The sequence below is a fragment of the Oncorhynchus kisutch genome, linkage group LG15 (assembly GCF_002021735.2).
Source record: "Oncorhynchus kisutch isolate 150728-3 linkage group LG15, Okis_V2, whole genome shotgun sequence".
Taxonomy (NCBI): domain Eukaryota; kingdom Metazoa; phylum Chordata; class Actinopteri; order Salmoniformes; family Salmonidae; genus Oncorhynchus; species Oncorhynchus kisutch.
The window spans coordinates 68,418,826-68,561,362 of NC_034188.2; the positions used below are offsets into that span (position 1 = coordinate 68,418,826).

Here is a 142,537-nt window from a genome sequence, read left to right on the forward strand (position 1 = left end):
GACGGCACCTGAGAGAGACTGTGCAACGTGACTGCAGCCTCACACAAGAACCTGAGCAGGTGGAGAGCTAAGAAAGAAAGGAGGAGAAGCAATGGAGAATGAGTGAGGGAGAGACAGAGATGCTGCCAAGATGTTGATGCTGGAAAGGCACACCTTGGGGTATCCTAGCGATATGAATACAAAGTTGATGAAGGGTAACTGAAAACCTTGGAGCTCAAGTGAGCTCCAGGGAGGGTAACATTAGTCTGGAAAACAAAACACAGAACAGAGTCATGTAATAGGCCTCTCATATCATGCCACTCTTTGTGAACCCACTGGAGGATGTTTAATTTATTTAATAGCCGCTGCTTTGATGGCACGGCAGGCGTTTGGTGTGGAAAAACAGAAGGCTGGGACAAACACGTTAGGGCTAGGCCACTTTCCTCTCAGGCACAGGCATTATGGGATTTTTAAGAAGGAGAAGATCTGTACTATCACCCATCTGGTGAAATAGAATTGCAGTGAACAAAACACCACCCAATAAGGATGTTATGTCTTTCATTTACTTTCTATTAAAAGTTGTCACTCACTCTCTGACACCAAGTGGAATCTTCAAACTACAGGCTGCACAGATACAATTACTGTACCATTTACAGATAGACAAATTAGAGTAGAAAACCACATAATCTGCATATAAAGAGGTATTAAGGTCAGGGCCCAAACATTTTGCTCTGTGGTGTTTCTGGCCCCTTCTTCTCCACCAAGGTCACAGACACTGACAAGTCAAATCAATGTGCTAAATGGGCCTATAAGAATGCATAAATACACGGAGATGTCTGTGTGTTTTCTATTCACAAAGCATAAGCCACTGATTGCATTCCTTGCCACTTTCCACCCCCATGCTGTTAAAAGATGTAACAAATCAAGTGCCTCGACCTCTGAGATAGAAGTCATAGGCATGTCATTATTTTTTATGCATGCCGGCTCTGTAAGTGACAGTAACGCCAGTCTGACTATAGAATTGCTATGACAGGTTCATATACCTCTGCCACTCGTGACTATTCTCCTTTACCATTATAAAATGCAAATGTGATATCATCCCTTCTGCAAGAATATCCACATTCCAATGCATTGCTGAGCCTCTCTCTCACAGGAGCAGCAGCAGCATACCACTCCAAGCTTTTCCATGGCTGTTGTAGCCGTTTCCTCTCCTGAAAAGGGAATTCATTGAGTTAGAGATATAAGGAGGCGAGGAGAGAGGTGCTGACACATATTGGACTACGGTTTAGCTGTCAAAATGATTATATGAAGAAAAGGGAAGAGGGGGGAACAAGGTTCTCTGACTAGCTATTGTTGGTGAAAATGGCTCTTTCAGATTAAACATTTTATGACACCCTGGTTCCGCCTTTGTGAGGGACAATGACTGACCGAACACTGTGGCTCTGCCAGTTAACTGGAGTTTGGTTGCTCCTTGGTTGCTTAACTCTATTCAGGGGTAGATAGAAACAGTCAATGGTCTTTCTGTTAATGCCAGTAGTGTGTATTGAATACATACATTATTGAATCCCTTGAGTTCCATCCAGCATGGTCGTATTGCGTAACATACATTTATAATATAGAACATGCTTTATTTTTATATCATAGGCAGCTTTTGAAGAGAAAGTTTACATATCTCACGTAATAAAAAGCCATTTTTGTCTTCCGTTTTGTTGAAAGTCACTTGTATCCATTTTCACAGGAAGGGGTAGCATACATTATTAATGTTGGCATCATTCATCAATGAACACAGGAAGGTATCCCTCCCTATCCTATAACACCTCAACTGGAGGAAAATGCCACTAGAACACCTGCTGTCACTCACTTCCCAGGCCTTATCATTGACCATTGTGATGATTGGTCATTACAGACCCATGTAACTGCCGGGTTAACATCTACTTACAAGGAAGTCTTGAAACCATGCCACTATATCACCGAAAATTGTCCCATGCTTTATCTTTTCCGAACCCTGTCACCTATGAAAATGTGAAACCTAGCTGAGCATTGTGATGATGGTGAGTTGGCCATGTAACTGTTGACAGGAGGATTAACATAGGCTTACACAGATATCAACGATGAACCCATGACTCAGTGGGGTCCAGGCTATTGTGTTTCTTAATCCATATCACTAATATACCACAGTTGATTTGATACCCAAATGAGGACAACAGCGCTGTGCGCAGCTAGCTTGATTTTAAACAACACTATACATCCTACACAATCTGACGATAACTATTATACAGCAAACTAAGAATCTTACACAGTCAAATCATCAATCACAGTGTGCACCTTATAAGATGAATCTGTTGTTTTCAGTCAGAAAGAGAGAACAACTCCTCCTAAAACATGGGAAGAATATGTGAGTGAGAACAAAAATGTATGAGAGAGTCAGTCATCTGATGTCTTGGTCTGTGTGATCCCAAAAACTGTGTGAACACAAAAACCCCACAAACAATGTGTTGAGAGTTCATTCCATGGGATTAGGTATCCTCAATATGCAGTGACAATACAACAACAAAGTTTACATCAAGTGAATATACCTACAGTATGTATAATAAAGTGTGATACATTTCATGAAAAGCATGTTGTGTAACATAATTGGCAATGTTACACTAATGTAACAGTAAAAATCCAGCATATCTTGTTTGGACCCCATACGACGATCACACCGTAGTCATTCTTCTGACTGTCTTGGAGCCATCTCCACAGTGGTCAGTTGGGGCAGTACTCTCTCTGGTGGTTAGCGAGAAGTTACTGGAAGAGACAACATCTGGGATCTGGAATATAGAAAATGGGAATATTTTGTGACAGTTGAACTTTTGACCTTGCGCAAAGCTACTTGAAGGACAAGGCAAGGAGAGTGTGGTTGCCATATCACAATTGTAAATGAGAACTTGTTCTCAACTTGCCTACCTGGTTAAATAAAGGTGAAATAAAAATAAATAAATAAATATTGTTCTCCCATCACCATTACTGATCATGCAACAACTCTGAACATTCCTTTGATCAATATTCCAATCAGTTACTGGTGTTATTTCTTAACAATCTTTATAAAACCATCTAAGAAGCTCCATTGGCTCATCAACATTGATAAACTAATATCCAATATATTATTGACGAACTTGAATCTACATTTTGAACAGCCAGTTAGTTAGCCTGTTATCATATACAGTACAGTGGGTGTATTATGAGTAAATCATGGGCCCTTGTCAAAACTAGTGCACTCTATTTTTTATTTGTTTTATTTCACCTTTATTTAACCAGGTAGGCTAGTTGAGAACACCTTTATTTAACCAGGTAGGCTAGTTGAGAACACCTTTATTTAACCAGGTAGGCTAGTTGAGAACACCTTTATTTAACCAGGTAGGCTAGTTGAGAACACCTTTATTTAACCAGGTAGGCTAGTTGAGAACACCTTTATTTAACCAGGTAGGCTAGTTGAGAACACCTTTATTTAACCAGGTAGGCTAGTTGAGAACAAGTTCTCATGTACAACTGCGACCTGGCCAAGATAAAGCATAGCAGTGTGAATAGACAACACAGAGTTACACATGGAGTAAACAATTAACAAGTCAATAACACAGTAGGATTTTTTTTTTTTAAAGAGTGTCTATATACATTGTGTGCAAAAGGCATGAGGAGGTAGGCAAATAGTTACAATTTTGCAGATTAACACTGGAGTGATAAATGATCAGATGGTCATGTACAGGTAGAGATACTGGTGTGCAAAAGAGCAGAAAAGTAAATAAATATAAACAGTATGGGGATGAGGTAGGTAAATTGGGTGGGCTATTTACCGATAGACTATGTACAGCTGCAGCGATCGGTTAGCTGCTCAGATAGCAGATGTTTGAAGTTGGTGAGGGAGATAAAAGTCTCCAACTTCAGCGATTTTTGCAATTCGTTCCAGTCACAGGCAGCATAGAACTGGAACGAGAGGCGGCCAAATTAGGTGTTGGCTTTAGGGATGATCAGTGAGATACACCTGCTGGAGCGCGTGCTACGGGTGGGTGTTGCCATCGTGACCAGTGAACTGAGATAAGGCAGAGCTTTACCTAGCATGGACTTGTAGATGACCTGGAGCCAGTGGGTCTGGCGACGAATATGTAGCAAGGGCCAGCCGACTAGAGCATACAGGTCGCAGTGGTGGGTGGTATAAGGTGCTTTAGTAAGAAAACGGATGGCACTGTAATAAACTGCATCCAGTTTGCTGAGTAGAGTATTGGAAGCTATTTTGTAGATGACATCGCCGAAGTTGAGGATCGGTAGGATAGTCAGTTTTACTAGGGTAAGTTTGGCGGCATGAGTGAAGGAGGCTTTGTTGCGGAATAGAAAGCCGACTCTAGATTTGATTTTAGATTGGAGATGTTTGATATGAGTCTGGAAGGAGAGTTTACAGTCTAGCCAGACACCTAGGTACTTATAGATGTCCACATATTCTAGGTCGGAAACATCCAGGGTGGTGATGCTAGTCGGGTGCAGGCAGCGAACGGTTGAAAAGCATGCATTTGGTTTTACTAGCGTTTAAGAGCAGTTGGAGGCCACGGAAGGAGTGTTGTATGGCGTTGAAGCTCGTTTGGAGGTTAGATAGTACAGTGTCCAAGGAAGGGCTGGAAATATACAGAATGGTGTCGTCTGCGTAGAGGTGGATCAGGGAATCGCCCGCAGCAAGAGCAACATCATTGATATATACAGAGAAAAGAGTCGGCCCGAGAATTGAACCCTGTGGCACCCCCATAGAGACTGCCAGAGGACTGGACAACATGCCCTCCGATTTGACACACTGAACTATGTCTGCAAAGTAGTTGGTGAACCAGGCAAGGCAGTCATTAGAAAAACCGAGGCTAGCGAATAGGATGCAATGCAGTCATTGAAAGTTAACTGTCCTCCGGCCAGGGGAGGACGATCTGGGCAGTCCCTGCAGTCCCCGTCAATGTGAGAGCCTGGGAGGTGTCAGGGACTCCGGCTGCAGTATGGAGACTGACTCTGCATTATTCAGCTGCAGTAAGTGGCCCTCTCTCCCTCTCCTTACCTTGTGAGCGCTGAAGGAGTTCATCTGGCTGTGGGTTTCCCCAGTGACGATGAGGTCACTGCGGCCAGCGTCTGTCGAGTGAGAAACAGGCATTTACCTGACCTGACATCCCCTCTGACCATTTCACTGTACCACACTATGCTCAGGGGAAGAAGAATAGTACAGAGGCTCCAGCATAGAACATGGCGTTATTATTACATCATAGTCAATTATAGCCTCTAATGCTGTTAGGATCCTATAATACTTTTAACAAATTCTAAAAATCACAGATAAAATAGAATAGCCTATCCATTCTGATTTTCTATGCCTACCTACCTCACTGATCTCATTAGATGTTGAAGATAATGTGTCCTAATGAGGAACAGGGGTATTTGTCACCCTGACTCTCACCTGAGTGGCCCTCTGTGGTGTATCCCAGGTTGACCTCCCCCCCGGTCTCCTCGGCAACGGAGCTTCTCCCGCTCTTTGATTCGTCTATCCTGTGGAAACCAAGAGGAAAAGCCCAATGGAAAATATGACCTATTCCTACAGATCTCAGTCTCCTACAGCAGGAAAATGGTGTAACCTTGAAAGAAGCAACAGTTTTGTGAGCTTCATGTTGGTACTATAAATTGTCTTCTCTTGTGACTGCAGTGTACAGGCTATAGTGTTTATTTCCCCATTGTAATCTGCTGATACCTATGAAAAAATAAAGCCATTATAATTATTCAATTTATTTAGACTTAACAACTCTTCTGTCAGCGTGTTCACTGCTTCAATAGTAAAATAGCATCATTAGGGACATTAAAACTGCTGACAAATCTACTAGCTATGTTTGACCCTCCCTAGAGTATGCCGCACCAGTTTGGCACAGCTCCTTTACTCAAGCCCTCTCTGACCAAATCAAATCAAACTTGAGCGAATACAGAAGCATGCTTGCAGAATCATCCTTGGCATGGCATATGCCCTCACTTCATGAGAGAAGAGAGAAACTGTGCCTGGACTTCAAGTCCCCATTCAGAGACTGATTACCTGCCTGCCGAGGACAAGTGTCAGGCAGCTCCACCAACAGTATATATCTGCTTTCAATTCCACAGGCCAGGGTGTCGCACATTCCATACCTATGCAAATTAATTTGAGTCTCCTGAATGTACATATTGTCATGAATTTCACTTGTGAGTTCAACTTGGATGTGTTATTGTGTATGTATTGTTTTCTGTTTCATTGACTGCCATGTGGATATTTTTGAGTAAACTAGAGTTCCAGTCTTAATGTCGATGTTATAATCTAATAACCATCTAATGTTCCAAATTTTTCTCTATAAATACATGCCTTTGGGTAGACTTATTTACTGATTTATGCTGAGTCCCAGCAGTAACTTGTGTAAAGGACTAATGGAATTTTGTATCAATAGGATGAGACTGTATTAGTTCCCTCTCACAAATGTTTTCCATAAATCGTTTTATGGATGGTTAGTCACGTCCTCGAAAGTAGCCACATTTGATCCTGGATCTTCATTCGTCAGCTCTCGCCAATAAAAATACATATCTGTACCGTTTCAAACACTGTATAATCCCACATCAACAAGCAGGTTGAGAGGTTAGAAATAATGGCACAAAGAGCATCAAACTCTCACCTTATTGCCTCCGGTAGGCTTGATTCTGAAAGACAACCAAATACAGAAACATACATGTCATGATCTCATGTGATCTTACATTATGGCTATCATACAGGATTTTCACTGTCTCAATGCTCAATCTAGGCCTATACAGTAATCCTGACCTTGCTTGTGGTTGCATAGACCACAACATCATTTAGTCTGCTCAGTGTCTGAATCTACAAAATACATTCTTAGAAAAAAAGGTTCCAAACGGGTTCTTTAGCTGTACCAGTAGGAGAACCGTTTTTGGTTCCAGGTAATAACCCATTTTGCATTCAGGTAGAACCCTTTTGGGTTCCATGAAGAAAGAGTTCTACCTGCAACCAAAAAGGGTTCCTCAAATGGTTATTCTATAGGGTGAATGAGTGTATGAGAGTGTATGACAGCTGTAAATGCAGCTTTCACTCGTTTTGGGCCAGCACACACTCACTGTAGCCTGAGGTCACTTTAGAAATGTTAGAGTGAAAGCCTGAGCTGATTGTTAATGAATATTATCACACAGCATCATTACCTTTCTTAGCCCAAGGTCCTGGCCAGAGAGAAAACAATTCTATAACAATGGTGGTACAGATGGTGCCGGTCCAGGAAAAGGATAAACCAGACTCTTTTACAGGAGGATTGCCTCGTCCTTTATTGTTTTAAACCCACACTGTTCAAAGTTATTAAGGTGAATATATTTAATCCACATTCTGTCTGAATAATTACAATGCATACATTACTCTTCAGTGTGTTGGATTAGTTCAGGGAGCAAGACTGACTTGGAGCCATGCCATTTTCTTAAATGGGAAAAATACTGATTATGTTGATTTGACGCTTTGCTGCCTGGGAATTACAATAAGGAAAGCAGCGGGAAAGGAACTGGACCAAATCAATGACAGTGAAAAGATACCAGACTATTGGGTGAATACTGTAAATGTACTTAAGAGGGCACACCTGCCTTATTAAGATAATCCTACAACTGCCAAATAACGGCCCTGATTTGCACTGGTCTGAAATCAGTTGCAGGGATTAGAGCAGTCTAATGTATGACTCAGGGGCAAGTTTTGTTATCTCACACAACAGCCAGACGGCCACCTCGTCGCCCACAACAACGATCACCTCTGAGATGGCTCTCCAGAAACTCCTCACCAACCATCTCTACTCCTAAAGCTGCCAAAGACTCACAAAACCTTCTAGTCACCGGTTGCTGGTAACCCAGAAAGACATTAATCCCAGGGGTATGAAGTTGAAGATTTTTGGGGGTCACTTCAGAGACATGTTTGTGGATTGTGGCCCCTATTAGAGTCATAATGAATCAGTCTTGGTATATGTAACACCAGATCATAAGTCTGTTTGATGATAGACATAACTCTCAGATTATTCAACCTAGCAAATGAAAAATAAACTAAATATGATTGGCTAACTCCTGCCTAATGTAATTCTCACCCATATTCATGAGTCTGTCTACCTATGTTACTTAGTGACAGAATAACTGCATTTCCATAGAGTGACCACCAGGAGGTGCTGTGTCCAGTGTGTCTCTCCTGGACAACTATCTCTCCATGGTAGTGCTCCTGTGTTTTATGGACAGGTGGGGGGTTAGGCCAAAGCCAGCACTTTAGACCTGGAGCATTCTGCTGACAGTTGAAGTTCTGTATGTGTTCAAAAATCCATGACCTTGCCGATGCAGGCGTGGGGCACACTGCAGAATCACTACGTGTGACAGCCTAACTCCTTCATTATACTTTAATCATTGTTCCTGTGCGGGGGGGGGGGGGGGGGGCGATATTTTTCACTGAGCCGTATAAAAAGAAAAGAAAGGTGCTTACTTGCTCTTCTCCTCCGTATGTAACAGAGGACAATGCAGATGCTTAGCAGCAGGAGCAGGAGCACGGCGGACACGGAGGCTGTTACTGCCATTAGAACAGCGCAGTCGGCGCATACATTCTCCACACCCACCTCTGCAACTAAAAAAATAAGGTCATTTATGAGGTTTAGTCCCAAAGAAGCTGAAAAATTGCATTCTTCAATTAATGTTTTAATCAATAGACTATTATCAGGGTTTTGCTGGCAGGGAGAGTGCCGTCTTTTGTTTACGGTATTGAATGTATTTCAAGACTACCCAACAAACCACAGAGGGGAAACTCAGTGAACGCAGCAAATCCTGCAGCTCCCAATACTCTATTCATGTAGGATGACTTCAGAGAGATTGAGAACACTTTGCTCCACTTCAATGGTGATTAAAGCCTTGTGTCTATCCTGCAATGCCTTTCTTGTAATTTCTCTCATCACCAATAACAACCCCCCACCGTCTGCTTTCACTGATGAATATGTGGACATAGAAAAACCCCAGCTCAGAGTAGAGAGAAAAAGTGAGAGAGAGTGTTTATGTTTCTCACCCACAGTCAGACGTACACTGCTGGCCTGGGGCGTGGGGAGGGCAGAGACAGAGGCTAGGCACTCCACATGAGAGCTCTCTGCTGCCTGGACGCTGAGGTTACTGGTCAGGTTGTAGAGCCCATCCACATCAACAGGCCCTTCAGTGCTGATGTTGTACTGACTCTGGTCCACCTCTCTGCCATTCACAAGCCAAGTCAGACTGGGCACTGGGTACCAGCCTACAGCCAGGCACTGGAACAGGATCTCTTCCCCCTTCAGCACAGTCACGTTCCCCCCTGTGATGGCCACATTACCCCTCTCTGGAAAGAAAATTGTAAATGTTTTAGGATACTGTATGTATGTTTTTTTACAGTTTACCAGGTCATTCTAGTTCATTGTGAGACTGATAGGGATTCTCCGATCGCAATTTACCTGCTCACTTATAGAGAGAGGCTTCTTACTCTTCCTAAATGATTAATCATGTGCCTCGAGGTCTCAATTGGCTGATGGGAGAATGCCTCTTTCCCCTCTCAGACACTGGCAACCAAATAAGCCACTTAGACTGGGCGATATCGTCTGTGAAGTCTATTGTCTGGCAGAGTGAAAGGCAGACGGCGCAGCAGAGAATTGGTATAGATAGACAGATAATTACTGACGCTTTGTCGCTTTGTCTAACTGAATTACATTCAGGATCAAAGCTCTCAATGTTCTGTGCACAATGACGGCTCCCCCATTCGTCATAGGCTGCGCTTTCATATTTGATTTGGTGTCATAGACTGTAAGTTGATGTGTAACTTTGATTACAACGACTCCCCTATTGAAAAGGCTGTAAAAGGAATCTCAGCAGTGCAATAAAGTAATGGGGATCAGAAGAAGAAAGCAGCATCTCACTTCCATGGACTAATAAACTACTGCAACTAATTATGGATGGAAGATTGATACATTTGAGGAGAGAAAGTCAGTGTCTCACAACATGAAGATGCTGTGTTTTTTCAATAGGGCCATCGGCAGGGAAATTGTAACTCTGAGGGACAGCATTTAATCTGGAAGAAGTATGGGCACTTTCTGCTCAGATTAGCAGTATTGTATGTTCCAACAGCACTAGTGGTTATGCATGTGTTTGTATGTGTGTCTGTGTGTGAATTTATTCTGATGAACATCCAATCACCAAAGGCATACTCTGATTTACACCAGTGGCCTCATCCTCGGCTCTAGCCCTTACAGCACATTCTGTTCATATTATATCAACCACATACAGACATATTGATTTGTTGAAGAGAAAATGTGTGTCTGCATGTGTGTGTGTATGTGTGTGTGTGTGTGTGTGTGTGTGTCTGTGTGTGTGTGTGTGTGTGTGTATGTGTGTGTGTGTGTGCGTTCATGTATGTCTGTTTGTTTGTGTGTCTGCAAGCAGTATGTGTGTATACGTTCTGTGTGGGCGTGTTTACATTACATTCATATTGGACAATTAGAACGGAGGGCTGAGGAGAGCAAAGGGCCCGTCTCCAGTGTAGATTTGTGGCTCTCCTCCGATGGTATATTTGGACCAACAGGCCACAAATCACCAGAAGAGTTGCTGACTGGTAACTGGAAAACGCCTAGATGCACAATTAATTCAAAGGCTCTGAGATCCTCTGCATCCACACTGGAGGACTTGATCCACCATGCACTATTGTTAATGGGTAGTGGTTACATACACTGAGTATATAAAACATTAAGACCACATGCTCCTTCTATGACATAGACTGACCAGGTGAATCCAGGTGAAAGCTATGATCCTCACTTGTTAAATCCACTTAAAATCAGTGTAGATGAAGGGGAGGAGACATGGATTGTTTATGTGTGCCATTTATAAGGTGCCTGGGCAAGACAAAATATTTAAGTGCCTTTGAACAGGGCATGGTAGTAGGTGCCAGGCACACCGGTTTGTGTCAAGAACTGCAACACTGTTGGATTTTTTCACACTCAACAGTTTCCCATGTGTATCAAGAATGGTCCACCACCCAAAGGACATCCAGCCAACTTGACATAACTGTGGGAAGCATGGGCCAGCATCCCTGTGGAACGCTTTCGATACCTTGTAGAGTCCATGCCTCAATGAATTGAAGCTGTTCTGATGGCAAAAGGGGGTGTCCAACTCAATATTAGGAAAGTGTTCCTAATGTTTGGTATACTCAGTGTATGTCAGTTTTAATGTGTAGAATTGGCAATAAAGGAGGAATCCTGTGATATATTGAAGGCAATGGGTCATTGCTTTGTTCCCTCCTTTTTGCATGGATGACTTTATTCAGGCTTTTAGCTGAGCTCTCAGTTTGCAGCAGGGCAAAATTAGCTGAATAATGAGAGCGGAAAGGGGAATATCTGAATATCTTGTATTGTGTAATGTCATCATCATCATCTTTAAAAAAAATAAAAAAGTTTTACATATCATCATCATAACCATCTCATTCATTTTTATGCTAAAATGTTGCAGAGTAAACATCATTAATACAATATTTATGTTTTCATCGCAAAATGAATTATTAATTTCACAGCTTTTCTTGTTACCAACCCATTTGTCTTTGGTCCAACTTTCCAATATGAGTGGAGTTTATAATAAGATTTAGGACTTGTGAAAAATGTAGAGGAGATATCAGCAACACCTCCTAGCATTGCTACTGTCCATACCAGCTTATCAGTTCTGGTGAATCCTGGCCCAGTGTATGGGTTGTAATCATTCTTCAAGTTTCTTCATTTCTGGCTGAGTATTCTCTGTGGTAATTCTTTTCCATGCAGGGCATCCCCAGAAAACCCTCGGAGATGATTCACTGGAATACTTTTGGCTTGGAGAAATAACAATTTCAGCTAAATCTGAGGAGGAGCTCTGATTCTTATCCTGCCCTGACTTTTGAACACTATTCAATATTTGTGTTACTCAATCTCTCCACACCTTCGCCCTTGTGGAACAGTCTATCTGCATGCTGTCAAACGTAGTGAAATCAGAGAAATGCACTGTGGTTACAGTGGCGCAAAGCACTGCATCAACGATAAGAAATTGAATAAAGAAAAGGAAAACAGTAATGTCCTCAAGATCCAAATAAAAGTTCAAGAAGAGTATTTTCAGTCATTCATGAACTTGCTCCAAATATATCAACATAATATATCTGAACAAGATAACCAATAGTTCAAAGCACAGACAGTGATACTTTGAAAACCAAGGAAATGCATCATGTGAAACACCACCCTTATAACTTAGAAGATAACAGTGGTTTAAATCCTCCTAGTGGCTCAAAATAATGGATACATGGATAAAGGAAGAGGGGGGAAAGAGAGAGAGATAGAGGGAACAGGAAAAGAGAGATGGAGGGGAAAGGGGAAAGTGGGAAAGAGGGAAATAGGAAACGACAGATAGAGGGAAACAGGGAGAGATAGAGGGAAACAGGAAAAGATAGAGGGAAACAGGGAGAGATAGAGGGAAACAGGAAAAGATAGAGAGAAACAGGGAGAGAGAGGGAAACAGGGAGAGATAGAGGGAAACAGGGAGAGAGAGAGGGAAACAGGGAGAGATAGAGGGAAACAGGAAAAGATAGAGGGAAACAGGGAGAGATAGAGGGAAACAGGAAAAGATAGAGGGAAACAGGGAGAGATAGAGGGAAACAGGGAGAGATAGAGGGAAACAGGGAGAGATAGAGGGAAACAGGGAGAGAGAGGGAAACAGGAAAAGATAGAGGGAAACAGGGAGAGATAGAGGGAAACAGGGAGAGATAGAGGGAAACAGGAGGAGAGGGGAAAAGGGAAAGGGGATACCTGGTCAGTTGTACAACTGAATGCTTTCAATCGAAATGTGTCACCCGCATTTAACCCAACCCAACCTCTGAATCAGAGAGGTGCTGGGGGCTGCCTTAATCGGCATTAACAAGTCGAGAAACAGTGATGGAGAAACATATGGAAAGAGAGGTAGAGGGGGAAAAGGGAAACAGGGATAGAGGGAAACAGCAAAAGAAGGATAGAGCAATAGAGGAATACAAGGATAGAAGGAGGGAGTATCAGGTGAGGGATGACAGACTAAATCCTGGCTGGTATATCATTTTAATTATTTAACCTTTATTTAACTAGGCATGTCACTTAAGAACAAATTCTTATATACAATGACAACCTACCCCGGCCAAACCCGGACGACAGTGTCCAAATTGTGAACCACCCTATGGGACTCCCAATCACAGCCGGATGTGATGCAGCCTGGATTTGAACCAGGTACTGCAGTGACGCGTCTTATAACTGGCTCTCAGGAGAGTGCCCCCCACCCTGTATTTATAACTAGCCCAATCGATTTCCATCCCAACAATGTCATACAGCCCATCAAAACAGCTAATGCAGCAGTCTTCCTTTGAGACAGGCCCCAAATGAATTCCCTCCATTGATATACACCTGGATCGATGTCCAAAAACCAAATCAGCAGCTGTGAGAAAAACTGGAGAAGATCTACCTCGCGCATGAAACCCCAAACAAGTTCAAACAAAAGCTTTCAATTAAAAGAACAAGCCAATATGACTTAGGAATACACTGAGTTTTTGTCTCTAGGAGTGTGTGGGTGGCATCATCAAGGATAAGGTTAAACTTTTTGTTTATTCTGCTTTTCCTCTCCTAGTCAAGGTTAAATCCTTCCTTCATGTCTTCTTTAATTTTTTTATTTAACCTTTATTTAACTAGGCAAGTTAGTTAAGAAAACATTCTTATTTACAATGATGGCCTACCCCGGCCAAACCCAGACGACGCTGGGCCAATTGTGCGCCGCCCTTTGGGACTCCCAATCATGGCCGGATGTGATTCAGCTTGGATTCTAACCAGGTACAGTAGTGACACCTCTTGCACTGAGATGCCCCTGAATAGTGTTGCCACTGTTTTGTTTTCTTTGTGTGTGTATGCACGTGTACACGTGAGTGTGCGTACATGTGTGAGAGACAAGGAGAGAGAGAGAGAATCCATAAGAAACTAAAATCTCACTTCACAGCTGCCTTTTGAAATACTCTCTTGAAAAACCTTTGCAGTACAGTAACTGTGGCTCGTTTGTTTCTCTGCCATACTAAATACTGTCAGCCAGCCAGTAGGCAGCCACCTCAAGGACAGCCAAATGAGAAAAGCACACAAACCTTGAACAAACAGATCGGCAGTTTGCCTCTGGATGTTTTGGAGGTCACAGGTCACCTGCCCCTGGTAGCTGCGCTGGACTCTATTCAGTGTAAATTCCCAGCTGGAGAGCTGATTGGTGGAGCAGTTAATGGCGTTCACATTGGGGTTGTTTGAGAGAATACCGTACTGGGCTGAGATGGTCAACACAGAGCCACCATTGAGGATCCACACCATCACCTGCCAGGGCTCAGCTGTGCTGCAGATCAGTCGGGCCGTGTCACCTCGCAGCAAAGTGATGGTTCTGGGATTCAGCTGCACCTGGGAATTCAACACTAACAGGGACAGACAGAGACATGGGCGTCAGAAGCATGGTGGTCGGGGAATGTGGGTGACATTGGGGTGTTGTGATAAAATCATGATTGAGTTATAATAGAAACCAATGACACATTTCAGTGTTTGAATCCCACTGAATCACTCTCTGATATGGTATATGAGGTGTGACTGTCTTGGTTGATTGTGAGGCTGTTAGAAACAAGCACGATCTGACTAAGATTCATCCTCGAAAAAGCATTGCATAAAACTGACTCAAGAAGACTTTTGAAATGTGACCTACTCAAGCTTATCTCGATCTTTCTTACCCCAAATTTGCATATACATCTTTTGAATGCAGACAGAGGTAAAGCATTAGTCACGTGCTTGTCGGCTCCAGACAAGCATGTTATACCAGTGGGTCCAAATGAGGAGAGCGACTCTAAATCTGTGCCGACCTGTCCAGATGGCAAGCAGGATTTGGCTCGGGCAACCAGGATTTACAGTGTAGAGTACAGACCAAAAGGACAATGTAAATTAGGGCCCATAGCAGCAGCAGGCAGCGGGTGTTGCGCTCTCTAAGTAGCACTGCGCTGGGATGGGGAAACAAACACATTAACAGCTGAAGTGCCATGTTAGATTTAATAACCAACAAGACCGTGTACCTGGTTAAGAATAGATAGACTGTATAGTCTGTGAGGAGAAAAGCTCTGCTGTGAGACATTCACATTACTCTCCTTCTTTAGAAAAGTCATCCCCCAATTGAATTTCAGTGGTGCATCACAACTTAATTCCATTGATAAAGGGAGGTGTAAAGGGGAAAATATTAATGGGTCTGGTGCAACTTTGGAATATTAAATAATACGCTCATTTCCAAGTAATCTGGGTGACGTATAAATTGTTTGTGCAGTGCTAACTGTGTTAGCTGATATGGCCTGTGTGGAGTCATAAATGATGTATCCATTTGGGAAATTAGGTCTGAGAAATATCTAGGGCAGCTTATATAGCTCATACTTTTATGGGAGAATGAATGAAGGAATGAACATTTTCATGCTCTAATTTGAGATGGGATTCAGTGACACTCTTGTCCCTGACCACTATATCCTCCAACTAACAAGAAACACCACCAATTTGAGGAAATTAATTATGCAGAGCACATATATCATTAGGAAGTTAATTAGTGTGCCTGTGGGTTTAATATCAAGAGGTTCAATGATCAACCACATTGTGGTGGTGGTGGTGGTGGTGGTGGGGGGGGGATTCTTCTGATATAAGAATCTAACCCAAGTGTAGTCCTTGTTGGTATGACAGTCTCACCCTGAGCCACACAGGCCAGCAGTATCAAGGGGATGAGGTTGTCCATACCTTCCAGAGAACAGTCAAGCCATTGTTCCAAGCTGAAATGACACAGAGACAAGAGAGTGAGATAAAAAAATACATTAATGAACATGTGTTGATGGTAAACCTTAATTCATTACAGAATGGATGTGACAGTGTGTTACAGATACAATCATGCACACCATGTTGGCAGTCAAAGGCAGTAATCTTGATTGCTTTCTTTTATAAATTGGCAGGAAAAACATACTTTATTTTGTGTAATGAATTTGTCATTCAAATTTAAACATCTACTACCTCTGATTAAATGTACCAAAAATAAATCAAGGTGATTCAAGCTGTTTTTCCGCTTCAGAAAATGTTCTTCTCATATAAATGAAATTGACTTATCTCAAATAATAAAAACACATCCCTAAAGTTTGTTCTCTAATCCTTAAGGTATGGTTTGAGAAGATACAATCTCAGTAAAATAGAGTAAGTCCCCAAAAATATACTGAAGAGATACACACCGATATGCACTATAACATTTGTATTGTGTAATCTCGATGCAACTTCTCAACCCTATATCTTGTAATAATCGTAGATATCCAATAAATCATCCCTTATATTCTATATTTATGGTAATATAGAATGTTTGTCCTCCTATTGTATATGCTAGATACCACAGAGCTGCTGTATCCCACAGAAATATGTTGACTGGGTGAATTTATTGTTGAACAAAATACAGATTTTTTACAGTATCTATCTCACTTACCTCAGTGTGACTTTGTGGATTTCTGACAGGTACTGCACCACAGGCTGTGAGAGGAGGAACACTATTGATGATGCTTCTGATATTTCCTCTTGTGTGACGGTTGTGTACTGTAGCTACCATATCACCCAAAACCAGCCTGTTAAACATTACCACAGACGAATGGGAACTTTGCTCCCTGCCTCGAACAAATGGTGGCAAACATACATCATGACTCACTCCCACAGTCCCAGTGAGAACAATGCCATTGAAATTCCCCCAGTCTACAGAGGCTTCATGGCAGCTCCCCTCCCTCTTCAGGAGAATGGGTCTGGACAGACATCATGACCTGTATGTGAATTTAGAGGGAGAACATTGATCACTGTAATGCCAACCGACCAAAAGTATGCTGTGTTCCAAGGGAGAGCACATACGGTAAGGACTCAGACCTCTGCCGATTTTGATATGCAAGGCATGTCTTCAAAAGAGAGCACAAAATATCACATTTCTAGGACAAATTCACAAAACTCACACTTGTAATACTTTATGCATATGTGGACATAAATGTGTTCTTGGTTTTCTTTTCCACTGAATTCTTTTCACGGTGCAATACCCTCCTCCCTAGCTCTTTCTGGAGTCCCCAGAGATAGGCTTTACACTGAGCTACATCCTGTTGACTTGACCTTGCACTGCCCAGCCCTAACATTGTACACTGATCTATAAATAAAACCCAATGAATTGAAAATAGAACATAATAGGCCATGGGGAGCTGTTCACACCATTAAACTTTATTGGCATTTCACTTCTCTTACATCTAGGGGGATCTCTTAGTCATCCACATCATTTTACATTCAACAAAGTACACAGTATATCAGCAGATAGTAACGTTCAGTGAATGGTGTCCAGTAGCTGCAAACACAGTCATAAAGCACGCTACATGAGGGTTGTCACTAGTTTCCACAGCCACAAAGTCATAATTATGGTTAAACCCCACCCATTTCTACAATTAATATTTTACCCAACCCAACCACACTGCTAACCTTATGGTTAACCCTAACCTTAAAGTAAGACCAAAAGCAATTTATGGAATCTGACTTTGTACACTAGCTTATGAAAGCTAGTGTAAACCCTACACAAGGGTCTTTCTCATGTTGGATTGAGACATAGAGTCACTGGGTTGCATTCACACATATAGATCTAACATATTTGCTGGCATCGAGTGAGAGGCACTGCATTGATAGATCTGTTTCAGTCTGAGATTATAAGTCCATTCAGAGTGATCTTCACTCGGATTCTCACAGGGTCATAGCTGTCGTCATTGACTGCTAAGTTGTTGGTGGTGACATGCTCATCATCCTATACAAACTGTGGTATAAAACTACCATTTTCAATTTGAAACATGAGAAGTATGTTTGAAATCTTTAAAACACTTAACATATGACTGTATGTACAATTAGAAAAGCTGCTGGAAAAAAAAAACTGATAACACTATGTAATTGTGCTACACACTGGATGGAAGCTACCATAAACTAACAACGTTATACAAATGAAGTACAGCAACACATCTTCTCTAGTCCTAGTCCCCTACGCAATATAAACATCTGGTAAAACAGGGGGTTATCTCTGGAGTATGGGTGGGCCGTACAGACAGTGTGTGATTGGCAGGTTTCAGCCAGCAGGGTCCAGCAGGGGAACATGTGCATTCACAGTGAGCAGGTGGGGGCATCGTGGGTAGTGGGATGGGTGTGGGACGGTCTGAGGGGTCAGGAAGGATCGGAACAGGGGGTCTCTCGAGGCTGGAAGACAAAAAAAGGTCACCAATGCGCCGCTGTTAGTGGCTGTGGGTCCTAAGCTTCCAGTCACCATGGTGCCCAAACTGCCCATGCCTCCCTGAGTGCCAGTCCCTCCCGAGGCTCTTCAGTAGCTCACTTAACTGCTTTCTCTAACTGGGCGTGACAGGTTTTTTTTTCAGGGGGGGGGGGGGGGGGTTGTGGTGGGCTATGCCATCCGATCAAAGTCTCAGGCTGTTCCCTCTCATCAACCCAAATATCTCCTGAAGAGAGCAGAGTCTTTTCCTACACTACTGGAGAGTGGCGATGAGTGCGGCTTTGAAGATTACGATTATTATTATCATCATCACTGCCGCAGGAAAAGAAAAGAGAATTCGTGAGATACAGTTTTATATGGATGTTCTTTGGATCCTTCAGGCATTCTGTGCTTGCTAAAGCTTTTTGTGTAGAGACTGATGACAGTCCCTGTTAAATAGACCAATGCTCTGTTCACTCTAGCTTCTCTGACAGAACACTTATGAAAACACACAGCTACCAATACAGAACAGCAACAGTGTACATTACATACAGGGATTATATCCTCACTTTACACTGGTTGGTTATGTGGTTTTCTAGGATTGATATATGTAATCTGTTTGATATCATACAGATTATAACCTAGGTACATGTAGGGCACTAAACAATTCAATGGTTTAATAATTCCAGTATGACAAGACATTTGCTAAAAGGGTCAAAAAGGCACAGAGTAATACATGTACTGAATAGTTTCCTATTTAAATTACTCTAGAAAGACATTCAGTAACAAGAAAACATGTTTATGAGATGCAGCCATCAGTTCACTGCAAACTACATGCTCTAATACTGCCACCCAGTGGCAGAGAAGACAATTCCAATTAAGCAATAAATGAGTGTATTTTACCTGGGCAGTAGTAAATCACATCCTAAACCTTTCCTGGCTGTTACTACTCGTCCTCTTCTTCCTGCTGAGAAAAGAAAAGTGAGTAATGGCAACGTTGATGACAAGGTAAAGCAAGTCATTGTAAATAAGAATTTGTTCTTAACTGACTTTCCTAGTTAAATAAAGGTTCAATTAAAATAAAAAAGAAGAGAGAACAAAGATATCCCACTCAGTACTATCAATATAAGAGCCAAACTGTAGTTTAACTCCAAAGCGCCCGTCTTAAATGAAGTGATATCACTCAGCTGTGCTTGATTACAGTTTAGAAAGATTAGTGAGAAGTGGAAAAACTGATTTCATTCAGATAAGGCAGTCATCATCATCAATAACCATAACAAAGATTCAGTAGAATATTCAGTAGAAGGCTTCTCAAAGTGGAACAAGGTGAACACTGGCGAGAACTGTTTCTTCTTTCTCCTTTGCATAGGGGGGGGGGGGGTCCAGCAGAGGGGAAAAGGAAAAGTTATTGTGTATAGTTGGGTTAAAAGGGAGTAAAACCATATTACATTCCACGGGAGGCATCAAGAAAACAGGTAGGAGAGATGAGGATGGGAAGACGTTAGGAATATCTCCATTACTTAGGCCAAGGGAACAAGTTATCCACAGGGACAAGGCACCATTCCCTTAACTGCCAGTGAAGGAGTAAGAGTAGTGTGGGCCTTTAAGCAAGGCCCTCTATGAGGTGGTGTCATACGATGTGAAACTGCAAGGCACTGCATACTTCACAAATCATCCGACCACATTCACTCCAAGGTGCATGTGTTGGGTTGAGCATGTTGTTGCTCTAATGCAATTAGCTACATTTCTACAAATGTAAATAGCCTTTACGCTATGGGTGACATTTTAAAAAGGTGATACAGTGCAATTATTTAGTCCTGTGACCAAGTAATTCACTGTTTTTAATGACTACGTAACAGACAACTTGCTTGTGGATATAGTGCTTGCTGTGTATTCAAGATTTGATAAATAATGTCCACAATAACAAATGATTTAAAGCAGTGTAATCTGGTGCAACATATCTGACACTGCCAAGATCTTGTTGTGGGGGAGCATTGCACAATAACAAACAGTCCATTCATCTTCTGCTGTGCTTGTCCTGTCCACACACAGTCTCAACTCTCCTCCGAAAGAGAAGCCATGCCAATGGCTTTTTAAACATCACGGTTGTCATCAAGTTCTGGTCAAGTCACTAGGGATCCCTATGCAACACCGTAAGATCCAGTTCACAAGCATGTCTATGTGTCAGACTTGTGATCATGTGCGCAGGGGCAGATCTTGACACCAAACGATGCATGTCACCTGTTATGAAACATCCACTGGCACAATGCTACAGAATACTCAAGCCTCCACGTAAACCAATGGGCAATGACCTCATCTCAGTCGAACTGCATCAAAACCAGAACCAGAGTCCAGAGAAAATCCAATCATTTCCAAAGATTAAAGACAGCATAGCACAGGAGTGATGCTGGCAGCCTTGGGGAATAAGAAAGTAGAGAGCTCTTCACAAACCCACACTAAATCCACATATGAAGGAGTAGCGTCATGCATAGGATCCATTTACTCCACGTCAGGGGCCACACCATGCAATGGGCTGGGAGCACAGCCAGAATATACCTCTGTTACCTCTGGGGCCTCTTCTTCTTCCTAAGGATGGGGATAGCAGGGGTTTTGAGCATTTCAAAGGCAAGAGATACAATGGCCTATATTTGAGATAAGTGAAACGGCATGTCACTAAGGAGACTACAAGAGGGAGGAAAACCCTGTGCTACTTAATGTTCCCACTATTATTATTATTACCATAAGTGTACCGAATGACTGTGTTCGCGATGTTGTGTCTGTCATGCTGCACACCATCAGTTATTTGTACCACAGAGACCACCACCCATGCAGAAGCAGAGACAAATAGAGAGATAGAGACAGGGAAAGGGTGTTTCCAATCTAAGATCCACAGAAGATGCCACAAATTACAACCAGAGGAAACTATCTCAACCTCACTGACTGACTCTTCTTGCTCCTGCAATGAAGGTATAGGAGGTGGAGGAGAGCAAGAAAGGGGAGAAAGAACAGAGCAGAAGGAGAGAGAGCAAAAAGCAGTGTGTGTGTGAGAGAGACAGAGGGAGGGAGAAAGAGAGAGAGAGAGAAACAGACAGAGAGGGAAGAGAGAGAGAGACAGAAAGGGAGAGAGAGAGAAAGTGAAGACTATTCTAAAATCACTATGAATGACAATGTTGGGTTTCTCTATTATGGTCTGTGTTCTGATGGCTACCAGAGTTACCATGTTGCTCATACAACAATTGAGATATCATTATCTGGCATGAGTGAGAGGGCTAAAGAAATACAGTAAGGGCTACAGTCTGTTCAGATGCCATACGTCGGTGAGATAGGTTTGTTTAATCTACATAAAAAGTAGTGGAGGAGGAAATTGAAGGAATGTTGAATAAACTCTGCAAGGTGTGGACGCAAGAAAAGCAGCATTGATAGAATGATGGAGAGGTAGAGGGGGGACAAATGTAGTTTAAAACACATATCAATCTACCTCAAGCTGTCGCAGCTCTTCTTCCTCCTAGAAAGGACGAGATTAAGTGTCAGTGGTGTGAATGGAGAGGTCAGAGGTGACACCAGAGGCATGCGCTATAGGAAAAGTCCGTTATTTTTTTATGGAATCTACATGTATAGTTCAGGCTGGCAGGAAGGAAGCAGCTACAGGACTAGGGAAGAAATTAGGAAGAAGAAGGCTAAAAGAGAGGGGACAGACAGACAGAGGTTCGGAGGGAGTGAACACAGGCTACGGATGAGGGGCAAACGGCAGATAGATCACACAAAGCCTTCTGATCTCTGCCAGACAAACCCACACAGCTGGTGACTAAGGGAACAACCGGAGAAATTCACAGCCGCAGACACCCAGTTACCTCCGACCCCAAATCCTCTTCTCCCTGGAAAACCAAACCAAGAGACGGGGAAAGGGGCAAAGGGGGGGAGGGGTCAATGTGTGGAGGAGGTACAAGGAGATGCTGGAGGAAGAGACCCTCTTGCAAATAGCTTTACATGCATGATTCAACATGAACCAAGCTGGAGCCCTAAAATATTTAGACAAACTGAATTATCTTTATGTGACTTTATTGGATTTATTTAGATGTACAATCCTTGTTACTGTATCTGTTTGAACTACTTATACAAGATATCTTTCAATGTAGACACTAAACAGAGTAGCAGCTAAACGAGCATGACATATTTCTAAATAAAATCATAAAAATATTTTATCAAATGACAAATATGAATGTTATTGACTAGAGTATCTAATGATTATGTCTCTAAGGTGGCATGTCATAGAACAAATCAGTAGTGTTCTAAAACTGTGTCAAGGATTAAGATGAAATGCATCCGAACATACAGCAATCCCTCCACAGCAGACCTGTGGAAAATGGGAAGGGGTCAAAAACAACAAAAGTGGATCTGGAGTTGTAAGTCATGGGACTTCAAAGGAAGAGGGGTTTCAAGCATTCAACATTACACAAGAAAAGCTACAACAAAGAAGACTGTGAGGTTAGTTGTCTGGATGTCGGACATAGATCACAATCACAAGGATGCCAACAAACTATATTAAAACTGAACACCCAAGGCCCTTAGCACAGAAATTGAGACTACAGTATATAATGGATACGATTTAAGGACTGAACACTACAGCTATAGAACATTCAAAGTAGATCTACCTCAGAAACCGGCTGATCGTCTTCTCCCTAAAACAACGAATAGCAGTGATTAGCTTTGGATCAACTCGCTAGCTTTCACCAGGTTACTCGTAACTAGGAAATAGAGATTTTAACAAATTGATTATTACTACAATCCAATAACATCACAAGTGCTTTGATATCTATTGACACGTTGCACATAAATACTGAAGGATATATTCAGTTGAACTTATTCAATAGCATATAACTTTATATCTTATCAATAACGAGTTTATAGTGGTTCACTCTGTAGAGAACAACAGTGCCCTGGGTAACACGAACACATGTCTTGGTTTACTCTGCGTCTGTTTGTTTGTGCCACAGCACATTTTATTCAATACCAGCATTCGCTTCTGAACCCAACAGAACACAAAAGAGGTATGAGACATTAAAATAATGTGATATTTGACCTTTTCTGATCAGTCAGGCTTTTGCCTTCATATAACATTTACCATTCTCAATACAGCTTTCAAGTCACAATAAAACCATTTATTAATTAATTAAGCTGCTGTTGCAAGTGTATACAGATGGCATGTTATTAACATGTATGACGTAATCATGTTTTGTTACAATGGCTAGCGGACATTGCTGGGCCTGGGACTGGGCCTGGGCAAAGAAACTTCATAGTACTGATTTATAATCAGTGACTATGGCCAGGAAAACGTAGACCTAACATGCTTATTTCCCTTTTAGACCTACATGTATATGCTTTGTTGAGAATAGTTGAATGACTAAAATATATACACGATAATAATTTAGAGTTAAATAAAGGCGCAGTGTACTGTAGTATGGAACCATGTGTCTGGTCTATTGGATCCAGGCTAAGAGCGTTTTTTAGTGGGGCAGATGGCACAATACAGAGAGCAGTGGCTGTTGTTATTCATGACAATTCCCTTCATATCAGGCATTACTCCGGTGGACAGTGTCGCCTGTTACCTTAGCCTCCTCATCCTCTACTTCTTCCTGTTTCGGGATAAGAGAGAAAAAGAGTGAGACTGAAACATCACTCCTACATTTTAATTTTATTTCAATATTTTTCAGAAATGTAAAAACACTTTACCTGGGCTTCTTCCTGCTTCACTGGGGCCTTCTGACAGAAAGAGGAGAAAATAGAAAAGATTGTGTATTAGTATCTTTACAATGAGAGCATGACCTCAAGGAGGCATATGGGAAACAGAACCTCTCCTCAAACTTGAGACACTTATACATGGGAGGTTGTGCAACTTGAACAGATCTCCCAGATCAGGCACATTGAAGAACATGTGTGGATTTCCAGAGGACCCCCACCAACACTTACACACCTAGACATGGATGTACAGTAGAACTACACATACACACCTAGACATGGATGGACAGTAGAACTACACATACACACTTAGACATGGATGGACAGTAGAACTACACATACACACCTAGACATGGAGACACATACTACACATACACACCTAGGCATGGAGACACATACTACACATACACACCTAGACATGGAGACACATACTACACATACACACCTAGACATGGAGACACATACACACCTAGGCATGGAGACACATACTACACATATACACCTAGACATGGAGACACATGTATGTGTATGTGTATTACTGCATGGTCGGAACTAGAAGCACAAGTATTTCGCTACACTTGCATTAACATCTGCTAACCATGTGTATGTGACCAATAAAATTAGATTTTTGACATACTATACATACACACCTAGACATTGATGTGGAACAAAGAACATAGTACATAGCACAAATCAAGAACAAATGATGACACAAGGCTGCAAATGGAGTCAATTAAAACAAAAATACAAAACAGCCAACAAAGAGATTACAGTTAACTGCTCCAGAACAGAAGAGTGGTTAAACATACAACAGATCGAAGGAATAATAGAACAGTCAACAGAAACAGCTACAGAACAGTCAATTGAAACAGTTATGGGACAGTCAATATAACAGTGGGTTAGTATGGTCCAGAGTTGAGGAGGAGAAGAGGACAACAGGAGCTCGAGGGAAACAAAACCCTGAGGTAGTGGAAAAGACAATATTAAAGAGATGGAGGAGAGGAGATGCCACAGCATGGGATTCTGGGAGCCAATTACAGTGTCTTCTGTGGCTTCCTCTGTGTCTTCGACCGCCTCCTCCTCCTCCTTTGCCACCTTCTCTTCTGCGGCGGCGTCTTCTTCTGTGGCCTCTTCTGCTGCCTCCTCTCCTGTTTCTCCTCCCACCTCTGCTTCCACCTCCTCTGTGTGTTCATCTCCATTGAACTCCTCCATCGGGACCTCTCTTTTCTAGAGTGAAAACAACAATGTGCCATCAAGGGGGAAAAAACTATGTGTTAGAATAGGAATGACACAGCAGCTGTCATGGGCACATATCAAACACCAAGAGGGGAGCAGCCCTACTGCTGGAGTCACATGTTCAAAGACATCACAGAGTAAGGCATCAGCATCAGCAGCTCCTCTGAGTAAAGAAAAATGCATGAATAAATTAAGGGGAATTACATATGGCTGCAAGATGATGAATATCAGTATATTGTGCTGTGGAGAGAAATGAGAGATTTGCAATGATGTATTGTGTAGCAAGGAAGACTGCATATTATCACACTGCCGGAAGCCAGCTAAATCAGTACAGTCAACAGTATCAATAAAATAACTGTCATTACCTCAACATCGCAACTTAAATGGAAAATAAACTGGCCTGGTACTCTGGAGAACAGCGAAAGCAGAGGGCTCAATTTGCACTCTTCTGGAAACCGCACCATCTAAAAGCCAGTGGGATTTATTAGAGGAAAATCACAGGTTCCGCTGGGCAATATGTATCTGCTGTCCCTGGCCCCCTCCTTGAAAAAAATAAACAATTCCTTTCTCTGTGATGCTCATGCACCAGCATCCCAAAGTGAGTTGAGAAGTTTAAGTTTGCCTAATGTACTTCTTTTTAAATAAATCTCCATATAAATGTTCATATCATCATTTTTTACAACAGCATCAGCATGCTCTTCTGTAAGAACAATCCTATTATACAAATTATTAATTTGAAAAAGAATGACCTGATTCCCAATCATCTGCTATCTATTGAATAGAAATCATATATATAATATCATAAAATTATTATAAACACTTGATGTGCTTTGCAAAAACTACAGATGAAATATAAACACAATGAAACACTATTAAAGTGAGAAATGTACACGTTAATTAATGAGGCATGGTTACACTGTGCTTAAACCAACTCTAAATTGACACTCATCCATGCAATGAGAGGATTAGCAACATTACTGGTTACTTGGTAATCGTCCATGGAAAATGAAACCAACAGGAGTTAACTGGAGAAATGGTTAAGGTTATGCTGGATGGGAGGAAATTGGGGGAGAAATGGTTAAGGTTATGCTGGATGGGAGGAAACCGGGGGAGAAATGGTTAAGGTTATGCTGGATGGGAGGAAACCGGGGGAGAAATGGTTAAGGTTATGCTGGATGGGAGGAAATCGGGGGAGAAATGGTTAAGGTTATGCTGGATGGGGGAGAAATGGTTAAGGTTATGCTGGATGGGAGGAAATCGGGGGAGAAATGGTTAAGGTTATGCTGGATGGGAGGAAATCGGGGGAGAAATGGTTAAGGTTATGCTGGATAGGAGGAAACCGGGGGAGAAATGGTTAAGGTTATGCTGGATGGGAGGAAAACTGGGGGGGAATTGGTTAAGGTTATGCTGGATGGGAGGAAACCGGGGGAGAAATGGTTAAGGTTATGCTGGATAGGAGGAAACTGGAGGGGAAATGGTTAAGGTTATGCTGGATGGGAGGAAACCGGGGGAGAAATGGTTAAGGTTATGCTGGATGGGAGGAAACCGGGGGAGAAATGGTTAAGGTTATGCTGGATGGGAGGAAACAGGGGGAGAAATGGTGAAGGTGAGACAGGGACTGAGGGGATAAAAGAAAGGCATTACTAGTGAGTCATCATCAAGAATCTCCTCCTCAACCTCCTCAGCTTCAAGGTTCTCTTCATCCTCAGCATCATCAGTTCCATTCTCAACGGTCTCACTCTCAACGGTCTCAATCTCAACAGTCCCATTTTCAACAGGCCCATTCTCAAGGATAAATGCCTTTTCAGCCTCTTTCGCTTCCTGCACCAAGAAAAATTGTCAGGTTGTTTAACACAGTTGCATCATCCTCAACTAGCGTAGCATACATGTCACATCGTATCCCTCTCACACAATTAACCTCACTAACTCCTGCTTGCCCTCCAAATGAATATGATATACAGTATGGAGTGTAAGCAGCCATGTCTGAGCAAAAACAAACTAGGACAATACATGACTGAGAATGTCAGCTAAATGAACATTAAAACAGCCTGAGTTTATTTGCATTTTAAAATCCCTTGAGTGGAAAACAGGTTGTGTTGTTGTAATCTTAAACTCAAAAGCAATATAAACATAATTTTCATTTTAGAAAAGTAAGTGAAAGTTGAATTCCAACCTTGGATCCTGGAGGAGGTGGCAGACCCAGGAAGGCAAACACTGCATTGTCTTCTTTAGCGTCAAAGAATGTCTCGTAGTCCTGTGGTAAAAGACAAATGAGACATTTCAGTTTAGTCTCTAATTGTTCTCTCAGCATTTTAATGGACATTTTCTCCCCAGCTTTACCTGGGCCTATTAGTTACCACACCTTCTACATGATATTTTATGCTCACCCCACAGTAGCTCTCTTCATTGAAGATCTGAGGGGGTAGGGGGATCCCGTTGGTGGGCTTTTTCTCCACAGGGACATTTTCCCTCATCCACATGCGGTTGTCCTCATTGCAGGCAATGTCCAATGGAGCGTAGTCCACTTTCAGGGCCTCCAGGAACCCAAGCACATCCTGTTGCTTCTTTTTGATCTGGACCATCACACAGGTGTACAGACAGACAACACAGTATAGATAGGCTTCTGCTTTTTTCTATCATTAGGTTGGGGAGAGCAGAGTAGAAGACACTAATACATTAAGGAAACATTTTTACTTTTTGTTTTATATTTTCTGGACAAAGAATCAGTTCACACATCATATATATATATCATATATATTCTTTGATATTGTAGATTAGGTTTGAAGTTATCCAAATATATTCCAGAAGGTTCTGCAAGTGAATGCATGGTGATTCATTTTCAACAGATTGCTATTGCAGGTTTGGAATGTGATCTCAGCGACGGTCGAGATATATAAGGAAACTCGAGTTGTCCTAGTGCTCCTTAACTGAGAAGTTAGACCAAATAACGGTACTAAAAGTTGACAAACCGCTAAATTGCCTAGGCCTATAATAACCTAAACCGATTTGGATTTGTTTGCCAGTTACATAAATGCATGTACTAAGAGCTGAACAATAGTCATGGGAAACCGGCCAACAAAGTTAATTTAGGATTTAATAACAAAGACTCGGGTAAATGCTTACCGCTGTCGATCCTGATGAAGAAGCTAGAAATACTTTTATAACCATTTTGTTACGGCGTGTTCTGTAGAATGAGGTACTAACGTAGGTTATTAAAGATACAGGCTGCCTCCCCTAATAGTATAGCGTACCCAGGACATTACTCTGCGAACACAAGCCACACCACTGAGGCTATTTTTGTCCCCAAACCCTCCATCACCGCAGGATTGGTGGGCCAGGTTTTATGCGTGCAGCGCTGACCGAGTGATTGGCAACTAGAGCTGTCTGTCGGCATGGGGACCACAAAGTTAGTTTGCAGCTACATGCAAAGTGCATATATGGACAGAAATAGCCACTGACCAACAGAGCAACTAGTGAAAATAATACCAAGAGTTAAAGCGGGCAGTTGAAATGTATGCATATTGTTGGACCATGATTATCTATAGGCCTAACAGTTTTGTTGTGGTTGTAAATCTACAGGGCACATCTTTATTTGTTTAACTTATTATAGGCAAATGTATATTTTTGTTGTTGTAGTATATACTGAAAGTTTATTAAAAAAACAATTGCAAACGAAGTCTAATGTAATTGTTTTACTAAAAAACAATTAGTTTATATACAAATTAGGATGGTGTGGTCTCTAATTCTCCCAAAAGCAGTCAGTTCTAAGAAATTTCCCATGATTAAGGAATGTATTAACATTCCTTGCCTATGATTTGCCCATATAATTCGAATATATTAAGCGATCAACAGCCAGAAAACTATATTTCCCCTGGTCCTATTCAATGAGCACGCTTGTTTCTACGGCAACCTAAAATACCATTTCAGAGACAGCCAGCCAACAACATAATCTGTCAATGACTCTCTTGCTCATGAAGATACATAATAATTTATTTGAATGCAAGTTAGTGGGGGGGGGGGGGACATTTCGATTTTTAAAAATAATGTAATGTAAGGATAGCATTGGCATGGAGAATTATTAGGCTTGGTTGTTAGCTTTGTAGAATAGTTGAAGTCAGGAAACATTTTTATCAAGGCAAGGAATGTCTGTCACTCTCTCTGTCTTCTAGACCTATCTAGATAACGTTAGATTAGCTAAATGTATTAAACTATTCATGAATGTAAGTAGGCTATAGTTGAAAGTATAGATTGTTTTGGTTCTTATCATTTCACATACAGTGTGGCTAAATGAACTACTTCAGCTAATTGGATATCTGTCTACTATATTACAGAAACTGGTGCGGGCTTATCTTTGGGGACACATGTCTCTGAGGCTGAGACACCACAGCAGAGGCATAGTGCAGCAGGACAATGCTAACTATGAAGTGGGTGCAGGCGATGCAGACTCAAGCTGCTCCTCAGGCCAGTTCACCTCCTCCAGGTCAAGCAAGGGATACAGCAGTAGGACCGGCAGCAGGGAAGACTCTCAGGGGTCATCCACCCAGTCAGACTACAAGGAGGAGGCTGACACTACTGCAAATAGGACCCTTTCCCTCTCACCAAGCAAGAAGCCGGGTCTAACCACGAAGACAGAGAAAGCACGAAGTGTGTGATATCAATCTGATATTACATATCTTCTCATTGCTACAGACAGTCTACCTATAATGACATAAGTGTAGGCCTATAGGCCGAGATGGTTTGCAGCATATTCCCATGTAAGCATCACACTTTGGTGCAAAAAGAAGACAAACACTCTTTCAAGGAACCACAAGGCCTCTCGCTTCCCTCCAATCAAGCCCCTGCAGGGCTCAAACCAGCGCACCAGTTCTGCCCACAGGCACCGCATCAAGGAACTCAACAGTCAAGTGTGGGAGCTACAGCAGCAGTTGAGTGGTGTCGCCACAGAGAACAAGTTGCTAAAGCAGCTCCAGGGCCGCCACGCGGTGGTGCTACAGCGCTTCCAGGATTCACAGAGTGGCCTTCCACCGGGTATGCTGCAGTAAAAAAAAATGAATAATTGATTTATAACACAGCTATAACAAACTCCTAATCAGCTAACAACAATAATCTGATCTTGTAGCATTGGCTAAGGTCATAAAGTTTTGCACCCACCCACACCGTCAGGTTCTGGCCAAGCACGGAAACGCGATGCGCGCTCTGCAGGAGCTCCAGCGTAAAGCCCGCAACCGCCGCAACTGTCTATCCAGGCGTCTGAGGGGCACAAAGGAGGAGCTGCTGCGCACCAAGGACGCTCTGTACCGGCTGCAGCTGCTCAGCGAGGACTGCAGCCTGGAAGAGAGGGAAGAGCTGAGCCACAGGCTGGCCCTGATCACTGTGGACCTACACAGGAAGAACAAGAGGATACAGGTACAGTACATGCACTCACATGGCAGGGCTGACTCCAACAGCACCCTCCATCCCACTGCTGGCTTGCTTCTGAAGCTTAGGCAGGTTGGTCCTGGATGGGAGACCAGATGCTGCTGGATGTGGTGTTGGAAGGCCAGTGGGAGGTACACTTTCCTCTGGTCTAAAACATAATATTCCAATGCCCCAGGGCAGTGATTGGGGACATTGCCCTGTGTAGGGTGCCGTCTTTCAGATGGGACGTTAAATGGGTGTCCTGACTCTCTGTGGTCACTAAAGATCACATGGCACTTATCGTGTGTTAACCCTGGTGTCCTGGCTAAATTCCCAATCTGGCCTTCATACTATCATGATCACCTAATCATCCCGTTTACCCTAAAGCCAACACCTCATTTGGCCGCCTTTCGTTCCAGTACTCTGCTGCCTGTGACTGGAACGAATTGCAAAAATCGCTGAAGTTGGAGACTTTTATCTCCCTCACCAACTTCAAACATCAGCTATCTGAGCAGCTAACCGATCGCTGCAGCTGTACATAGTCTATTGGTAAATAGCCCACCCTTTTTCACCTACCTCATCCCCATACTGTTTTTATTTATTTACTTTTCTGCTCTTTTGCACACCAATATCTCTACCTGTACATGACCATCTGATCATTCATCACTCCAGTGTTAATCTGCAAAATTGTAATTATTTGCCTACCTCCTCATGCCTTTTGCACACATTGTATATAGACCCCCCCTTTGTTTTCTACTGTGTTATTGACTTGTTAATTGTTTACTCCATGTGTAACTCTTTGTTGTATGCTCACACTGCTATGCTTTATCTTGGCCAGGTCGCAGTTGCAAATGAGAACTTGTTCTCAACTAGCCTGGTTAAATAAAGGTGAAAAAAAAATAAAAAATACAAAAAAAAAAATAAAATTGGCTCATTCATCCCCAGGTTGTTGCTGTAACTGAGAATGTGTTCTCAGTCAACTTACCTGGTAAAATGAGGGTTAAATAAATGTTCACAGGCCAGGTGGATGTTTGGATTGAAACTGATTGGGTTTTCAACTCTGTCCATTTGTATTGGTCTTCTATGGGGAGACCGATATAGGTGGACAGGGTCAACACAGTTATGCTAGATTGATAATGCACACATAGTACCACAATGTTATATCTGTAGTGAAATGTAAATAAATTGTGTTGCAGGACTTAGAAAGGAATCTTGAGCTGAGCCAGATATCCTTCAATCAACCTCTTGCCACAGAAACAAGGAAGACCAATGAAGCCAGAGAGCTGTCTGATTACCTCCAGGCACAGATCAATCTGTTGACCAAAAAAATCGAAGTAAGTTTATAAAGAACTTGAGAGCAGCAACATACAGAGTGTAAAAAACATTAGAAATACCTTCCTAATATGTCCCCACCAGGTCAGTCTATGTCATGGCAAGAGCAGGTATTCAGAAATGTTTTGTACAATCAGTGTAGGTAAACTGTTCCAGATCTTAGTAGATTTGGAACAGTACTGTTGTTTGAAAGAATGGTAATGTGATTTAGCTCACAGTACTGCAATGTAAACACAAGAGGGAGTCTAATACAGCTATATTTCTGAAGGAATAATTGAAGGTTGGAGTAAAATACCCATTTCCTAAACTTGCCTGGCTACCCAAACGCTACACCACACCCACGGACTTTAGTTTCTTCTCCGCAATGAATCTGGATCTGAGTACCTCCCCGACAATTTATATAATGTAAATACATTATAACCATTCTAATTGGTCCCAGAAAACGATGGGTTGGGCCAGAGCCAGAACACACATGGGTAAAGCTGTGTTTTGAAAATTAATAATTGGCTTTGATACTCTAATTGATTAGAGATGATCCAATCGCTGATTACTTTATTTTGTACAACACCCCTCATTTTGACATCCCCACAAACAACTTAAAAGATGGCAGTTTCAGACTGAAGTACAGTGCCTTGCGAAAGTATTCGGCCCCCTTGAACTTTTGCCACATTTCAGGCTTCAAACATAAAGATATAAAACTGTATTTTTTTTGTGAAGATTCAACAACAAGTGGAACACAATCATGAAGTGGAACGACATTTATTGGATATTTCAAACTTTTTTAACAAATCAAAAACTGAAAAATTGGGCGTGCAAAATTATTCAGCCCCTTTACTTTCAGTGCAGCAAACTCTCTCCAGAAGTTCAGTGAGGATCTCTGAATGATCCAATGTTGACCTAAATGACTAATGATGATAAATACAATCCATCTGTGTGAAATCAATTCTCCGTATAAATGCACCTGCACTGTGATAGTCTCAGAGGTCCGTTAAAAGCGCAGAAAGCATCATGAAGAACAAGGAACACACCAGGCAGGTCCGAGATACTGTTGTGAAGAAGTTTAAAGCTGGATTTGGATACAAAAAGATTTCCCAAGCTTTAAACATCCCAAGGAGCACTGTGCAAACGATAATATTGAAATGGAAGGAGTATCAGACCACTGCAAATCTACCAAGACCTGGCCGTCCCTCTAAACTTTCAGCTCATACAAGGAGAAGACTGATCAGAGATGCAGCCAAGAGGCCCATGATCACTCTGGATGAACTGCAGAGATCTACAGCTGAAGTGGGAGACTCTGTCCATAGGACAACAATCAGTCGTATATTGCACAAATCTGGCCTTTATGGAAGAGTGGCAAGAAGAAAGCCATTTCTTAAAGATATCCATAAAAAGTATCGTTTAAAGTTTGCCACAAGACACCTGGGAGACACACCAAACATGTGGAAGAAGGTGCTCTGGTCAGATGAAACCAAAATGGAACTTTTTGGCAACAATGCAAAACGTTATGTTTGGCGTAAAAGCAACACAGCTCATCACCCTGAACACACCATCCCCACTGTCAAACATGGTGGTGGCAGCATCATGGTTTGGGCCTGCTTTTCTTCATCAGGGACAGGGAAGATGGTTAAAATTGATGGGAAGATGGATGGAGCCAAATACAGGACCATTCTGGAAGAAAACCTGATGGAGTCTGCAAAAGACCCTGAGACTGGGACGGAGATTTGTCTTCCAACAAGACAATGATCCAAAACATAAAGCAAAATCTACAATGGAATGGTTCAAAAATAATCATATCCAGGTGTTAGAATGGCCAAGTAAAAGTCCAGACCTGAATCCAATCGAGAATCTGTGGAAAGAACTGAAAACTGCTGTTCACAAATGCTCTCCATCCAACCTCACTGAGCTCCAGCTGTTTTGCAAGGAGGAATGGGAAAAAATGTCAGTCTCTCGATGTGCAAAACTGATAGAGACATACCCCAAGCGACTTACAGCTGTAATCGCAGCAAAAGGTGGCGCTACAAAGTATTAATTTAAGGGGTCTGAATAATTTTGCACGCCCAATTTTTCAGTTTTTGATTTGTTAAAAAAGTTTTAAATATCCAATAAATGTCGTTCCACTTCATGATTGTGTCCCACTTGTTGTTGATTCTTCACAAAAAAATACAGTTTTATATCTTTATGTTTGAAGCCTGAAATGTGGCAAAAGGTCGCAAAGTTCAAGGGGGCCGAATACTTTCGCAAGGCACTGTATGTAGCGAACATAAGAGCAGCGGACAAATTCAGTTTGAGTCATCGGGCAACTTGTAAACCTGCCTGGTGATAGATATCAGGATGATAACACTACATTTGAGAAATGAACATTTATTGTACATATTGCATTCTTGAGAAATGGCTTACTGATGCATTTAACACGAAATATAGGAAAGAGAGAGAGAATTGGAGATCCACAAAATCTACTCACATAGATTTCCAAAAGGCTGGAACAGAAAAGGTACAACGACATTATGAGCTACTTGAACTTTTAACATGTTCAACCCTTGATCCAGATCAAACATTTTTTAAACTTGAGGATTAATATATTTTGCCATTAACAGGAGCAAGAGAAACTAAATCTGTTCAAACAGATTACATATCCTCTCCCCATCGAGGCTCCGTGCCAATTTGAACTAGTCTATGCCTGTTCACTCCAGCATCTGAAGTTGGAGAAGCAGAAGAGTTTGAGCTGGGTATGTAAATGAGTTTCCTTCTCGCTCACATTCTGTGCAGAATGCTGTTTAAATGGGTAACGGTAAATAAAACATTTATTCAATATTGACAGATAAAAGCAAATATTAACTCCTTGATAAAAGTTTGTGTATTGAGTTCCAGTGTAAAGTTGATATATATTTTTTCTTTTTTTAGGAGTCCTTTGCAATTGGCTTCCCAGACAGAAGTGACACAGCAGACCCGTTAGTGGATGACAGAGGATCATACGATAATGAGCATTTTGCTGGTAAGGATTTTAAAAACTTTACTACAGCCTATTGGGACTACCAATAAATGCAAAGTTAAGGGGATATTGAGGAAAGAAATGTTTAAATTAGATTCTGAAGTGTGTACTCTCCAGTCACAGAGTATATGCAAACAAGAGAGCAAACACAAAAAACTCCCAAACATTGGGACTAATTAAAGCTCACGTAAGTAACAGGACTGAAATAACCGTTCGTTCCTGTGTCATGTTATATCCCAAAAAAAGACAAGAAAATTATGGCCCCAATTTTTTCATTTTTTATGTGCAAGCAACTATCCTATTTATCCACAGACGATGGAGTGCTGCATGGTGATTATGACAAGGAGGACCCACAACTTTAGGGTGAGGAGTATTGCCTTGCAGAGGAGGCAGCGAGTTCCCTCAAGGCTTCAGAAGGAGTGCAAACAGCCATTTGAAAGCCAGGTCCGGTACACTCTGGATGACTTTCTAAATACAGAACGTGCCAACATGGCCCTCAAATCCCCTCCCAGGACCAAGCACCTCTACACATTCAAAGAAACCATCCAGAACCTACACAGTGGGAAGCCTGCCTATGCCAGACATAGCCAAAGCCTGACAAAGAGCCCTCCTAAATACATCAAGAGCCAGGCCAGGGTGGAGAACCTGGGGTCTAGGGCGTATGAGCCCTCCTTCACTCTACCAGCAGAGAAGTGCCAAAGGCGTGACACCATGGACCCTCAACCGGAAGATGGCGTAGTCCGCAGCAAGAAGAGTATCTTGATGAAAGAGCTTTTTGGCCAGGCCCCAATCACTGATCCAAATGGCCATGCAGATCCAGAGTTCAAAGCACAGACCTGGACAGAACGTCCTCTTACCATACAGAAGACGCTAGCCCGGTCTCACCTGGGAGACCAAGATAATTTTTTATTGACCTAAGAATTATACAAAATTATAATATATTTGTATAATTTGATAAATTATTATTTATCTTCCATGGCAACTCAACACATTACTAAATGGAGTATTTGTATTCTGACACTATTGCTCATGACAAATTCCAAACTCCCTTGAAATCAGATTGTAATAAAAGCAACATTCAATGAAGATGCCACCTATCCACAATGGTACACATAGTTTTTTTTATAAAAGCCTCTCTAAAATACCCAAGATGCTAAGAACAACCAACACTTTAGGCCTTCAGTTTTCAAATTCTTTATTGTGTTGAAGTATGCATAATTATTATGCATACTTCAACACTTCCAAAATCCAAACAGTAAACTTTGTAATATTAGTTCAGGTTTCATTCAACAAATGAAAATGTGCTACAGACCATGCCTACAATTAACATGAACAAAATTACATACCAATATGAAACAATTGCAACACTTGCTCAACTCATTTAGATCAGTTGAAATTAGATTTAAAACGGTCATTAAACATGCTCATACAATCATTACGCAGTGAAGCAATTTGTGAAATACACTAGATTGCCAAAAGTATATGGACACCCGCTCGTCAAACATCCCATTCCAGAATCATGGGCATTAATATGGAGTTGGACCCCCATTTGCTGCTATAACAGCCTCCACTCTTCTGGAAAGGCTTTCCACTAGATGTTGGAACATTGCTGCGGGGACTTGCTTCCATTCAACCACAAGAGCATTAGTGAGGTCTTCCAATTCATCCCAAAGATGTTTGATGGGGTTGAGGTCAGGGCTCTGTGCAGGCCAGTCAAGTTCTTCCACACCGATCGACAAAACTTTTCTGTATGGACCTCGCTTTATGCACAGGGGCATTGTCGTGCTGAAACAGGAAAGCGCCTTCCCCAAACTGTTGCCACAAAGTTGGAAGCACAGAATTGCCTAGAATGTCATTGTACGCTGTAAGAAGACTTCCCTTTACTGGAACTAAGGTGCCTAGCCCAAACCATGAAAAACAGCCCCAGACCATTATTCTACCTCCGCCAAACTTTAAATTTGGCACTATGCATTCAGAGAGGTAGCGTTTTCCTGGCATCTGTCAAACCCAGATTTGTTAGTCGGACTGCCACGTTTCCACTGTTCCAGAGTCCAATGGCGGAGAGCTTTACACCACTCCAGCCGACACTTGGCATTGCACATGGTGATCTTAGGCTTGTGTGCGGCTGCTCGGCCATGGAAACCCATTTCATGAAGCTCCCGACGAACAGTTATTGTGCTGACGTTGCTTCCAGAGGCAGTTTGGAACTCGATAGTGAGTGTTGCAACGGAGGACAGACAATTCCTACGCACTATGCGCTTCAGCGGTCCCGTTTTGTGAGCTTGTGTGGCCTACCACGTCGCAGCTGAGCCATTGTTGCTCCTACACATTTCCACTTCACAATAACAGCACTTACAGTTGATCGGGGCAGGTCTAGCAGGGCAGACATTTGACGAACTGACTTGTTGGAAAGGTGGCATCCTATGACAGTGCCACATTGAAAGTCACTGAGTTCTTCAGTATGGGCCATTCTACTGCCAATGTTTGTCTATGGAGATTGCATGGCTGTGTGCTGTATTTTATACACCTGTCAGCAACGTGTGGCTGAAATAGACAAATCCACTAATTTGAAGGTGTGTCTACATACTTTTGGCCATGTAGTGTAACATCCGAATTCCGAAGCCAACATAAGACACACTAAAATATGTGCAATAACATTGGCAATGTAAGGCAATGTTTGAATATGGGGTGCTTTGTAAAAGTGCTTACCAACAGTACCAATTTACATTTGGGGAATAAATAAGACATTAATAAAAGATCCCATTCCTTAGCTAATTGCATGTAGACCAATAGATGCCACTTTGTTGCACACCACCAGCCAGCATGTGATTCCAACACCACCTGAAAGGATAGAAAGGCTGGGTTCAAATAGTAATTGTCAGAGTTGTCAGTTAGTAGTATTTGATGTAGGTACAAACAAAAATGTGCATTCAACATGGCATTTTGAACCAGTTCAATGAGAATTCCATGTTAAGAGAGGAAACGAGTCATGTGATTCTATCTTCAGTATTTAAAGAGAACGAATAGACGAGACATTCAGTAGTCGTCTATAATTAGCCACAGTTTACTAACAGTTTACTATTAAACACTAAACTTGATTACTATGAATTTACCCACAATCAAAAGCGAGTGTGGGCCTCAATCCTCAGGCGTTGTAATCACACAATTTACCTGCTACTCCAGATGGGAATGCCACCAGCTGCTCCAGGGGGGCAATCCACTTACTGGGTACAACAGTCACTGGGTCAGCATAATACTTCCAAATCAGGGAGATCATCAGAGCAGCCTAGAGAGACAACAGAAAACAACCTGATTCAGTGCATCAAAATGCAACACAATCACTTGTGCATGTCACCGGTGGTGAAAACTGACATTTAAAAAAAGTATGTATATTTTTTACCAATTAAAGAATATAGGATATATTTCTAATTTCAACATGTTTAATACTCACCTGGAGGATGTAAAAACCTATATTCACCATCCATTTCATTTTGGCTTGTTGAGCAGTTCTAGACTTGACTGTAAGAAGAAAAAAAACAGATCTTATCTGCAGAGGAACCATCTAAATTAATTATTGGTATCCATTCTCTAGGAATTTCAACAGTTCTAATAACAGTTGCCTTTTGTGTGTTCTTCTCAATTAATTTCAGTGTAAATACTACACAACATGCATTGGAATATAACCTGTTTTGTATGGTATGGCATAAGGGAGGGGTTGGCAGGGAAAATAAGCCTGATGTGTGACCAGTGCATATGACTGGAGAAATATGCATGTGGTGCATTTAAATTTGAAAACACTTTTCATTCCAAAATAGTGAAATATTCCTGTTGTTGAACAACAGGATTTGAACTTGAAGGCATGTTAGTTGATAGGCAGCGGCCCTGAACTGACACAGCATGGGAGAGAGTTAGAGACAGTTGTTTGGGTGTACAGTAGGGAGGATCTAGAGACAAAAAGTTGATTTTCTCAATGTACGAAACACCATATTTCAAAGTCACCTGCATTGTGACTCATCTAAACAATGTGGTAAAGAGTGAACTTGTAGACTTTTTTTGTTTCCTTTTTGACAAATTCAAAACTAGATATTTTCAAACAAAAACATAAAAATTGCCTTGGGGTTTTTGTCGCAACCTTTATTTGCCACTGTAAAAATATAATATTGTAACAGTATACTACTGAAAAGTGCTTTCTAAACAAACCATTGTCATTCCTGAGAATTTGTCCATTTTTCATAAACAAAAAAAATCCAAATCTGATTATAGTATTTCCTTGTTTTCTCTGTCATAGCCCTTACGGTTGCAGGGAAGGCGCCATAGTGTAATACAAAGCCTGCCATTCATATAACATTAACTCTTGGCAAATGGCTGTTGGAGACATTTGGTTGTTGTCTGAAAGCCAATGGGGTGTATGTCTGTATAACACCAGCTCGTAATGGAGCTATATACTATGCATCCTGCCTCTATAGAGTTCAGAGATGTGGCCTGGACATGAAGGACATCAACAGGCAGCAGCTGCACCATCAGCTGATAATATACAGTTGGCTGGGTGTTCCATGCATCGGCAGGACAGAACAGCTACGTCTGGTAAGACGAGGGGTGGGGCTATGCGTCTATTTGTCAATAGCAGCTGGTGTGCAATGTCTAATATTAAGGAAGTATCGAGGTATTGCTCGCCTGAGGTAGCGTACCTCATGATAAGCTGTAGACCACACTATCTACCTATATTTTTCGTAGCCGTCTATTTACCACCACAAACCGATGCTGGCACTAAGACCACAGTCAACGAGTTGTATAAGGTCATAAGCAAACAAGTAAATGCTCACCCAGAAGCGGCGCGCCTAGTGGCTGGGGACTTTAATGTAGGCAAACTTAAATCCGATTTATCAGCATGTCACATGTGCAACCAGAGGAAAAAAACTCTAGACCATATTTACTCCATACACAGAGACGAGTTCAAAGCTCTCCCTCACCCTGCATTTGGCAAATCTGACCATAATTATATCCTCATGATTCCGGCTTACAAGCAAAAACTAAAGCAGGAAGTACCAGTGACTCGCTCAATACGGAAGTGGTCAGATGACGCGAATGCTACGCTATAGGCCTGTTTTTCTAGCACATACTGGAATATGTTCCGGGATTCATCCAATGGCATTGAGGAGTTTACCACATCAGTCACTGGCTTCATCAATAAGTGCATCAACGATGTCGTCCCCACAGTGACCATACGTACATATCCCAACCAGAACCATGGATTACAGGCAACATCCGCACCGAGCTAAAGGCTAGAGCTGCCATTTCAAGGAGCTGGACCCTAATTCGGACGCTTATAAGAAATCCCGCTATGCCCTCAGACAAACCATGAAACAGGCAAAGCGCCAATACAGGACTAACATTGAATCCTACTACACCGGATCTGACACTCGTCGGATGTGGCAGGACTTGCAAACTATTACAAACTACTAATGGTAACCCAGCCACGAGCTGCCCTGTGACGCAAGCCTACCAGATGAGCTAAATGCCTTTTATGCTCGCTTCGAGGCAACGTAACACTGAAGTATGCATGAGAGCACCAGCTGTTCCGGACGACTGTGTGATCATGCTCTCCGTAGCCTATGCGAGCAAGACCTTTAAAGAGGTTAACATTCACAAGGTCGTGGGACCAGACGGATTACCAGGACGTGTACGCGGACCAACTGGCAAGTGTCTTCACTGACATTTTCAACCTTTCCCTGACCGAGTCTATAAAACCTACATGTTTCAAACAGACCACCATAGTCACTGTGCCCAAGAAAGCAAATGTAACCTGCCTAAATGACTACCGCCCGGTAGCACTCGGTAGCCATGAAGTGCTTTGAAAGGCTGGTCGTGGTTCACATCAACATCATCATCCCGGAAGCCCAAGACCCACTCCAATTCCCATACCACCTCAACAGATCCACAGATGATGCAATCTCAAACGCACTACACACTGCCCTTTCCCACCTGGGCGAAGGGAACACCACAGCGCCTTCGGAAAGTATTCAGACCCCTTGACTTTTTCCACATTTTGTTACGTTACAGCCTTACTCTAAAATAGATTAAATAAATAAATATCCTCAGCAATCTACACACAATACCCCATAATGACAAAGCAGTAAAAAAAAATTTTTGCAAATGTATTACAAATAGTAAACAGAAATACCTTATTTACATAACTATTCAGACCATTTGCTATGAGACTCGAAATTGAGCTCAGGTGCATCCTGCTTCCATTGATCATCATTGAGGTCCCACAGTTGACAGTGCATATCAGAGCAAAAACCATGCCATGAGGTCAAAGGAATTGTCCTAGGAGCTCTGAGACAGGACTGTGTCGTGGCACAGATCTGGGGAAGGGTACCAACATTTTTCTGCAGCATTTAAGGATCCAAAGAACACAAAGTGGCCTCCATCATTCTTAAATGGAAGAAGTTTGGAACCACCAAGACTCTTCCTGGCCACCTGGCCAAACTGAGCAATCAGGGGAGAAGGGCCTTGGTCAGGGAGGTGACCAAGACTCCGATGGTCAATCTGACAGAGATCTAGATCTACTCTGAAAGAGCTCTGGAGTTCCTCTGTGGAGATGGGATAACCTTCCAGAAGGACAACCATCTCTGCAGCACTCCACCAATCAGGCCTTTATTGTAGAGTGGCCAGACGGAAGCTACTCCTCAGTAAAAGTCACATGACAGCCCGCTTGGAGTTTGCCAAAAGATACCTGAAGATTCTCAGACCATAAGAAACAAGATTCTCTGGTCTGATGAAACCAAGATTGAACTCTTTGGCCTGAATGCCAAGTGTCACATCTGGAAGAAACCTGGCACCATCCCTACGGTGAAGCATGGTGGTGGCAGCATCATGCTGTTTTTCAGCGGCAGGGACTGGGAGACTAGTCAGGATCGAGGCAAAGATGAACTGAGCAAAGTACAGAGAGATCCTTGATGAAAGCCTGCTCCAGAGCGCTCAGACTGTGGCGAGGGTTCACCTTCCAACAGGTCAACAACCTTAAGCACACAGCCAAGACAACGCAGGAATGGCTTCGGGACAGGTCTGAATGTCCTTGAGTGGCCCAGCCAGAGCCCGGACTTGAACCCAATCAAATATCTCTGGAGAGACCTGAAAATAGCTGTGCAGCAACACTCCCCATCCAACCTGACAGAGCTTGAGAGGATCTGCAGAGAAACATGGGAGAAAATCCCCAAATAGAGGTGTGCCAAGCTTGTAGAGTCATACCCAAGAAGACACGATGCTGTAATTGCTGCCAATGGTGCTTCAACAAAGTACTGAGTAAAGGGTCTGAATACTTATGTAAATGTGATATTTCCATTTTTTTATTTGTAATAAATGTGCAAATATGTGAGCAAGACAAAGGAGCTGACTGTGGACTACAGGAAAAGGAAGACCGAACACGCCCCCATTCACATCAACGGGGCTGTAGTGGAGTGGGTCGAGAGTTTCAAGTTCCTTGGTGTCCACTTCACCAACAAACTATCATGATCAAAACACACCAAGACAGTCTTGAAGAGGGCACGACAACACATTTCCCCCCTCAGGAGAATGAAAAGATTTGGCATGGGTCCCCAGATCCTCAAAATGTTATACATCTGCACCATCGAGAGCATCCTGACCAGTTGCATCACTGCCTGGTATGGCAACTGCTCGGCATCTGACCGTAAGGCACTACAGAGGGTAGTGTGTACGGCCCAGTACATCACTGGGGCCAAACTTCCAGCCATCCAGGACCTATGTACTAGGCAGAGTCAGAGGAAGGCTCAAAAAATTCATAAGAGACTTTTCTCTCTGCTACCACACGGGCAAGCAGTATCGGAGCGCCAAGTCTAGGTGCAAAAGGCTCCTTAACAGCTTCTACCCCCAAGCTATAAGCCTGCTGAACAATTAATCAAATGGCCACCCGGACTATTTACATTGAACTCTCTCCTTTGTTTTTACACTTCTGCTATTTGCTGTTTAATATCTATGCATAGTCACTTCACTCCAACCTCACATGTACAAATTACCTTGACTAAACTGTACCCCCGAACATTGACTTAGGTACGGGAACCCCTTGTATATAACCTTGTTATTGTTATTTTGGTGTGGCTGGGTAGCCTAGTGATTAGAGTGTTAGCCTAGTGGTTAGAGTGTTGGAAGGTTACAAGTTGAGCTGTCGTTCTGCCCCTGAACAGGCAGTTAACTGTTCCTAGGCCGTCATTGAAGATAAGAATTTGTTCTTAACTGACTTGCCTAGTTAAATAAAGGTAAAATAAATACATTTTATTGTGTTACTTTTTATTTTTTACTTTAGTTTATTTAGTAAATATTTTCTTCACTCTATTTCTTGAACTGCATTGTTGGTTAAGGGCTTGTAAAGTAAGCATTTCACGGTAAGGTCTACCTACACCTGTTGTATTCGCGCATGTGACAAATAAAATTGTATTTGATTTGATTTGATAATGGATCACTCTTATCTCTATATCAGGGATTTTTCTGCATTGTAATCCTTAGGCAGGTGTTTTTTTTTCGGGCCACTGAACAGTGTTAAATCAAATTTCCGGGATGGAAAAATGCTTTCAGTGTAAACTTAAATGACTAAAAACTGATATAAAGTATGTAGAAAAGACAATAAAGATATATTTTTAAATGAAATCATCTTTAAGAACTAACAATAACTTAAATAAAAGCTAGACAGTAGGGGAGAATTGAAAATTCCAAAAGCAATGAATTCAGCAGTATTGATTTTGTTATTATGTTTGAGCATAAGAACATAGCATTAAAACTGCACAATTTTCCCTCAGCTTCATGGCAGAATGTGGAATCGCATGTTTTTAAACATTAAAACTGCAAAAATGTATCTCAGCTCCATGGATTGTAGAACTTCAGGAAATTGGCTTAAAATGCAAACGTCAACTGGCCCGACCACGCCCATTGCCATGCCCCCTACCACACCCACCACATAAGCCCCTTTTTGATCCAGAAAAAAAAAAAAATGTAGTGTGGACATCAATTTCAATTGTGTGTCTCTCTTACCATGTGTCTTCAGCTTGTCAGTCATCTTGTTGATTTTGCGCTCTAGTCTGGCGTATCTGGCAAACTCATCCATCATGCTAACGCAGTTGTGCTCCTTCTTCATCTCCTGGATCTCAGCCCGCATATCCCTCTCCTGCTCAGCATCTTTCTGAAGGACCTTCAATAGCTTCACATTCCAACAGACAAAACCTTTAATTTTATATTTTCGCAAAAACATAGCAAACACACACTACTAGATCTGCTGCCACCAGATGGTGCTGTTATTCCTTACGTCTTTAAATGCATAAGGAATAACAGCACCATCTGGCTGCAGCAGGGCTATTACACTACAAATTTAGCCATGTTTCTGATATGAGATCGCTTTGGGATGGTTACCAGTTAGCCCTTGATCATGACTCTAAGTTTCATTACATTACACATAAGAGTCATTGGACGAAGGTGTCTTCTATATGGTGGAGCTTTGTAAAGAGCCCTGACGCTTAATCTGAACATAAGGACCTTATCGTTCATATCAGCAAAAAATTAAGGTTAAATTGTTACACCCCTCGATAGGTTTAGGGTCAGTGTTCCCATGCGGCCATAACGCCATGTTACAGCACTTGTTTATGGAAGCCAAGAGGCTACCACCAGTGCTAATTATCTATATTGCATGTTCTAAACACCTGTCTGTATGCGTAACTCGGGAAGTGTAGTTCCGTTGGATGAAGGTACCCATAGCTGTATGAATCTGTGCAAAACTGCTACAGTAAGTGCATTTTTTTATTTGAAGCCTTCTTTCTCGCTGATGAAAGATAACGGCCATATTTTTCAAAAGCCGTATCGCGATCAATGATTATTGATGTTTCTAAACGTTAAAACACAGCGTCAGGACTGTAGTCCACATGAGGTAGTCGTGGATGAAGCTAATGGCTGAAAACTGTAGGGAGAAGGCAGAATGCTGCCTAGTTTGAGAACTAGTTACCAGTATGTTACTGCAACAAAAGTGCAAAGGTAGTGGAAAGTTGCATTATGTCTGATAAACACTGTAGTCATCCTGTTAAATGTGTTGTTCAGATACAATGATGATCACGAATTGCATTTACATGCAAAAATGTTTACTAATTTAAAAAGTAAATTTTCTTTGTAATGAAATTGCCTCTGCAAGTGACAAGTATTTTTCTGCCTCCTTGGGTCATTTATAGTTTATTGCATGAGAACAAGCAACACCTGGTTTAGTAGTGTATTGCTTAATAAAGTAGTAAGGCACGAGGGGGTGTGGTACACCCCCATAAGAGCTATTCTTATGCAATGTGGAGTGCCTGGATACAGCCAATAGCCATGGTATATGGGCCATATACCACAACATCTCAGAGGTGCCTTATTGCTATTATAGACGTAGAAACGTAATTAGAACAGTAAAAATACATGTTGTCATACCCATGGTATACAGTCTCATATACCATGGCTTTCAGCCAGTTAGCATTCAGGGCTCAAACCACCCAGTCTATGACAACCCATATTATATGCATTTAGACTAGAAATGTCATCAGACGACCGTATTTATGGTTGATATTTTAATCTGTGCCCAATAGATAACTACACGGCATTATCTACCTGGTTATAACACACCTTACGTGATACAATGTAACAGTTTAACATTTGCCAACAGGGTGGAATGGTTGGTTAGCTTCGCTGTTGTTTATGGGGGGCGCGAGAGGTGAAATAGCTAGCTAGCTAATATAACCTGGGCAAATTTGCCAACAAATTACATGATTTAGAAGCCAACCCTGCATTTCTCACACGACCAATGCCTAAATAACCCCTACTTACGAAAGAGGAAATAGTCGGCAAGAGTGTTTTGAAGAGATTGCAGAAAAAGACAGATCCCAACACCAGGAACCAAGCGCACCCAGCAGCCATTTTTTTTAAATCAACCTTTGTTGCTGCTGCTCGTCATAAAGGGACGCCACATCCAGGCTGAACTATGTGCTGAGTTTTATATTAGAAACGTATTTAATTCAAATACAGCTTATTTTATTAACTTCAAATGTAATATATAAATTCAGTATCCAAATGTGCTAAATTTACTACATTACTTTATTCAATAAAAAAAATATACTGACAATTCTATAACGGTCATTTACAGTATGTGTACATTATTCTGATATAATATCAACGAAAATAACACATCATTTTGAATCTAGCTATTCCCACCCCTAAAGTCAACATTTTTCGTTGGAACGACTGATTGGCATACAGACCTACCCACACAGGTAACTTGCTTTGGTTTAAAAATCTGTTGCCTGGACGTTAAAGCCAATCAATGGCAACAAGGGGCGGAGAATAAATTGCCAGTCAGGTTGGTAGGATAAGGAATACAATATAAAGAGGGGGGATCCAATCCAGTTTCAGCTAGTTTCTAGACGTAGGCCTACTGATGAATTATTTACGTTAGTTACAGTGTGTTCTGAAGGAATTGAGTGACTTACATCGGACACATTCAGAAGCCTGCATTGAATTTTCAGTAACTGAGAAGGCTAATTTGTCCTCTAATTCTCTAGACAATACAAGCAAAGCAGCCATGCCGAAAAGAAGCAAAGTAAGTTGGAATGTTTACCTTTTTAATTTTAAACCTTATTTTACAATGTATAATTTCTCACATGAAGTGTTTTTATAAATATCTGCAACAATCGCATGTACTCTAAAATATGCTTGATACAATGTAACAAGTTTTCTCTAAAGTATGAATGTGTTTTAGTGTGTCTTGTCGAAATGGAAGTGGCGCCTTTTTACTTAGTGTGGTAACATTTTGCTTTCGTTCTCACTTTCTCATTTTAGTAACCTGTAACGTTACATGATAAACTATCGCAGCTTGTGCTTTTTATATAAGTTACTTAATCATATAATTTAATTTGACGCATATCGGGTCTTTCATGAATGTAAAGTAGCTTTTAATAGCCTTCTCAGCAATGAGATCAGACAAAGGGGTGTAACCCATCTGCAATGTAACTAAGCTACATGTTGCCATTGCAGAAATGCGTGCATGATCTAAATGATATTTTGTGAATATTGGGATTGCTTCTATATATTTGGTTCACGTTTATATTCATATACTTTTAATAGCCCATGCCTGTGGCATCCTATATCATCACTTTGTGTCCTGTGTGCAGTAAAGCGTATTGTAATGCGCGACACCCTATGGCACGAAAAGGTACGGTCTTTGAAGTGTCATGGCAGCCCTTGCAAATAGGAAAGGCATCGACAACTCGGCGCCATGTATCACTTTAATGGGGTTTTAGAGAAAGTAATTCTAAAGAAGACGACCACGTGATTTATAGCTGGTCACGTGTTCAGTTTTTGGGGATTTGCTATTTGTTTGTGTGCATTCCCTGCCTTTGCTTCCCTAACAAATGTTGCATTATGTAACAGCGAATTTCTGAAGACATGCTCCACAGCGCATATGGGTGAACTGGTATCGGGGAATTATAGATATTCAACTAATGGCGGGAACATACAGTTGACTGGTTGACGTAACGTGTGGATGGATGCCTTCATATAACAAATCTCTGTCGGTTGATGGGGGAGGGGCTGTTTATTGGCCTTTATGCGTATGGGCTACTAAAGCCTAACGATAACATACCTTTTTACTTGTCACTCTCAAGGTAGTTGGTACCACAAAGGCTCCATTTTGCACCATGACAATGGGAAAAGTCAAATGGCATAGTAATGTTAAATGTTTACCCTCCCCCACTCACTTTCAGATTACATAATTTGTATCTAATTTGGGGATGGGGCAGTGGGGGTACAGTTTGTGAGCCCATCCCCCTTAGCATTACACACCCACTTCTCCCTGCAGCTCCCGACCTATGATTGTGGGATTGTTCTTGGTTTTTACTAAGAATTTTACTTCTTCTCTCCCACCACCTACTCACAGGCAAATAATGACACTGAAGTCGAGGTTAGTATTTAATGCTCTTATACAATTTTATATTATGAATAAATTATTTTTTCTGCAATAGCTGATGTAACTGTCTTTTTCTCACCAGCCAAAGAGGAGATCCACGAGGTTATCTGTAAGTTTGCTATATATTATCATATTTATGTTGTATATCCTGTTTATGTTTTCTATGAATAGATGCTATTGTGTATTTGTAATTGGACTAATTATCTAATATGCATTATTTTACAGAAACCCACTACTCCAGCTAAAGCAGAGCCTAAGGCAAAGGTAAAATAAATGTTGTAATTTCAGCTAATGTCAACCCCCAAAACATAATTATACATATTGTACATTGAAATGTATCATGTATTTCTGATTCTTGTAGACACCAGTCAAGGCAGCAGCCAAACCCAAAAAGGTAAAGGCGGTAGTAGAGAAGTCCAAGCCTGAGGAGAATAAAGACGATCCTGAGGAAGAAGCAACACCGGCAGAAAACGGAGAGGCCAAAGCTGAGGAGGTAAGACTTGTTACCTTAGTTTCAATTATACAATATGCCATGTCAGTGATATACAACATTCAAAATCAGGAGGATTGGGTATTACAAACAGACCAACAATAATTGTCGTTGCAGCTGTTTGTACCCCACACACATAGTGTAAACAACTAGACCTAAAAGAACTGTTCTGTAATATGGGAATGTAACTTTTTCATCCGCCAGGAGGCAGCAGAAGAGGAAGATGCTGATGCAGACGAGCCTGAGAAAGAGGAGGATGAGGCAGAATAACATCCTTACCCTTTTGCCAGTGCTCCCTGTACCTCCTTTCTTGTACAATTCAGAAGAATATTTTTATCAACTATTTTCTTAAGAAAAAGCAGGTTGTGTAGTAGTAAGATTGTAGAAACAATTATTATTTTTTACCTCTGGAAGAAAGGTTATGGTCATTGTGTGTTTCCCTTTTCTTTTGTGGTCTGGTTCAGTTGTCAGAGGGAGGGGGGCAGGTTTGTAGCAATGACTTGCAATCACGCCAATATCAGGAACTTGTTATTCAACTGGGAGCGCTTGTCTGACACTAACATTCCATAGGCTTTATGAGGGACAGTTTATTTAACCTGTGTTGTATGGAGAAGGGTTGGGGGTTTATACACAATAATACTTGTTTTATTGTTTATATTGGGTAGGAAGGTGGTAATTCTGTTTTTAAGCTGTGCTCTATGAATTTTTAACTATTATCCACATCGTATTATGAATCCACAGTTATGGTTCATTCTCCCTAGTACATGTACTGGATTTTTCATCAGGCCTGTGCATTATGTGAAATGGTTTTTGTCTCTGTTTGGTGATGGCATTGCAATAACATTTGATATAGCTGCTGTGAAACTGTTTTTTTTTTTCTTCATAATTTCTATGCAGTATGTAATGGTACGATTTGAGGATGGTTCGTGTTTATAGCCAAGCTAATAACATGAAATACATTAGTGTTACACATACTGGTTGTAGCTTATCCTTTTGAGGATACTGATAAACATTGACTGTACTTTCACTTAATCCTTCAAGTGAACATAGCAGCCGTAGATTTCCATGTAGTTTTAGAATTTTATGTACAGTTTCTCTTTGTTGTTGTATCTGTGTTATTATTGGTATAAACATGCCAATTGAATTAAAATGATTGTAATTTCTTTGTTTTCTCTGTTCTCTTATTGATCACAAGTGGAATGTAAACATGCTATTATAATTGAGACACTCACTGTGAATTGATTAAATACTCTGTAATTTCGCTTATACCATATGGCGAGAAAATGTGATTGTTTTTGCCAAATATTGAGCATAGGACCGCAATTCTATTGAGTGCAGCCATACACCAACTCGGTAGGTTATTTGACAAGCATCTGCATGACAATCGCACTATTTCAGGGGTCGTCAACTAGTGGACCAAATTCACCCCGTTGTCGAGTTTATTTAATGCATTCGAATAGCCTACAATGATCCATTAGGCTGCTTGCATAGTGTTTTAAAAAATAATTCTTATAGCATAAATGGCATTTGTTGTACCATAAATACATTTCCTGAAATGGATAATGTCCTGAAAGGATGCAGCTGATGTCAGTGACAACTTGCATATTCGAATAGTATCCATCATTTTTGCGTTTTAACTAACCTTAGCCTAATTATCATAACCTGCTACGTTTGCTAAATTAAGTCTCCTGACCTGCTACGAAAAGGCTCTTCTGGCAGCGAATTATCCCATCTAGTCAAGACTCCTCAAATGCGAGTGCCGGATGGGATAGACGGACTCCACATCCGAGACTAGAACAATATACTGTATTTACATGATGTAAGAAGCGGGTCTATCATGTCATATCTCCAGACAAATGTAAAAAATATTTTTTTGTCAACTACAGTATTTCGCCAATTTGTCAATGCAATTGAAGCCTACTATGCAACGCACAGGCTGATAATGCATCGTTCTCGTCAGCATTGCATGGCCCGTTTGTCTATACACCACACATGTTTTTCTTTACAGTTGAGTTATTGAAACAAAGCCTAAGTAGTGAAGCGATGTAAGTGCACTAGAGACTAATCGCACAGAGTAAAATGAAGGATAATAAAACGTGACAGATTTGTCTCGCTAACACGTGACGTCATCAACAAGACACGACCTTGTCGAAGAAAAGACAACAGTGCGGTCTTTAAACTATAATTCCGCATATAGAAACAACTTTATTTACATTGATCCAAAGCTTTCGAATGTATTTAAATATAATATTAGTGCAATTAGCGGCCGAGCTTCGCTTTGTCTTTGTAGTCGAACAAAATTGTAAGTTGTTCCCCACCCCCTATTTCCTCTGCTGTGGCGGAAGTAACTAGTATTGCTGAGGCCTCATCCTTCCAATGGCGACTGAAAACAGGCTGATTAGAAAGCGGGAGCAACCGTGGAGGGGGTCAGAGCAGTGTAACCGAAATTAAATAAATATATCATACTCTCACTAGTCATAAAGTTAGTTTACAATTGTACACCAACCAAATCACGGCTGATTCAATGGCCAAAAGTCGGAATATTTCTCTCCTTGAATCGGGTAAGGCGCATATAGTTGCCTAATTCATTGCTTAAATTATAGATAAAGCTTGATTTAATTGATATCCAATTGTGGTACTATTTTCTGCTATTCACTTACAGAGCTATATTACCTAATTTCACGTTTTCTGACAACGGGTCCATGTCGGAGAGCGGCTGAGGTAAATTGGCGTGCCTTATTGACAATTTCTTACTATTCAACATTTTTGGCGAATAGTAAATGAAAGCAGCACATTCGAAACACCTATTTGTTTTAATCAATTGCAGGTTCTAGCGAGCGAACTAGAAGAATATCAGGTGTGTATTCCGGCAGCAGCGGCGTTCTGCAGTCGATGTATGTAGCTAGCGATCCCGATTGGACTGGAACGTAGAACTTGTCTCACTCACGACTTTTAATGCTTCTCTGACCGCCTCACTCGTTTGACATCACACGTTTTTACTAACTTAATTTCTGGCAGTGTTTCTAGCATCTTCAGTGTTGTGATTTACACTAATGCGCACCATTTTTGGATAGCTTTTACCCTGCAGATTAGACTGGCAAGGACATGAACATCCAAGATCTTACGAAGATTTGGTAAGTCTATAATCAATAGATGTAAACTCATTGTCGAATATCTGTTATTGTTGAATGACAACCACGTTGTGTGTCCATGCTTGGTCCATTTACTCTTTGTTCAATCAGATTTAATCGTTGTTACATTGTTGTTGCATAATAAACAGATTTTTAACTTTTACCGGTATGTAGGATTACGTATTTTCGTATGTGTCGAAAGCTTGACACTAGTATAGAAACAAAATTGATATAGCATTTATAAATATATCTGTTGTACTGCAGATTGGGTGGGGACTCTTGTGGTTCTGGCTACGTCAGGACACCACTGTTGACCAATCCACGCCCTAGAAAGGCTGTCGTTGCGCTATTTTTCTTGTGACCTGTGTTGTGATTCGTCCGTTGATGAATGTGTTTTACATAAAACGTTCTGCCCACAAGGAATGTAGCACACTGGTGGAACGAGATCAGGTGTACATGAAGAACCCTAGTTATGTCAGTTATGTTTTTTTGCCCCTAGAAAAATTAAGAAATGTATATTTTGTTACAATGCCACTGGCTGACAGTGTACTGAAATATTAGACAAAGTCTTTGATCTAAATAATAAATAGACAATGTGGTTGCAGTACTGTAGTTTTGTGATTCCTGGTGTCATCATTGTTTACATTTTTTAAATTGTAGTCATTTATCAGATGCGCCAGAGCGATTTACAAGAGCAATTAGGGTTAAGTGCCTTGCTCAAGGGCACAACAACAGATTTGTCACCTAGTCTGCTCTGGGATTCGAACCAGCGACCTTTCGGTTACTGGCCCAACACTCTTGACTGCTACCCAACCTACAAATGTTGTGATGGCTTGAGGAACAAAGCATAAATATTGGTTTAACTTGTAACAATGAAAGCTGGATGAGTCATTCTGCTCATCACACTATGTTTGATCCCCTAGGTTGCATCCAACAGACACATTGCACCTGACCATTTGCTGCAGATCTGTAAGCAGATTGGGCCGATTCTGGACAAAGAGGTGCCATCATGTGTTCCAGGCGTACATTCCCTACTGGGAACTGGGAGGCAGTCCTTACTCAGAACATCAAAAGGTGTTCAACTTTACATGTCTTGTTTGAGCGTGAATTCTAAATGTATACATCAGCAACTATTCTTTCTGGAATCGAATTGTAAAATTAAATTATTAAATAGCCTTTTTATTTCCACCTCTTCCAGATTACGGCAATGTTCGGAGGAAAGGCTCATCATTTGCTACCCTGCACAGAGGGAGACCACCAGAGATGCATTTGACCTGCAGGGATCCTCCAAATCTAGGTTGGTGTTCTCTGACACAGGATTGACATGCTCATAGGATTATTTTCTATTTATGCCGGTACTGTAAATGCAATGTGTGCTTATAACTCAACACGTGTTGTTGTTTTCTGTTAACATGATTCTGTTATTATCATGTTTGGACTCTAAATCATAGTGTTTTGTCCATCACAGTGGAGGTGTACAGAGGAAGGGAGCTAACCGGTACTCAACGGTTCAGCGCTGTGAACCCTGTGAGCAACTATCAGCACATGCGGATGCACAGGAGGATTCTGGGTCATCTGTCTGCAGTCTACTGCATCGCTTTTGATCGAACCGGTCTCAGGATTTTCACTGTGAGTCATCATAAAGATCAAGTTCTTGTGGGAAATCATTTTAGGCTCATCACTTTATCTAGCTTATCAAATCTACTTTCAAGGGCTCGGATGACTGCTTGGTGAAAATATGGTCTTCGTTTGACGGGAGGCTGCACTCCACCCTGAGAGGACATTCTGCTGAGATCTCGGACCTGGCTGTCAGCTTTGAGAATACCTTGATGGCAGCTGGCAGCTGTGACAAAACCATCCGAGTGTGGTGCCTTCGTACCTGTGCCCCTATGGCTGTCCTACAGGGGCACAGTGGGTCCATTACCTCCCTACAGGTAGGCGCTTCTATCTTCCTCCAACACCCTTATTATGTTTTTATCTGACTAATGTTAGCCGGGCAAAGAGTATGTAAGCTAATGCTGTCCACAGTTTTGCTAATGTAGAAAACCATGCAACAGTATAATGTGGTAACTGCACACATCTCTTTTTATCCCATTTTGTACATAATGTTGTGAAATCTGTTGTGAATGTAACGTTTAAAACATTTAAAACTGCCTTAATTTTGCTGGACCCCAGGAAGAGTAGCTGAGAGTAGCTGAATGGGGATCAATAAATACAAATACTAAACCTGGTTAGCTTCAGAAGCTCACATTGGACCACTAGTGTGTTGCTCTCAGTATAGATGTGGGTGCATAAGTCTGTCTATCTGGAACATCATTTAACTGGGTGAATTACATCTGTCCTCAGTTCTCACCATTTGCCAAGGGCTCAAAGAGATACCTGGTGTCCACTGGAACTGATGCAACAATCTGCTTTTGGCAGTGGGATGTCAATAACATCAATTTCAGGTGAGTTTCAATTGCTGGTAATTTGATCAAGATAATAATTGCATCCTGAAAATTACATCATAAGTCTGAAACATTTACACTCTGTTTGTAAAGTGATCGCCCGCAGAAGTTTACAGAGCGACCCAGGCCGGGGGTTCAGATGGTGTGCTCATCATTCAGTCCAGGTAATGATGTCAAGGTAGCAGTTGTGTAAAAGAATGCTTTGGATCTTTAAATACATTCCTACAAATTGATCATAGGGTACCTATTACACTCACCATAGCTGATACAATTTTCAACCAATGTATTGATCCAGATTTTTACCTCAACAACTGTTACAAGTATAAGCTACTCTAACATGGGTATAGAGAGACTCTAAACCAAATTGGGATACATTTATTGTAATTTTTGTGTTTTATAAAACATTTTAGGTGGCATGTTCTTAGCGACGGGAAGTACTGATGATGTCATCAGAATATATTACCTGGGAGTTGGGAACCCTGAAAAAATATCAGAGCTTCATGAACACACGGTAAGATCCCTTGAAGATAAACCATCAAATAGCAGCAAAAAGCTGAACACAAGAAAATAATGAGTTCCTAAAAAAATCATTAAATCCATTCAAGCTTTAATTTACAATAAATACAAAAAACATTGATGTAATATTCTAATCATTGTTGTCAATATATGTTCTCATTTTTAGGACAAGGTCGACAGCATCCAATTTTGCCACTCAGGAGAAAGGTATGATCAATGTGATTTGTTGAAGCACTCACCTTAGCCCAACAGTTTTTTACTTTATAACATAAGGAATCATGAGGATTGTCTAGAGCAGTGGTTCCCAACCTTTTTCGCTCACTGTATCACTGAGTTTTGCTCTGCCTGGAGTACCCCTGAAGTACCCCCTCATTTGCATTTTACCAGTAAGCCTATGGTCTCATGAGACTTATCAAGTACCTCTTGTGCATAAGCCAACCCCCCCCTGGGACCCTTGTACCACTGGTCTAGAGTTTATTGTCTTGGTTTGCCTCGTCTCGTAGGTTTGTGAGTGGCAGTCGAGATGGCACAGCACGCATCTGGAGGCTGACTCAGCGTCAGCAGTGGAGGAGCCTTCTTCTCAATATGAACGCCACTCTACCAGGGTAAGGAATGAACAGCTTGACGGCACCATTACATACACCTACACATGCTTGTATTTATGTTTTCCTCCTTTCATATCGACTTTCTCCTCAGCTCGGAACACACAACCAATGAGGAAAGCTTTTTCAAGCCCAAGGTCACCATGGTAGCGTGGGATCGCCATGACAACTCAGTAATCACAGCCGTCAACAACCATATCCTAAAAGTGTGGAACTCCTACACGGGCCAGCTGCTACATATCCTTAATGTAGGAGCAACCACATTCTCTTACATTCCATTTTCGTGAACATTCTGTTTCACAAAGATAACTGAGGACATTTTGTATCTGTAACCACTAGTAGTGTAGATTGCCATCCTTCAACTGCAGTGCATTCGGGAAAGTCTTCAGGCCCCTTCACTTTTTCCACATTTTGTTACGTTACGGTCTTATTGTAAAATGTATTAAGTCGTCTTTTTTCCCCTCAATCTACACACAATACCCCATAATGACAAGGCGAAAACAGGTTTTTAGATTTTTTTTTGTGCAAATTTATTAAAAACAGATACCTTATGTACAAAGTATTCAGACCCTTTGCTATGAGACTTGAAATTGATTGGACATTATTTGGAATGGCTCACACCTGTCTATATAATGTCCTACATTTGACAGTGCATGTCAGAGCAAAAACCAAGCCATGTGTTCGAAGGAATTGTCCGTAGAGCTCCGAGACAGGATTGTGTCGAGGCACAGATCTGGGGAAGGGTACCAAAACATTTCTGCAGCATTGAAGGTCCCCAAGAACACAGTAGCCTCCATCATTCTTAAATGGAAGAAGTTCGGAACCACAAAGACTTCCTAGAGCTGGCCGCTCAGCCAAACTGAGCAATCGGGTGAGAAGGGCCTTGGTCAGGGAGGTGACCAAGAACCCAATGGTCACTTTGACAGAGCTACAGAGTTCCTCTGTGGAGATGGACATTCCAGAAGGACAACAATCTCTGCAGTACTCCACCAATCAGGCCTTTATAGTAGAAAGCCAGACGGAAGCCACTCCTCAGTAAAAGTCACATGACAGCCCGCTTGGAGTTTGCCAGAACATGATTCTCTCGTCTGCGGCAGGGACTGGGAGACTAGTCGGGATCGAGGGAAATATGAACAGAGCAAAGCACAGAGATTCTTGATGAAAACCCGCTCAGGACCTCAGACTGTTGCTAGGTTTCACCTTCCAACAGGACAATGTCCCTAAGCACACAGCCAAGACGATGCAGGAATGGCTTCGGGACAAGTCTTTGAATGTCCTTGAGTGGCCCGGACTTGAACCCGATCGAACATCTCTGGAGAGACCTGAAAATAGCTGTGCAGCGACACTCCCCATCCAACCTGATAGCGCTTGAGAGGATCTGCAGAGAAAAGTGGGAGAAACTTCCCAAATACAGGTGTGCCAAGCTTGTAGTGCGCTCAACAAAGTGCTGTGTAAAGGGTCTGAATACTTATGTAAATGTGATATTTCAGTTTATTTTGAATACATCTGCAGATATTTCTAAAAACCTGTTTTAGCTTTGTCATTATGGGGTATTGTGTGTAGATTGATGGGGGGGGAAATGATTCAACCTATTTTAGAATAAGGCTGCATGTAACAAAATGTGGAAAATGTGAAGAGGTCTGAATACTTCCGAATGCACTGTATTTGTATATGAAGAATAGTTGAAGTATAGTCCTAGATTCCTTGGTCAAGAGGACATTATAGTTCTACAGTTTTTTTCCCCCCTTGTCACTGTAAACATGCTTTTCGGGAACAGTTACTCAAATATTTTTGGTCAATGACTTGGTAAAATAGCTAAATACCATCAGACAGTGAGTTGACCTGACAGCTGTGTGATGCTCTGTACAGGGCCATGAGGCTGAGGTGTTTGTCCTGGAGCCTCACCCCTCAGATCCCAGGATCATGCTGTCTGCTGGCCACGACGGAAACGTCTTCATCTGGGACATCGTCCGGGGCACAAAGACACAGCACTACTTCAACATGGTGAGGAGGAGCCACACACCACAGAAGACTTAACAGTAACATCCATTCTCTCCAACTAACTCCATCTTGGTTGCTCTGTCTGCCCTACAGATTGAGGGCCAGGGTCATGGTGCTGTTTTTGACTGCAAGTTCACTCCCGATGGCCAGCGCTTTGCCTGCACAGACTCCCACGGCCATCTGGTCATATTTGGCTTTGGGAGCTCCAAGCCATATGAGAAAGTAAGGATGCAGCTCCTACTATATCTATGTATAAGAAAGAGTCCTCTATTCAATGGTTGGAGATTGACTGCTTGTCTGTCTTTGTCCAGCTTCCAGATCAGGTGTTTTTCCACACCGATTATCGCCCACTGATCCGTGACGCCAACGGCTTTGTGTTGGACGAGCAGACCCAGCAGGCACCCCACCTCATGCCCCCTCCCTTCCTGGTGGATGTGGATGGGAACCCCCACCCACCCAGATACCAGCGGCTGGTCCCCGGGAGGGAGAACATTGCAGACGAACACCTGGTGCCTCAGCTGGGATATGTCGCCACAAGTATGTTAACTACCTCATTACTTGACTACCTCATTACTTGACTATCTCAGTCTTCCTGCTTTGACCATATCTTTGAGTTAATTTGTCAAATTGTCCATGTTGTCCAACTCAGGTGATGGCGAGGTGATGGAGCAGGTCATCAGTCAGCTGACCACGGACCACGAGGAGGCCACGGCCAGACGCAGCGTTCTGGACGACGCCATCAGGCAGCTGCAGGAGCAGCAGGACAGGCAGAGCAGACCAGGGACACAGGCCCCAGCAGAGGCCCCTGCATTCCCAGCCCCCAGCACCCCACATAGAGGTACCAAGATAATGTTCCTAGCTCTCTTTTCCTTTCCATAAACTACCATTGCTCTTGGGCATGCTCAAATACTTCACATTCCTACATGATGATGATTAAGTACTCCATTGGAAATGGAAAATACCCCCTCATCCCTTATGGTTAAATTAATGATTGGGTCCTAGACAAGCAGTCATGTTGTCTTCCCTCCTCTCTGTACCCAGCATCAGTGAATGAGCGAGGTGCAGCTGAGGTGCAGTCGTCCCCTAACGTGGGTCTGCGGCGCAGTGGGCAGGTGGAAGGGGTGAGACAGATGCACCAGAATGCCCCTCGCAGCCAGATGGCCACGGAGCGGGACCTGCAGGCCTGGAGACGCAGAGTGGTGGTACCCGAGCTCTCATCCAGCGGGTACAGGTGAGACAGACATCCCTCTATTCCTCAAACAACGGGGGGAGATCATCTGTATAGTTTGTTATAAGACAAAAGGATGTCATTTATAAACAAGTCTACTCCTAAATGGTTAATCTCTAGAACATTATTCCTGAAATGCAAGTTGAAATTAAATGTGTAAATGATCTTGTAGTTGCCAGGATGACTTCCGAATTACAAAAGGAGAGGAGGAGATTGCCATATACAATGCAAAGAAACGACGTGTGACATACGGCAGTTGTAGAGTAAGTAGACATATTTATTCATTTAAAAATCATGACTGACCACAGGGATTTTAAAATGATACTGACGTCATACCTGCATTTCTGCTTTGCTTCTGCCTCAGGATGATTCTGAAGATGAGGTGCCTTGCATCAAACGAGCACAGTCTCGCAAAAAGCAAAAAGTCTTCCAGCAGAGCAAAGATGGGATTGTGGAAGAATTCATTGAGTTCTCCTGTGAGGAGGGAGAGGAGACTGCAACATCTGAGGTATATTCTACAAACCTGTGTGTTAAGAAATATCCTTTTGACATGTCCATTAAAGAATAACAAGCTATTTGGAATATTGGTGAAAGAGGTCAATCTTGCAATCTCCTTCCCCACCTCTAGGACCATGAGATGGACAGCAGTGAACTGGATTCATCCAATGAGGAAGAGGAATGGAAAAGTGACAGTTCAAGGTACAGATAAGCTATTTGCTTCTCTTGATTCCTTGCAAAGGGGTACATTGCGTATGTCATATTGTCATTTCGCTTAATGTGAACATAACTTATGTTGCCCATGACAGCCACTCGTCCAGTGAGTACTCTGACTGGACAGCAGACGCTGGGATTAACCTGCAGCCCTCCACTCCCGTGTCATCACGGAAACGAGTTCGGCGCCAGCTTAGCAGCTCGGAGGAAGATAACGAGGAGGAAGAGGAGAAGCAGCAAAGTGACGAGGAAGAACGACCTCCTCAGACTAGCAAGCAGAAATCCAAGAAGCCCAAAAGCAAGATGCCCAAGGTTAGCCACTGTACTAACCTGCATATTTTGTTTATGTCAATGCTTGTATCCTGCTCTCGTATGACAAAAAGTAGTTTCACTTCCCTATTGAATATTAAATCAATCTTATGTAATTGTACATGTGTATCACAGTGGCCTAAAGCCAGGCCGTCGATGAACAGAGAAGTGTCCAACGAGTTCAGACCCTCAACGTGGATCACTGATGTCGTTCCCAGGAAGTCTCCCTTCGTTCCCCAGATGGGGGATGAGGTACGTGACTGTGGACCATATGGCTTCCCTACTGTTGTGTGCATCTTTGGGGTTGAAATCAGGAGGCTGGTGGGAGGAGCTATAGGTATTGATTAAATGGAACGGTATCAAACATATGGAAACCAATTTTGACCCCGTTCCATTAATTCCATTCCAGCTGTTTCAATGAGCCTGTCCTCGTATAGCTCCCCCCACCAGCCCCCTCTGGTCTAATTAATGTTACCCTCTCTCTCCCTCAGGTAATCTATTTCCGCCAGGGTCACGAGGCGTATGTGGAGGCAGTGAACAGGAACAACCTGTACCCCATTAACATGGAGAAACAGCCCTGGAGGAAGATGGAGCTGAGGGTAAGAACATCATATCCACTCTGCTCCAAACTAGGAAACAGATAAATCTGTCTTCTGCCGATGCAGTAGAAAATGGGTTAGTGTGTTGACAGGGCCAGTGTCTGAAAGGACATTGTTGAAGAGTAACTTGAAATTCTCCTTCTCTCTACAGGACCAAGAGTTTGTTAAAATAACTGGGATCAAGTATGAAGTATGCCCTCCGACACTGTGCCGCCTGAAACTGACGCTCATTGACCATGGCACGGGCAAAATCACAGACAAATCATTTTATGTCAAGTAAATGATGCAACCACTTCAAAGTGTCTAACATTGAAGATACAGTGGGGAGAACAAGTATTTGATACACTGACCATTTTGCAGGTTTTCCTACTTGTAGAGGTATGTAGAGGTCTGTCATTTTTATCATAGGTACACTTCAACTGTGAGAGACGGAATCTAAAACAAAAATCCTGAAAATCACATTGTATGATTTTTAAGTAATTAATTTGCATTTTATTGCATGACATAAGTATTTGATCACCTACCAACCAGTAAGAATTCTGGCTCTCACAGACCTGTTAGTTTTTCTTGAAGAAGCCCTCCTGTTCTCTACTCATTACTTATATTAACTGCACCTGTTTGAACTCGTTACTTGTATAAAAGACACCTGTCCACACACTCAATCAAACAGACTCCAACCTCTCCACAATGGCCAAGACCAGAGAGCTGTGTAAGGACATCAGGGATAAAATTGTAGACCTGCACAAGGCTGGGATGGACTACAGGACAATAGGCAAGCAGCTTGGTGAGAAGGCAACAACTGTTGGCGCAATTATTAGAAAATGGAAGAAGTTCAAGATGACGGTCAATCACCCTCAGTCTGGGGCTCCATGCAAGATCTCACCCCGTGGGGCATCAATGATCATGAGGAAGGTGAGGAATCAGCCCAGAACTACACAGCAGGACCTGGTCAATGACCTGAAGAGAGCTGGGACCACAGTCTCAAAGAGAACCAATATTAACACACTACGCCATCATGGATTAAAATCCTGCAGCGCACGCAAGGTCCCCCTGCTCAAGCCAGCGCATGTCCAGGCCCGTCTGAAGTTTGCCAATGACCATCTGGATGACCCAGAGGAGGAATGGGAGAAGGTCATGTGGTCTGATGAGACAAAAATAGAGCTTTTTGGTCTAAACTCCACTCGCTGTGTTTGGAGGAAGAAGAAGGATGAGTACAACCCCAAGAGCACCATCCCAACCGTGAAGCATGGAGGTGGAAACATCATTCTTTGGGGATGCTTTTCTGCAAAGGGAACAGGACGACTGCACCGTATTGAGGGGAGGATGGATGGGGCTATGTATCGCGAGATCTTGGCCAACAACCTCCTTTCCTCAGAGTATTGAAGATGGGTCGTGGCTGGGTCTTCCAGTAGGACAACGACCCGAAACACGCAGCAAGGGCAACTAAGGAGTGGCTCCATAAGAAGCATCTCAAGGTCCTGGAGTGGCCTAGCCAGTCTCCAGACCTGAACCCAATACAAAATCTTTGGAGGGAGCTGAAAGTCCCGAAACCTGAAGGATCTGGAGAAGGTCTGTATGGAGGAGTGGGCCAAAATCCCTGCTGCAGTGTGTGCAAACCTGGTCAAGAATTACAGGAAGTGTATGACCTCTGTAATTGCAAACACAGGTTTCTGTACCAAATATTAAGTTCTGCTTTTCTGATGTATCAAATACTTATGTCATGCAATAAATTGCAAATTAGTTACTTAAAAATCATAATGTTGATTTTCAGAATTTGTTTTAGATTCTGTCTCTCACAGTTGAAGTTTACTTATGATAAAAATTACAGACCTCTACATGCTTTGTAAGTAGGAAACACTGCCGAATTTGCAGGTTATCAAATATTTGTTCTCCCCACTGTACATGTACGTTTTTTACAGACATTACCAGAGACATTTGTTAACTTTGGACTTCTGTACGCCTCCCCTCAGGTACCATGACATGCCGGATGTGATTGACTTCCTCGTGCTTCGGCAGAGTTATGACGAAGCACGCAGTAGAGTCTGGCAGCCAAGTAAGTTAACTACTCAAGGTAGAGTAATGCGTGAGATAAATAGGTCAACATTTTCGAAGCAATATTTTCTGCATTTCCCCCCCATCTAAAATGGTATTATTCCTCACTGCAGATGACAGATTCCGGTCTGTAATAGATGATGCCTGGTGGTTTGGGATCATTGTTTGTCAGGAGCCATACCAGCTTGAATATCCGGACAGTCATTTCCAGTGCTTCAAAGTCAGGTGAGAATGTATGATCGGATCTGCGTTGTTGGAAACCAGTCAAAATGGTCTCACAACGGTTGATACCTTCTGCGGTGGATTGCATGCTTCTAACCTGCTTGGTTTTGCTTTGTTGCCAGATGGGACAATGGCGAAATGGAGAAGCTAAGTCCTTGGGATGTGGAAGCTATTCCAGAGGATGGTAATTTAACAGACTCTGTTGTTGAAAATGTTTCATTCTAGGACAGAGGTACTGTATGGTAACAATGGTGTGTGTCTGTGCTCTTCAGCCCAGCAACCTGAGTGTGTAGGTGGAGGGGTTCCAGTGACAGCAGAGGAGATGAGAGAGGTCATGTATAAACCCCAGACAGGAGAGTGGGGTGAGAGGAGTAGAGACGACGAGTGTGAACGCATCATAGCAGGCATTGAGCAACTTATCACCGTCGGTAAGAACACTCACCTCACCACTGCATTTTGGTACTATTTCATCCTCAGCAGACCTCGGATTGTATACCATTCCTAGATGGGCTAGTGAGGTTTTGAATTTCAAATTCACAGTACTTCTGATTTTGTTATTTTTTATTTACAGATATTGTAGCCCCATTTTCTGGCCCGGTGGACATAGTTCAGTACCCAACCTACTGCACGGTGATAGCCTTCCCTACAGACCTGAGCACCATCAGACTGAGACTTATAAATAGGTTCTACAGGCGACTGTCCTCTTTAGTTTGGGATGCCAGGTACATTGTGCACAACGCCCGGACCTTCAATGAGCCAAGGAGCAAGATAGCCCATTCAGCAAAACTTATCACAGATGTCCTGCTAAAATTTATCAAGTGAGTTGTCCAAGTGTTATTGAGCTTTAACTTATACAGATAAGTTGTTAAATACAGATACATTTATGTTGCTTTTTTATTTCCTCAGTCGACCTAGCTGTACAGATATTATGGAGATCTACAGTGCTATTGAAGACATGGACTATACGGATGACGAGGTAAATCAGGGTTGATCATCAAATCATTCACACCTTGCTGTGTAACTTTTGGGTTGAACTGATATTGATTTGAATGTCCATTCCCAGGACCTGGAAGAGGCACCAGGCCCCTCTTCTGGACACAGACTGCGTCAGGTAAGTAATGAATGATGATGTAAAAACCAGAACATCTTTGTCTTAAAATCAGCAATAAAAATTTAGGGAAGTGGCTGGGATGTTGTCTTATATCTTATGTATGAGTCTCCCTTCACCCCAGCGCTCTGTGGAGACTGTACCTGACCAGGACTCCTGGAAGGGGCAGTGCAAGCGCCTGATGAACTATGTCTTTGAGTGTGAGGACTCCGAGCCCTTCAGAAAGCCTGTGGATCCTACCTCTTACCCAGTAAGAGAACACAGAGTTCTACTGTAATAATGACTCTGGCTTTGACAGAACTGTTGATCTAATGTGGCTCATGTCTGTTTGCAGGACTACCTTAACATCATTGACACTCCCATGGACTTTGGGACTGTGAAGGGGACCCTTGAGGAGGACCGCTATGAAAACCCCATGGAGCTCTGCAAAGACATACGTCTGATATTTGCCAATGCTAAAGCCTTCACGCCAAACAAACGCTCAAAGGTATTTCCGCTCTTGCATTTCCAAACCATACAAGCGATTCCAGTGTAAGAAATTCAGCACTCTTCTATTGAGTTGATCTTCATTTGACATTGGTCAGGCTCTGGATTGTCATCAATCTAGGTACTAGGACCTGATGCCAAGTTGCTGTGCTCTACAGATTTTTATCTCCTCTGTCCCCAGATCTACAGTATGACTTTGCGGCTCTCTGCATTCTTCGAAGAGCGAATCAGAACAATCATATCGCAATACAAAACTGCCGTCAAGAGCAGCGAGAAGCTCCGCCGCAGCCAGAGGTTCCGGAAGAAGCTTCAGCACCACGAGTCTACTGTACCCAGCACTAACACCACAAGGTAGGCCTCACTTCTACTGCCCACAGACCTCATTGGGCTTAAGGAAATGTACTTGTGTGGTCCACAGGACCTACAGCACTACTAATGATATTGTTCTTTCCCTTCAGCCAAAAGAGGGCTGCTCTAAAAACTCAGGAAAAAGTGGAAGTGGCGTCAACAACTAAATCTACCTCAGCCAAAGTGTCTGCTACCGAGAGAACCAGGAGAAGGAACCAAAGCAGTGACAGCTCAGGCCACAGCTCTTCTGAAGCCTCCTCAGGGTCAGACTCTGAGATTGAGAGTGAGTTATCTATGAGTGACTCTGAAGAGGAGAAACTCCCGGGGTCCTCACGGCACCATCACAGCAGAGAGACCAGGGGAACCAGAAGAGTCACCAGGAACAAGGGGGCAAAGAAGAAAAAAAGTTAGGATTTCACATAAATCTGGTAGAAGGCAGTTTGCAAGACATCCCTTAGTCTCTGTCCCTCTAATAAAATCCCTGTTTTTGACGTTTTATTTCAGTTGCCGAGAGCGAGGAAGAGTCCTCCAATGAGGGGGAGGAGAGTGAGGACGGTGGGAAGTTGTCAAACTCTTTGTCTCGTCAATTCCCAATTAGGACCAGCAGCAGGAGCACCAGGCTGACCAGGAACAATGCTGTTGCCCATAGGAAACAGCCAGGTAAACACCATCACACCATAGAGCAGGTAAAAGGAGAGGTCACTCGAGCAGGGAGTGGTCAGGCAAATGCCCTTACAGATGAAGAAAAATGCACAGACAACTGTCCTTATGGTTAAAGGTCTGAACTGCCTGTGGGAGCAGATATTTTTTTAGTTATTATATGATTATTAGCCATTTAAAATGTTGCTGCTCTGTGTGTGTCCAGAGAGGGGTGCCCAGAGAGACGGGCGAGAGAGACGGCTAAGCAGCGAATCTGAGAGATCACCATCCCAGGTTACAGACACTTACAGGGAGGAGGATGAGGAGGAGAATGTGGGCCGCAGGACAATGAAAAGGAAGACTGCCAGAGCGGCCGTCAACAAGATGAAGCTTCTGGAAGCCTCTGAGGAAGAGGATAAACAAAGGAGTAAAAGCAGCCGCCATGCGACCCGAGTCAGCAAACGCACTACCGTGATCCAGAGCAGCTCTGAATCCGAGGAGCAGTCATCAGCACAGAGTGAGCACACAGTCAGCTTAGACTGGTTTGGATAAACTTTTATTGTTCATGGATCTACTGTACCAGAGCCACAAAAGGGTGCATTCATTGAAAAAACATTTAACACTGTTGGGTAACATATGCTTTCTTTCCCCTAGGTTCTAAAAAAGACAAGGATTCATTGGGTGATTGGGAGAACAATGAGGACAGTATTGAGAGTGAAGCCTCATCCTCTCGTTGTCATCAGAATGGAGAGAGTACGAACTCCAGCAGCCGCAGAACGACCAGACAAGCTGCAGAGACTGGTGGTAAGGGTAAGAGCTACAGGCATACTGTAGATGCTTTCAGTCATGGATACTTTCTCTGCCTTATCTCCAAGTTCAGTCATTTGTTGCTGTAGTGTTAATGTTTGTATTTATCTCTATTTCAGATGATTTGTCTCATGTAAATGGGAACAGCACAAAACATGACAGTACTTCTGAGGAGGAGAGCTCTGATGGTGAAGAAGAGGAAGAAATAGAGGAAGAAGCTGTTGAGTCTCAGAAGTCCTCCAGAAGCTTGACAACCGCTGCAGTGAGTAAAATTAGAACTTGCATTACCAGTTATATGGCGGAAGAGAAATCTGGCTCCAGAAAGAGAAGGCACAAACCTCTGGCAAGCTCTGACGAGGAATACCGAGAACACTATACTCAAAAGCACCCTCACCAAAATGGGAGGAAGGTGGAGAAAGAACATGCTGAAGGCTCTGAGAAAAATAGTAAATTGCATTCAAAAAGCCAAGAACAAACATCTGCCTCAACCCACAAACAGGATGTCCCCGAATCAGAGGAACTCAGTGACACTCCAAAGAGATCAAGCTCTCACAAAAAAAGAGTGAGGTCTGAGGAGGAGGAAGAAGACAGCAACCACTCAGATAATGAATCTAAGGGAGAATCCAATAAACGTCAGTTGCGAAACAACAACAAACCCAAAAGACAGAGTCACAGTGACTCTGTTTCAGAGAGCGAGGAGGAAGTTGTACCCAACAGGAGAGCAAGGAGAAAACAACTGCGTGCTTCCTCAGAGGAAGAATCTGATGGGAAGGAGAAGCATAGCCCTAGCAGGCGGCCTTGCCTTCGAGCCCAACCAAAAAAGAAATACATCAATGAAGACTCTGAGGAGGACTTGAACTCAGAGATGCAAGGCAGTTGTAAGAATGGGAATAGCAATGCTGTTTCAGATAAAGGACATCAACGCAACCGAAAAGCTTCCCCAGCTACAACAAAACAGTCTTCCAAGAGAAAATGCATTTACACCTCAGACTCCTCAGACAACCCTTATGAAAAGAAACGGTGCATGCCCATGGCTAAGAGCTACTGCGAAGATGAGGGCGAGAGGGAAACAAAAAGATCCAACTACAAGTATCCCAAGAAGGAATCTAGATCCAAGTCTGAACCTGAGGACTGTAGTAGTCAGGAAGACACCTCTTCCCACCAAGGGTCAGAGGAGGAGGAGGTTGAGTGTCCAAGGGGGAAGAGACATTTGGAGCAACACAAAGGCAAGCGAAAGGAACGCTGCAGCAGCAGTGCCCACAGTTCTGCCTCTGAAAGCGAGGAGGACGAAGAGTCCGCTACCAGCTCAGGGACCCAGAGCAGTCCAAAGAGAAAAAAACACAACAGGAGGTCAAGGGTCAGCGACAAGGGTGCCGCCCGACAACACCGGAGGGACCCCTCTGAGGCAGACAGTGACCAGTCGTATGCAGAATTCCAGAGAGGAGAGTGTGGAACGCGTATCAAGACCCGAAACCGTGGCAAACGAACGGTGACATATCACGACAGCGAATGAAGGCTTAGCCAGAGAGACTAACTGGAGACCTTGAAGACACTTGATCGCCATAATAAAGGTAGTAGCACTGGAGCTTTTTCAAGAGGAAATGCTGTGAATCTGTTTCATTCAGGGATATTTATATTTTCTATGAAAAAAAAAAAAAGAGTAGTTTTATAAAATATAGCGCAAACCACCTCCAATTCTGCTTTTGTGATTTGGCCAGCTAAATAACTGTTCCGGGGAGCATTGTCAGCTTGGGTGCTATCTTAATATACCTCTGTTTAATCAAGCATATTTTGCTGGCTTGCACTAAGAAACACACTGTAAAGAGGTATTTCATACACTAGTTTCACATTAGGAACTCAGGGGTCAACTAAGTTTACTGTAGTCTCAGCCATTCAGTCTTGGGAGCTAGAGTAGGTAGGGACAATAAACATTTCCAGGATGGCGGTTTTAGTCAAAGCACACTTACTGAGACAACTAATCCACTTCACCGTCCTTTGTAAATCCACATGAATTATCCTTTACTGTATTGTGAGGTAACTTGTTTATGAGCCAAAATGTACAAATTTGAATTCCTAGTTTGTCCCCCCCCTTTGTTTTCAAATTTTTTTGGGGGGGGGGAGAAATATGTGTGGTGTGAATTCTAGTCATGGAATGAGGTGTAAATATATTTGGATTGACAATGGCATCTTTTGAAAGGTTTATGAGGATCACTCTGTAGCAAATGATTGCTTGTTTAAATTTGAGCATTAATTTCATTGGTATGTCATTACAATGCATTGTCTTGCCACATGTCACAAATTGGTACCCTTTTGCAAAGTACAGGAAACCAAAAAGTACTTATTGCAAAATACTGTGATTTCTCATATTGGGAAGACATTCTAGTGTTATGTACTCTCAGTATTACATTTATTTTCAGAGAGAACTTAACTGCATTTAACTTTTTGCCAGTCACAATTTAGTTATGTGTTGCGGCGGTCTTGAACTGTAATTGCATTGACATGTTTGCTAAATATTTTTCATACACTTTGATACAAACAGATTTCATAGAAAAATGTTACTGGTGGTTGTGGAGTACAAGAGGGCTGGTTTTTTTTCTGTTTTTATTTTCTTCTCGGTAATAAAGACATAAATTCAAGGCTCACTTTGTATGTGTTGTCAATGTCAATGCATTCTTAAACATTCCTTAAACTGAACAAAAATATAAACACCACTTCAAAGATTTTGCTGAGTTACAGTTCATATAAGAGGATCAGTCAATTGAAATAAATTCCATTAGGCCCTAATCTATAGATTTCACATGGCTGGGCAGGGGTGCAGCTGTGGGTGGCCCACCCACTGGGGAGCCAGGCCCAGACAATCTGAATGTGTTTTTCCCCACATAAAGGGCTTTATTACAGATAGTAGGCTTTTTGTGCATATGGAACATTGCTGGGATCTTTTATTTCAGCTCATGACACATGGGACTAACACTTTACATTTAATAAATCCCACTAATGCTGTGTGGATCAATGCTTTTGCCACCGTGTGGATTGTATTTGAAGCAGTAGTTCAAAAACTAAGTGGCAGCACCAATATATAATGCTGCGTTGATGTGCTAGTCGGAACTAGGAAACTCGGAAATGTTCAACTTTCTAACTGGTTGTAGTTATACATGTGCTGCGTTCAATGAATCAGTAAGTAATGCATTTCCTAGTTCCAACTAGCATTTGAACGCAGCATAAATTATTGGACATCACTGGGGCTCATGCCTCGTTTTTATTATCTCGGAAATGTCGACTTGCTAATCTAGGCGGCAGTGTCGGATCCCGAGTTACCCATTTGGGATGTATCAGGGTGTTTTCACACTTGGACCCTTTCAGACAATTTTTGTGAACTCCGTACGGTTCACTTATTTTGTGTGCAGTGTGAATAGTCCATAGGAACTCAGACCCCTTAAAGCCCCTGAAGCGAACCAAACAGACCATCTCGAGAGGTGGTCTGAGTTCTGTTCCCTTTTTTGGGGGACAATGTGAACACAAGGCTCCCCAGGTTCGCTTGTCATTATTCCTGCACCACAAACTATCAAATCAAATTTTATTAGAAATACAACAGGCGACCATAAACAGGCGTCACCGTAAATGGTCGCCGTGTCTAAACACATATGGGACACAATTTGAGGGACTTTAAATGATATTATTAGTAACCAATCAGATCAGTAAGGTCCCCTAACCAACAATTCAGTTTCAAAAGAATAAGATAAAAGTAACAAGTAATAAATGAGCACCAGTGAAATAACAATAGCAAGACTATATACAGGGGGGTACCGATACAGAGCCACTGCGGGGACACCGGTTAGTTGAGGTAATATGTACATGTAGGTAGAGTTAAGGTGACTATGCATAAATTACAACAGAGAGTAGCAGTGGTGTAAAGAGAGAGGGGGGCAATGCAAATAGTCTGGGTAGCCATTTGATTAGATGTCCAGGAGTCTTATGGCTTGGGGGTAGAAGTTGTTTAGACGCCTCTTGGACCTAAACTTGGCGCTCCGGTAACACTTGCAGTGCGGTAGCAAAGAGAACAGTCTATGACTAGGGAGGTTGGAGTGACAATTTTTAAGGCCTTCCTCTGACACCGCCTGGTATAGAGGTCCTGGATGGCAGAAAGCTTGGCCCCAGTGAATATGCTGGGCCGTTCGCACTACCCTCTAGTGCCTTGCGGTCGGAGGCTGAGCAGTTGCCATACCAGGCAGTGATGCAACCAGTCAGGATGCTTTTGATGGTGCTGTAGAACCTTTTGAGGATCTGAGGACCCATGCCAAATATTTTCAGTCTCCTGAGGGGGAATAGGTTGTGTTGTGCCCTCTTCACAACTGTCTTGGTGTGCTTGGACCATGTTAGTTTGTTGGTGATGTGGACACCAAGGTACTCAAAGCTCTCAACCTTCTCCACTGCAGCCCCGTCGATTAGAATGGGGACGTGCTCTGTGCTCTTTTTCCTGTAGTCCACAATCATCTCCTTTGTCTTGATCGCATTGAGGGAGAGGTTGTTCTCCTGGCACCACACGGCCAGGTCTCCGACCTCCCTATAGGCTCTCTCGTAGTTGTCGGTGATCACTAGACTACTGCAACACCGTTTCCCCTACCTTAAACCCTCTCACATTGGTGCCACAAAAGAGAGAAGTTGATGATGTGCAGGTTGGCAGAAAAAAATGGGTGCTGTTTTTGGACAGGCCTATTGATTAGTGATTGTCAAGGATGCACAGAAATTCTTAAATATGAGTTTTTAGTTCAGATTATTTGTTTACAATATGTGATCTTTAGGCTAAGAAAGCTGCATAAAGTACAAATCAATTATAGCTCTTAACGAGGCAGTAGCCTACATGGGGTGTACAATTTTCAATTACAGCATAATTCTTTTTTACCCCCTTTTTCAATCTTGACTCATCACTGCAACTCTCTAACGGGCTCGGGAGGCGAAGGTTGAGTCATGCGTCCCCCGAAACATGACCTGCCAAACCGCGCTTCTTAACACCCGCTGGTTTAACCCCGAAGCCAGCCGCACCAATGTGTCGGAGGAAACACTGTTTAACTGACAACCGAGATTAGACTGCAGGTGCCCGGCACGCCACAAGGAGTTGCTAGAGTGTGATGAGCCAAGTAAAGCCTCCCCCGGCCAAAACCTCTCCTAACGCGGATGACACTGGGCCAATTGTGCGCCGCCCTATTGGGACTCCAGATCACGGCCAGGTGTAATACAGGGACGCCTCTAGCACTGCAATGCAGTGCCTTAGACCACTACGCCACTCGGGAGGCCCCTTTACAGCATTATTCAATCTGCAGTTATTCTTCTGTTATTTATTATTACCAATAATATTTAAATGTTAATAGTATCTTCTGATTACAATTATTTATCATATTTTAATTTATTTGCAATCTATTATCTTCCAAAATGTAAGTAGTGGCCATGTACTTATAATCTCCACCAGACACAGCCTGGTTCCTCTCTAGGTTTCTTCCTAGGTTCCTGCCTTTCTAAGAAGTTGTTTCTAGCCACCGTGCTTCTACATCTGCAATGCTGTTTGGGGTTTTAGGCTGGGTTTCTGTATAAGCACTTTGTGACATCTGCTGATGTAAAAGGGGCTTTATAAATACACTGCTCTAGAAAATAAAGGGAACACTTAAACAACACAATATAACTCCAAGTCAATCACACTTCTGTGAAATCAAACTGTCCACTTAGGAAGCAACACTGATTGACAATAAATTTCACATGCTGTTGTGCAAATGGAATAGACAACAGGTGGAAATTATAGGCAATTAGCAAGACACCCCCAATAAAGGAGTGGTTCTGCAGGTGGTAACCACAGACCACTTCTCAGTTCCTATGCTTCCTGGCGGATGTTTTGGTCACTTTTGAATGCTGGCGGTGCTTTCACTCTAGTGGTAGCATGAGATGGAGTCTACAATCCACACAAGTGGCTCAGGTAGTGCAGCTCATCCAGGATGGCACATCAATGCGAGCTGTGGCAAGAAGGCTTGCTGTGTCTGTCAGCGTAGTGTCCAGAGCATGGAGGCGCTACCAGGAGACAGGCCAGTACATCAGGAGACGTGGAGGATGCCGTAGGAGGGCAACAACCCAGTAGCAGGACCGCTAACTCTGCCTTTGTGCAAGGAAGAGCAGGAGGAGCACTGCCAGAGCCCTGCAAAATGACCTCCAGCAGGCCACAAATGTGCATGTGTCTGCTCAAACGGTCAGAAACAGACTCCATGAGGGTGGTATGAGGGCCCGTTTGGCATTTGCCAGAGAACACCAAGATTGGCAAATTCGCCACTGGCGCCCTGTGCTCTTCACAGATGAAAGCAGGTTCACACTGAGCACGTGACAGACGTGACAGAGTCTGGAGACGCCGTGGAGAACGTTCTGCTGCCTGCAACAGCCTCCAGCATGACCGGTTTGGCGGTGGGTCAGTCATGGTGTGGGTTGGCATTTCTTTGGGGGGCCGCACAGCCCTCCATGTGCTCACCAGAGGTAGCCTGACTGCCATTAGGTACCAAGATGAGCTCCTCAGACCCCTTGTGAGACCATATGCTGGTGCGGTTGGCCCTGGGTTCCTCCTAATTCAAGACAATGCTAGACCTCATGTGGCTGGAGTGTGTCAGCAGTTCCTGTAAGAGGAAGGCATTGATGCTATGGACTGGCCTGCCCGTTCCCCAGACCTGATTCCAATTAAGCACATCTGGGACATCATGTCTCGCTCCATCCACCAACGCCACGTTGCACCACAGACTGTCCAGGAGTTGGCGGATGCTTTAGTCCAGGTCTGGGAGGAGATGCCTCAGGAGACCATCCGCCACCTCATCAGGAGCATGCCCAGGCGTTGTAGGAGGTCATACAGGCACGTGGAGGCCACACACACTACTGAGCCTCATTTTGACTTGTTTTAAGGACATTACATCAAAGTTGGATCAGCCTGTTTTGAGTGTCACTCCAAATCCAGACCTCCATGAGTTGATAAATTTGATTTCCATTGATAATTTTTGTGTGATTTTGTTGTCAGCACATTCAAGTATGTAAAGAAAAAAGTATTTAATAAGAATATTTCATTCATTCAGATCTAGGATGTGTTATTTTAGTGTTCCCTTTATTTTTATCAGCAGTGTACATTTGATTTGATTTAGTTATATCTAGCTGTCCAATAACGCATTTTGATGGAATGGCTTGTCCTGCACTTTGTAAAAAACCAGAGTGCATTGAGTGAATGTCCTTTCTAAACATACAGTAGCAATGTGAATGCAAAGAGGACTCAGACCACAAAATAGGTGAAGTGAACTGGTAAAAAACGTGAGTCCTCATTCAAAGGCAAGGGCAGTGTGAATACAAAGATAAGAGTTATTTTGCTTCTTTTTTTTTTTACACCAGAATTCACAGTAAAGAGTACTGAGATCGTTTATTTTAAAGCGGACTATATGTGATAACACCTTCAGAATTAACCAATAGGAAGCTCTACGCAAATAACCTACTTTCATTTGAATTCGGAGGTCCCAAGATTCCGACAGGACATGAACGAGGCATAACCCATTTTATAAATCTTTCAGCACTTTCGGTACAAATTATGCTATATGTTACAGGCAAAACAATGATTTATAGTTATGCCTACCATTCCGCACCATTAAGACATATTTTGGAATATTAATGTTGATCAAGTAAATGTGGCAATATACATTTTGATCAATTTATATTCTTCAGCACAAAAATGCATTTCCCAATCATTAGCTAACATGTGGAAGCTGTTCGCTTGACTGTCAATTCTACCAAATGCTTGCTAAAAACATATTTTACGTTTATCACTGGATAGTTAGCTATCAACCCATCTGAAGATATCTGGATTTTGCGTGTACAATACTTAACTTTATTCTTCAGCCTAATCATTCAAAGTGGATTGGTAGCTACATTATTGGTTAACGTTAGCTAGCATGTCCTCGAAGTCGTTTCTCCATTGTTTACAGTACTAGCCGTGTCAGTGGGTTAGTCAGTCAAGTCATCTGTAGATCGCTAATTAACGTAAGTGCCTTATCATGTCAGCTTGCAAGCGTTTGCTTTACATTGTTAAACACAGAGGGATATGGCCATCGATATGGAGGAGAAATGTCACCACTTGGTCACCTGTAGGAGCTGCCTTCAATGCCAAACCTCACAGAAGACTTGAGTTGTTTGAAAAAAATGTGGTATGTTAATCAAGTCATGCAACTACAGTATTCCCAAATGTATCTTAGCCTATGCATGTAGTTGTTGTTTTATCTAACACTACTGTATTTGATTTGCACTTGTCACTATACTGTTTTTACAAAAACTGCTTTGTCCTTCAGTCAAGAAAAGTAACTAATAGTCAGATTTTTCTGTTCACATAGCATTTGGTCTAGACTAGAAACAGTATTTTAAATTCCAACCCACATAATGTAGTCAAACGGTATCCTAAAACCTTCACAGGGCTTGTTTGGAGTCCCAGAGCTGAGCTCCCCTGCTGGCTTCGAGGTGACTACTAAAAGGGCTCTGAAGGACACACAGGAGCTGGTGGATAAAGTCTGCAGCAGCCCTCCTGGAGCTGTTACTGTGGAGACTTTTGACCAACTCTCAGATGGCTTGTGCAAAGTAGCAGACCTGGTAAGATGTATACAGTACCAGTCAAAAGTTTGGACACACCAGCTAATTTATTTTATCAATTTTCTAAAGTGTAGAATAATAGTGAAGACATCAAAATGATGAAATAACGCATATGGAATCATGTAGTAACCAAATATAAATATATTTTAGATTATTCAAAGTAGCCACCCTTTGCCTTGATGACAGCTTTGCACACTCTTGGCATTCTCTCAACCAGCTTCACCTGGAATGCTTTTCCAACAGTCTTGAAGGAGTTCCCACATGCTGAGCACTTGTTGGCTACTTTTCCTTCATTTTGCAGTCAGACTCATCCCAAACCATCTCAATTGGTTTGAGGTTGGGTGATTGTGGAGGCCAGGTCATCTGATGCAGTACTCCATCACTCTCCTTGGTCAAATAGCCCTTACACAGCCTGAAGGCGTGTTGGGTCATTGCCCTGTTGAAAAACAAATAATAATCCCACTAAGAGCAAACCAGATGGGGTGGGATAACACTGCAGAATGCTGTGGTAGGCATGCTGGTTGAGTGTGCCTTGAATTCTAAATAAATTCCTGACAGTGTCACCAGCAAAGCACCATCACACAACCACCTCCATACTTCACGGTGGGAACCACACATGCGGAGATCATCCGTTCACCCACTCTGCGACACAGAGGTTGGAACCAAAAATCTAAGGACAGACCAAAGGACAGATTTACACTGGTCTAATGTCTGTTGCTTGTGTTTCATGGCCCAAGCAAGTCTCTTCTGCTTATTGGTGTCCTTTAGTAGTGGTTTCTTTGTAGCAATTCGACGATGAAGGCCTGATTCACGCATTCTCTTCTGAACAGTTGATGTTGAAATGTGTCTGTCACTTGAACTCTGAAGCATTTATTTGGGCTGCAATTCATCATCAGTTCTTGACCAGGTTTGCACACACTGCAGCAGGGATTTTGGCCCACTCCTCCATACAGACCTTCTCCAGATCCTTCAGGTTTCGGGGCTGTCGCTGGGCAATACAGACTTTCAGCTCCCTCCAAAGATTTTGTATTGGGTTCAGGTCTGGAGACTGGCTAGGCCACTCCAGGACCTTGAGATGCTTCTTATGGAGCCACTCCTTAGTTGCCCTGGCTGTGTGTTTTGGGTCGTTGTCATACTGGAAGACCCAGCCACGACCCATCTTCAATGCTCTCACTGAGGGAAGGAGGTTGTTGGCCAAGATCTCACGATACATGGCCCCATCCATCCTCCCCTCAATACGGTGCAGTCGTCCTGTTCCCTTTGCAGAAAAGCATCCCCAAAGAATGATGTTTCCACCTCCATGCTTCACGGTTGGGATGGTGTTCTTGGGGTTGTACTCATCCTTCTTCTTCCTCCAAACACGGCAGGTGGAGTTTAGACCAAAAAGCTCTATTTTTGTCTCATCAGACCACATGACCTTCTCCCATTCCTCCTCTGGGTCATCCAGATGGTCATTGGCAAACTTCAGACGGACCTGGACTTGCCCTGGCTTGAGCAGGGGGACCTTGCGTGCGCTGCAGGATTTTAATCTATGACGGCGTAGTGTGTTACTAATGGTTTTCTTTGAGACTGTGGTCCCAGCTCTCTTCAGGTCATTGACCAGGTCCTGCCGTGTAGTTCTGGGCTGATCCCTCACCTTCCTCATGATCCATGATGCCCCACGAGGTGAGATCTTGCATGGAGCCCCAGACTGAGGGTGATTGACCGTCATCTTGACCTTCTTCCATTTTCGAATAATTGCGCCAACATTTGTTGCCTTCTCACCAAGCTGCTTGCCTATTGTCCTGTAGCCCATCCCAGCCTTGTGCAGGTCTACAATTTTATACCTGATGTCCTTACACAGCTCTCTGGTCTTGGCCATTGTGGAGAGGTTGGAGTCTGTTTGATTGAGTGTGTGGACAGGTGTCTTTTATACAAGTAACGAGTTCAAACAGGTGCAGTTAATACAGGTAATGAGTGGAGAACAGGAGGACTTCTTAAAGAAAAACTAACAGGTCTGTGAGAGCCTGAATTCTTACTGGTTGGTAGGTGATCAAATACCTATGTCATGCAATAAAATGCAAATTAATTACTTAAAAATCATACAATGTGATTTTTTGGATTTTTGTTTTAGATTCCGTCTCTCACAGTTGAAGTGTACCTATGATAAAAATTACAGACCTCTACATGCTTTGTAAGTAGGAAACACTGACCATTTTGCAGGTTATCAAATATTTGTTCTCCCCACTGTATATTAAATACCTCATGAAGCTGCTTGAGAAAATGCCAAGAGTGTGCAAAGCTGTCATCAAGGCAAGGAGTGGCTACTTTGAAGAATCTCAAATATAAAATATATTTTGATTTGTTTAACTCTTTTTTTTTTGTTTACTACATGATTCCATGTGTTATTTCATTGTTTTGATGTCTTCACTATTATTCTACAATGTAGAAAATAGTAAAAAATAAAGTAAAAACCCTGTATATATTCATTGTTATTAATGTAGAAAGCACAGGATAGTCAAAAAACAATCAATTTAAGTTGACAGGTACAGTTATTTTTCTCCCCAAACCAGGCTGACTTTGTGAAAGTGGCACATCCGGACCCGTCGTTCCGTGAGGCAGCAGAGAAGACATGTATAGAGATCGGCACAGTTGTAGAAAAGTAAGTGCCATTGAACTAGGTCTAGTAGAATATGTTATTGAGTGGCATATTGCATAATGATTCTTCACTGTTTGTTTCTCTCACAGACTCAACACCAATGTTGACCTTTGTAGAAGTTTAAAGAATTTGTTGGATAACAAAGAAGTTTTTGCTCAGTTGGACCCAGAAACAAGGTATGCTCTCCAACCTAAATCCTTTTACCGGTAGTTAATTTAGCGTAGACTTGACAGTTTCATTCAGGTAATGTAAATGTTTCTGTCTACCTAGGAAAGTGGCTGAGCTGTTCATGTTTGACTTTGCGATCAGTGGAATTCATCTGGATGAAAAACTGGTAAGGTACCCCTTTGAATTGTTTTTTAGTGTGTTGATAACCACCCCTGTCACATGTTTCTTTCATCTCCTTACTGTCTGTTTTCTGACTTTTACATTTTGCAGCGGAAAGAGGCTGTCAAGCTTCACGTCAAGCTCTTGGATCTAAACAATGAGTTTCTTATGGGCTCTCACCTCCCAAACAGAATAGCAAAGTCGGCTATACCTGAGCACATTCATTGCCACTTTGCAACGGAGGGCAGTTTCATTCAGATTGGGGGTCTACACGCTGAGTCCTCTAATGACCTGGTATGTTTTCATTTGCAAATGTTTCTCTCTTTCACCACCTGGTAGCGCCAATCTCACATGATATCCAGTTGTACTGCTAGCGCTGCAGTCTATCTGGAGAAATGCCTACTTAATGCTGCTTAATGCTGTGTGAAATGCTATTGTTGAGTAATAGTCAGACTCTCTCTGTCCTGCATTTTCCTGATTTTGTCCTGATTTTATTTGATGCTCCATGCCTGGGAGGGTTGCTCTGTGATAGGGATGGCTAAGGGGTGAAGAACCTGAAACACATGCTTTTGACATTCTTTTCAGGTTCGGGAGGTTGCCTATAGGATTTTCCTCTACCCAAATGCAGATCTGATGGAGTGTCTGGAAGAGCTGTTGAAATGCAGGAACAAACTGGCCAAACTGGTGGGATATGAGTCTTACGCACACAGAGCTTTACAGGGAACCATGGCCAAAACCCCAGGTATTATGCTTCCGCCCCTGTCCCCCAACAATCACTTTCACTTCAATTAGTAAACCTTTGGCCTTTTTTGGATTCATATGTATAAGCATTGGTAGTTCTTCAGTGTATGATTAGGAGGGATATTTAGCAATGACTACCATTTCAGCCAGATACCGCCAAGTTAGTAAACACACTTGTTCAACTAGGTTTACCAGCAGTTTACATGAATGAATGAATGATTCAACCAATGCCCTCTATTAAACACAAACAAATCACCCTGGCAAAAACTGTCACCCAGTTAGAATATTACACTACAACTGTGCTACACTGTTGATGTTGGGAATGATAAAGCCTTTGTGTGTGACTGCTATAACATGGCCCGCCTTTCTTCTGCCTATAGAGACGGTGATGAACTTCCTCCAGCTACTGACGGACAAACTCTCCGAAAGGTACAGCACATAATACAAGTACAATAAAAAATGAGCTATGCCAAAATCAACACAATTTGTTCACCTTATATACAGTATATAGCTATAAGGAAATATGTAATCCACCTTGTCTTGAAAAGCTGACATGTATCCTCTCTACCACAAGGTGACGATATAACCTTGAAAGAGTGAAAGAGCTTTATAAGTTTAGTGAAGTGAAGGTTTGAAAAAAATTATGTTTGAATTCCAATTTATATGCTGGAGCTTTCAGAGATCCAGTTATTTGGATACAGAATTGACTATAAAGCAGAAATAATAGTTTGTTAAATAGATTAATACACTTTTCACATATTGAATTTGAATTAGGCCTGACAGTGAAGTCCGCAATCACATCAGCCACTCATTTGAAATCTCTTCCCATACAGAACCGCAATAGACTTTGAGATGATTAAAGACATGAAGACAAAACTCAACCCCCTTAATGCGGTAAATACTGCTTTGTTGTCGTTTATAAATATTTATATTCCAGCTCTTGTAGCAATGTACATATAAAGATATGAGTCCATAGTGAGATGAAAAAAAGGTGAATACAAATGGTTGTGTGTTATTTATTCTTGTCACAAGCTATTAGTAATATGTTTATCTTCCATAGGAGCTTATGCCATGGGATCCTCCATACTTCAGTGGTGTGTTGCGTGCTGAAAGGTGAGTATTACAGTCCTAGATCTATTATTCAAACAAAGCAACGGATCCAGTTATTCTCTGCCAACTGTCAATGAGATAAATCTGTTTGATTTCTATCTATCTGTCTGTAGTTGGGGTGGGTGGCAACTTTGTATTTCAGTGCAGAGCATCATTTTTTTTTTTTTTACCTGGTCTTCCTCGGGTATCAATTGTGTTAGGAGAGGAGCATGGGAGCTCCCGAGTGGCGCAGCGGTCTAAGGCACTGCATCTCAGCGCTAGAGGCTTCACTACAGACACCCTGGTTCGAATTCAGGCTGTATCAGGCCGTGATTGGGAGTCCCATTGGGCGGCGCACAATTGGCCCAACGTCGTCCGGGTTTGGCAAGTGTAGGCTGTCATTGTAAATAAGAATTTGTTCTTAACTACTTGCCTAGTTAAATAAAGGTTAAATAAATGGGAGCTACGTAAGTCTTCGTATATTCTTTTCAATATAATCAAGCTGGATCAACTTCCTTTGCGCTCAGTTGCGCTGTCACCTCATTTTACCTGAAGATTTTCCCCTCTGCGTCTATATAATTGAATTAATTATCCTTGCGTAATACATGTTCCCTGTCATTTTTATTTATGTGATGGAACATATCCAAAACAATGGATTAGAATATGCAACCTGAATCACTGTTGCCATGCTACAGTATAGAAAGACAGAGTTTGAATGTGTTAGGCAGATGAGAACCATCCAAAATACAGTGAGGACCCAGACAGCATTCAACTCAACCTGAACTCATTGCAGGAGTAAATCCCATTTTAGTCTGTCGGGAAAGGATATCTCCAATCGCATATACAATATTATGTATTATCTGTTGAGACCCTATGCATTTGTTCTAGTGTGCGTAATATATTCTGCAGTTTTAATGCTGATTAACGGGCTTTGGGTGGTTAAGAAAGCGTATTATCTTTATTGTCAAGGGTAATTCATAAATGTCATGATTTACAGATGGAGAAGTGGAATGGCCTAATCTGCTGTGAACGTTTGAGTGAATGGGAGATGTGGTTGGTCACATCTAGCGTCTCCAGTTTTGAGCCGGTCTCATGTCGTCTTTTTACGGACATTATTAATGAACTGCTTTTCCACTCAGGCGCTCACCAGAGACCAATAAGTCTAACGGTTTATTAAAGCTTTAATGCAGACATTCCAGGTCCTGGGGGATGGACTCAATGGCTGTTTCCACAATGGGATTTGGCACTACCTCTGTCTGAGGAGGGGGAGATATGTTGGAGAGTTGTATTTTTTCTTCTTTTAACCGAGGAAAATCTGTTTCCGAATCACTTTCCCCTCAGCCCTCTTCTTGGTGTGCTATGTTGGTTGTTAGGAGTTGGGTTTAGAATGCGGTCGGTTCCCAGGGATGGCTGGTTGCCCATAGTTACCACCACCGTTAAGTGGCTCCTGTTGCCCTTTTCTCTTAGTCAGCAGCATTAGTGGTTTGCAGTTCCTACTGAAGTCAGTTGGAGAATGTTTATGTCCTACTGAAAGGAGTTTCAGATTGTGTGGTAAATGAAGGCCCAGTAGTACATCATGTGCAAGATAGTATAAATTACTCCCTTTAGTCTTTAGGAAAGATCATATGATTACTGCTATTATTCCATTAGCAGTCGGTGAAAAAGCTTCCTTTTGCCACAGACTTTGTCCCATATACAGTGCATTCGGAAAGTATTCAGACCCCTTGACTTTTTCCACATTTTGTTACGTCACAGCCTTATTCTAAAATTGATTACATATTTTATCCTCCCTCATCAACCTACACACAATACCCCATAATGAGAAAGCAAAACATGCTTTTAGAAAAAAAAGAAATTTACATAAGTATTCAGACCCTTTACTCAGTACTTTGTTGAAGCACCTTTGGCAGCGATTATAGCCTCGAGTCTTCTTGGGTATCACGCTACAAGTTAGGCACACCTGTATTTGGGGAGTTTCTCCCACTTTTCTCTGCAGATCTTCTCAAACTCTGTTAGGTTGGATGTGGAGCGTCGCTGCACAGCTATTTTCAGGTATCTCCAGAGATGTTCGATCGGGTTAAAGTCCAGGCTCTGGCTGGGCCACTCAAGGACATTCAGATACTTGTCCTGAAGTCACTCATGCGTTGTCTTGGCTGTGTGCTTAGGGTTGTTGTCCTGTTGGAAGGTGAACCTTAGCCCCAGTCTGAGGTCCTGAGCGCTCTGGAGCAGGTTTTCATCAAGGCTCTCTCTGTACTTTGCTCCAATCATCTTTCGCTCGATCCTGACTAGTCTCCCAGTCCCTGTCACTGAAAAACATCCCCACAGCATGATACTGCCACCACCATGCTTCACCGTAGGGATGGTGCCAGTTTTGCTCCAGACGTGACGCTTGGCATTCAGGCCAAAGAGTTCAATCTTTGTTTCATCAGACCAGAGAATCTTGTTTCTCATGGTCTGAGAATCCTATAGGTGCCTTTCCCAGCACCTATAGGTGCCTCTCCCAGTCCCTGCCGCAGACGAGAGAATCATGTTCTGGCAAACTCCAAGCGGGCTGTTGTGTGCCTTTTACTGAGGAGTGGCTTCCGTCTGGCCAATATACCATAAATGCCTGATTGGTGGAGTTCTGTAGAGATGGTTGGCCTTCTGGAAGGTTCTCCCATCTCCACAGAGGAACTTCGGAGCTCTGCCAGAGTGACCATCAGGTTCTTGATCACCTCCCTGACCAAGTCCCTTCTCCCCTGATTGCTCAGCTTGGCCAGGCGGCCATTTCTAGGAAGATTCTTAGTGGTTCCAAACTTCTTCAATACTGCAGAAATGTTTTGGTACCCATACCCAGATCTCTGCCTCGACACAATCCTGTTTCGGAGCTCTACAGACAATTCCTTCGACCTCATTGCTTGGTTTTTGCTCTGACATGCACTGTCAACTGTGGGACCTTATAGACAGGTGTTTGCCTTTCCAAATCACGTCCAATCAATTAAATTTACCACAGGTGGGCTCCAATCAGGTTGTAGAATAATCTCAAGGATGATCAATGGAAACAGGATGCACCCTGAGCTCAATTTCAAGTCTCATAGCAAAGGGTCTAAATACTTATGTAAATACATGTTTTTATAAAAATAAAAAAAATGTTTTCTCTTTCATTATGGGGTATTGTGTGTAGATTGAGGATTTGTATTTATTTAATCCATTTTAGTATAAGGCTGTAACATAACAAAATGTGGAAAACTCAAGGGGTCTGAATAGTTTTCGAATGCACTGTACATCAAGCAAGGAGGCCACATCATGGTAATCATGTCTGTAAAGCTGGGCGTAGGAAATGGGCTTCTCACTGGTTTTAATTCAATCCAAATTACATTTGGATATGCCTTCAGGGCAGGCATTGCTTGCTTCAAATGGCTTGCTTTGTCCACACCAGAAGTGAGTAATCGTGCATGCTTCCCAAGATTGACAGGAGCCTTGCAGATCAACTGATAGGGCTTCCCCTTTTATGTCTGCTAGTCTGAGAGCGTTAGTCTGAAGAGTCAGCATGACAAGTGTTAATCAGAGCATCAAGTAGCTTTAGGAGGAAATAAGAGGAATCTGTAAAACACCATCAATAACTACGGAACCTTGCTAATAGATGCCCATTTGGTTTTAGCATGAGATTCCTGCAATTGTCTACAGTAGCTTGTCACAGTCACACAACTGAGATTAGGCTGAAGTGTTTGTCATATTGTGGTTGTGTTTTGGTTACAGGTACAACATTGAGCCCAGCCTCTACAGCCCCTACTTCTCCCTGGGGTCTTGTATGGAGGGCCTGAACAGCCTCTTCACCAAGCTCTATGGAGTCTCTATCATGTCTGAACATCCAAGTACAGGAGAGGTGTGGAATGATGATGTCCGCAAACTGGTAAAAAAAATATATATAACTATTCAAATGTTCCTAGTGTTTAAGCTTTAATTTGTTTGCTGTGATTACATAGTCTAAATTGTGTTTCTATGGTGTGATCTCCTAAGTTTACTGTTTTGTCACTTCCTGTCCAGGCTGTAGTTCATGAGACAGAGGGGTTGCTGGGATACATCTACTGTGACTTCTTCCACAGAGCAAATAAACCTCACCAGGTAGACAGAGCCTCACACGCCACGCCCGCAACGCAACCGGCTTTCTTTAAAGATTACATGAGTTTCAGTAGATCAAAAAAAGTTAGCTAGCATGTTCAAAAGAAAAAAGTCTCTGGCCCTATGGCACTGATCTTGAAACCAGCAGTACATAGAATGTATTTCAAGGCAGGGCCTCAATGTTCTCTTTGTCTCTCCCTTCCTCAGGACTGCCACTTCACCATCCGCGGTGGGCGGCAGTGCCAGGAGAGTGGACAGTACCAGCTGCCTGTAGTGGTGCTGATGCTGAGCCTGCCCCACCCCACCAAGAGCGCCCCCACCCTGCTCACGCCGAGCATGATGGAGAACCTGTTCCACGAGATGGGTCATGCCATGCACTCCATGCTAGGGCGCACACGCTACCAACACATCACAGGTCAGCCATGCTCATCTGACATTCTCAGAGTTGAACTGTTAACTTTAGCAGCTTTAGCCTGGCATTGTGCTTATGGGTAATTCCAGAGTGATGCTGAAACGTCCAAGTCGTCCTTGTCCATAGAGTTGTATGGTTTGTTTAACTTTGCAATCATTGGTTTTTGTTTGACATATACATTTTTAAAGTGAAAAATCGGATACTTAGCATCACTCTGTTACCATTGTATTGTCCCTATGTACACTGCTCAAAAGAATTAAGGGAACACTTAAACAACACAATGTAACTCCAAGTCAATCACACTTCTGTGAAATCAAACTGTCCACTTAGGAAGCAACACTGATTGACAATACATTTCACATGCTGTTGTGCAAATGGAATAGACAACAGGTGGAAATTATAGGCAATTAGCAAGACACCCCCAATAAAGGAGTGGTTCTACAGGTGGTGACCACAGACCACTTCTCAGTTCCTATGCTTCCTGGCTGATGTTTTGGTCACTTTTGAATGCTGGCGGTGCTTTCACTCTAGTGGTAGCATGAGACGGAGTCTACAACCCACACAAGTGGCTCAGGTAGTGCAGCTCATCCAGGATGGCACATCAATGCGAGCTGTGGCAAGAAGGTTTGCTGTGTCTGTCAGCGTAGTGTCCAGAGCATGGAGGCGCTACCAGGAGACAGGCCAGTACATCAGGAGATATGGAGGAGGCCGTAGGAGGGCAACAACCCAGCAGCAGGACCGCTACCTCCGCCTTTGTGCAAGGAGGAGCAGGAGGAGCACTGCCAGAGCCCTGCAAAATGACCTACAGCAGGCCACAAATGTGCATGTGTCTGCTCAAATGGTCAGAAACAGACCCCATGAGGGTGGTATGAGGGCCCGACGTCCACAGGTGGGGGTTGTGCTTACAGCCCAACACCGTGCAGGACGTTTGGCATTTTCCAGAGAACACCAAGGTAGCCTGACTGCCATTAGGTACCGAGATGAGATCCTCAGACTCCTTGTGAGACCATATGCTGGTGCGGTTGGCCCTGGGTTCCTCCTAATGCAAGACAATGCTAGACCTCATGTGGCTGGAGTGTGTCAGCAGTTCCTGCAAGAGGAAGGCATTGATGCTATGGACTGGCCCGCCCGTTCCCCAGACCTGAATCCAATTGAGCACATCTGGGACATCATGTCTTGCTCCATCCACCAACGCCACGTTGCACCACAGACTGTCCAGGAGTTGGCGGATGCTTTAGTCCAGGTCTGGGAGGAGATCCCTGAGGAGACCATCCGCCACCTCATCAGGAGCATGCCCAGGCATTGTAGGGAGGTCATACAGGCACGTGGAGGCCACACACACTACTAAGCCTCATTTTGACTTGTTTTAAGGACATTACATCAAAGTTGGATCAGCCTGTAGTGTGGTTTTCCACTTTAATTTTGAGTGTGACTCCAAATCCAGACCTCCATGGGTTGATAAATTTGATTTCCATTGATAATTTTTGAGTGATTTTGTTGTCAGCACATTTAACTATGTAAAGAAAAAAGTATTTAATAAGAATATTTCATTCATTCAGATCTAGGATGTGTTATTTTAGTGTTCCCTTGATTTTTTTGAGCAGTGTATTTGCACTGTTAATGTGAATAATAATTTGGGAATGACTGTATGTAAAGCTCTCTCAAATCAATAGTCCTAATAGTGAGGAGGATTGATTTCAGTATTAATGGTTTCATCCTCTGCTTGTGTAGTGGGTGGTGTTGTGAATGACATCTTATAATGATGGTCACAGGTTAGAATGGCATGCGTAGAGGCTGTGTTCAGTCATGGTGTGGAGACTTGAAAAGGCCTGTTAAATCCAATTCAGAATGATATGGCTTGGTGAGGAAATCCACACTGGTTATCATTGGATTGATTGCATGCTCCTTTACTTGTTAGATAAAGACAAAGGATACGCCTTAGCAAGTAACTCAAGATGCTTAAAAATGTCAATTTCATGGCTAGAGACATCCACTTAGATAACAGATCAGTAATGGAGCAACTTGAGACTGCTTTTGTCTTCTCAGGAACCAGATGTGCCACTGACTTTGCTGAGGTCCCCTCTATTCTCATGGAGTACTTTGCCACTGATTATCGTGTAGTGAACCAATTTGCCCGCCATTATCAAACAGGACAGGTACACAAACTCACAATTTTTTTTTGTGTTACTAGATGGGTTACTGTAGAGGTATGGTGCTGTAGTCCGGCTGAGAAATGAATGTCTTTTGTGTTTTTGCAGCCTCTGCCTCAGAGCATGGTGGCTCGCCTGTGTGAGTCCAAAAAGGTGTGTGGTGCGGCAGACACTCAACTACAGGTAAATCCCCCTGACAGACAACAACAATGAACAAAATGGGTCACAGCTTTTCCTTGAATGGGATACATTAACACTCATGGGTTACGATGACACTGAACTCTCATGAAAATGCACAATACAAGGGCAAAACATTTTGCTCTCAAACTGTTTAAAATGTACTGGCACGGCAGCAAACACTGACAACTGTTATCTGCTAATCTTTATAGTAGTTTTATAGGTATTTTTTAGGATATAGGTATCCTATATTGTTACCGTTGCTTTAAAAACACAAATGACATAAGTGCTTTGACTCAGTGATTGATGGTAGTGTAGAGACATAACAGATATCAGCCTTTTTCAGGCAACAGAAAATGACTTAACTCTAAGTGGGATATTTGGGAACGTTTCAAAGGTTTAACATGTAACTACATGAATGATTCAGCATGTTTATTTTTTATGTGGACAGATTTTCTACTCTGCTCTGGATCAAATGTATCATGGAAAACCCCAAAACCGGTCAACGACTGATATCTTAAAGGACATGCAGCATAAATTCTACGGCTTACCGTACACTCCAAACACGGTGGGTACCTCAGTATCAAAATGCCCTTTGCCTTGGTCTGTTGGTCTGTAGAACTTTGATTAAGAGCTCAATTACAGCCTTTACAGTTAATGAACGTTTGAGGGGACATTCTTTGCCTAATCCCCAAATCTTTACCACAGTGCCTTGTCCCGTGCAACAGAGGGACAAAAACAGCAGAGAGAGGGAGTTATTTTTTGGATATTCTTCTCTGGCTTTGTGGTTTTATAGCTCTTACCCAGGCGCAGCACCGTTTAAGGGATTAAAGGTTTTTTGGAGGCCCTGCTCAATTAACAAAGCAGAGGTATACTTTGAATGAGCACTCCCTGGGGGAAATATTTGAAACTCTTCTTTCTGTGGTCCTTTTAATGAAAATAGTCAGGAGGGAATAGAGAATGTAAAACACAGCCATCATTTAACAGGAATGGTCATCATAAGGCATTTATCCTCATCTGTAATTATTTGGGCCATCAGGAATAGACGGCACTCAGTCAGAACTATATATCACCTTCTTTAATTGAGCTTACAAGCCCTAGTTGCTCTACCCTCGCTAAAAGTCCTACTTCCTCTTTTATCCATGCAGCTAACGACCTCCCAGGGGAGTGTGGTTAATGTTATATACTTTCCTTTCTGTCTGAGTAATTTTTCTTTAACTATAAAACCATGCCGAAACTCAACATTTCACTCAAATTACATGTTATGATGGGATGAGTAGTTTTCCTCCTTTTAGCCCCACTTACAAAATTCCTAATTGTGTTGTTAAAGGATCTGTGATGGGATTGGAGCAAGTGAAAACAGATTTGTTTATATTCTGCTAAAAGGACCATATTTAAAAAAAATATATATATATATATTTTTAATGTTTTATTCTCTTCTCTCCCTGCGCTCACAAAAAAGCAGTGAAGCCAAACTTTCCACACTAAACTGAACATTTGAATGGCTAATAGGTTACAGAGAGACCCAAATGTTAAACACTGGGGTGATTGTGACATGTGTATGGTTTATAGACCAGGGGTATCAGTTCTGGCTGGAGAGAAAGACTATCATCTGTTGTTGAGTACATGGACCAAATGGGAATCCCTGGGCCTGCAATAATAATATTTGGAAAATGGCAGTAAGCATGACATTCACTCTGCCATGTTGATGATTCTTTGTTTTTATCTGTTTTCTCTGAGTCCTAGAAAGTCAAGACATGTTCTTTTCTCATGAGTAGTGCTGTGGGGATGATGCATAGGCCTACCCCTGCGCATAAATTCTAGCAGCTTGGTCTGCAAGTATGCCTTTTATCTAATACTTAGGAGAACAGAGTGACATGCTTCTCTGACTTTCCGGGTCTTTGTCTGTGTGGATCAAAAGGGATCTGTCGCTGAGATGTTGACTGGACTATGACCTTTTCAAGTTGGACGGCTCAAAAATAATGCAGAGCACTGGTGTCTGAACTGATTCGTTTGAGTGTTCACTGTCCCTCTAAGTTTTAGCCATTCTTTGTAATACCTGGAATTACGTTTCATGTTCTAAGGTGTTGTGCGGTTGAGGATATCTTGCCACAGCAAGATGAGGGTGAGTTCAAACCGGGTGACCCGATATATGCTATAGGCCTCTGGTACTGCTATAGGCCTCTGGTACTGCCGTCTGGGCAGCTGGTGAACTCTCTCCTCATGATTTGTGCTCAGTTTCCCAATATTTTGGTTTCCCCAATGTACTGCCTCTGTCAGGAGTACTGTTTACCCTTATTAAAGTCATTACGGCCCAGATGGGACCCGTCATGCAGACACTTTGCGGCTTCAGCCTGTTTCACGCTAGAGGATCATCCGCCCAGCCTGGAGAACTCTTTCACACTGCCCTCTGTTTAAATAAGCAGCACCTCTCTCAAAGGCCGAGCACAAGGTGCTTTATACTAGCCCCTTTAAACTCAGCTATCGCACCTATCCAAGACGGTACTGTAAAGAGCACAGTCAGGGAAAAATCTTCTCCTAAGAGCTGAAGTCACTTGTTAATTTATAAAGATCTGGGCCCACATTTGGATGTTAGTTAGGGCAACTTCATTTGATGATATCTATGTGGCTCTAGCAAGGTTCGTAAGGTTCCTTATGCATTACAGGCTCAATGCTCTGATACAATACTAAACCGTACTTAGCTTTTCATTTGTGTTTTACAACAACCGTGGAGAATAGGGTATAATTTAGTTTTGTTTCACTACTGCTTTCTGACTGACTGACTGAGTGTTTGCCAGGTGAATTTCCCCGGAGTCCAAAATCAGGCCTGATCATAGAGCACGTTGTCTTTACAGATAGGAAGTTGGACCCTCTAGGCAACCAGGGAAAAAGGAAATGTATGCACTCTGCCATTTAGGAATTTCCATGTTTTGTTCCTTTTAAAAGCAAAGTAAAAGGTTTAAAGTAAAATGTATACAGTTAAATCAAAGTCCATATTTGACTTAATCATGGGCCAATTGAACATTAGCATAAATATTGAAGCAGAAAAAACAGTGACCAGACAGTAACTAGAACAATAGACTGTCTTTAATGGCCCAAATAATATTGGGTATTTTCCTGAGGGGGAAGTAGATGATGACAGAAGAATGTCTCTGCTTGTCTTTTCCTTTCCTTTAGCAACCTTTATGAGCGGGAACAGTTAAGCCTTCAAAGCTGAATTAGCCTTTCTCTCCAAACGAAACTAAAAAAAAAAAACATTTTTTGGTACTTTTATTTAACTAGGCTAGTCAGTTAAGAACAAATTCTTATTTACAATGACGGCCTAGGAACAGTGGGTTAACTGCCTTGTTCGGGCAGAACGACTGATTTTTACCTTGTCAGCTCAGGGATTTGATCTTGCAACCTTCCGGTTACTAGTCCAACTCTCTAACCACTAGGCTATCTGCCGCCATGCGTAAGCTATTTTAATTGCATTCAATCTGTCTGTTTTTGTTATTGTTTTTTTATGTGAGATAAAATGTTTATTTGTCAGTATACATACAGTGGTGGTCTTTCTGAAATCATGGTATTCAGTGGAACCTGTTGAAAGCCAGTTTAATTTGGGTTATTTATTGGGTATGGTGTTAATGATGTTGTGATCTTGTGAAATGCTTTTTTTTCTTTCGCAGGCATGGCAGCTGAGATTCAGCCACCTCATTGGCTACGGGGCCAAGTACTACTCCTATCTCATGTCCCGCGCTGTGGCCTCCATGGTGTGGAAACAGTGTTTTGTTCAGGATCCTTTAAACAGGTGAGCCTGTGAGCCATTCAGCGTGTCCTCACATAAACTCTTCATCAGGAAATATACACAATATCAAGACATGGTTGTCTGCTGCACATACTTAACTTTTATAGGTGTGACTAAATGCAGGGTCCCTACGGAAGAAACATGACTTTATTAATGTCAAAATATACCAGGACCATTTGGTGATGTATTTTTGTGTGTTCCTTAAGATTTTTTGCCATGTGCAATCACACACCGGGAACTGTTTATGCTACATTCAATGATAGTACAGTTTTATTTATTTGACCAGGTAAGTTGACTGAGAACAAATTCTCATTTGCAGCAACGACCTGGGGAATAATGAGCCAATTGTAAACTGGGGATTATTAGGTGACCGTGATGGTTTGAGGGCCAAATCTTAAATGATCTCAGAGAGTCAGGACACCCGTTTAACGTCCCATATGAAAGACAGCACCCTACTCAGGGCAGTGTCAATCACACCACTTCCAGCAGCATCTGGTCTCCCATCCAGGGACTGACCAAGACCAACCCTGCTTAGCTTCAGAAGCAAGCCAGCAGTGGTATGCAGGGTGGTATTCAGTGTGTCTGTTGTTATATCACTGAAAGTTACAGTACATTTGACTGCAAGGTATAAACTTGTTTGCATTTCCAAGAAGACCGAGGCAAATGCTCTCTGACAAGCAACCTTCCCTGAGTAGTGTTAAGTCTCTCAGCTTGACATTGAACATGACATTAATATGAAATCCACACCAGCTTGGCAGGTGTGGTACAGTAATCCAGTTAGAGCCACCAGCGTCCACATTATACAGCCCCACAGTCCTCCCTATCAGTTCTGCTCTGACTTTGACTTCACAGAGGCTTTGTTTAGAGATTCACCTCAGAGATTTGAGCCCCGCAGTCCTTTTTTCTCCTTTTCCTTTGACATTGTTTATGTTCCACCTGTGGTTGTTTGAACCTCTGTTTCCTATCATCAGCCCTGTGAGGGGAGAGCTGAGACTTTGCTCAGGGTAGGGAAGAGGAGCTGCTGGAGGAGAATGCATGTGACTGTAATCTTATCTTTCCTCTCTCTCCCCCAGGGACATGGGAGAGCGCTACCGTAGGGAGATGCTCGCTCATGGGGGAGGGAAGGAGCCCATGCTCATGGTGGAAGGTATGTCACAGTCTTGACCAATGTGCCCTCTAAGCTGCACACTTGTGCGGCCGAGCACCTCCTCCAGAAATGCAGCGAAGTGGTTTCTTGCATCATAAAACACCTTAGCAGTTTTCAGTCATCTATTTGGCCCATGGCGTTACAGACTAAGTAAAAAATCATAAATTAATGTCTGGCCCTTCATAATGTAAAACCGTTTTTAAAAGTCTTGTGCAAATCAAATTTATTTATATAGCCCTTCGTACATCAGCTGATATCTCAAAGTGCTGTACAGAAACCCAGCCTAAAACCCCAAACAGCAAGCAATGCAGGTGTAGAAGCACGGTGGCTAGGAAAAACTCCCTAGAAAGGCCAAAACCTAGGAAGAAACCTAGAGAGGAACCAGGCTATGTGGGGTGGCCAGTCCTCTTCTGGCTGTGCCGGGTGGAGATTATAACAGAACATGGCCAAGATGTTAAAATGTTCATAAATGACCAGCATGGTCCAATAATAATAAGGCAGAACAGTTGAAACTGGAGCAGCAGCACGGCCAGGTGGACTGGGGACAGCAAGGAGTCGTCATGTCAGGTAGTCCTGAGGCATGGTCTTAGGGCTCAGGTCCTCCGAGAGAGAGAAAGAGAGAATTAGAGAGAGCACACTTAAATTCACACAGGACACCGAATAGGACAGGAGAAGTACTCCAGATATAACAAACTGACCCTAGCCCCATGACACATAAACTACTGCAGCATAAATACTGGAGGCTGAGACAGGAGGGGTCAGGAGACACTGTGGCCCCATCCGAGGACACCCCCGGACAGGGCCAAACAGGAAGGATATAACCCCACCCACTTTGCCAAAGCACAGCCCCCACACCACTAGAGGGTTATCTTCAACCACCAACTTACCATCCTGAGACAAGGCCGAGTATAGCCCACAAAGATCTCTGCCACGGCACAACCCCAGGGGGGGGCGCCAACCCAGACAGGAAGATCATATCAGTGACTCAACCCACTCAAGTGACGCACCCCTCCTAGGGACGGTATGAAAGAGCCCCAGTAAGCCAGTGACTCAGCCCCTGTAATAGGGTTAGAGAATCCCAGTGGAAAGAGGGGAACCGGCCAGGCAGAGACAGCAAGGGCGGTTCGTTGCTCCAGAGCCTTTCCGTTCACCTTCCCACTCCTAGGCCAGACTACACTCAATCATATGCCCCACTGAAGAGATGAGTCTTCAGTAAAGACTTAAAGGTTGAGACCGAGTTTGCGTCTCTTACATGGGTAGGCAGACCATTCCATAAAAATGGAGCTCTATAGGAGAAAGCCCTGCCTCCAGCTGTTTGCTTAGAAATTCTAGGGACAATTAGGAGGCCTGCGTCTTGTGACTGTAGCGTACGTGTAGGTATGTACGGCAGGACCAAATCAGAGAGATGGGTAGGAGCAAGCCCATGTAATGCTTTGTAGGTTAGCAGTGAAACCTTGAAATCAGCCCTTGCCTTGACAGGAAGCCAGTGTAGGGAGGCTAGCACTGGAGTGATATGATCAAATTTGTTAGTTCTAGTCAGGATTCTAGCAGCCGTATTTAGCACTAACTGAAGTTAATTTAGTGCTTTATCCGGGTAGCCGGAAAGTAGAGCATTGCAGTAGTCTAACCTAGAAGTGACAAAAGCATGGATTAATTTTTCTGCATCATTTTTGGACAGAAAGTTTCTGATTTTTGCAATGTTACGTAGATGGAAAAAAGCTGATTTGTGCAATGTTGGCCTGCATTGAACACCACAGCTATATCATAGAAATCAAAAGCTTTTTCCATGTGAAAATAATATGGGATTTGCTCCATTGATTTTGTTGGTAGGCCTGCATAATGGTCAAATAGCCAACTGGCTACTGTTTAAAATTGTAAGGGTACAGCCTCAGTGTTCACTGTAAACGTGCCCCGGAAGTTGCAAAAGGTTGTCTCAACGTACATGTTTCCGCTCACAAGACCTAAAATTTGCTCATTTGAGGGAATAATAATAATTTGAGGGACTTTACCTTTTTTTTTTTACCTTTTTTTTTTTTCAAGAGTGTTTTATTGAAATTGTACCCCCTGCTTCTCGCCAATTTCATGATATCCAATTGCCATCCAATTACGATCTTGTCTCATCACTGCAACTCCACAACTGGCTCGGGAGAGACAACGGTCGAGTCGTACGTCCTCCGAAACATGACCTGCCAAACCGCGCTTCTTAACACCCGCTTGCTTAACCCGGAAGCCAGCTGCACCAATGTGTTGGAGGAAACACAGTTAACTTCTTGATGCACCCATCCCTTTAGCGGGATCATCCACTGAATTGCAGAGCGCCAAGTTCAAATAAAATTACTAAAAATATTAAATTTTCATGAGCTTAGCTTGTTGTAAACAGCTTAGCTTGTTGTTAATCCACCTGGCATGTCAGATTTCAAAAAAGCTTTTCGACGAAAGCATACCAAGCGTTTATGTTAGGACATCTCTCTCAGCAGACAAAACATTGCAAACAGCTAGCAGCAAAGTAGATTGGTCACACAAGTCAGAAAATAAATAAAATGAATCGCTTACCTTTACTTCCAGTGCCGACAGAGATGGCCGCCTCGCTTCGCGTTCCTAGGAAACTATGCAGTTTTTTGTTTTTTTACGTGTTATTTCTTACATTGGTACCCCAGGTCATCTTAGGTTTCATTACATACAGTCGAGAAGAACTACTGAACATAAGAGCAGCGTCAACTCACCATCATTACGACCAAGAATATAAGCGGACCCTGTGTTCTGCCTTTCACCCAGGACAACGGAATGGATCCCAGCCGGCGACCCAAAAAACGACTTCGAAAAAGGGGAAAACGAAGCGGTCTTCTGGTCAGACTCCGGAGACGTATGCTTTATGGTTAACGGGACGTGGTGTGGCCAAAACAACATACAGGAACTCAAGTCCTTCTGTTCACCTGATTTAGAATTCCTCACAATCAAATGTAGACCGCATTATCTACCAAGGGAATTCTCTTCGATTATAATCACAGGCGTATATATTCCCCCCCCAAGCAGACACATCGATGGCTCTGAACGAACTTTATTTGACTCTTTGCAAACTGGAATCCATATATCCGGAGGCTGCATTCATTGTAACTGGGGATTTTAACAAGGCTAATCTGAAAACAAGACTCCCTAAATTTTATCAGCATATCGATTGCGCAACCAGGGCGGGAAAAACCTTGGATCATTGCTATTCCAACTTCCGCAACGCATATAAGGCCCTGCCCCGCCCTCCTTTCGGAAAAGCTGACCACGACTCCATTTTGTTGATCCCTGCCTACAGACAGCACGGGAGCTTCTTGTTTTAGTTTCTGAGGTCTGTTCAACGCTGGTCCGACCAATCTGATTCCACACCAAGACTGCTTCCATCACGTGGACTGGGATATGTTCCGTATTGCGTCAGACGACAACATTGACGAATACGCTGATTCGGTGTGCGAGTTCATTAGAACGTGCGTTGAAGATGTCGTTCCCATAGCAACGATTAAAACATTCCCAAACCAGAAACCGTGGATTGATGGCAGCATTCGCGTGAAACTGAAAGCGCGAACCACTGCTTTTAATCAGGGCAAGGTGACTGGAAACATGACCGAATACAAACAGTGTAACTATTCCCTCCGCAAGGCAATCAAACAAGCTAAGCATCAGTATAGAGACAAAGTAGAATCTCAATTCAACGGCTCAGACACGAGGTATGTGGCAGGGTCTACAGTCAATCACAGATTACAAAAAGAAAACCAGCACTGTCACGGACCAGGATGTCTTGCTCCCAGGCAGACTAAATAACTTTTTTGCCCGCTTTGAGGACAATACAGTGCCACTGACACTGCCCGCAACTAAAACATGCGGACTCTCCTTCACTGCAGCCGACGTGAGGAAAACATTTAAACGTGTCAACCCTTGCAAGGCTGCAGGCCCAGACGGCATCCCCAGCCGCGCCCTCAGAGCATGCGCAGACCAGCTGGCTGGTGTGTTTACGGACATATTCAATCAATCCCTATCCCAGTCTGTTGTTCCCACATGCTTCAAGAGGGCCACCATTGTTCCTGTTCCCAAGAAAGCTAAGGTAACTGAACTAAACGACTACCGCCCCGTAGCACTCACTTCCGTCATCATGAAGTGCTTTGAGAGACTAGTCAAGGACCATATCACCTCCACCCTACCTGACACCCTATACGCACTCCAATTTGCTTACCGCCCAAATAGGTCCACAGACGATGCAATCTCAACCACACTGCACACTGCCCTAACCCATCTGGACAAGAGGAATACCTATGTGAGAATGCTGTTCATCGACTACAGCTCGGCATTTAACACCATAGTGCCCTCCAAGCTCGTCATCAAGCTCGAGACCCTGGGTACTGGGTACTGGACTTCCTGACGGGCCGCCCCCAGGTGGTGAGGGTAGGCAACAACATCTCCACCCCGCTGATCCTCAACACTGGGGCCCCACAAGGGTGCGTTCTGAGCCCTCTCCTGTACTCCCTGTTCACCCACGACTGCGTGGCCACGCACGCCTCCAACTCAATCATCAAGTTTGCGGACGACACAACAGTGGTAGGCTTGATTACCAACAACGACGAGACTGCCTACAGGGAGGAGGTGAGGGCCCTCGGAGTGTGGTGTCAGGAAAATAACCTCACACTCAACGTCAACAAAACTAAGGAGATGATTGTGGACTTCAGGAAACAGCAGAGGGAACACCCCCCCTATCCACATCAATGGAACAGTAGTGGAGAGGGTAGTAAGTTTTAAGTTCCTCGGCGTACACATCACAGACAAACTGAATTGGTCCACCCACACAGACAGCATCGTGCAGCAGCGCCTCTTCAACCTCAGGAGGCTGAAGAAATTCGGCTTGTCACCAAAAGCACTCACAAACTTCTACAGATGCACAATCGAGAGCATCCTGTCGGGCTGTATCACCGCCTGGTACGGCAACTGCTCCGCCCACAACCGTAAGGCTCTCCAGAGGGTAATGAGGTCTGCACAACGCATCACCGGGGGCAAACTACCTGCCCTCCAGGACACCTACACCACCCGATGTCACAGGAAGGCCTTAAAGATCATCAAGGACAGCAACCACCCGAGCCACTGCCTGTTCACCCCGCTATCATCCAGAAGGCGAGGTCAGTACAGGTGCATCAAAGCTGGGACCGAGAGACTGAAAAACAGCTTCTATCTCAAGGCCATCAGACTGTTAAACAGCCACCACTAACATTGAGTGGCTGCTGCCAACACACTGACTCAACTCCAGCCACTTTAATAATGGGAATTGATGGGAAATGATGTAAAATATATCACTAGCCACTTTAAACAATGCTACCTAATATAATGTTTACATACCCTACATTATTCATCTCATATGTATACGTATATACTGTACTCTATCATCTACTGCATCCTTATGTAATACATGTATTAACTATGCCACTTTGTTTACATACTCATCTCATATGTATATACTGCACTCAATACCATCTACTGTATCTTGCCTATGCCGCTCTGTACCATCACTCATTCATATATCTTTATGTACATATTCTTTCTCCCCTTACACTTGTGTCCATAAGGTTGTAGTTTTGGAATTGTTAGCTAGATTACTTGTTGGTTATTCCTGCATTGTCGGAACTAGAAGCACAAGCATTTCGCTACACTCGCACTAACATCTGCTAACCATGTGACAAATAAAATTTGATTTGATCTTCGGATGTTTGCACTCCCAGTTACACAATAAATGTTCCTTTTGTTCCATAAAGATTATTTTTATATCCAAAATACCTCCATTTGGTTGGCGCGTTATGTTCAGAAATCCACAGGCTCGAGCGGTCACGACGGGGCAGACGAAAATTCCAAAGAGTATCCGTAAAGTTCGTAGAAACATGTCAAACGTTTTTTATAATCAATCCTGTTTTTACAATATATCGATAATATTTCAACTGGACTGTAGCTTCTTCAATAGGAGAGAGAAAGAAAATGTCTGCTCCACTCTGTTGGCGCATGCAAAACGCTGCTGGCACCCAGCCATCCAATGATGCGATGTGATCTTTCTCGCTCATTTTTCAAAATAAAAGACCGAAACTATGTCTAAAGACTGTTCACACCATGTGGAAGCCATAGGGAAAGGAATCTGGTTGATATCCCTTTAAATGGAGGATAGGCATGCAATGGAACAGGGAGATTCGTTTCTCTTAGGCACTTCCAGGTCGGATTTTCCTCAGGTTTCCGCCTGCAATATCAGTTCTGTTATACTCACAGACAATATTTTGACAGTTTTGGAAACTTTGGAGTGTTTTCTATCCTAATCTGACAATTATATGCATATTCTGGGCCTGAGAAATAGGCAGTTTCATTTGGGTACGTTTTTCATCCGGCCCCCTACACTCAAGGTTAAACTGACGACTGAGTCAGCCTGCAGGTGCCCGGCCCGCCACAAGGAGTCGCTAGAGCTTGATGAGCCAAGTAAACCCCCCTGGCCAAACCCTCCCCTAACCCGGATGATGCTGGGCCAATTGTGTGCCGCTCTATGGGACCCCCGGTCACGGCCGGTTGTGACACAGCCTGGGATCGAACCTGTAGTGATGCCGCAACACTGCAATGCAGTGCCTTAGACCCCTGCACCACTCAGAAGGCCCCCTGATGTACTTTTTTAGTGTCCATTAGACTAGGAAGGAAGGTGTCAACCAACTTAACTATATTTCAATGAATTGTGTTCAGAAGAGACTAGGTATGTCTGCTCTAGGTGATCCTTGATAACCCTGTGGATCTAGAAAGAGCCAGCAGTAGCCCATCAGATTTGGGTCATAATTCCAGTTATTCACACCTGCTGCTGTTGTGGTTAGCCTGACCTGCGATATGGGCCTCCAGAATGGAGCACATTTAGCTTTCCAGCATTTTTTTACTGCCTCTCTTACCGTGTGTATTACTGGGGCTCTGTCATTATAGAGCTATATAGCCCCTTGTTTGGTGGTGGTTAGTCTTGTATGGTGGTAACTGTTAAGCTATAACAGAACACAAGCCTTTATACATGGTGGCAGTGCCACGAGTGGAGGTCATCCTCCTGCCCTTCGACCCCCCCCCCCCCCCCCCCCCCCGGCTCAGAGCGGGGGGGAACCAGCATTGTAATATCAGGTGACGACGGGTACTGTTAATCTCCCAGCAGGGTCACCCCATTTTATTGTACTTACAGTTGTCACTCGGCCTATGAAATTACAACTGCCAGGATACTGTTCCACGTTATTAAAGCAGCTAATTAATCAAATAAAATGTTATTTGTCACATGCGCTGAATATTACAGGTGTAGACTATGAAATGCTTATTTATGAGCTATTTCCAAACCGAGTTAAAAAGTAAGACACATTTGCTAAAATGTTAATAGGAAATGGTAACACAATAAAATAATCAGACTATATACAAATCAAATTTTATTAGTCACATGCGCCAAATACAACAGGTGTAGTAGACCTTACAGTGAAATGCTTACTAACGAGCCCCTAACCAACAATGCAGTTTTAAAAAATACGGATAAGAATAAGAAATAAATGTAACAAGTAATTAAAGGGCAGCAGTAAAATAACAATAGCGAGACTATATACAGGGGGGTACCGGTACAGAGTCAATGTGTGGTGGCACCGGTTAGTTGAGGTAATATGTACATGTAGGTAGAGTTATTCAAGTGACTATACATAGATGATAACAACTGAGAGTAGCAGTGGTGTAAAAGAGGGGGGAGGGCAATGCAAATAGTCTGCGTAGCCATTTGATTAGATGTTCAGGAGCCTTGTGGCTTGGGGGTAGAAGCTGTTTAGAAGCCTCTTGGACGTAGACTTCAAATCAAATCTTATTTGTCACATACACATGGTTAGCAGATGTTGATGCGAGTGTAGCGAAATGCTTGTGCTTCTAGTTCCGACAATGCAGTAATAACCAACAAGTAATCTAACTAACAATTCCAAAACTACTGTCTTATACACACAAGTGTAAGGGGATAAAGAATATGTACATAAAGATATATGAATGAGTGATGGTACAGAGCGGCATAGGCAAGATACAGTAGATCGTATTGAGTACAGTATATACATATGAGATGAGTATGTAAACAAAGTGGCATAGTTAAAGTGGCTAGTGATACATGTATTACATAAAGATGCAGTAGATGATATAGAGTACAGTATATACGTATACATATGAGATTAATAATGTAGGGTATGTAAACATTATATTAGGTAGCATTGTTTTAAAGTGGCTAGTGATATATTTTACATAATTTCCCATCAATTCCCATTATTAAAGTGGCTGGAGTTGAGTGGCAGCAGCCACTCAATGTTAGTGGTTAAACTTGGAGCTCCGGTACCGTTTGCCGTGCGGTAGCAGAGAGAACAGTCTATGACTAGGGTGGCTGGAGTCTTTGACAATTTTTAGGGCCTTCCTCTGACACCGCCTGGTATAGAGGTCCTGGATGGCAGGAAGCTTGGCTCCAGTGATGTACTGGGCCGTTCGCACTACCCTCTGTAGTGCCTTGCGGTCAGAGGCCGAGCAGTTGCCATACCAGGCAGTGATGCAAACTTATATTAAATTTTTTTATTTTATTCTTTTCCAATAAAAAAATCTAATAAAAAAGACAGCAATACTAACAATGACATTCATTGTACTGTTGAATGGGATGGACAATTTAGAGGACAAAACTTAACTCACACATACACAAAATAAAACAAAATCCTATTAAGTGGTACATGTATAAGAAGACAGCATATAGTCATTACAAGCAGTGTGGTTAAGCCAAAAATAAATATTGAGTGGAGTACAGCACAGAGTAGCAGCAGATCGTCAACCCAGTTATGAAGCGGGACTAGGCCATTTATCCAGTATCGGCTGCCATATTTTGTAAAACATTGGACTTCTATTGGAAGTATTGTATCGAATCTTTTCCATATGTATTACATTCCCTAAATACCGTAACCACATTTCAAAGGTAGGTACAGTCTCCAATTTCCAAAATTGCAATATGAGCCTTTTGGCTAATAGAGTACAAAGAGAGACAGCTTTCCCTTCGTGGTTATTCCCATCAACTGTACCAAACAGAGCGATCAATGGGTCTGGGGCTAGAACTCTATCAAAGGCTCTAGATAAGTAATCAAAAATGAGAGCCCAGTAAACATGTAACTTAGGACATGTCCAGAATAAGTGGGTCAACGTCCCCTCATCCTGCTTGCACCTCTCACACTGGTAAGGTGTCCGGGAATATTTTATGCAGTTTTACTTTTGAGTAATGTAACCTGTGTATCACCTTAAACTGTACAAGGTTGTGTCTGGCATTCACTGAACTGTGGTTTATATTCCTGAGAGCTTCTACCCAGTCCTCATCTGAGATTTCTGAACCAAGTTCTTGTTCCCAAGCCCTTTTAATGGTGTCTGTGGATACCTCTATGTGGGCCTGTAGCACATCATACAGTCTAGAGACCGACCCTTTTGAATGGGGTTTGACAAGGATCAAGCTATCTAATGTAGGACTATTTGGCTTCATGCCATACCGTGGGATATGTGTCCTTACGAAATTCTTGATTTGGAGGTATCTGAAAAAATGTGTTGTTGGCATGTTGAACTTTCCCTGTAATTGTTGAAATGAAGCTAACTGACCATCTATGTATAGATTACCAATTGTTGTGAGCCCCTTCTCCCTCCACTGTGAAAACACCATATCATCCAATGCAGGGTGGAAAGCATGATTCAGGCAAATCGGGCTGTCAATGTATACAGTGGGTATGTTAAGAAAATACCTAATTGGTTTTTAGATCCTAAGCGTATGACAAATGACTGGGTTAGAGTCATAAGTGGATTTTTTCGCATGTGATGGGCTATTAACAAGTGCAGGGAGTGAGGAACGTTGACAGGAGGCCTGCTCAATCAAAAGCCATGAAGGCATATCCTTCTGTCTCATCGCAGGTATACTTTCCCTCCAGAAAGACACAATGTTCAGATTAGCAGCCCAATAATACAGTTTAAAGTGAGGAAGGCCAAAGCCCCTCTCTATCTTGTACTTGCATAAATGCTTCTTTGAAATTCTGGCTGCCTTGTTATCCCATAAAAATTTAGTTACTATTGAATCCAGTTTCTTAAAATAGCTTTGTGGTATGAAATTGGGTAGACATTGGAAGAGGTAAAGAAACCTGGGTAGGACAACCATTTTAATAGCGTTTATACGACCAACCAAGGAAATATGCAGAGTTTTTTCCAAAAATCTATATATATTTTCATGTCCCAATTCGCTTTCAATAGCTGATCAAGGTCTCTTGTCACTACAATGCCAAGGCTTGTGAACTTGTCCATCACTGTTCTAAACGGGGTAGATTGCAGAAATTGCATATCCACAGGCCGTGATATTGGCATCAACTCACTTTTTTGCCAGTTTATCTTGTAGCCAGAGAAGGAGCCAAATGTGTTTATCAAGTTAAGTAAGAGTGGAATAGAAGTTTTAGGCTTGGACAAAAACAAAAGAACATCGTCTGCATATAGGGACATTTTGTGCTGTGTGTCCTTTATTTTAACAGAAGCTATATCGGCACATGCCCGAATGCGAGTAGCAAGGGGTTCCATGGCAATAGCGAAGGGAGCAGACGAAATAGGGCACCCCTGTCGGCATCCCTTGAACAAGCGGAATGACTGCGACATTTCTTGATTGGTTACCACGGACGCCATTGGGTGTGCATAAATAATTCGTATCCACTTAATAAATTCCTTTCCAAGCCCGAAGTGCTCCAGAACCGACATCATATACTTCCACTCAATCCGATCAAACGCCTTCTCTGCATCAAGAGCTATTACCACTGCCTCAACCTTCTCTGCATCAAGAGCTATTACCACTGCCTCAACCTTATGATCGTGATACATTACGTTGAAAAGGCGTCTCAAATTGTAGTATATATATGTTGGCCCGAGATATAACCTGTCTGGTCAGGGTGTATGATGTCGGAAATACATGTTTTCAATCGGTTTGCCAATATCTTTGTCAACACCTTGTTTTCTATGGGGAGTAACGACACAGGGCTATAAGATGACATCTCAATGGAATCTCTATCTTTTTTCAAGATCAGTGCTATTGTAGCCTCATACAGTGTTTGCGGGAGTTTGGCATTTTCTTTGGATTGTTTAAACATTCGCAACATAAGTGGAGATAGACTGGCGCAGTACTTCTTATAGAATTCTATTACATATCCATCGGGCCCAGGGGCCTTGCTGTTTGGAAATTGTGCTATCGCTGTGTTAATTTCCTCTAAAGTTATCCCTGCATCGAGTGCAGCAGCTGCCCCCCTGTCTAGTTTAGGAAGTTCACATTCAGCGAGAAAGCGTTCCATAGTTTGTGGTTCAGTAGCATCGCATTTTGATTGGTATAGCTCTGAGTATCTGTTACTATTTTACTCTTCTTGTCTTTTTTTGTGTGAATAGCTCTAGATGCCTGTACATGCCTTAGCTGTCTTGCTAATAATTTATGTGGTTTGTCACCCAGTTCAAAATAACTTTGTTGCGTGCTAGCAAGTAAAGAGCCCACCCGTTTCGAAAGGATGGTATTGTATTAATTTTAACTTTGTGATCTTCTCAAGGACTGTATACGAGGAATTCGCCCTAAAAACGTTCTCCTGTTCCCCTAACTCTCTTTCAATTTCTCTCAGCCTAGTATTGGCGCGTTTCTTCCTCTCTGATGTATAAGAAATAATGTAACGTCTAATCACAGCCTTTAGAGATTCCCAAAGGGTGGAGTCATCAACATCCCCCGTGTCGTTAGTTCAGAGGAAAAAGACAATCTGCTCCTTCAAATACTGACAAAAAGCCTCATCTTTCAGCAGGTATGCATCTAAGCGCCACGGTCGCCGACCTGTCGACATATTGTCGAGTTTCAGCACCATGGACAGAGGAGAGTGGTCCGTAATTAGAATAGGGTGATAGGTAACCGACTCAGCTGCTGAAATTAGTTTGGAGTCCAACAAAAAATAGTCAATTCTGGAATATGATTTATGAACTGATGAAAAGAAAGTATAATCCCTGTCTGTTGGGTGCGTCAGTCTCCAAATATCGACAATGTTAAGGTTTGTCATCAATGTATTTAGACAAACACTGGCATTTGATTGTTGAAGTGACCTTGATAGCTGTTTATCTAAAAGAGGATCTAATGTACAGTTAAAGTCCCCTCCAACAATAACACTTGTATCCGAGATATTTGGTATGTCCTTAAATACCCTTTGAAAAAATAATGGATCATCGAAGTTGGGTCCATATAAATTGACCAAGGTTACTGGTTTCGAATTCGGTGTACCAGCCACAATAATATACCGACCATTAGGATCTGAAATCGAGGATGAGTAAACAAAAGTAAAGTTTTTCCTTATCAGGATTGCTACCCCTCTCGCTTTTGCAAGTGATGCAAACTTAATAATGGTTTTGGAGTCGTGCCTGGCCGTGCAGTCATGAGTGAACAGAGAGTACAGGAAGGGACTGAGCACCAACCCTGAGGGGCCCCTGTGTTGAGGATCAGCGTGGCGGATGTGTTGTTACCTACCCTTACCATCTGGGGGCGGCCCGTCAGGAAGTCTAGGATCCAGTTGCAGAGGGAGGTGTTTAGTCCCAGGGTCCTTAGCTTATTGATGAGCTTTGAGGGCGCTATGGTGTTGATTGCTGAGCTGTAGTCAATTAATAGCATTCTCACATAGGTGTTCCTTTTGTCCAGGTGGGAAAGGGCAGTGTGGAGTGCAATAGAGATTGTGGATCTGTTTGGGCGGTATGCAAATTGGAGTGGGTATAGGGTGTCTGGGATAATGGTGTTGATGTGAACCATGACCAGCCCTTCAAATCACTTCATGGCTACAGACGTGAGTGCTATGGGTCGGTAGTCATTTAGGCAGGTTACCTTAGTGTTCTTGGGCACAGGCACTACGGTGGTCTGCTTAAAACATGTTGGTATTACAGACTCGGACAGGGAGAGGTTGAAAATGTCAGTGAAGACACTTGCCAGTTGGTCAACACATGCTGGCAGTACACGTCCTGGTTATCCATCTGACCCTACGGCCTTGTAAATGTTGACATGTTTAAAGGTCTTACTCACATAGACTGCGGATGGCGTGATCACACAGTCTTCCGGAACAGCTGGTGCTCTCATGCATGTTTCAGTGTTATTTGCCTCGAAGTGAGCATAGAAGTAGTTTAGCTCGTTTGGTAGGCTTTTGTCACTGGGCAGCTCTCGGCTGTACTTCCTTTTGTAGTCTGTAATGGTTTGCAAGCCCTGCCATATCCAACAAGCGTCAGAGCCGGTGTAGTACGATTAGAGATTAGTCCTGTATTGACGCTTTGCCTGTTTGATGGTTCGTCGGAGGGCATAGTGGGATTTCTTATAAGCTTCCGGGTTAGAGTCCTGTTCCTTGAAAGCGGCAGCTCTAGCCTTTAGCTTTAGTGCGGATGTTGCCTGTATTAGTGCCAGCCTCAGTCTGGGGTGGTATGTAAACAGCTACAAACAATACAGATGAAAACTCTCTAGGTAGATAGAGTATCTCATGATAAGCTGTAGACCACACTATCAGGCAAGCAATAGCTCGAGACTTCCTTAGATTTCGTGCACCAGCTGTTATTTACAGAAATACGTAGTCCGCCGCCCCTTGTCTTACCAGACGCCACTGTTCTATCCTGCCAGTTTTATTTATTTATTTATTTATCCGTTATTTTACCAGGTAAGTTGACTGAGAACACATTCTCATTTACAGCAACGACCTGGGGAATAGTTACAGGGGAGAGGAAGGGGATGAATGAGCCAATTGTAAACTGGGGATTATTAGGTGACCGTGATGGTTTGAGGGTCAGATTGGGAATTTAGCCAGGACACCGGGGTTAACACCCCTACTCTTACGATAAGTGCCATGGGATCTTTAATGACCTCAGAGAGTCAGGACACCCGTTTAACGTCCCATCCGAGAGACGGCACCCTACACAGGGCAGTGTCCATCCTGCCAGTACAGCGTATAACCAGCCAGCTGTATTTGATAGTGTCGTTGTTCAGCCAAGACTCCGTGAAGCATAAGATATTACCGTTTTGAATGTCCTGTTGGTAGTTTAATCTTCCGCGTAGGTCATCAATTTTATTTTCCAAAGATTGCACGTTTGCTAGCAGAATGGAAGGAAGTGGGGGTTTAGAACGTTGGACTAGTAACCGAAAGGTTGCAAGGTCGATTTCCAGAGCTGACAAGGTGAAAATCTGTCTTCTGCCCCTGAACAAGGCAGTTAACCCACTTTTCCTAGGCCGTCATTGAAAATAAGAATGTGTTCTTAACTGACTTGCCTAGTTAAATAAAGGTACAAAAATTATTAGAATTTGATCGCTTACGAATTCTCAGAAGGCAGCCCACCCTCTGGCCCCTTTTTCTCAGCCTCATCTTCATGCAAATCACAGGGATCTTGGCCTGTTCTCGAGAAAGCAGTATATCATTCGCTTCGGGCTGAAATATTCTGCCAGTCCGTGGTAAGTAATTGTAGTCCTGATGTCCAGAAGTTATTTTCGGTCATAAGAGATGGTAGCGGCAACATTATGTACAAATAAGTTACAAACAACGCAAATAAACGAACAAAAAACACAATCGTTTGGGGACATGTAAAACGTCAGCCTTCTTCTCCGGTGCCATTTTTTTCAAGGAGTACCGGCACTGAGTCAATGTGCAGGGGTATGAGGTAATTGATGTAATATATACATGTAGGTAGGGGTAAAAGTGACTGGGCAATCAGGATAGATAACAGAGTAGTCACAGTGTATGTGAACATTTTAAAAGTGTCTATGTGAGGGTGTGTGTAGCGTCAATATGCATGCGTGTGTGTGTGTGTGTTGGAGTGTCAGTGTAGTATGTGTGAGTGTCTGGGTAGAGTCCAGTGAGTGTGCATAGAGCCGGTGCAAGACAGTCAGTGCAAATAAAAAGGGGGTCAATGAAAATAGTCAGAGTAGCCATTTGATTAACTGTTAAGCAATCTTACTGCTTGGGGGTAGAACCTGTTCAGGAGCCCTTATGTCCCAGACTTGACGTTCCGGTACCGCTTCGGTATCTTTTCAGCCTCCTGAGAATGAAAAGGTGTTGTCCTGCCCTCTTCACGACTGTGTTGGTATGTTTGGACCATGTTAGGTCCATAGTGATGTGGACACCGAGGAACTTGAAGCTCTTGATCCGCTCCGCTACAGCCCCATTGATATGAATGGGTGCGTGTTCGGCCCTCCATTTCCACAGTCAGCTCCTTTTGTCTTGCTAACGTTCAGGGAAAGGTTGTTGTCCTGCCACCAAACTCCTGCGTATCTGACCTCCTCCCTATAGGCTGTCACATTCTTGTAAGTGATCAGGCCTACCACCGTTGTGTCGTTAACGAACTTAGGTCGTGCACGACCTAAGCAGTTGCGGGTAAACAGGGAGTACAGGAGGAATTAAGCACGCACCCCTGAGGGGACCCTGTATTAAAGATCAGCATGGCGAATGTGTTGTTGCCTGCTCTCACCACCTGGAGGCGGCCCATCGGGAAGTCCAGGATCCAGTTGGAAGAGCTTAGTGGGTACTATGGTGTTGATCGCTAAACTGTAGTCAATGAAAAGCATTCTCACATACAGTTGAAGTCGGAAGTTTACATACACTTAGGTTGGAGTCAATAAAACTTGTTTTTCAACCACTCCACAAATTTCTTGTTACAAACTATAGTTGGCAAGTTGGTTAGGACATCTACTCTGTGCATAACACAAATAATTTTCCCAACAATTGTTTAGAGATTTTTGCACATATAATGCACTGTATCACAATTCCAGTGGGTCAGAAGTTTACATACTCTTAAGTTGACTGTGCCTTTAAACAGCTTGGAAAATTCCAGAAAATTATGTCATGGCTTTAGAAGCTTTTGATAGGCTAATTGACATCATTTGAGTCAATTGGAGGCATATCTGTGGATGTATTTCACGGCCTACCTTCAAACTCAGTGCCTCTTTGCTTGACATCATGGGAAAATCAAAAGAAATCATCCAAGTCCTCAGAAAAAGATTTGTAGACCTTCACAAGTCTGGTTCATCCTTGGGAGCAATTTCCAAACGCCTGAAGGTACCATGTTCATCTGTACAAACAATAGTATGCAAGTATAAACACCATGGGACCACTCAGCCGTCATACCTCTCAGGAAGGAGACACATTCTGTCTCCTAGAGATGGACGTACTTTGGTGCGAAAAGTGCAAATCAATCCTAGAACAACAGCAATGGACCTTGTGACGATTCTGGAGGAAACAGGTACAAAAGTATCTATATCCACAGTAAAACGAGTCCTATCTCGACATAACCTGAAAGGCCGCTTATCAAGGAAGAAGCCACTGCTCCAAAACCGCCATAAAAAAGCCAGACTACGGTTTGCAACTGCACATGGGGACAAAGATCGTACTTTTTGGAGAAATGTCCTCTGGTCTGATGAAACAAAATTAGAACTGTTTGACCATAATGGCCATTGTTATGTTTGGAGTAAAAAGGGGGAGGACCCCAAGCATACTTCCAAAGTTGTGGCAAAATGGCTTAAGGACAACAAAGTCAAGGTATTGGAGTGGCCATCACAAAGCCCTGACCTCAATCCTATAGAAAATGTGTGGGCAGAACTGAAAAAGTGTGTGCGAGCAAGGAGGCCTACAAACATGACCCAGTCACACCAGCTCTGTCAGGAGGAATGAGCCATAATTCTCCAAAATTATTGTGGTGAAGCTTGTGGAAGGCTACCTAAAAAGTTTGACCCAAGCTAAACAATTTAAAGGCAATGCTACCAAATACTAAAGGAGTGTATGTGAATTTCTGATCCACTGGGAATGTGATTTATTTCAGCTTTTATTTCTTTCATCATTCTCTCTACTATTATTCTGATATTTCACATTCTTAAAATAAAGTGGTGATCCTAACTGACCTAAGACAGGGAATTTGTACTAGGATTAAATGTCAGGAATTGTGAAAACTGAGTTTAAATGTATTTGGCTAAGGTGTATGTAGACTTCAACTGTAGGTGTTCTTTTGTCCAGGTGGGAAATGTGTGGAGTGCAAAAAGTTTGCTGTTGGTGCGTTCATGGCTACAGATGTGAGTGTTACTGGGCGGTAGTCATTTAGACATGTTACCATGTCGTTCTTGGGCACAGGGAATATGGCGGTCTGCTTGAAACATGTAGGTATTACAGACTGGGTTAGGGAGAGGTTGAAAATGTCAGTTAAGACACTTGCCAGCTGGTCAGCGCATGCTGTGAGTATGCGTCTGGCCCTGCAGCCTTCTGAATGTTAACCTGTTTACTCACATTGGCCACCAAGAGCTTGATCACAGTCGTCCGGTGCTCTCATACATGGTTCAGTGTTGCTAGCCTCGATGCGAGCATAGAAAGCATTTAGCTCGTCTGATAGGCTTGTGTACCTGGGTAGTTCACGGCTGGGTTTCCCTTTGTAATCCGTGATTGCTTGTCAGCCCTGTCACATCTGACGACCGTCAGAGCCAGTGTAGTAGGCTTAGTCCTCTATTGATGCTTTGATTGTGTGTCGGAGGGCGTAGGGCAGGGGTGGGCAACTCCAGTCCTCGAGGACCCGATTGGTGTCACACTTTTTCTCCTTTCCTAGCAAACACAGCTGATTAATCCAATTGCATTCTAAACTGAAGATCATGATTAGGTCATTATTGGAATCAGGTGTGTTAGCTAGGGCTGGGGAAAAGTTATGACACCAATCAGGCCCTCGAGGACTGGAATTGCCCACCCCTGGCATAGCGGGATATCTTAAGCGTCCGGATTAGTGTCCCACTCTTTGAAAGCGGCAGCTCTGGCCTTTAGCTCAGTATGGATGTTTCCTGTATGTAATCCATGGCTTCCTGTTGGGATATGTACATACAGTCACTGTGGGGGTGACGTCGTTAATGCTGTTATTAATGAAACAGGTGACTGATGTGGTAAACTCCTCAATGCTTCCAGTCTGGGCTAGCGAAACAGTCCTGTCGCTTTAATTAACTGTTAAGATACACTACATGTGGACACCCCTTCAAATTAGTTGATTCGGCTATTTCAGTCACACCCGATCCTGAAGTGTGTATACAATCAATCACACAGCCATGCAATCTCCATAGACAAACATTAGCAGTAGAATGGCCTGTACTGAAGAGCTCAGTGATTTTCAACGGCACTGTCATAGGAGGCCACCTTTCCAACAAGTCAGTTTGGCAAAATTCTGCCCTGCTTGAGCTGCCCCGGTCAACGGTAAGTACTGTTGTTGTGAAGTGGAAATGTCTAGAAGCAACAACGGCTCAGCTGCGGAGTGGTAGGCCACACAAGCTCACCGAATTGGACCGCTGAGTGCTGTAGCACATAAACATATTTTGTCCTCGTTTGCAACAATCACTACCGTGTTCCAAACTGCCTCTGGAAGCAACGTCAGCACATAACTGTTCGTCGGGAACTTCATGAAATGGGTTTCCATGGCCGAGCAGCCGCACACAAGCCTAAGATCACCATGCACGATGCAAAGCAGATGCAAATAACGCTCGCCGCCATTGGACTCTGGAGCAGTGGTAACGCGTTCTCTGGAGTGATGACTCATGCTTCACCATCTGGCACTCCGATAGATGAATCTGGGTTTGGTCGATGCCAGGAGAATGCTACCTGCCCCAATGCATAGTGCCAATTGTAAAGTTTGGTGAAGGAGGAATAATGGTCTGGGGCTGTTGTTCATGCTTCGGGCTAGACCCCTTAGTTCCAGTGAAGGGAGATTTTAACGCAACAGCTTACAATGACATTCTAAATATTCTGTGTGGAACAACTTGACTGGCCTGCACATTGCCCTGACCTCAACCCTATTGAACACATTTGGGATGAATTGGAACGCCTACTGCGAGCCAGGTGTAATTGCCCAACACCAGTGCCCGACCTCACTAATGCTCTTGTGGCTGAATTGATGCAAGTCCCTGCAGCAATGTTCCAACAACTAGTGGAAAGCCTTCCCAGAAGAGTGGAGGCTGTTATAGAAGCAAAGGGGGATCAACTCCATATTACTGTACAGTAGGTCGTTATGGCAGTGCGTGCACATCATCTTGTCTACATGATTTACTATATCATCATGACCACTTCAATTACTGTAATAAAGTAAGGTTTGTTTACATGTGTCTGTTCAAGCCTATGGTTTTGAGAAACTAGCTAAAAATCGGGGAACATTTTGAGTGAGTAAAATAATTAGTCATGTTTACTATGAAGATTTTTGTATCTGCACAGCCTAAAGGAAATATCATTTTAGAAACACTTACATAAACCAACACTGAGCAAACCGAACCCTGTTAAAGAAGCTTGCAGCTAAAGTGGTCTGTTTCCCTGCTGTTCCCTGTAGTATGGGTCTGGGGGTGGAGGATCTTGGTTGAAAGGTGAAGGGGCAGGTTGGGGTGAACCCGGAGCAAGCCCAGAGAGGTTCCTCAGAGGCTGGTCTGGTCTCTTTATCTGGGTGGCTCTCTGCCCGCTCCGTGCTGCGCCTGGACGTTTCCCAGGCAGCCAGCATGTGGTGAAAAGTAGCCCGGGATTAAATGGCAGCAGAGAGCGTGAAAGGTGATCGACTGACGGCCCATGCTGACTGAAGCCCTCTGTTTTTGGACCCAGGCCACCACAGAGGGGGCTTTCATGGGCCTGCTGTTTCCCATAGCCTCCTCTGTCCACCACGGATCAGGAGGGGCACATGGGACAGGACCTGGCCTCTCAGCTCAGCCTGGCCCAGTTGGCCTAATCAGGTGTGGATATAATGACCCTGTTCTGAAGTTAATAAACCTTCTAAGCCTGATTCTATTGGCCTTGGTTCTAGTCTGCTACTCCTTTATCTCCCTCTGGTTTAATCAGAGGTTCCCTGTATGCGTAGTATGAGTCTTTAATCACCACAGTATGATTGAGTTAGGAGGGTTTAATGTATAGTCACATTCTACTTCTTGCTGTAAATGTATAGTTACGGGTGTGGAATACACTATACTGTGATGTAGAGTTGTAAATGTGTCAGTTAACTTATAATGACTACATCAATACTTATCAGAAGTTCAATCAAGGCTCTAAATGTATTTTCCTCCTCAAATAGTTAGACATCCTCCTCCAAACTACTCTTTGCAATGTTTGTCATCACTCTTGTCATGTTTTTTTTTTATACTGTTTTTAAAAGCTGTTTCAAGAAAGAACGGGCTTCCTTAACTTCAAAGACATAATTATAGTGGCAATAAGAAGATAGTTTGCCGCCAGGTTAGAAAGAGGTAATTACTTAAACACCTTGACATGTTTCAAATGGTTATGAACAAAACGTAAAGTGCTAGAGAAACCAGAAATCTGTTATGAACTGTATGATTATGAGAATGATTGTTGCTCAACCCTGTTTGTTCAAAGAGCTCAGCATTATGTTATTGAGTAGGAGGGGCAATATGGTATATGTAATAGTGATCTATTACTTTCTACTGGTGAAAGTGACATTAAAACATGCAACAATAACTTCAACACATTAAAAAACACTATCTCAGCGATGCAAAGGCAGTTCCTAATGTCTGTCTCTGCTCTAATCCTCTGCAGTCAGTCAGTCAGTCAGTCAGTCTGGGACAAGCTTAAACCCCAATGTGTGGCCAGGCTGGGCTGCCCCAGCACCAGATTACACAGCAGAGCAGCACTCTAGAAGTAGTGGGATTAATGGCTGATCAACAAATGTGGCTCAGCCTGGCACTTTGATGCAGGCAGCTTCTACTGAGACGGAGTCCGTTCCGTCCATCCCCCTGAGTCCTCATTACCCTTTTGTTACTCTGCTGTTAGCCAGCCACAGAGATACACATCACCACCCTCTGTAATGTAAATAAATATTGCTGCACTGCGCATACTACCTAAATGCAGCCTTTATTTCAGTCATTTTTATGTTTTTAATGGACCTTTAGTTCTTCCGTATGTACCTGTATTTTAAGCACAGGTTAGTTACGCAACTGTTCAGCAAAAGTTCACTGTACAACAAATCGTGCATATAGCCTCTCAGCTGGACTACTGTAACATTTTCTTCTGTGGAAAGCTCAGACTGACAAGTAATTGTTCTTTCCATGGATAAAAGACCTTTGAAACATAATACTTCTGCTGTCCCAGCAAATTGCTCCTTTTCAGAATACAGAACTAATGGATTATACATTTAATGCCATATAGACCCATTGATGTATGAGTCTGGTCTGCTTTAACCCCTGGGATATGTGGGACACTATTCAAATAAATTACTATAAAAATCAAACTTTCATGAAATCACACATGCAAGATAGCAAATTAAAGCTACACTTGTTGTGAAATCCATCAGATTTCAAAAAGGCTTTTCGGCGAAAGCAAACGATGCTATTATCTGAGGATAGCACCTCCGTAAAGAGAGAAAAGCATATTTCAACCCTGCTGGCGCGACACAAAGCGCAGAAGTAAAAATATAATTCATGTCCTACCTTTGACGAGCTTCTTTTGTTGGCACTCCAATATGTCCCATAAACATCACAAATGGTCCTTTTGTTCGATTAATTCCTTTGATATATATCCAAAATGTCCATTTATTTGGCGTGTTTGATCCAGAAAAACACAGGTTCCAACTTGCGCAATGTGACTACAAAATATCTCAAAAGTTACCTGTAAACTCTGCCAAAACATTTCAAACTACTTTTGTAATACAAGTTTAGGTATTTTTTTACGTAAATAATCGATAACATTGAAGATGGGATGATCTGTGTTCAATACAGGAGGAAAACAAACTGTAGCTAGCTTTCTGGTCACGCGCCTCTATCTAACAGTACACTTCAAGTGACCCTCATTCAAGATGACCGTACCTCAAACAATTTCTAAAGACTGTTGACATCCAGTAGAAGTGATAGGAACTGCAACAAGGTCCCTTAGAAATCTGGATTCCCAATGAAAACACATTTAAAAGAGTGACCTCAAAAAAACTATCTGAATGGTTTGTCCTCTGGGTTTCGCCTGCTAAATAAGTTATGTTATACTCACAGACATGATTCAGACAGTTTTAGAAACTTCAGAGTGTTTTCTATCCAAATCTACTAATAATATGCATATCTTATCTTCTGGGGATGTGTGGCAGGAAGTTGAATTTGGGCATGCATTTCATCCGGATGTAAAAATACTGCCCCCTGTCACCAAGAAGTTAAAGTCCTCCTCAGCGCACAGTAGTCATTTTGGAGTGTTGGGAGCCTTTTAAGCAGGTTGTGCAATAACCTTCATCAAGGGACATCTTGGTTAAACTTAACCTAATAGCCTGTTTACCTAACCCAGTTTAGAGTTAAATCTTGGTGTTTGTTTAAAATAATAAAAGCCCCACCTTGTGGTAATTTGATTTTGGAAAGACTTTTATTTACTAGACACTTTGGTTAACATTATTGGCATATAAAATGACATGTAATGGGCATAGCCTCATACCTCAGAGCAGTGCCATTGTGAATGGAGAATGCCAATATCTAAAGGCAATATGACTCATTTGACAAATCCATCATTCTCTGTTGCCAGACTGGGCAGGAGCAGAATATAGCTTACAGGCCTTTGACAGGGTGGTCTCTTTTTGTGTAAACAAGAATGATTATTCTACTGCTATGGTTTCACTTGTATTTTTCAACAGGATCCGGCACCTCTGTTTTGGACTGTTTAGTTCCAGAACCATTTGCCAGGATCCAGTACCTCTCGTGGCATGAAGAATCATTTTAGACACACCTACTCATTCCAGGGTTTTTCTTAATTTTTTGTATGTTCTACATTGTAGAATAAGTGAAGACATCACAACTATGAAATAACACACATGGAATTATGTAGTGTGATTAAACAAATCTAAATATATTTGAGATTTGAGATTCTTCAAAGTTGCCACCCTTTGCCTTCATGACAGCTTTGCACACTCTTGGCATTCTCTCATCCAGCTTCATGAGGTAGTCACCTGGAATGCATTTCAATTAACAGGTGTGCCTTGTTAAAAGTACATTTGTGGAATTTCTTTCCTTAATGGTTTGAGCCAATCAGTTGTGTTGTGACAAGGTAGGGGTGCTATACAGAAGATAACCCTATTTGGTCCATATTATAAGTCCATATTATGGCAAGAACAGCTCAAATAAGCAAAGAGAAACAAAAGTCCACCATTACTTTAAGATATGAGGGTCAGTCAATGTGGAACATTAAAATAACTTTGAATGTTTTTTCAAGTGCAGCCACAAAAACCATCAAGCGCTTTGATGAAACTGTCTCTCATGAGGACCGCCACAGGAAAGGAAGACCCAGAGTTAGTTCTGCTGCAGAGAATAAGTTCATTAGAGTTCACTGAGCCTCAGATTGCAGCCCAAATAAATGCTTTACGGAGTTCAAGTAACAGACACATCTCAACATCAACTGTTCAGAGGAGACTACGTGAATCAGGCCTTCATGGTTGAATTGCTGCAAAGAAACCAGTACTAAAGGACACCAATAAGAAGAGACTTGCTTTGGCCAATAAATACGAGCATTAGACTGGTGTAAATCTGTCCTTTTGGTCTGATGAGTCCAAATGTGAGATTTTTGGTTCCAACCACCGTGTCTTTGTTAGACGCAGAGTAGGTGAACGGATGATCTCCGCATGTGTGGTTCCCACTATGAAGCATGGAGAAGGTGTGATGGTGAGGGGGTGCTTTGCTCTTGACACTGTCAGCGATTTTTTTTTGAATTCAAGACACACTTCACCAGCATGGCTACCACAGCATTCTGCAGCGATACGCCATCCCATCTGTTTTGCGCTTAGTGGGACTATCATTTGTTTTTCAACAGGATAATGACCCAACACACCGCCAGGCTGTGTAAGGGCTATTTGACCAAGGAGAGTGATGGAATGCTGCAGCAGATGACCTGGCCTCCACAATTACCCGACCTCAACCCAATTGAGGTGGTTTGGGATGACTTAGACCGCAAGTGCTCAGCTTCAACTAAAGCTAGCCAGCTAACTACCAGCTATCAGTCAGCAAACCATTGCCAGTGGTCATCAGCTAACCTTCAGCTCGGAAAGCTCTCGTCAGTTCGAACAACGTGACTCTAACCAGAGCATAACGGACCTGTTATTTTTATCCCCGGATTCCTACCGGAAACTGAACATTTTCATCTGGATCTTCACAACTAGCTAACCCCAATCCCGGATGACTACTCCTGGCTAGCGTTTCCATCCCAGAGCAAGCACCAATTAGCTTGAAGCTAGCCCAGCCAGGGCTCCTGTGCTACCACCGAAGTATACTCCTGGGCTACAATATCCGGACCCCATCTACAGCCGGTACGGGGCATGGAACCCCGCAGATCCCCTACGGCCGGAATACCGACATAATCTGCCCGAGGACTCCAACAGGCCCCTCAGGCACGACGCCTGCTGAAGGTCCATTATGCTAACCAGCTAGGCCTGCTAGCTACCTAGAGCTACTTGGAACCCTACTAATTCCACGACTGGTCTATCGACATCACCGCACGAAGAGGCAAAAACAGACTTACCCCCATCGTGACGTACCCCAAAGGCTAACTTTCTAGCCCCTGCTATCTGCTTGCTTGCTAACCCGGTCTGCTAACTGCTAGCTTGCCTGACCGGTCTGCTAACTGCTAGCCCTTGCTAACTGCTTGCTTGCTAACTGCTAGCCTCTGCTGAATGCTTGCTAACCCGGCCTGCTAACTGCTAGCTTGCCCCGGTCTACTAACTGCTAGCTGCCGGCCCCGGCCTGCTAACTGCTAGGGATTCAATTCTCTGGCCAACTCTTTTCTCTGTATACATCAATGATGTTGCTCTTGCTGCTGGTGATTCTCTGATCCACCTCTACGCAGACGACACCATTCTGTATACTTCTGGCCCCTCCTTGGACACTGTGTTAACTAACCTCCAGACGAGCTTCAATGCCATACAACTCTCCTTCCGTGGCCTCCAACTGCTCTTAAACGCAAGTAAAACTAAATGCATGCTATTCAATCGATCACTGCCCGCACCAGCTCGCCCGTCCAGCATCACTATGGACGGCTCTGACTTAGAATACGTGGACAACTACAAATACCTGGGTGTCTGGTTAGACTGTAAACTCTCCTTCCAGACTCACATTAAGCATTTCCAATCCAAAATTAAATCTACAGGTTATCTACAAGTCTCTGCTAGGTAAAGCCCCGCCTTATCTCAGCTCACTGGTCAACATAGCAGCACCCACTCGTAGCACGCGCTCCAGCAGGTATACCTCACTGGTCACCCCCAAAGCCAATTCCTCCTTTGGTCGTCTTTCCTTCCAGTTCTCTGCTGCCCATGACTGGAACGAATTGCAAAAATCTCTGAAGCTGGAGACTCACATCTCCCTCACTAGCTTTAAGCACCAGATGTCAGAGCAGCTTAAAGATCATTGCACCTGTACATAGCCTATCTGTAAACAGCCCATCTATCTACCTACCACATCCCCATACTGGTATTTATTTATTTATTTTGCTCCTTTGCACCCCAGGATCTCTACCTGCACATTCATCTTCTGCCGATCTACCATTCCAGTGTTTAATTGCTATATTGTAATTACTTCGCCACCATGGCCTATTTATTTCCTTAACTTACCTCATTTGCACTCACTGTATATAGACTTTTAGTTTTCTTTTGTTCTACTGTATGTTTTCTTTATTCCATGTGTAACTCTGTGTTGTATGTGTCGAATTGCTATGCTTTATCTTGGCCAGGTCGCAGTTGCAAATGAGAACTTGTTCTCAACTAGCCTACCTGGTTAAATAAAGGTGAAAAAAAATATATAAAAAAATATATTAAAAAAATGTGGGAACTCCTTCAAGACTGGTTGAGAGAATGCCGAGAGTGAGCAAAGCTGTCTTCAAGGCAAAGGGTGGCTACTTTGAAGAATCTCAAATACAAAATATATTTTTCTTTGTTTAAATTATTTTGGGTTATTACATGTTTTTTCATAGTTTTGATGCCTTCACTATTATTCTTCAATGTAGAAAATAGTACAAATAAAGAAAAACCCTTGAATGAGTAGGTGTGTCCAAACGTATGTGTGTATTAGTGTTAATGTCACTGTCCTCACTACAACAACAAAATATATGTAATTTTGTCCTTGAAACAATTAAAATACTGTAGAATTTCATTCATTCATTCCTATGGAGGACTACTCCTTCTGAGGAGTACCAATATGACCGACCGGTGGCTTCAAAGCCTCTCATTGGCCAATACATAGAATTTGCAATCTGGTGTTCATATATATCATTGGCGTTTACCTGCTGGTTGCTCCTTTGTCACATTGTGACTCTGGTTATGCAGATTAGTCTCCATGCTTATTTAACACACTAACCTACAGCACGGCAGGCTGCAGGCTCCCGGCCAGCCCACTGCAAATCCACTTGTGGAGAGGTGTCTGGAAATAGCTGTCATTAGAGAAAGTGCTAGTGATGCTGCAGACAGCCTTGTTGATCCAGATCAGTGACTGCAGAGTGAGATCTATGGTGAGATACTTAGATGAGCTCACCATTCCCAGCCCAATGATGTCATGTTTTTGTGAAAATCCATTTGAGGTAAACTGTGCATGCATAGCATTTAGTGGTTAGCCCTCTAAGGTTCATATATGCAATATTATATTACTGCCCTATAATGTCATAGTTTTGTGAGGAAAGAAAAACATGTAGCTTTGAATAGTCCATAGATTTCTGCAATTGAAAATAGCAGGTTTAGCCAAATATTGTACTACTGCTGTATCAAACTCTAGGTCAGTGGTTCCCAAACCTTTTATAGTCCTGTATCCCTTCAAACATTCAACCTCCAGCTGCATACCCCCTCTAGCACCAGTGTCAGTGCACTCTCAAATGTTGTTTTTTGCCATCATTGTACACCTGCCACACACACTATACGATACATTTATTAAACATAAGAATGAGTGTGAGTTTTTGTCACAACCTGGCTCATGGGAAGTGACAAAGAGCTCTTATAGGACCAAGGCACAAATAATAATAATAATAATAATAATAATTTTGGTATTTTATTTAACCATCTTACATATAAAACCTTTTGTTCATCGAAAATTGTGAATAACTCACCATTAATGAGAAGGGTGTGCTCAGTCTTATATAATTTTCCACACACAGTCTGTGCCTGTATTTAGTTTTCATGCTAGTGAGGGCAAAGAATCCACTCTCACATAGGTACGTGGTTGCAAAGGGCATCCGAGTCTTAACAGCGTGATTTGCCAAGGCAAGATACAGTACTCTGAGCGCAGCCCAATCCAAAAATCTGGCAGTGGCTTCTGATTTGAATTCAATTTTCACAGAACCGCTTGTTGCAATTTCGATGATGCTCTCTTGTTCAGATATCGGTAAGTGGACTGGAGGCAGGACATGAAAGGGATAACAAAACCACTTGTTTGTGTCATCCGTTTCGGGAAAGTACCTGCGTAATTGCGCTCCCAACTCACTCAGGTGCTTCGCTATATCACAATTGACATTGTCCGTGTGCTTGAGTTAATTTACACACAAAAAATCATACAATGATGGAAAGACCTGTGTGTTGTCTTTGTTAATGCAGACAGAGAAGAGCTCCAACCTCTTAATCATAGCCTCAATATTGTCCCGCACATTGAATAGAGTTGCAGAGAGCCCTGTAATCCTAGATTCAGATCATTCAGGCGAGAATTAACATCACCCAGATAGGCCAGTCGTGTGAGAAACTCGTCATCATGCAAGCGGTCAGACAAGTGAAAATGATGGTAAGTGAAGAAAACTTTAAGCTCGTCTCTCAATTTAAAAAAATGTGTCAGTACTTGGCCCCTTGATAACCAGCGCACTTCTGTATGTTGTAGAAGCGTTACATGGTCTCTGCTCATATCATTGCATAGTGCAGAAAATACACGAGAGTTCAGGGGCCTTGCTTTAACAAAGTTAACCATTTTCACTGTAGTGTCCAAAACGTCTTTCAAGCTGTCAGGCATTCCCTTGGCAGCAAGAGCCTCTCAGTGGATGGTGCAGTGTACCCAAGTGGCATCGGGAGCAACGTGCGTTACCACTCCGCTATGTCTCCCTGTCATGGCTTTTGCGCCATCAGTACAGATACCAACATGAGTAGCAGCTACGTTTGGCTACATACGGACCGTTAGTGGAATTCCTACGAGAGAGTAATGGTTAATGTGATTGGATGTTAATTATTTGACTATGCTACCTGTATTTGACATTGTGTTGTTATCTCGCTGAACACTAGATGGTTTAATTTTATTTTTGGCAGTGAAATGAGGCTACTCAGGCGAGAAAAAAACCTCACCCAAATGTGTAGCCCCATTGGAAACTATAAATGGACTGTTTGAAAATGTGAAGGATTTATAAAAAATTTAAAATAATTAAGTATAAAAAAAAAAAATGTGCATCACATTTCCGTTTGGAAATACCTGCTCTCTGTGATTCAGTGGATGTTTTCTACCAGAGAACATGTTATCCAATGCCACTATCAGCCAACCACAATGCTTACAAGCAGAACATCAAGCATGATCTAGTTCTTAATAAACCCCTATCATACGAGTGCCTGAAAGCCACCACCTTCATGTGGGTTTAGAACCTTGGTTCAGAGGTCTTGTGACTGCTCTGGTTTGTACCCCTATCTAGCTGTTGGGAGGGAGGGAGTGCGGGCAGGCAGGCAGCGTGAAACCTGCTTCTGACTCGTGGCTAAAGTGGAAGATGAACCCTGGTCTGTTTCTCATGCAAGGGTCCAGTGTGGGAGGCAGCCAGTTTAGTGCAGGTCAGGGCCAAGCTGATTCAGGGCTCATTTTCCAACTGCTCAGCCAGTTTTAGGAAGGCTAACTTCTCAGAGATGGACTCCCTGCTGTGTGTGTGTGGGGGGGAGAGATGCATGCATGAATGAGTCTCTGTGTATGTGTTTTATTATTGGAACCCTTTGCATGTGGTTATAAGTGTTTTGTTCCTGAATTTTGATAAAAAAATTGTATCTACATTTTCTTTTTAGTGCCTGTCTATTTTGCGCACGTGTGTGTGTGGGTGTGTGTTGGAAGTGACCCATGCAGGAAGGAGGGCGAGAGGGGAGTGCATATTTACATTGGCAGCAACACAAGGGGGAAATGAACTAACTTCAAAGCGAGAGTGCAGCGGAATTGTGAAGAGAGTGTGCGCTCCGTGCATGAGCTACCAGACACATATTCCCAGAGCTGCTCCGAATGGCCTGTTAGAAACATACTGGAGCAGGCTAGCAAGGAGATTACATGTGTATAGAGACACTCCACCCCCTAAAAAATATCACACCTTTTGACATTTGTACTGTTGCAGTGATGAAACAACAAATGAGAAATTAGGAGTGTTTACTCTTGAGGACAACTTTAAAGGTACATTAATACACTTCTCTATGTACTTTTGCATTTAATGAATTTGCTCTGTGTTACCTGATATCCACTACAGGCCATAAGCTATATCTTATTTAACTGAAAGTTCTGCTTTTATGTTGTAACTCAGGTGTTTCACTTCAATTCATTGGAGGAGTTTTACTTCAGTGACATCATATAAACCTTTTTTAAAGGGCAATATGCTCAATCCCTGTCCGTGTATCTGTGTGACACAGGGATGCTGCAGAGACAGCCCACCATTGAGGACTTTGTGGACGCCCTGGTGACTGACCTGAACCCAGACTTTGAGACCTTCATCATGGACTCTACAAGCTGATTAGCTTGATCGATCTTCGACTCTTCAATTCAGTTTCAGCCACGACTTGAATTGTGTTGCTGTGGAATGGACTCACATGATCAGAAAATGCAATGAATTATTCATCCTTTCAAAAGGCAGATAACTGTAGCTGTATGCAGTCACTGTAAACGTATGTTTTTTTATGCAATTTTTGTATACGAGCTAGCTATTTAGTGATTTGGCTCAACCATAGGTTCTGTGTGGTTCATGAAAGTCTGTGCAGGTCTGTGCATATACCACATGTATTATACCATACTGTCTTAAACATATTTTTGTCATTGATGCATATAAATTATGGAAAGCACAAAAAGTGCATCATTTCATTCAGAATATTGCAATAATGAGCAATGTAATCTTCAGCACTGAGAATGTATGTTTGAAACATCTGTTCCAATATCCATGTAAATAGATAAGTTGAAGTATGTAGACATTATTTGTATAATCTGCCCAAGAGAAAATACTAAAATCTGTGAGCGTTGAATATCATTTTCTGCAAAAGTATGAGCAGTTCATTGTTATTTCCTGTTCAGATCAGACAGGACAAATACAACACCTGCTATTCCTGACATAGTGTTTTGACTTAAATGCAAATCTGCTCCCTCTGATTTGTCTGTGTTTCTGTTAGGGAGGGAAGGGGAGGAGGGTGGGATGGGAGGTTATGGGCTGAGAAGGAAGGATATGGTCTCTTAGGTGTTGTGAATTGGAGATTTAATTTCTGATTAATTCACACAGAGCGTGATCCAGACTGTGACGACTAGCTAAATCAAGTACTACCGGCTGTTGCATCTGTTTCAACAGATTCTGCCTCTAATTACCAGGGGCTGAGGCTGCAGCTGCTCCCCATACAATGTCCTTACTTGCCTAGCACTGATATCTGACCTGGGGCATCGCCCATCAAGGTGGGATTTACTTCAGATGGTTAATCAAGGTGTGAACATGCTATCAAAGGGAGTGAGCTGGGTAGCTGTAACCACATGTAGGCCTACTGTACATCGCACAGAGCCATGAATAAATTCCTAAATATGAAATCACTAATGGAAGCTTTATTTTCATTACTCGTATCTAGTTTTGAACCAAATTCAATCATAATATTTTGTGGCAAGTAATATCTTGAGTTTCAGAGAGACGCCACTGTATACGGAAGTGAATGTAGTGTCTGTGATGTAGTGATGATTGCAGGTTGTCTTGCAATTGGTGTAGGATTAAAGATGGGCCATTTCAATGTGAGTCACTAGAGACATTTGAACAACAATCAAAATCACCTAGTTTGTCTTGTTGAAGTGGTTTATTTACAAATATATCAAATGAAAGTCTATATGCACAACCACCAATACTACAACTGAAAAAAGCAGGCATATTTGTCATTAGTCAGTCATGTCTACATTACAAAAATATTAACCTATTTTCTATTTTACAATATCTACAACAAATTTGATATCACACACAACATTCCTCATTGTCTTAACTTGTTCAGTATTATCTAGATTGTCTTCCATGTGCACCAGAAATCACAGATGTACATTTTGACATGCTTCTCTTACGCCCTTTAAGGAGACGTTGCCAGTTATTCACTTGTAACAGCGACTTCATGACAAAACACATCAATAGTCACAGTCACACTGTGGTACCGATTCTGCTAGTCACCGACTTAAGCAGACATCAGAAACAAAGGGGAAGGCATCTATTTACTTTGTACCAGTCAACAATCATTTTGCATGCGTTCAACTTCATTACATCAGCCTCTGGCCCGGCAACCTCGCGTTGTGCATAGATTTCTTTTCAGTCTCAGCTCTTGTGCTTTATTTTGCCGTGAAGTCATTTGTTAGCATTTATTTGCAGTGCTTTGAAAAGGTATTTGCCCCCTTTCTGATTTTCTACATTTGTGCATATTTTTTATACGGAATATTATGAGATCTTCAACCAAAACCCAATATTAGATAAAGGGAACCTGAATTTACAATTAACAAGAAAATGATAATTTTTTATTTAATTAACAAAGTTCTGCAACACCCAATTCCCCTGTGTGAAAAAGTAATTGCCCCTTATACTCAATAACTGGTTGTGCCACATGATTGCAACCAAATGCTTCCTTTATTTGTTGATCAGTCTCTCACAACGCTGTAGAGGAATTTTGGCCCACTTCTGCAGGCAGAACTGCTTTAACTCAGCGACATTTGTGGGTTTTCAAGCATGAACTGCTCGTTTCAAGTCCTGCCACAACATCTCAATTGGGATTAGGTCTGGACTTTGACTAGGCCATTCCAAAACTTCAAATTTGTTGCTTTCTAACCATTTTCATGTGGACTTGATTGTGTGTTTTGGATCATAGTCTTGCTGCATGACCCAGCTGAGCTGCAGCTTCAGCTCACAGATGGATGACCTGACATTCTCCTGTAGAATTCTCTGATACAGAACAGAATTCATGGTTCCTTCTATTAAGGCAAGTCGCCCATGTCCTGAGGCAGCAAAGCATCCCCAAACCATCAAATTACGAACACAGTTGGTATGAGGTTCTTACTGTGGAATGCAGTGTTTGGTTTTCGCCAGACATAATGGAACCCATCTTGTCCAAAAAGTTGACTCAAGTTTGCTAAGAAGCACCTGGATGATCATCAAGACTCTTGTTCTCTGGACAGATGAGTCAAAAGTATAACTTTTTAGACAACATCGGTCCCATTATGCCTGGCAAAAACCCAACACTGCATTTCACAGTAAGAACCTTATACCAACGGTCAAGCATGGTGGTGGTAGTGTGATAGTTTGGGGATGCTTTGCTGTACACAGGGGCATTGGGTGTTGCATAACTTTATTTATGAAATAAGTATGTGATTGCTGTGTTATTTGTTCACTTAGGTTCCCTTTATCTAATATTGGGTTTTGGTTGAAGATCTGATAACATTTAGTATAAAAAATATGCAAAATTAGAAAGGGGGCAAATACTTTTTCACAGCACTGTACATAGTCCCTTCAGATGTGTGACGAAAGGTTGTGGGTCACAAACCGCTTGAAAGAGATTGTGTACCACACACTTTTTGGGAATTGGTCTGTGGGCTAGTGTAATCTGAAACGGGATCTTTCTGGACTGTTTTCAGGTCCAGGGCGGTTCAAGGGTGGAACACGAGCCAAATAAATCCATGTCATCCTGGAAAAAGAGAGAGGAGAAAAGCACACACGGTCATTAGTAATCTATCTACCTAACATAGGTCAGGCAGGGACCGAGTCCCAACATCAGAAAGCTCAGCTGGGATCGCTGCCTGGCCCTTTCTTTGCTTCTTGACTAGTCCCAGTTTCCATGGACACAACACTGTCCCTGCCAATCAAAGGGAGTGCAACATTTGTGGTAAAATAAGTGTATGCCTGTGTGTGTTTGAACTATGCTGTTAGGACACAGAATGTCTCCTCTGTCCTGATGCTTCTGTGTTGTAGCTTTCTACTTGACTGTGTTTTGCTGGTGCTTCTGCTGCTCACTCACTGGATTCCATCAGTTCAGACAATCTGCTTTGGCTCTGAAGCTCCATTTGGCAGATACACTGAAGCTTTTTCCATAAATAGTGTGTATCTGTTTTAATGGACTCAACCATTTGTTATCGTTCCAATTTCATATTAAACAGGTATGCTATGCAGAAGAATTCTAAATAGTTTTTGAGGGGAAGGAGAAGCAGTGATTCTTCTTTACTTAATAGTGTTTGCACTTGTATACTTTCCTCTTTTCTTGACACAGTGAAGAATAGTGTGTTACTGTGTTTGTTAATCACTCATTGGCTTGGTTCATGTATAACTACTGGGAAAGCTTACCCTAAGTGAGCATCTGAAGTATGTTATACACCAAGCATCGCTCAATTTCAAACTGTATTTACAATGAGGATCATTCTGTGTGTGTCTGCATTAAAGTTCATACAGTACAGCAAGACACCACTGACCTTCCAGTGAAGATGGCTGATGCTTTGGAAGGAGGACCTCTGTCAGGGCACCAGTCTTCTCCTGGCTCTGTCTAGCCTGTTCAGTTGATTTCTCCTGTGTGTCCTCACTTGACCTGCACCCCTCCTCCTCTTCTTCCTCGTCTTCCTCTCGGTTGCAGCAGGGTGATCCCAAGCTCTCGGCACAGTTGGGGTTCTGCATGAGCAGCCATGTCTCGCCAGCCTCTCTGGAGATGCAGGGCTCTGGATGGGCTTTCAGATAGGCCAGAACATTCTCCTCACAGGGGTTCACGCCACATCTGTAGGGGAAAATGGAGGCCGTGTCAGCATCATAAATCTCTCCTAGTCCCAGCTGTAATGATCCAACCACAGTCCCAGGGAGGCACTTCTCTGACAGTAATCTCCCAAACAGACCCAAAGTTAACACCATAACAAGATTGTTTTTGGCCTTGTTCGTGTTTCTCTTCCTGTTCTGAACCAGAGGTGTGTAAAGGAATGTTGTTTGGTTTCGCAAACATTATCCACCACAGAAATGGTTTACTGTATGTCTGTCTACACTTCTAGGTCTTTCTGGGAATCCAGGAGACATGATGTCAAGCAATATCAGTTGCTGTACTTGTTTACTGGTTCTTTTGACTATCATATTTTGGTATCCATGTACTAGAATAGATGTTGATTGGTGTTGATGAATTATGATGGTGTATGGTGTTGAACAATGTTAAATGATGTAGATCGGTGGTTAATTAATGGTGGTTAATGGTTTTGAGTGGAGGTGAGGTGAGTGGTGTTGTGTCATGCTCCTCACCCCTCGTTAAGGCTGATCTGGGACTGGAAGGGGCTGGTGTCTCTGCTTCGGCCCAAACTGCAGCTTTCATCACAGCACAGGGAGGGGATCAGGTGCACTGGGCCTGGAGATCACACAGGAAAAACGTGTACCGACCGCGAACCATCAGAAAGCACCTTGCCAAGAAACCTCAGCATATAGCGATGCCAGTACCATAGTGATACAGTCAAAGACTCCACACAACTTGACAGAGTGAACGGCTTGAGAACCAAGGCTCATAAAGAGTGATGTGAATGTAGAAGCCCACCAGTAATAGGACCTACCACAGGTGTGGCCTGGCCCGTGGTGACATTGGCAGCATGGGTGCTGAGGGAAATCATGGAGCCTCCGTCGGTCCAGGCACGACAACTCTGCTCCACTGTATGGACCATCCTGGGACCTTAGAGATGCTGAGGCAAAAATACACTTTCATAAAGGAGACCCTAAACAAGTGCAAGATAGCCCCTGCTATATTTCTATAGCAAAGCCACCTGTTGGTTCCAGTGCTACACTGAGATTTCCACGACATTGTAATAACTTCTTTCAAGCTCAAGTTGGTCACTCACCGCTGGGCTTCTTCTCCAGCAGCTGTCTCTTGAAGTAGATGACACAGAGGATGAGTAGGGCCAGCAGCACGGTGGCCAGAGCGCTGCAGATGACTGCTGCCAGGGCCATGTCCCGAGGGCTGGTCACCACCGGGGGGATGGGGACCAGGTTCACCCGCCCGCTGCCTGCAGGGGCAGAGATAGAGACGGTGAGAGAGAGACAGTAAATATGATCAACAAATGTCACCACTGTAGTTCTTCTGACATAATAACTTGGGAATTTACAAGGGAAGTTTTAAAAGGGAAAATAAAATGTTTTTTGAGCTGTTTAGTTTGAGAACGACTACATTTTAGAGTTGACTGTGTCATAACCTTGCTAGTACAATCTGGCCATAATTTTCTACACCTGAATTATGTCTCCTTACTAGGTCTATGTTTATTATTGGCATGTAGTAGCTGTCTTTGACCCACTGAGTCCTCCAAGGAGACAGAGGCTCAAAGAAGAAAGCCTGGAGTAGATTCTCTCTCGCTCGTTCTCTCTCCCTCCCTCCAGAGGATGAGTTATTACAGTCATTCTTCCCCCTACCCCAAGGCCCTCTCATGCCAGTCAGACAGCCCCTCATTAAGTCTGTGCAGTCTGGCCAGACGTTTGAAACAAGCCTGGTGTGTGTGTGTGTGCACATTTGTGCATGTGTGTTTATCCCATTACTGCAACTGCTGGTGCTGTCCTAGGCTAGCCCCCAGGGAAATCTGATGTCACTGTCTAGGCTCCCCACCCCAAACTGTTCACACACTCTCACATCAAGGGACCTGGCCTTGAGGACAGCTTCTCATTAAACACTTTCCCACGAATATGGAACATCAGGGCTTAATTTGCCAGATGTCATAACAAATTACATACAATCTCCTGATGCTAAATTATGATTCAATGACTAAAATGTAATGATTCTTTATGGGATATAACTATCTGCTTAATTCCTCAACAAAGCAAACAAACTTTGTTGAGGAATAATTTGGTACATGACGAATAGTCATAAGGTAAACACGTGCAATAAGGCCACTGATATTATTTCAACAAGCAACAGAAGTATGATTGTATTATCTGTGATTGTAATTTTTGGTCAATATTACTCTCCCTCATCACAACAATGACATTCTTATAGAATTTGAAGTGAGTTATGACCTGTGCATAGTTGGAGTGTAGGTTTACATAGAGAACATACAAAATACCTAAGGTAATAATTGTCCTACTATGAAAAAGTGACTGGCTACCCGCTCCCCATAGAGAAACTAGTTATTGTGTTGTGAGATCTGTTTAATATCTTTTTCATTTGAAAAATATTTTTCAATAGGTCCCTTCAATCGCTGTTAGCTTTTTAGTACATTAATCATAAATCCTAAAGCAAAGTGGGTTTGGCCTTTTCAAATTCAAGAGCCCTTTGTTATGCAATGTAAACATTACTTTAGCATTGGCCAATGGTTTTATATTCCAGCGGGATAGAGGATAGGGGATAAGGGTATTTGTACATTCCATCTGAGGAAGAAAAAAATCCCAAACTGCCAGCGAAGCTTAAAATTTCAGTTTGACCCGGGGGGCTAAATAAATAAGCATTTAAATATTTCATTGTAAACAAACAGGTGATAACGGCTTATTAAAACAAGATTAGGACGTTTCAGAGGAGATACTGTAGGTCTTCAAAACTGTTATGACAAAAAGTGCAGTTTTCTAACCATTTTGACAATTGAGTCAACAGGAGTGCACTGCTCACATCAAGGCAAATACATAAATTACAAGAAGCAGTTTATATAGCGGAATTTAACTTGATATAGGTTGACATGATTTTGTGAGGATACAGTAACATTCTCCACTAAATCAAACAACTTTTTAAAAAATCATTGGAATGTGCTTCCTATCAACATTTTGAAACATCCTCTATCAAAATAATCCAAAATGACTTGCTGAAAGATTTGACTGAACACCTAAACCCATGCTTACACAAGCAAGGCACATCTTTTTCTCACCATGGTGCAGACACCCTCTCAGACTTTTTCTTCCACTGTACAGTTGTTGAGACCCAATGTCAAAGCCGTCCCACCTCTGATCCAGTCAGCCCTCCTCACTCCCCTCTGCAGCCAGCTGTGTCTTCCCCACACCCCAGCCCAGTGGCAGCCCTTATCACTCCCAGAAAAGCTGCAGAAAACACAGATTTAGGCTGGCCCATTGAGGAGACCTCACTTGCTGATCGTATCAACACACCGCACTCTGCCAATAAACTGCTTGTTTTGATATATGCTCTCCTCTCTCCCTGTTGACTTTTAGGAATGCCAAACTTAAAGCCATGGCCTTATGTATGACAAGCCACAAAGAGACAGGGAACCACCAACCCACTGGGCACATACGTCAGTTCAACGTCTAGTTTTGAAATCAACAAAAAAATGGTAAGGTAAGTTGAAAGAAATACAAAATTCTCTTACATTGATTATTTCTTTCAAATCAGTTATCCACATTGATTCAACATCATCACATTCCTTTTTTTGGGTTGAAATGATGTGGAAACAATGTTGATTCAACCAGTTTTTGCCAAGTGGGAAGTATGAATGGCCCCTTCTGAAAACTAATGGTGACCCCATCTGCATACATCATTTGTGAAACTTTGGAGATTTTGACTGGAATGACTTCCCATTGCCGAAGAGGTATGAGCCCTCCACAACCAAGAGTTTGTCTTAGGCTAAACAGATCTTCCTATCATAAATACAGCCAACACCCCTTTTAGTGTTGCAAGAAAAACAAACTAGCATTGCTATGCAGTTGTGGTTTTATACATTTGCAAGGATACATGATTACGGCAGTGGTGAGGAGTTTTTTTGCTCTGAGCATAAACACGTCACATGTCAAGTCTTGATTGGCTCTTGAGTGACTTTGTTTTGGTGGAGTTGATTTGAAGGGTTGACTGCTCTCATTTGGCATGCGTTGGTTTGCAACTCAATCTAGATCATTTCCTGCATGCTGCTAATGCTGTACAGTCAGTGGTTAGGAGACATGGCTAGGACCTTTGAAGTGAGGAAAGTAGAAGGAAAGGTTGAGATAAAGTTGTCTGAATGTAACAAATTGAGAGAAATGAGGATGGATATCAGTTGGGTCATGAGTTTTAGGGTCTTGAGTAGCCCTGGCCACATGCCCTATCTCTAGGAAAACTGTTACAGTTGTATGAAGAGTCTGCATTGTCTTTCAACAGGCTGACCTGTACGCTTGTGGAATTTGCATCGGATTGCTTCAAACAAAATTGAACTGACTTCCTTTTGTGTATGCTGTGAAATCCTGGTTTGAGATATGGCCAAGCACGGCTCCAACACCATCATTAAGTTTGCAGACGACGATGAGACAGCCTATAGGTCGGAGGTCAGAGACCTGGCCATGTAGTGCCAAGATAACAACCTCTCCCTCAATGTGATCGAGACAAAGGAGATTGTTATGGACTACAAGAAAAAGGAGGACCGATCACGCCCCCATTCTCATCAACGGGGCTGTATTGGAGCAGGTTGGGAGCTTCAAGTTCCTTGGTGTCTACATCACCAACAAACTATCATGGTCCAAACACACCAAGACAGTCGTGAAGAGGGCACAACAACGCCTATATCGATTTGGCATGGGTCCTCAGATCCTCAAAAAGTTCTACAGCTGCACCAACGAGAACTGATTGCATCATCGCCTGGTATGGCAACTGCTCGACCTCCGACTTCAAGGCACTACAGAGGGTAGTGCGTACGGCTCAGTAAATCACTGGGGCCAAGCTTCTTGCCATCCAGGACCTCTATACCAGGCGGTGTCAGAGGAAAGCCCAAAAAATTGCCAAAGACTCCAGCCTCCCCAGTCATAGAATGTTCTCTCTGCTACCACATGGCAAGCGGTACCGGAGCGCCAAGTCTAGGTCCAAAAGGCTTCTTAGCAGATTCTACCCCCAAGCCATAAGACTCCTGAACAACTAATCAAATGGCTACCCGGGCTATTTGCATTGTCCCACCCAATCTGCTATTTTTACGCTGCTGCTACTCTCTGTTTATTATCCATGCATAGTCACTTTACATCTACCTACATGTACATATTACCTCAATTACCTTGACTAACCTGTGCCCCCACACATTGACTCTGTACCAGTACCCTCTGTATATAGCCTCGCTACTGTTATTTTATTGTTGGTCCTTAATTATTAGTTTCTTTTTTTTCTTTTTTTACTTCAGTTTATTTTAGTAAATACTTAACCAACAATGCAGTTTTAAGAAAAAAACTGTTAAGTGCTTGTAAGTAAGCATTTCACTGTAAGGTCTACTACACCTGTTGTATTTGGCACATGTGACAAATACATTTAGAATTGATTTGATATGAAGTGCCAAAAAATATTTATCTGACTGTTAAGCTTCCAACTTATATAAAAGGAATGTCAGGGGATAGAACAAAAAACAGCTTATAGCCAAAGCAATTGTTGTTTTTTCTATTAACAAACCAACAGACTAAATTCCCATTTGACCTTGGTGTAAATCTGTTTGAAATTAGTAAAAAATGGCGAAACGGTTCTGGAGCTGGGGATTGGGGGGAATACGGTCGGCCTCTCGCCAGACAACTAATACAACTCTACCATGACACAGATAAAAACAACAGCAGAGGAAATACATTAAAGCAACTGAAGGAGTCCATAAAACACAATCTCATTTTTTACTTTGCTCCAGAAACTGGCTGGGAGACTGAAGTGCCATCCTACACAGCTGCAGCTTAGCCCAGGGCCAGTATGGCTAGAATGATCTACCCTTTAAGTTTTCACCACCGTCCACAAGATAAACCCGGAGGAAGAGATATGAAGACTTTCAAACATTTGGAAGCATTCCACTGAGACTCCCTGTAGCTTTGCTCTCTCTGGGACACAATGGCCATTTTGTTTCATGGGCCTCTGCAATCAAAAATCAAAATGGCAAGCCAGACAGATAGCCAGACAAGCAGACAGACAAGCAAGCAGACAGACAGACAGACAGACAAGCAGACAGACAAGCAGACAGACAAGCAAGCAAGCAAGCAGACAGACAGACAGACAGACAGAGCTTAGATGTCCCAAGGCCCATGTTCAGTCATGTTTAGTCATATGTAGACTCTCTTACTAATACTGCATGCTTTATAGTTATTGCTTGAAAATAAATATTTTGGTCGTAATGGTAGTAATAAAACTACCTCATATTGAGGGTGGGACACAGCTTTACATACTACATTTGAGCAAACATTTTTACATCTCCAGGAAGAGCAAATGTAAACTGAGTTTGTGAGTTCAAGTTGTCTGATATCCTGGAGACATCTTCATTTATCTAACAGAGGGGTGCTAGACCTGGCTGGACGGCTCATACACACAGGCTGCCAAACCTTCTCAAGGAACAGCTGTGGCCTCCACAAGCATCAGGAAGTCACACTCAATTACCAAAGGTATAAGTTAGCTAACCCACTCTCTCTGTGTGAGTGCCGAAAATGACAAGGCTATACTTAACCACTGGTAATGGCCGGAAAAAGGTGGCTAACGAGATGTAGTAGTAGCCTACTGTGTCACGTTCTGACCTTAGTTCTTTTGTTATGTCTTTGTTTTAGTATGGTCAGGGCGTGAGTTGGGTGGGTAGTCTATGTTCCTTTTTCTATGTTGTGGTTTTGTGTTTGGCCTGTTATGGTTCTCAATCAGACGCAGGTGTCGTTTGTTGTCTCTGATTGAGAATCATACTTAAGTAGCCTTTTCCCACCTGTGTGGTGTGGGTGATTATTTTCTGTTTAGTGTGCTTTGCACCTGATGGAGCTGTTTCGCTTGTGCTTTTTGTTTCTTTGTTTGATAGTGTTCAGTTTAAATAAATAACATGAACAAGTACCACGCTGCGCTTTGGTCCTCACCTTCTTCCACCGACGACCGTTACATACTGGAATTAAATACGCTTCTTTATGAACAAAAAAACCTTTAAGAAATGCTGAGAACCTACCAGGTACAACCCTAAATATCCCTAAATACCCTAAATACAACCTACCAGGTACAACCCTAGATATCATCCTGACGAACCTGCCCTCAAAATACACCTCTGCTGTCTTCAACCAGGATCTCAGCGATCACTGCCTCATTGCCTGCGTGCGTACTGGGTCCGCGGTCAAATGACCACCCCTCATCACTGTCAAACGCGCCCTAAAACACTTCAGCGAGCAGGCCTTTCTAATCGACCTGGCCCGGGTATCCTGGAAGGATATTGACCTTATCCCGTCAGTAGAGGATGCCTGGTTCCTCTTCATAAGTGCTTTCCTTTCCATCTTAAATAAGCATGCCACATTCAAAAAATGTAGAACTAAGAACAGATATAGCCCTTGGTTCACCCCAGACTTGACTGCCCTTGACCAGCACAAAAACATCCTGTGGCATTCTGCATTAGCATCGAATAGCCCCCACAATATGCAACTTTTCAAGGAAGTCAGGAACCAATATACTCAGTCAGTTAGGAAAGCTAAGGCTATCTTTTTCAAACAGAAATTTGCTTCCTGTAGCACTAATTCCAAAAAGGTTTGGGAGACTGTAAAGTCCATGGAGAATAAGAGAACCTCCTCCCAGCTGCCCACTGCACTGAGGATAGGAAACACTGTCACCACTGATAAATCTACTATAATTTTAATAAGCATTTATCCACGGTTGGTCATGCTTTCCACCTGGCTACCCCTACCCTGGCCAACATCTCAGCATCCCCTGCAGCAACCCCCCCCCCCCCCCCCCCTCCCCCCCGTTTCTCCTTCACCCAAATCCAGACAGCTGATGTTCTGAGAGAACTGCAAAATCTGGAACCCTACAAATCACCTGGGCTAGACAATCTGGACCCTCTCTTTCTAAAATTATCCGCTGAAATTGTTGCAAACCCTATTACTAGCCTATTCAATCTCTCTTTCGTATCGTCTGAGATCCCCAAAGATTGGAATGCTGCCACGGTCATCCCCCTCTTCAAAGGGGGAGACACCCTAGACCCAAACTGTTATAGATCTATATCCATCCTGCCCTGCCTTTCTAAAATCTTCGAAAGCCAAGTTAATAAACAGATCACCGACCATTTCGAATCCCACCGTACCTTCTCCAATCTGGTTTCTGAGCTGGTCATGGGTGCACCTCAGCCATGCTCAAGGTCCTAAACTATATCATAACCGCAATCGATAAAAGACAGTATTGTGCAGCCGTCTTCATCGACCAGCAACAAAGCCTCCTTCACTCATGCCGTCAAACATACCCTCGTAGAACTGACTATCCTACCGATCCTTGACTTCGGCGATGTCATTTACAAAATAGCCCCCAACACTCTACTCAGCAAACTGGATCTAGTCTATCATCTGTTTTATCACCAAAGCCCCATATACTACCCACCACTGTGACATATATGCTCTCGTTGGCTGGCCCTCACTACAAATCCATCACCAAACCCACTGCCTCCAGGTCATCTATGAGTCTTTGCAAGGTAAAGCCCCGCCTTATCTCAGCTCACTGGTCACCATAGCAACACCCACTCGTAGCACGCCCTCCAGCAGGTATATTGCACTAGTCATCCCCAAAGCCAACACTTCCTTTGGCCGCCTTTCCTTCCAGTTCTCTGCTGCCAATGATTGGAACGAATTGCAAAAATGTATGAAGCTGGAGTCTTATATCTCTCTCCCTAACTTTAAGCATCAGCTGTCTGAGCAGCTTACCGATCTCTGTACCTGTACACAGCCAATCTGTAAATAGCACACCCGACTGACTACCTCATCCCCATATTATTACTTACCCTCTTGCTCTTTTGCTCCCCAGTATGTATCTCTACTTGCACATTCATCATCTGCACATCTATCACTCCAGTATTAATGCTAAATTGTAATTATTTTAGTCTCTTGGGCCTATTTATTGCCTACCTCCCTACTCTTCGACATTTGCACAGACTGTACATAGATTTTTCTATATTTATTTTATTTAGTGTTGTTGACTGTACGGTTGTTTATGTGTTGTTGTGTTGTTGTTTTTGTCGCACTGCTTTGCTTTATCTTGGCCAGGTCTCAGTTGTAAATGATAACTTGTTCTGAACTAGCCTACCTGGTTAAATAAAGGTGAAATAAAAAATAACATAAAAAGGCCATTCTACTGACAGTGTTTGTCTATGGAGATTGCATGGCTGTGCTCGATTTTATACACCTGTCAGCAGCTAGTGTGACTGAAATAGCCAAATCCACTCATTTGAAGGGGTGTCCACATACCTTTGTATATATAGTGTATTTCGAAACATTGCAGCTCCTTTTTTGTCTTGAAATATGTGGATGGAGACTTTAACTTAAAAGGTTTTCGGCAGTCCATGAGAATGGAGCGATGATGATGGGTCGTATTGTATGGTCCCAGCTAAAATAATCCAGTTCTGGCAAGGCCGACTATTATGCTAGCAGTATCCATGTCAACATTTATGAGCCTGGTTGTAAAACTAAGCATTTATTTGAGCAATAAACATAGTTGGCTGGCTCAATGAGACTGTATGAGCTATGTTTTTCTCCACCCATTGGGGTTGTGGTTCTGATTACTCTAAGGGCCTTGTGCTGGCATGTTTTCGATGAAGGTACAGTATGTGAATTTGTTCTTAACTGACTCCTAGTTAAATAAAGGTTTAAAAAAATATTTTTAAAAATAAAATAGTGTTTTGTTATGGCTTTATGGCCTGACATGTTCTTGGGGTCTTGGCTGTACTTTTAGCATGGAGTTCAATAGTTTTCTCAATTAATGATGTTCTCAACTTCTCATTCAAGCTACGGATAGTACTTATTAACTGATGTTACACAAGAGAGTGTGAGTGCTCACAGTGTGGCTCATATGGAGGTGGACGGTCCCCACATGGTATGCACTCCATATCTTGGAATCCGCTCAGCTTAGTTTTCCTGTAAAACCTGTTAAACACAACATAGCATTGGATTATTATGAAAGTTCTCATAAATCTGCTTAATTGATTGTATGAGGTAATGAACCAATACTTTGACCATTATCTGTAGTAACAGAGTAGTGGTTCACTAGTAGTAGAAGTAGAGTAGTTGTTGTAAGAGATTAAGCCCCTCCCTCACCCGGGCAGACAGTCTCCGCACACAGCATTGCTAGTGGTGGAACAGTTGCCCTTCTGGAAGCGGTTGTTCAGGCCACAGTCCAGGCAGGGCTTGCACTTCTGCAGGCTCCGGTCCTCTTTGTAGCGGTTGCTTCTGCAGGACACGCACCGGGCATCCTCTCCATAACCAAAGCCACATTCCTGGATAGATTAACAGGAGAAATCCCCCGGGTGAGAGGTGGGGCTGGGGGCAGCTGGAGAAAGGCTCTGAATGTGGGATACCAGGGTGTCTAGAATTAAAGAATGATCTTGGCTTCCAAGACCGCAAGGGAACAATGGTCCGAATCTTTTGAGAGTCCATCTTACACTGGCAATAATCCCCCTGACTCTCTCAGAATCAATGAGGGGCCTTCCGCTGCAGGCCCCAGAATGGCCAAGTATTTGAATGATAAAAGGCACTCGGGGACACCCACTGTTGTATTATTGCAAGTTTATTGCTGGGGTTTTGTGTGATTGGTTCTTTCTGGAACAACTCAGTCAGTGTCCTGGTGATTGAGAGGCCAGTGTATGTAGGCAACGCTTCAGTTAGCTAGGGGGCAGGGATTATGGAGAGGTGCACAAGCGTAAGAAGTTGAAAACCTCTCCTGGTCTCTACAATGGGACCTGCACATAAAAAGCACAGCATCTCATTACTCAATGAGTGATCTAATATGGAACCAGCTTAGTTGTCAGGCTTTAACCCCTATAGCGAATCCAAAATGGCAAAATTACTAGACCCATATTGGATATATTATCACCCTGAATATATTATCTAAATAAACTGAGTGTATCTGTTTACCATTGGATTCGTGGGTACACCTCAATAAATGGGGACACGAGAATATATATATATATAGTATATCATTATATTGTTTTTGCCAGTCAGCCTGAGTACCAGTAGTTCTATTTTCTCTCTCATGCATAGGCTACCTTTCATTCCAGCCTGTACAGAAACTCTCATGACTTTCCTCTAGACACGAGAATATAGCCTTTTCTGTTCTGTCTTAAAAATATATAATGAGGTGTATGTAGTAGGTCTAGTGTTAATGTGATTCCTTTATTTGGCACCCAGAGGATGGCAACCTTGATTTCCATTTACATTCCTGCTGATCATCGTATCCCACGCCAAGTAAAAGGACCCTGCTGGAATGACATCAGTCATTTTATTGTCTGCAGCAGCTGCCCCCATCCACTGTTAAACCACTGTTACCACACTGCATTCCCAGGCGCGCGGGGTCATATATCATTAACGTGAAGGTCAGAGTCAAACAGGGAACTTCTCTCCACGACCGTGTCCTGTTTCACCGCCTGGGCATGCAGTAGCCCTGGAATGTGGGCACAGGAGCCCAGGGGTTGGGCAGACTGGCAAAGAAAAAAATAAGGGAGGCAAAGAGGGGATCCCATTATGGCCCTACAGAGTCAGGGCAGAAGATAGAGGAATTTGGCCATTTCAGCCAAACATATGAGACGACATTGGACCTGGGCTCTAGCCAGAGGAGGGCTAGGGCAGGGCTGCAGCTGTTGTTGTGTGCTCTCCATATAAGGACCTTCACACCAGCAGAGCAGGGAACAGTGGAAAGGTGAGAGAGAGAGAGAGAGAGAGAGAGAGAGAGAGCGAGAGAGGGGAGGGGGATGATGATGACAACAGAGAGAAGGAAATACGGTTTGAATTTAGATTTGTGGATGATGTTGAACCCTGGAGCCTGAGTTTCTCCTGGTGCATGCCACGGAAGGCTAGCCGCTGCAAAGCAGTCAGACCAGAGCTGTTTAGAGTGGTTTTGGATGGAGGATCATCGTCCCACTTCCAGATGAAGGGGCCCTAGGAGGATTGATCCCCACAAAGCTGGGCGCTGGCAAAGACTCTGTCCATGTGGCAATGCATGGCAGGAGAGGGGCTACCACGTACACAGGCCAGGGTAGGGCACAGAACAAAAGGAGCACTCAACCAACTTGTCCCCTCTCCACCCAGGCAGTGCTGTAACATCCAGAAATGATCTCTTTCAGTCTTTTGGCATGAATAACAAAGGATCAAAACAAGGTCTAACACCCTGACCTGATCAGGTGTCTAATGTGAGAAAACATCTCAGATAATTGCATGGAAACACATTTTGTTTTTACAATAAAGATGCTGTCAAGGTATCCCATCTTGGGATGCAGCCAGGAATCACATAATGCTACAGTCTCATTTAAATGGAGCTAATGGGTATAGGCAAATTAGCTTTCAAGTGTGTCATTACTTCCATGGGCTTAGGATGATCTAGCCTCAAAGTGAGCACAAAAGCCAGTGCTTACTCGTCTCATTTTACTCCCATCTCCAGATCTAGTTTTTGGTGAGAATGCCAAGCAAAACAGCACAGATGTAGAGCTATGTGGAGGGAAAAGAGAGAGCTGGTTGGCTGGGGTTAAAGCATGTTCAGACGGGGAGAGATCAGCAGGGAATCACAAGAGTCTCCAGGGGGGCCAGTCATCTGATCCAGTAATGAACAAGCTCGGGAAACAATGTGAGTTTGTTAATGCAGCGTGCCATCTAAAGTTCCCCACACACTGCCACACTCTTTCAATGTCTAGTGTCGACAAATCAAAGACATGTTGCCTCTTTGCCAATGGCTCACTGCAAAGTTCCCAGTATGCATGCACTATATGTGGGGCAGTCACTCCTGTATGTATGTATGTATGTATGTATGTACGTACGTACGTACAGTGGGGCAAAAAAGTATTTAGTCAGCCACCAATTGTGCAAGTTCTCACACTTAAAAAGATGAGAGAATCCTACAATGTAATTTTCATCATAGGTACCTATGACAGACAAAATGAGAAAAAAAATCCAGAAAATCACATTGTAGGATTTTTAATGAATTTATTTGCAAATTATGGTGTGATTTTCTGGATTTTCTGGATTTTTTTTCTCATTTTGTCTGTCATAGTTGAAGTGTACCTATGATGACAATTACAGGCCTCTCTCATCTTTTTAAGTGGGAGAACTTGCACAATTGGTGGCTGACTAAATACTTTTTTGCCCCACTGTATGTATGTATGAATTGTAGATTTGCTCAAGTGTGAAGAAATGCTGAATGAAAGACAAGGTGTAACTTTCGTTTGAGGATTTAATAAACAGAGGAAACCAGTGCACCAGTGAGAGCTGTGGGGCTCATAAGTAAGCATTTCACTGTAAGGTTGTATTCAGCGCATGTGACTAATAAAATGTTATTTGATTTGATTTGTGTGATACTCAGAAGAGCTCCCAACAATCTGACACTCAAGGCCAGGAAGCTCTTTAAATACCATCCTCTGTCACGCCTTGGTCTTAGTATTTTGTGTTTTCTTTAATTATTTGTTCAGGCCAGGGTGTGACATGGGTTTGTGTGTTGTGTTTCGTATTGGGGTTTGTAGTATTTGGGATCGCGGCTGATTAGGGGTGTTGTATAGGCTTGGCTGCCTGAGGCGGTTCTCAATCAGCAGTCAGGTGCTTCTCGTTGCCTCTGATTGGGAACCGTATTTAGGTAGCCTGAGTTCGCTTTGTCTTTCGTGGGTGATTGTTCCTGTCTCTGTGTAGTTTCACCAGATAGGCTGTAATTAGGTTTCACGTTCCGTTTGTTGTTTTGTATTTATTATAGTTATTTCATGTATCGTCACTTTTCTTCATTAAAGACATGAGTAACCACCACGCTGCATTTCGGTCCGACTCTCTTTCGACAAACGAAGAACGCCGTTACAGAATCACCCACCACACACGGACCGAGCAGCGTGGAAACAGGCAGCGACCGCAGGAAAAGCGAAAGGAGGAATGGACATGGGAAGACGTATTGGATGGCAAAGGTTGTTACACTTGGGAGGAGATACTGGCTGGAAGAGATCGCCTCCCATGGGAACAGGTGGAAGCACTGAGGAGAGCAGAGGCAACCGGAGATAAGAGTCGACGATACGAGGGAACACGGTTGGCAAGGAAACCCGAAAAGCACCCCCAAAAATGTATTGGGGGGGGGGGCTCAGAGGGAGAGTGGCTGAGTCGGGTGTCAGACCTGAGCCAACTCTCCCTGCTAATCGTGAAGAGCAGTTGCAGTGGGAGAGGCTGCATCACTTGGAGTATTGGACATGGGAGGAGGACTGGACGGAAAAGGACCCTGGGCTCAGCCTGGAGAATATCGCCGTCCCAAGGAAGAACTAGAGGCGGCTAAAGCAGAGAGGCGCTGGTATGAGGAGGCAGCACGGCGACGCGGATGGAAGCCTGAGAGTCGGCCCCAAAAATGTATTGGGGGGGGGGGGCTTACAGGGAGTATGGCTATGCCAGGTAGGAGACCTGCGCATAACAACCCTTCGTATTGGCCGGGCTAGAGTGGGCATCGAGCCAGGTAAGCTTGGGCAGGCTCGGTGCTCAAGAGCTCCAGTGCGCCTGCACGGTCCGGTCTATCCAGAGCCACCTCCACACACCAGTCCTCCGGTAGCAGCTCCCCGCACCAGGCTTCCTGTGCGTGTCCTCGCTCCAGTATCACCAGTGCCCGCACCACGCATCAGGCCTACAGTGCGCCTCGCCTCTCCTGCTCTGTCGGAGTCTCCCGCCTGTTCAGCACAGCCAGAGCCTTCCTTCCCTCCTGCGCTGTCGGAGTCTTCCGCCTGTTCAGCGCAGCCATCGTTTTCCTCCTCTCCTGCGCTGTCGGAGTCTCCTGTCTGTTCAGCGCAGCGAGCGTTTTCCTCCTCTCCTGCGCTGTCGGAGTCTCCCGCCTGTTCAGCGCAGCCAGCGTTTTCCTCCTCTCCTGCGCTGTCGGAGTCTCCCGCCTGTTCAGCGCAGCCAGCGTTTTCCTTCTCTCCTGCTCTGTCGGAGTCTCCCGCCTGTTCAGCACAGCCAGAGCCTTCCTTCCCTCCTGCACTGTCGGAGTCTCCCGCCTGTTCAGCGCTATCAGAGCCTTTCTTCTCTACAGCGCTGCCGGAGCCTCCTGCCTGTTTGAAGCAGCCTGAGCTGCCAGTCTGCAGGGTGCTGTCAACCTGCATGGAGCAGTTAGAGCTGTCAGTCTGCATGAAGCAGCCAGAACTGCCAGTCTGCAAGGAGCTGCCAGTCTGCAAGGAGCTGCCAGTCTGCAGGGAGCTGTCAGTCTGCAAGGAGCTGTCAGTCTGCAAGGAGCTGCCAGTCTGCAAGGAGCTGTCAGCCTGCATGGAGCAGTCAGAGCTGTCAGTCTGCATGAAGCAGCCAGAGCTGCCAGTCTGCAAGGAGCTGCCAGTCTGCAAGGAGCTGCCAGTCTGCAAGGAGCTGTCAGTCTGCAAGGAGCTGTCAGCCTGCATGGAGCAGTCAGAGCTGTCAGTCTGCAAGGAGCTGCCAGTCTGCAGGGAGCTGTCAGTCTGCAAGGAGCTGTCAGCCTGCATGGAGCAGTCAGAGCTGTCAGTCTGCAAGGAGCTGCCAGTCTGCAAGGAGCTGTCAGTCTGCAAGGAGCTGTCAGCCTGCATGGAGCAGTCAGAGCTGTCAGTCTGCAAGGAGCTGCCAGTCTGCAGGGAGCTGTCAGTCTGCAAGGAGCTGTCAGTCTGCAAGGAGCTGTCAGCCTGCATGGAGCAGTCAGAGCTGTCAGTCTGCATGAAGCAGCCAGAGCTGTCAGTCTGCAAGGAGCTGCCAGTCTGCAAGGAGCTGCCAGTCTGCAAGGAGCTGTCAGTCTGCAAGGAGCTGTCAGCCTGCATGGAGCAGTCAGAGCTGTCAGTCTGCAAGGAGCTGCCAGTCTGCAGGGTGCTGTCAGCCTGCATGGAGCAGTCAGAGCTGTCAGTCTGCATGAAGCAGCCAGATCTGCCAGTCTGCAAGGAGCTGTCAGCCTGCATGGAGCAGTCAGAGCTGTCAGTCTGCATAGAGCAGCTAGATCCGCCAGTCAACCAGATTCTTCCAGATCAGCCTGTCAACCAGAATCTTCCAGATCTGCTAGTCAACCAGAATCTTCCAGATCTGCTAGTCAACCAGAATCTTCCAGATCCGCCAGCCAGCCAGGATCTACCGGAGCCTACTACCTACCTGAGCTTCATCTCAGTACTGGGCTTCCTCTCAGTACTGGGCTTCCCCTCAGTTCCGGGCTGCCCCTCAGTTCCGGGCTGCCCCTCAGTTCCGGGCTGCCCCTCAGTCCCGAGCTGCCCCTCAGTCCCGAGCTGCCCCTCAGTCCCGAGCTGCCCCTCAGTCCCGAGCTGCCCCTTAGTCCCGAGCTGCCCCTCAGTCCCGAGCTGCCCCTCAGTCCCGAGCTGCCCCTCAGTCCCGAGATGCCCCTCAGTCCCGAGATGCCCCTCAGTCACGAGCTGCTCCTCAGTTCTGTGGGGTTCTGGGTGAGGACTATTAGGCCATGGTCGGCGGCGAGGGTGGATTATCCCAGGACGCGAAGGGGAGGAACTATGACATTTATGGAGTGGGGTCCACGTCCCGAGCCGCCACCATGGACAGACGCCCACCCGGACCCTCCCTATGGTTTTGAGGTGCGTCCGGGAGTCCGCACCTTGGGGGGGGGGGGGGTTCTGTCACGCCTTGGTCTTAGTATTTTGTGTTTTCTTTAATTATTTGTTCAGGCCAGGGTGTGACATGGGTTTGTGTGTTGTGTTTCGTATTGGGGTTTGTAGTATTTGGGATCGCGGCTGATTAGGGGTGTTGTATAGGCTTGGCTGCCTGAGGCGGTTCTCAATCAGCAGTCAGGTGCTTCTCGTTGCCTCTGATTGGGAACCGTATTTAGGTAGCCTGAGTTCGCTTTGTCTTTCGTGGGTGATTGTTCCTGTCTCTGTGTAGTTTCACCAGATAGGCTGTAATTAGGTTTCACGTTCCGTTTGTTGTTTTGTATTTATTATAGTTATTTCATGTATCGTCACTTTTCTTCATTAAAGACATGAGTAACCACCACGCTGCATTTCGGTCCGACTCTCTTTCGACAAACGAAGAACGCCGTTACATCCTCTGTTCGTTCTCCAAGTTCCTGGGCCCTGGTCAAAACTTTAATGACGGTTGTTGTCGAGACCACTTGGGTCAGAGTGAATCGTATATTAGCTATATCTGTCACTTGAAACTACCGGTGGCCCGGGGTTCAACTTTTTAATAAAGGACTTCCCTGATGCTTGGGTGGTTCCCTGAACGAAGAGCTAATAGGTTTGTGAAGTTGGTATAATTACTAGAGGTCTACCGATTATGATTTTTCAACACCAATACCGATTATTGGAGGACCAAAAAAGCAGATACTGATTAATCGGCCGATTTAAATAAAATAAAATGTATTTGTAATAATGACAATTACAACAATACTCAATTAACACTTATTTTAACTTAATATAATACATCAATAAAATCAATTTAGCCTCAAGTAGATAATGAAACATGTTCAATTTGGTTTAAATAATGTAAAAACAAAGTGTTGGAGAATAACGTAAAAGTGCAAGCTAACGTTTCAATTCCTTGCTCAGAACATGAGAACATATGAAAGCTGGTGGTTCCGTTTAACATGAGTCTTCAATATTCCCAG

At 43.1% G+C, this 142,537-nt stretch overlaps 8 protein-coding genes across 59 annotated transcripts in view; 4 read left to right on the top strand and 4 right to left on the bottom strand.

The window, feature by feature from the left end:
• Positions 1-320: 320 nt before the first annotated feature.
• igsf5b (immunoglobulin superfamily, member 5b) lies at positions 321-16,742 on the bottom strand. 2 transcript variants are annotated; one of them, XM_020503343.2, is made up of 9 exons: positions 16,552-16,742; positions 15,780-15,859; positions 14,174-14,485; positions 9,065-9,364; positions 8,495-8,632; positions 6,663-6,687; positions 5,438-5,526; positions 5,048-5,118; positions 321-2,792 (listed from the first exon to the last, which is right to left on the bottom strand). In XM_020503343.2, exons 2-9 carry the CDS (start codon positions 15,823-15,825, stop codon positions 2,679-2,681), a joined length of 1,095 nt encoding a protein of 364 aa, XP_020358932.1. In that variant the 5' UTR covers positions 15,826-15,859; positions 16,552-16,742; the 3' UTR covers positions 321-2,678. The 2 variants fall into 2 exon arrangements, with proteins under 2 accessions (XP_020358932.1, XP_020358933.1); XM_020503344.2 differs by having other exon boundaries at positions 15,828-15,859; positions 16,552-16,695.
• A 552-nt stretch (positions 16,743-17,294) lies between these two features.
• Positions 17,295-28,617, bottom strand: LOC109905774 (SH3 domain-binding glutamic acid-rich-like protein). Of its 50 annotated transcripts, none has more exons than XM_031790950.1 (13): positions 28,429-28,617; positions 27,693-27,878; positions 27,479-27,559; positions 26,950-27,126; positions 25,108-25,296; positions 24,064-24,090; positions 23,940-23,966; positions 22,986-23,012; positions 22,185-22,208; positions 21,812-21,838; positions 20,890-20,919; positions 19,237-19,300; positions 17,295-18,323 (listed from the first exon to the last, which is right to left on the bottom strand). In XM_031790950.1, the coding sequence occupies exons 1-12, from the start codon at positions 28,471-28,473 to the stop codon at positions 19,280-19,282; spliced, it is 861 nt and encodes a 286-aa protein (XP_031646810.1). In that variant the 5' UTR covers positions 28,474-28,617; the 3' UTR covers positions 17,295-18,323; positions 19,237-19,279. The 50 variants fall into 50 exon arrangements, with proteins under 50 accessions (XP_031646810.1, XP_031646812.1, XP_031646811.1 ...); XM_031790952.1 differs by having other exon boundaries at positions 20,899-20,919; positions 24,064-24,093; XM_031790951.1 differs by having other exon boundaries at positions 19,237-19,297; positions 24,064-24,093.
• Positions 28,618-29,666: 1,049 nt separating this feature from the next.
• On the top strand, positions 29,667-36,159 carry LOC109887505 (lebercilin-like protein). Its single transcript, XM_031791433.1, has 7 exons — positions 29,667-29,949; positions 30,049-30,328; positions 30,465-30,711; positions 31,899-32,036; positions 34,456-34,760; positions 34,936-35,026; positions 35,336-36,159. Exons 1-5 carry the CDS (start codon positions 29,667-29,669, stop codon positions 34,540-34,542), a joined length of 1,035 nt encoding a protein of 344 aa, XP_031647293.1. The 3' UTR covers positions 34,543-34,760; positions 34,936-35,026; positions 35,336-36,159.
• Positions 36,160-36,201: 42 nt separating this feature from the next.
• Positions 36,202-46,016, bottom strand: LOC109905777 (tail-anchored protein insertion receptor WRB). Its single transcript, XM_020503373.2, has 5 exons — positions 45,878-46,016; positions 44,069-44,234; positions 38,475-38,542; positions 38,195-38,309; positions 36,202-37,864 (listed from the first exon to the last, which is right to left on the bottom strand). Exons 1-5 carry the CDS (start codon positions 45,965-45,967, stop codon positions 37,791-37,793), a joined length of 513 nt encoding a protein of 170 aa, XP_020358962.1. The 5' UTR covers positions 45,968-46,016; the 3' UTR covers positions 36,202-37,790.
• Positions 46,017-46,390: 374 nt separating this feature from the next.
• On the top strand, positions 46,391-49,664 carry LOC109905779 (non-histone chromosomal protein HMG-14B-like). Its single transcript, XM_020503375.2, has 6 exons — positions 46,391-46,646; positions 47,982-48,005; positions 48,094-48,120; positions 48,237-48,275; positions 48,373-48,504; positions 48,706-49,664. The coding sequence occupies exons 1-6, from the start codon at positions 46,629-46,631 to the stop codon at positions 48,769-48,771; spliced, it is 306 nt and encodes a 101-aa protein (XP_020358964.1). The 5' UTR covers positions 46,391-46,628; the 3' UTR covers positions 48,772-49,664.
• A 1,176-nt stretch (positions 49,665-50,840) lies between these two features.
• Positions 50,841-68,349, top strand: LOC109905780 (bromodomain and WD repeat-containing protein 3). 2 transcript variants are annotated; one of them, XM_020503376.2, is made up of 41 exons: positions 50,841-51,062; positions 51,164-51,222; positions 51,329-51,358; positions 51,576-51,635; positions 52,556-52,706; positions 52,831-52,929; positions 53,101-53,261; positions 53,345-53,566; positions 53,979-54,079; positions 54,173-54,243; positions 54,490-54,590; positions 54,762-54,802; positions 55,099-55,200; positions 55,292-55,445; positions 57,067-57,201; positions 57,292-57,420; positions 57,510-57,735; positions 57,848-58,036; positions 58,240-58,429; positions 58,599-58,689; positions 58,791-58,934; positions 59,055-59,125; positions 59,233-59,449; positions 59,582-59,698; positions 59,938-60,045; positions 60,197-60,321; positions 62,016-62,098; positions 62,211-62,322; positions 62,442-62,503; positions 62,592-62,747; positions 62,891-63,137; positions 63,226-63,295; positions 63,383-63,430; positions 63,552-63,677; positions 63,762-63,914; positions 64,095-64,264; positions 64,372-64,667; positions 64,766-64,921; positions 65,127-65,417; positions 65,555-65,710; positions 65,827-68,349. In XM_020503376.2, exons 1-41 carry the CDS (start codon positions 51,026-51,028, stop codon positions 67,218-67,220), a joined length of 6,651 nt encoding a protein of 2,216 aa, XP_020358965.1. In that variant the 5' UTR covers positions 50,841-51,025; the 3' UTR covers positions 67,221-68,349. The 2 variants fall into 2 exon arrangements, with proteins under 2 accessions (XP_020358965.1, XP_020358966.1); XM_020503377.2 differs by having other exon boundaries at positions 65,555-65,704; positions 65,827-68,343.
• A 5,081-nt stretch (positions 68,350-73,430) lies between these two features.
• On the top strand, positions 73,431-121,272 carry LOC109905782 (mitochondrial intermediate peptidase). Its single transcript, XM_020503378.2, has 19 exons — positions 73,431-73,911; positions 74,174-74,347; positions 76,900-76,988; positions 77,075-77,161; positions 77,256-77,319; positions 77,424-77,606; positions 77,898-78,054; positions 78,434-78,482; positions 78,887-78,947; positions 79,114-79,166; positions 82,881-83,034; positions 83,169-83,246; positions 83,451-83,658; positions 85,702-85,811; positions 85,914-85,988; positions 86,434-86,550; positions 89,651-89,772; positions 90,843-90,916; positions 120,539-121,272. The coding sequence occupies exons 1-19, from the start codon at positions 73,762-73,764 to the stop codon at positions 120,637-120,639; spliced, it is 2,106 nt and encodes a 701-aa protein (XP_020358967.1). The 5' UTR covers positions 73,431-73,761; the 3' UTR covers positions 120,640-121,272.
• A 654-nt stretch (positions 121,273-121,926) lies between these two features.
• The window catches only part of LOC109905783 (tumor necrosis factor receptor superfamily member 19-like), a 24,265-nt gene continuing 3,654 nt past the window's right edge, over positions 121,927-142,537 (bottom strand). Inside the window, exons 4-10 of the mRNA XM_020503379.2 lie at positions 135,061-135,239; positions 134,804-134,889; positions 125,967-126,131; positions 125,685-125,810; positions 125,383-125,485; positions 124,581-124,876; positions 121,927-123,802 (exon numbers count right to left, since the gene is read on the bottom strand). Coding sequence (XP_020358968.1) covers positions 123,798-123,802; positions 124,581-124,876; positions 125,383-125,485; positions 125,685-125,810; positions 125,967-126,131; positions 134,804-134,889; positions 135,061-135,239 — 960 coding nt within the window. The 3' untranslated portion in view covers positions 121,927-123,797. The remainder of the gene's footprint in view (positions 123,803-124,580; positions 124,877-125,382; positions 125,486-125,684; positions 125,811-125,966; positions 126,132-134,803; positions 134,890-135,060; positions 135,240-142,537) is intronic.

Coding starts and splice junctions, on each gene's coding strand:
- LOC109905777 (XM_020503373.2), bottom strand. CDS start 45,967: ATGGCTGCTGGGTGCGCTTGGTTCCTGGTGTTGGGATCTGTCTTTTTC. Junction 44,235..45,877: donor TGCCGACTATTTCCTCTTTC/GTAAGTAGGGGT, acceptor TGGAATGTGAAG/CTATTGAAGGTCCTTCAGAA. Junction 37,865..38,194: donor ATTCCCATCTGGAGTAGCAG/GTAAATTGTGTG, acceptor CTATCCTTTCAG/GTGGTGTTGGAATCACATGC.
- LOC109905779 (XM_020503375.2), top strand. Junction 48,006..48,093: donor ATAATGACACTGAAGTCGAG/GTTAGTATTTAA, acceptor TTTTCTCACCAG/CCAAAGAGGAGATCCACGAG. Junction 48,276..48,372: donor AAGCAGAGCCTAAGGCAAAG/GTAAAATAAATG, acceptor TGATTCTTGTAG/ACACCAGTCAAGGCAGCAGC.
- LOC109905774 (XM_031790949.1), bottom strand. CDS start 28,473: ATGGTTATAAAAGTATTTCTAGCTTCTTCATCAGGATCGACAGCG. Junction 22,209..22,985: donor ACGATCAGCCGGTTTCTGAG/GTAGATCTACTT, acceptor TTGGTTTTCCAG/GGAGAAGAGGATTTGGGGTC. Junction 19,301..20,889: donor AGGCCCCAGAGGTAACAGAG/GTATATTCTGGC, acceptor TTCTTTTCTCAG/CAGGAAGAAGAGGACGAGTA.
- LOC109905782 (XM_020503378.2), top strand. CDS start 73,762: ATGTCAGCTTGCAAGCGTTTGCTTTACATTGTTAAACACAGAGGGATA. Junction 76,989..77,074: donor ATCGGCACAGTTGTAGAAAA/GTAAGTGCCATT, acceptor TTTCTCTCACAG/ACTCAACACCAATGTTGACC. Junction 77,607..77,897: donor CTGAGTCCTCTAATGACCTG/GTATGTTTTCAT, acceptor CATTCTTTTCAG/GTTCGGGAGGTTGCCTATAG.
- igsf5b (XM_020503343.2), bottom strand. CDS start 15,825: ATGGACAACCTCATCCCCTTGATACTGCTGGCCTGTGTGGCTCAGG. Junction 9,365..14,173: donor TGCCGATCTGTTTGTTCAAG/GTTTGTGTGCTT, acceptor TTTTCTTTCCAG/AGAGGGGTAATGTGGCCATC. Junction 2,793..5,047: donor ACTCCTTCAGCGCTCACAAG/GTAAGGAGAGGG, acceptor TCTATATTCCAG/ATCCCAGATGTTGTCTCTTC.
- LOC109905780 (XM_020503376.2), top strand. CDS start 51,026: ATGGCCAAAAGTCGGAATATTTCTCTCCTTGAATCGG. Junction 51,223..51,328: donor CATGTCGGAGAGCGGCTGAG/GTAAATTGGCGT, acceptor AATCAATTGCAG/GTTCTAGCGAGCGAACTAGA. Junction 62,748..62,890: donor TGAGCAACTTATCACCGTCG/GTAAGAACACTC, acceptor TTTTATTTACAG/ATATTGTAGCCCCATTTTCT.
- LOC109887505 (XM_031791433.1), top strand. CDS start 29,667: ATGTCTCTGAGGCTGAGACACCACAGCAGAGGCATAGTGCAGCAGGAC. Junction 30,329..30,464: donor GATTCACAGAGTGGCCTTCC/ACCGGGTATGCT, acceptor CCACCCACACCG/TCAGGTTCTGGCCAAGCACG. Junction 30,712..31,898: donor GGAAGAACAAGAGGATACAG/GTACAGTACATG, acceptor ATTGTGTTGCAG/GACTTAGAAAGGAATCTTGA.